Here is a 144179-nt window from a genome sequence, read left to right as displayed (position 1 = left end):
TTTCATCTCATATTTGCTTTTGCTGCAACCTCATGACATTGGTCATGGACCATTGACACTACACGAGCTACAACCCCAGGTCTTTCTCCCACTCAGAATGACCCTGCATGGTATATGCAAACCTGAAATTACTCTGGCCCAAATGCACTTGCCTACTTTGAAAAGCATCTGCCACCCTGAGGCCCATTTCATTTTGGTGCTTCTGGACCTGCTTGCAGGCAATTAATCTCACATAAAGTTCGACTGACACATCTTTCTGTCTTCAACAAATCCAGATCATTAATTAAGGTGAAGAGCAACAGTACTAACCTGGGTCTCAGTGGGACTCCGCTAATGAGCAGTGCCACAACCATTGACAACTACCCTCTCATTAACATGAATGTAATCAATTTGTTATTCAGGTCCTAATCAACACTGCTTTCTTATATAACACTTCCAATAGCAGATGAAGTAGCCATTCATCTTATTATTGGTTTAAGAAGCTTGCTAGATTGGTCCCTGGAATGAGAGTGTTGTCTAATGATGAGTAAATTGAGTTTATGTTCTCTGGAGTTTAGAAGAATGAGAGGTGATCTCATTGAAACCTACAAGATTCTGAAGGGCCTTGACAGTGTAGATATTGAGGCTGTTTCTGCTGGCTGTGGAGTCTAAACACGAGGGCATGGTTACAGGATAAGGGACTGAGCATTTAGGTCTGACGTGAAAAGAAATAATTCACTCAAAAGGTTGTGAATCTGGAATTCTCTACCCCAGAGAGTGGGATGCTCCATCGTTGAATACATTTCAGGCCTGAATAGACAGATATCTGATTCTCAGAGAATTAAGGGATATGGGGAGCTGGCAGGAAGATGGAAATGAAGCCCAAGATCAATAGTGGAGCAGGCTTGATGGGCCTTATGGTCTACTCCTGCTCCTAGCTCCTGTGTTTTTGTGTACTTGTGCTCTGTGAAAAATGGAAGAACAATTACTACCATGTGTACAAACACAAACAAAAACACAAAAAGGTGTTCAAACCTGTCCTATCCTGACATAGTGCAACCTTCAGCTTATAAACACTCCTCAACATCTCTCCCTCCCCCACTCCAGTCATGCAAACTCCTGGGAGAGCTTTAAAAACAGAGCAATTTATTGCACCTTAAATGCTTATAGACATTTCTGGTAAAGCACTTTATAAACGATAAGTTAGTTTTTCAACAACACTCCTGATTCACCCTCTCAATGAACTATTTCATGTATTTAAGCAATTGATGAATATGCATTTACCTACATAACAACAGTCACTGCACTTCAAAAGCAGTTAACAGTGTAACGTATTTCATGATGTTATGATGTAATAAAACCAAATATAAGCGAATGTACTATAGTTAGAACTTTTGAAAAATCTCATTTCGAAAAACTTACAGATATCTTGAAATTGAAAACATACTTATTTGCCAACATTTGGTTCAGGGATGCAAGTTAAATAATCTTGTCTTATTCCATGTTTTATGAATCCATTTTTTCTGTCCACTTCTCTCCCTAGCGCCTCTGTCTGCAATGTGCAATCTGGCTGAGAATAAGCCAAATGAGAAGGTGATGCAGGTGGTTCAAGGCTTATAGGTTTTAGTTCATGATCTTCTATTTAAAAGTCCTACCAGTTACTGCTAAATATACCCAGGCCTCTGAGGCACATACATTTGTAATTCTTATCTTAATTAAACCACTCTCATCTTCATCCTTTCTGCTGTTAATAGAATTTTGACCTTGGAACATTGGTTACTGAATAGCAATGGTTAAAAGAGAGTCCTGGATTCCTGTGGGATTAAGTCACAGCTCGGGGTGGGAAAAATTACTATTGTTAACAGCCTGGGACAGCTGTAGAGTGGTGTCAGTAATCTATTATGAATATAAAACTGACCAGGATGGTAGAAGTTCGAAAATCTTCTGCAAACAGCAATTGATTTGAGGTCAACTGTTAATTTTAAATCTGAGATTGATTGATTATTGTTAAGCAAACATACTAAGGACTATGGGGCAAAGACAGGTATATGGAGTTAGGGTGCAGATCAGCCATGATCTCACTGACTAGCGGGGAAGGCTCAAGAGGCTAAATGGCGTTCACCTATTCATCTATGCTTTGCAGTGTATATCAGCCAATTCTCATTTGGACCCCTCATGCTACCAGTTCTGTAAATTTAGAAAAGCTAATATTTTGAGAACCGCTTCAACTAAATGATGACTTTTGGAATATTTTATCATTTCAATCAAGATTGTCCAGTCCCTGGAGAAATCCCCAAACTCCAATCCCTTGCTGCCATTGCATAAACAATTGGGAAATAAAATCATGAAAAGCAAGTAGCTTGTGAGAGGATCAAAAGATTGTTCAAAATTATCAGAACTTTTAGCCCAGCAACTTGTGTCATTTTTCTGCACATGACTATATATTGGAATTTCTTTCTAAGTATAAATGAACCATGTCACTTATCCTAGCGGTAAAGATTTTTTTAAAATTCTTTCATGGGACATAGGTGTCACTGACAAGGACAGGCATTTGTTGCCCATCCCTAATTCCCCTTCAGCTGAGTCATTGCTTAGTCACTTCAGAAGGGATTGCCATGAGTCTGCAATCAGATGCAGGTAAGGATGGCAAATTTCCTTCCCTCCCCAGATTGACACTGGTTTTGACTAGATTCTAATTCCAGATTTTATGAACTGAATTCACATGCCAGCAGCTGCCATGGTGGGGTTTGAACCCATGGTCCAGAGAATTAGCCTGGGCTGCTGGATTACTAGTCCACTGACAGTACCACTATGCCACCATCAGTTCCTTTGGTACCAACCAGCGTTTTCCTGCCACTTAATATCCCATTCTGCTGGTAATGGGCTGTTGCTTCTCACCCATTTCAGGCAGACAGCTGCTTGGCAATATGAGGACTGGCAGTTATTGTTATTGTGATGCACAATGGGGGGTTGTATTTCCTGAGAGGAGGGGGTAGGGTGGGTGAATTTTCCATTGTCGGCCATAACTGTGTCAGAAGATCCATGGAAACGACAAAGAATAGTGTTTCTATAAAGAACAGTGTTTCTAATTTTGTGGTCTGTCAAAGCTTCTGATGGATGGCCGTGAGAAGCATTCTAGCTGCCATAGTGGGATTTGAACCCATGTCCCAGAGCATTAGCTTAGGCTGCTGGATTACTAGTCCACTGACATTACCACTACATCATCATCCCCACAAATTAAATTAAGGAAAACCACATTCCTATTCCTTGCAAATTCCTTAAGCGCCTGAAAAAAATTAATTATTTTTAAAAAGCAAAAACAATTTCACTAACTCACCAGGAAGGAATTAAAGACACACCTTTTAGACCTGCCTAAGTGTATAACATGCCAAAATTCCAACACTCCGTCACTCAGTGCATCACAAATACCAATCACTCATGGTGTAAAAAAGATTTCCCTAAAGTTCACTTCTGATTCTCTTGCAAATCAATCCAAATCTCTGCACTCTGACTATCAACCTTTCAGCCACTGGAAACAGTTTCTCTTTAATCAATTTAAAACATTCACAACTTTAGATCAAATCTCCACTTATTCTTGTCCAAAGAGAATTTTCTTTCCTTTATTCTTTCATGGGATGTGGGCATCACTGGCAAGGCCAGCATTTTTTGCCCATCCCCAATTGCCCTTGAACTGAGTAGCTTACCACACTATTTCAGAGGGCAGTTAAGAGTCAACCATGTTGCTGTGGATCATGTAGGCCAGGCCAAGTAAGGGTGGCAGATCTCCTCCCCTAAAGGGCATTAGTGAACCAGTTAGGATTTTGCAACAATGATCTCATGGTTGCACTTTTCAATTCCAGATTATTACTTAAATTTCAATTCTGCCAGCTGGTGGGATTTGAACCCTTGTCCCCAAAGCATTTGTCTGGGCTTCTGGATTACTAGTCCACTGACATGCCACCATCAACTATGCCATCATCACCCCCTTAAATTAGATTAAGGAAAACCACATTCCTATTCCTTGCAAATTCCTTAAGTGCATGAAAAATGTAATTATTTTTTAAAAGCAAAAAACAATTTCACTAGTTCACCAGGAAAGAATTCAAGCTGCACCTTTTAGACCTGCCTAAGCATATAACATGCCAAAATATACAATCCCTTTTGGTGCAAAAGCTGGTACAGAATTTTACAGTCTATCATTATGGTAAATTCTTTTTGCTAAGAAAGATAAATTACCTGTTTACCTTCACACCATTTAGGTACCACCATTCACCAATACTAAACCAACAAGATAGAAAAGACAACACGATTCAAGGCTTAAGGCATGTCCGCTGTCCCCAAACTGGCCACAAGATGGCACCTAAGGGCAACGTTATATCTGACTCATCTGCAAAAATTTCCCGTCTCTGAGGAAGTGCCTTCACTCATTTTAACCACTTGCTTGTTACAGAAGACGACCAAAACTGCTGCAGATGCTAAATGTACACCTCAGCGCCTCAGGTTTCAAGTCATGTCCCACCAGTTTATAGCACAGGGTGAAAACTGTTGTTGCAAATTGATCTGCTATTTTGAAGTAAAGTATTTTTCATGCACTTAAGGAATGTCAGCAGAACCAGGTCCAGTAGCATAGTGCTTAAGTTTCTGCACTAATAATCAGTTCAAATCCCACCCCGGGAGTTGGGAAATTGAAGTTCTTTAAATATACAAAAATCAGGGCTAAAAATCTAGCGTCAGCACGAAGCAGCCAGATTCGGCTGGCTCGTTAGTGTCCTTTAGGTTAAGAGAGGCTGTTGGCCTCAGCCGGTCCAGCCTGAATGTGACCCAGATGTGGTTGGCTTTTAACTCCACCCATTCCCAACCCCCCCAAATGGCCTAGAAAGCCACTCAGCTGTATCAAAATAAAAGCCCCATGACAGACTGCAGTGGTTCACGATGTTGGCTTCACAAAGGTAACTGGGGATGGGTAATAACCACCGGCTTTGCCAATGACACACACGTCCTGTGAATGAATATGGACTCGAACTCAAGTTCTGTCGAAGGGTCATGAGGACTCGAAACGTCAACTCTTTTCTCCGCCGATGCTGCCAGACCTGCTGAGTTTTTCCAGGTAATTCTGTTTTTGTTTTGGATTTCCAGCATCCGCAGTTTTTTTGTTTTTATAATAATATACAAGGCATGGGCCATATGCTGGTGGAAGTGGGCATGATCCACACAGGCACAATTAGAGTAGATTGGGTCATTCTAGGCAGATCAGCCTCTCTATTATATATTTTCCCAATTAATTGTCGTTGTGCTGCCCTCAAACACAGGTACAGGCATTGCAGCCTGAGTGAACTCTTGTACCATTCGTAAGACGAAACATGATTTTAACAAGTTACCGGTAATTTGCTTGTGGTTGCGGAAGTTATTGGGCTGTTTTACATTTTGGATAAAGGTTTAAAGAAAAAAAAAATCAGGAAAAAGCTTAGCTGCAACTGATACGTAATTCATATTTTTACCTAGGGCTACAATTGAATGGGAACAAAACGCCTGCGGTTGGTGAGGTATTTTGGTTTGTCTGAAATGGCACAAAGTTTCCTAATGTCTAAGTTATTGAGGTTCTCCGAAATCTAGGTGCTGTTGGCGCATTGAAATAATTAACAATTCTGGACAAAATGCACAGGGCTGAAGCATTGATAAACCAAACTGTTGGTCTGAAGTTACAAATTTTAAGGTAAAAGCAAAATACTGCGGATACTGGAAATCTGAAACAAAAACAGGAAATGCTGGAAAAGCTCAGCAGGTCTGACAGCATCTGTGCAGAGATAAAAAGCGTTAACGTTTCGAGCCAGTGAAGCCCACATCCCGTGAATGAACTTAAAAAAATAAAGGATCTGCCAATAATCTGCAATCAGGATTTTATAAATTCGTTCATGGGGTGTGGGCATTGCTGGCTAGACCATGCATTTATTGCCCATCCCTAATTGCCCTTGAGAAGGTGGTGGCGAGCTGCTTTCTTGAACCGCTGCAGTCCATGTGGTGTAGGTTCACCCACAGCGCTGTTAGGAAGGGAGTTCCAGGATTTTGACCCAGTGACAGTGAAGGACCGGCGGTATATTCCCAAGTCAGGATGGTGAGTGGCTTTGGGGGGGAACTTCCAGGTGGTGGCGTTCCCACGTATCTGCTGCCCTCAGCCTTCTAGGTGGTAGAGGTTGTGGGTTACACTCACCTCTGACGAGGAAGTGATTTGCAATGTTGTTCACTCAGGTTCAATCCAAAAATATAGTTGAAGTTTCTACAATTACCAATTTGCGATTGTCTTACCCAAAATAGAAGCACGTCTTACTTGTTGGCAAAAATACAATGCGAAGTATAGATAATTATGATCCTCCCTAAATAGAGGCTATTTTATCCAAATGTTACCACCAACATTGTTGGGGATCAAATTCTGTGGCAATGAGAATTGTGGTGCAAATGCTTGGGTACGTTCATGGAAGCCCAGCATTAGACCAACTTAGTCATAGAGGTCTACAGCACAGAAAAAGGCCCTTCAGCCCATCGAATCTGCGCCGATCAAACAAGTACCTAACTATTCTAATCCCATTTTCCAGCACTAGGCCCATAGCCTTGTATGTCATGGCATCGCAAGCGCACATCCAAATACTTTTTAAATGTTATGAAGGTTTCTGCCTCTACCACCCTTTCAGGCAGTGAGTTCCAGATTCCCACCGCCCTCTGGGTGAAAAAATTCTTCCTCACATCCCCTCTAAACCTCCTTCCCCTTACCTTAAATCTATGCCCCTGGTTATTGATCCCTCCACCAAGGGGAAAAGTTCCTTCCTGTCTACCCTATCTATGCCCCTCATAATTTTATACACTTCAATCATGTCCCCCCTCAATCTCCTCTGCTCCAGGGGAAATAACCCCAGTCTATCCATTCTCTTCTCATAACTAAAACTCTACAGCCCAGGCAACATCCTTGTGGCACATCCCTCTACGTCTCTCCCATCCCCAAGAAATCTTAGCTGAATGAGCCGCTCGTAGAATGGGCTAATGCTTTTAATACTGTGTGCACTTACATTTAAACTTATAACTTTGAAAGCTTGAGAAAAATGCTTTGTGTTTGTACTGTTCAGCAACTTGTTAGATGGGTGACCCTTCGATGAATGCTGCATTGGATTGTGGAATGTTAAAACTCCAGCATCCCTGGCTACAAGGTTGGACCATCAGTTCAGTGTCAGCCTTCAATTTGTATGACCCATCTGTGCCCTCATTTACTGGAGCAACTTTTTTTATATATACAGTGGGCTTGATGCCAATATTTGCAACCTGTGCTAGATTTATACTTAATGCAGGGAGTTAATTAACAAGATGAGCTACATATGTTTCTGTTTCGCTCTTAGAAAGTAATTCTTAAATCAAACTGTTATTGGTGATTTAAAATCAAAAATGACTTGCAGTGCAATTATTACAAATGGATGAGAATTAAATGAAAAGGGTATTTGTCTAAGAGTACCTAGTTTGCCTTTCACAATTAGACTTTCAGAACATTTGAGAAAGAAATAGTCAACAACAATTGTGTGAAGCTGTAAAAAGAGAAAGCTAAAAATTAGAGCACCGTTATATCAAAACACAAAAGGTGCAAATTTTTATTTTAACAGAAATGTCCAGTCTCCACAACTGAGAAGTGCATTGCTTTCATCTTCTGGTCACTGTGTCTTTAAGATACTTGCTTCTGATACAATTAGGTGACTTTTCCCATTATGTTGTACCAGTTAGGATCATAGAATAGTTAAAGCACAGGCAGAGGCCATTCAGCTCATCGTGTCCATGCCAACTCTCTGCCAAAGCAACTCAGCTGGGCCCACTCACTTGCCCTTTCCCTGTAGCTCCACACATTTTTCCTCTTCCAGCTCTTATCCAATTCACTTTTGAAAATCTCGATTGAATCTGCCCACACCAGTATCTGGCAGTGCAATCCAGATCCTAATCACCCACTGTGGAAAAACATATTTTCCCATGTCGCCATTGGATCTTTGCCAATCACCTAGATGAGTGCCCTCTGGTTCCCGAACCTTCAATCAACAGGGACAATTTCTCTCTATCTACTCTTGTCTCCATACAACACTTCTATCAAATACCCTCTCGACTTCCTCTTTTCCAAGGAGCACAATTCCAGCTCCTCCAATTTATCCATGGAACCAACTTCCTCGTCCCTGAAACCATCTTCATAAATCATTTCTGCACTGTCTCCAAAGGCTTCATATCTGCTTCACATGGCAATTCTTCTTTGAACATAAACCAACACCCAGAAAGAAAAAAAAAACAGTAAAAACTGGGAAATAAGAACACTAGCCCAAACCAGTCTTGTGCACCTTAAAATGGAGCACCAGTAAAAACTGGGAAATAAGAATACTGGCCCGAACTGTTTTCTTCCTCCTGGGCAGCAATGAGATTTAAATTAACAACAATATAATGCTTTTCAAACAATGAGGGAGGCATACTTATAATAAAAAATATAACATGGTGTTTTTCACAAAGGAGGCTGCCAAGGTTGACAAAAATCCAAAGAAGCCCCAGAGAACCATCGAGACTAGTCTGACTACAGAACAGAAGGCCGGGGAACAGTGAGTTATAACAGGGCAGGTAATTCTGCTGTTCACTCAAATAGCCTGATTCCAAGCAACAAGCCCCACTTTTTGGATTACACTGGTGTGATACATTCCTTCCGAATTATGTGTACCCCATAGTGGGGAAAGAGGACAAGCTGAAAAGGATAGGGTCAGCCAGTCATTGCAAGTACCAGCTTCGAAACAACACAATATTTTCAGACCAGTATGACCCTGGGACACCTGTATCTGTTGGAACAGGCGAACGGATCCTGTGAATAATGATGCTAAGCTAATTAATGCCTGTCAGGGAATTCAGCTGCAGCCGAGTCAGAATCTCAAAACTGTTACGGTACAGAAGGAGATCATTCAGCCTATCGTGTCTGCACTGGTCCCAGGATGAGCAATCCACCTAGTGCTATTGCCCCATTCTCCCCTGTAACCCTGCACTTTCTATCTTTTTCAGATAACAGTCTAATTCCCTTTTGAATGCTTCAATTGAACCAGCATCAGAGAGTAATATAACAGATAGAGGCCAATCAGCCCAGCGAGTCTATGCTGATTCTTTTAAACAACAATATAGGTAGCGCTGCAAATTTTTCTTAAAGAATTTGTCCAATTCCCTTTTTAAAACTACAGTAGAATTTGTTTCACTCCATCACTTAGTGCACCACAAATACCAATCACTCATTGTGTAAAAAAAGGATTTCTCTCAAATCACTTCTGATTCTCTTGCAAATCAACCCAAATCTTTGCACTCTGACTACCAACCTTTCAGATACTGGAAACAGTTTCTCTTTATTCTATTTAAAACATTCACAACTTTAGATCAAATCTCCACTTATTCTTCTCTGCTGTAAAGAGAATTTTATTTCTTTATTCTTTCACGGGATGTGGGTGTCACTGGCAAGGCCAGCATTTGTTGCCCATCCCTAAATGCCCTTGGACTGAGTGGCTTGCCACACTTTTTCAAAGGGCAATTAAGTGTCAACCACATTGCTGTGGATTATGTACACGAGTCATATGGACTTGAAATACGTTAACTCTGTTTCTCTCTCCACAGATGCTGCCAGACCTGCTGAGTTTTTCCAGCATTTTCTGTTTTCATTTCATATTTTCAGCATCTGCAGTATTTTGCTTTTATATTAAATTATAAGGAAGGGTTACACAAACTAAGATCGTATTCCCTGGAATTTAAGAGATTAGGGGATTATTTGAATGAATTTTTCATGATATTACGGGGAACTGATAGGGTACATAGAGAAAAAGTATTTCCATTAATCCCTCTTACACTGTCCCTCCTGGTGTATCATTTTCAAATTTGATCACTTTATGTTGAATTTCTGAGTCCAATACATTGAAATAAATTTGGAATAATTGTGGTCCCAATGGACAGAAGAGATAGATGTGGGTGAGGGAATGGAGTTCCTACAATGTGAACAGGACTCCTTTTTAATCCAATGTGAAGAGAGAAGCAAAACAAAAACAATTAGGAAGGCAAAGAGGAACTATGAAATTAAATTATCAAGGAATACAAACTAAAATGGTAAAATATTTTACAAGCACATCAATAAAAAGAAGGGAGTCTGTAATGGTAATATGGCCATTAAAGGATAGGCAGGATAATACTGGCTGGTCAGGAAAGTATAAGTCCATGGGATACAGGGGAATGTGAGAGTTGGATCCAAAATTGGCTCAGTGACAAGAAACAAAGGATAATGGTTGATGGGTATATTTGCGAGTGGAAAGTGGTTTCCAGTGGCATTCCACGGGGCTCAGTGTTGAGAACGGTCCCCTTGCTGTTTGTTGAAGATATTAATGATTTGGACTTAAATGTGGGAGGCATGATTGGGATATTTGCAGATGACACAAAAATTGGCCGTGTAGTTGATAGTGAAGAGGATAGCTGTTGACTCCAAAATGATAGCAGTGGTTTGGGTGAGTGGACGAAAAAGTGACAAATAGAATTCATTCCAGAGAAGTGTGAGGTAATCCAGTTGGGAAGCGTAAACAAAGCTAGGGAATACACAACAAATGGGAGGTTATTGAGAGGAGTAGAGGAAGCAAGAGACTTTGTATTACATGCCCACAGGTCCCTAAAGATGGTAGGACAAGTGGATAAGGTGGTAAAGAAAGCATATGGAATGCTTTCCTTTATTGGATGAGATATAGAATACAAGAGCAGGGATGTAATGTTGGAAATGTATAAAATGCTAGTTAGACCACAGCTGGAATTGTGTGTACAGCTCTGATTGCCACATTACAGGAAGGACATATTTGCCCTGGAGAGAGTACAGAGGAGATTTGCAAGAATGTTGCCAAGGCTTGAAAATTGCAGCTATGAGGAAAGATTGGATAGGCTAGAGTTGTTTTCCTAAGAACACAGGAGGCTGAGGAGTGACAAAATTGAGTGTACAATATTATGAGGGGCCTAGATAGAGTAGACAAGAAAGCCCTGTTTCCCCGAGTGGAGAGGGGGCACAGATTTAAGATGATTGGTGGAAGGATTGGGGGGGGGGGCATTGGAGAAAATTTCTTCACCCTGAGGGTGGTGCATGTCTGGAACTCGCTGCTTGGTTTGGTGGTGGAGGCAGGAACACTCAACTCATTTAAAAGGTACTTGGATCGGCACCTGAAGTGCTGTAACCCACAAGGTTACAGACCAGGTGCTGGAAGGTGGGATTAGAATGGATGGCTAGGTTTTTATTTTTCGGCTGGCATAGAAATGTTGGGTCAAATGGCCTCTTTCTGTGCCAGAACTTTCCTTTGGTTCTAACACCACAGGTAACGATAGAGATGGCAGAAATATGAAATAATGACTTCGCTTCAGTGTTTACCAGGGAGATAGAACAGGTAGATGTGACATTGGAGGATTAGATGAGCAATGAGATAAGTGCATTTAAAAATTGTAAAAAAAATGGTGGGGAAGTATTGAATAAAGTAAACAAACTCAAAAAGGATAAAGCCCCTGGTCCAGATATACATCCATATACTTTAAAAGAATCTAGAGAGGAGATAGCAGAAGCCTTACTACTCATTTGTTAATTCATTATGTTATGATCCTAGACCAAAGCCCCAAATCATGGAGTCATAGAGTTATACAGCACAGAAACAGGCCCTTTGGCCCATCATGTCTGTGCCAGCCAGGCTTTTGGTAAGACCTGGTCATGGGCCAATAATCTTTTGTTTAAGGTGGAATAAAGTTTGAGATTCAAGACACTTGCTCAGAGAATAAAACCACAAGATTCCATGTTTTCAACAAACAAAAATAAACTCTACTATACGGTCAGAAAGATAGAACAATTTACAATATCTATCTTATACTCTAATATTTCAGGTTAATATAAGGTACATGTGAATTAACAGGCAATAAGTGTGGTTGAACACACCACACTGCATCATAAATGGCAGATGTGACCAAGACAGATTCCAAAGATTTCTCAAAAACCCACCCAGACGTCAGTAAACACAGTTAACCAATCTCATTGAAACTCTGTCTCTCAAGAGTGTTTCCAGTCTTCACTTTCAAAGATCTTGCCTTGGAATTCCCTACAAAAGTCGCTCCAACCCAGTTGGCCCATCACAGGGTTTTAATCACTTCATAAAATTCGGTTCCCCTGGATCCCCAAGTATACATGCAAGTACCAACTCACAAGCATAACTTCAGTGCTTTGGCTGCACCAAGCAGAATACTACTGCGCCAAAGGGGTACCTTTGCCCCAACTACCCGCAACATGGAGTCACCAACTTTTTAAAATTCAATCAAGGGATGTGGACATCACTGGCTTGGCCAGTGTTTATTGCCCATCCCTAATTGCCCTAGAGATGGTGGGGTAAGCCACTTTCTTGAACTGCTGCAGGCCATGTGTTGTAGGAACACCTACACCAACCTGTATACTTGGCGATCCAGGGGAACAGAATCTTGGGAAGTGATTAAAACCCTGTGATAGACCATCATTGAAGCCATCCGGGTTGGAGCGACTTTTGTAGGGAATTCCAAGGCAAGATCTTTGAAAGTGGAGACTGGAAACACCCTTGAGAGACAGAGTTTCAATGAGATTGGTTATCTCAGTGTTTACTGATGTCTGGGTGGGTTTTTGAGAAATCTGTGGAATCTGTCTTGGTCTCATCTGCCATTTATGGTGCAGTGTGGTGTGTTCAACCACACATTTTGCCCGTTAATTCACATGCACCTTATATTAACCTGAAATATTAGAGTATAAGATAGATATTGTAAATGGTTCTATCTTTCTGACCGTGTATAGTAGAGTTTATTTTTGTTGCTAAGTTTGCTGCCTCCTTAGATCATCAGGTCTCCTCTAGTGTTCTCTAAACTTTGAAGTCTGCCAGCTGCAAACCCTATCTCTGATTGGAGTCCCTTTCTCTGCTCCTCTGTTTTTTCCTCAACTCAACTGGGATCTGTCTCTGTACCCTGTCTGGGATTCCTCTTTTGGGACCTCTCCCTATCCCTTCTCCTTTTAGGACCGCTCCCTGTCCGTCATCTCTTGTCTGCAATGGCGCTCCACTCCCAGTCACATCACTCGGGGTTCCGCACTGTTTTCCTTCTCTGGGCCCATCCTCAGCCCCAAGAACTTAAAATGCGGCATTAAATATGCGCAGGCCGCTCCTGGTTGGCGCATGCATGGAAACTGCCCGGTCTTGGAGTTCCCAGCCGCGGCTCTCGATTTTAAGGTAAGTCAGATTTCATAGCAATTAGAAAAAGCTGCAGTGTCAGAGGACTGGTGGATAGCTAATGCAATTCCTCCATTTAAGAAAGAGGACAGAACATGTCCAAGGAATTATAAATCAGTCAACTTAACATCGGGGGTAAGAAAAATAATGGAATTACTACTGAAGGATTGAATAGAGGAACATCTAGAAATGAGAAATATTGTACAATAATGAACAGTCAGCATGCACACATAAAGGGAAAATCTTGCTGGACCAACCTTATTGAACTTTTTGAGGAGGTAACAGAGAGAGCAGAAAATGGTAATGTAGTAGATGTAATTTATCTGGATTTGCAAAAAACCTTCAATAACCCATAAAAGACTAACGAATAGCTCAGAGAATATGGAGTCGGGGCACTTGTCCTAATGGATTGTCAGACTGCTTCAAGGTAGAAAGCAGAGAGTGGGAGTAAGGCGTAGCTATTCAGAGTGGCAGAGGTGAGAAATGGTGTTCCATAAGGATTAGTGCTGGGACAACAAAGGTTCACAATTTAACTTATAGATTTGGACTTTGGAATCAAAAACATAATTTCTAATTTCATGGGTGACACCAAATTGGATGGTGGGGGAAGAGGGGGGAGGGTTGGAGATAGACAATACTGAGGGGGGCTGCAACAAATTACAGGAGGAGATAAATTAATTTGCAGAATCGACAAATAATTGGCAAATGAAGTTTAACACAGATAAATGTGAGGTAGTACATTTTGGTAGGAAGAATAGGAGGTAACTTATGACTTGGAACATGAGGTCTAGGTAAGATAGAGGAACAAAAGGATCTCAGAGTACAATTATAACATTCACAAAGTTGAACCATAGGTTAGGAAGGCCATTAAAAAAGGAAATAACACACTAGATTTTACTTCTAAAGGGATAGACTTAAAAAGTAGGGAGATTTGCTAACACTCTATTGAGCCTTGGTGAGACTACACAAAGTATAGCATATTTTAAAAAGGATAGAGAGTGGAGAGTTAAAAGGATGATAACAGAATTGTGTGAATAGACATAGCAGGAAAGGATTGACAAGCTTGGTCTTTAAAATTATAAAAGGTTTTGATAGAGTGGACAAAGAGAATATTTCCTCACATGGGGAAGAGCATAACTAGAAGTCAGCAATATAAGACAGTCACCAAGAATTCCAATACGTAATTCAGAAGAAACCTATTTACCCAAAGAGCGGTGAGGATATGGAACCCTCTACTGCAGGGAGTGTTTGAAGCAAATAGTATAAATGCATTTAAAGGGAAACTGGACAAGGATATGAGGGAGAAAGAATAGAGAGTTACAATGGTAGATTTAAATGAAAAACGATGGGAGGAGGCTCAAATGGAACATAAACATCAGCATGGATGGTTGGACTGAATGACCTGTTTCTGTGCTCTATGTAATCTGAAGTAATCCAATCCAATACTATCTTAATATTACCCTAAACCTGAAGTAACTCATCTAATGTATCCATTGTTATTTTAGCTTTTTAACATTTTTTTATTCCTTTCTGAGATTTAACTTCAGTCCTCATAGCCTTTAGCTTAATAAGAGCATAAGACATAGGAGCAGAAATTAGGCCATTCAGCCCATCGAATCTGCTCCGCCATTCAATCATGGCTGATAAGTTTCTCAACCCCATTCTCCCGCCTTCGCCCTGTAACCTTTGATCCCCTTACCAATCAAGAACCTATCTATCTCGGTCTTAAATACACTCAATGACCTGGCCTCCACAGCCTTCTGTGGCAATGAATTCCATAGGTTCACGACTCTCTGGCTAAAGAAGTTTCTCCTCATCTCTGTTCTAAAAGGTCTTCCCCTTACTCTGAGGCTGTGCCCTCGGGTCCTAGTCTCTCCTACTAATGGAAACATCTTCCCCACATCCACTCTATCCAGGCCTTTCAGTATTCTGTAAATTTCAATCAGATCCTCCCTCATCCTTCTAAACTCCATCAAGTATAGACGCAGAGTCCTCAAACATTCCTCATATGTTAAACCTTTCATTCCTGGGATCATTCTCGTGAACCTCCTCTGGACCCTCTCCAGGACCAGCACATCCTTCCTGAGATATGGGGCCCAAAATTGCTCACAATGTTCTAAATGTGGTCTGATCAGAGCCTTATAAAGCCTCAACAGCACATCCCTGCTTTTGTATTCTAGTCCTCTTGAAATAAATGCCAATAATCCTGTGTGGAAATGTGTCAAATGTCTTCTGCCTGTCTAGATACAGAACCAGTTAGGAAAATAACTTTCTCACAGGAATTGCAGAGGTCGGCCAAGCAGGAACTTCCTCTTCTGAATCAATGGCCTGAACTTTTGCAACAACAGAGAAGGTCGCCAACTTAGCCAAAATGGCGCTGGAGCCCCGATTCTGGAATGCCCCCGAACTGGTACCCACTGTTTTCACCGGCGGCGGGGAGGGAGAAATAGGGGCAGGTCACTTGCACATCTGTGGTTCACAGATGCAGCTGGCCATGTAAAAGGGCAGCTACCTTTAAAACAAATTCATTAGTGGGACGTCCAAAATATGGCTTATGGGCTTTACACTTTTCAAGAGAAGTTCTAAGCTTATCAGAGTTCTTTGGAGAGGTTGGGTACTCTTTTGGAGAGGTAAGGTACCGTTTTAGTTAGGTCCAGGGGACCCCTTTTTGGAGAGGTCAGGTGCCTTTTGTGATTGTTAAAAGTGAACATGAAAAAGGACATAAAAAGTGGATCAAGTCATTGCAACTGTCAAGCTTTCAAGGCATTTAAGCCTCCTGTCATTTAAATTTAAAGCAAAAATAGTTGCAGCTTAACATTAATCAGTGCTTGCTATTTCACTCTGTTTGTTGACATAAAGCTGAGGGTTATCATTAAAGGATTTGGGCTGCATGACTGATTCTACAACCCATCAATATCACAGTGGGATGTCTATCAGTTCAGTTTGATTGACAACTCCAAGTGGTTATAAAGTCTTTGATGTGGGGCTACAATACAAATGTTTGTTTTTATAAGGAATTAAGTAATTGAAAGAATTTAAGTGTAGTGATGTAATGAATGGGTGTTATCAAAGGGAGCTTTTTTTTAAAATAGCAAGTTCATCAACAGACCCTCAGCATTTTATTTTGTTTCATCTCAGCATGGGTCCTGATGTCTTCCCATGGAGGGTATTGGGTAAATTGGCATGGAGGTTGTAAGTGCAAAGGGTGGTGTGTGGTGGCAGCATGGGCTGGCATTAAGTTGGCATAGAGGTTTCAAAGGGACATAGGGCAGAGGGGAAAAGGTTGGCATGGGGGCATGAGGTGGCATGGATAGGGAAAGCAGAGTGTGTGGGAGGTGAGGGGTAGATGGCTGTTTTTTTCCCCACAGTTGGAGCAAAGTGCTGGAGTACTGAGGCCAGTCTTTCAGACATCCCACATCCAACAACCTGTGGCAATGTTTCTGGGATCATCGGGCCCAACTCCCATTAACCTGCCCCCCTCACCACACCCCACCAGAACAAAAATCGGATCATCTGGGGCACTTTCTCCCAAGTTGGGTTGGCGGAGTTGGGAACTTTCCCCACTCTGTAACCTTGTCTCGGGGATGAAAATTTAAGCCATAGTTTTGCAACTGCATCTATTTTATTTGTTTCTGATACCTTGCATTCTTATCTTCAGCTCAGTACGTGACATCTCCTTTTTCCCTAGTTCTAGAGATTATTTCCTCTCCATTTCACTTTTCATTTATTTAATCAATCCATTTAAGACCATACTGCTTCTAGTTATCTAACTGTCCAGCCTGCCTTTGAAAGGAATTCTGTATTCCAGCTGTCCTCTATTTTACTGTTGATGATCTCTCTTCTCCACAATTCCCCACACAGTAAATTGAAAGTGAGAGAATTTCTTACTGCACATCCTTCATTGGCCTATTTTTTAAAATGCTGCATAACTGAATGGCTTATTAGGCTACTTCAGAGGACCCTTAGGAGCTAACTACATCAATGTGGGACTGGAGTCACAAATAGACCATGCCAAGTAAGGATGGCATGTTTCCTTCTCAAAAGGACATTAGTGAATCTAAAAATCACTTTTTACTTCCACCATATTTTTACTTAAATAACTTTTCTCAAAGAAAAACTGAATTCGCAATCTTTGGCTTATTAGTCTACTCTGGACCTCTGGATTTCTTGTCCAGTAACGAAGTCACAATACTACCAAACCACTCACTGAAATTATCACTTTTATAGTTATGTGCTCAGCAGGAGTTTTTTGGCATATCAGAATCCCACATCACATCGAATTTAAAACACTGGGGTGGTCACTATCCTCCTCCTCTTGCACCCCACCCCCACCCATACGATTCCTGTTATGTGGTCTAGATTATTGCAAAAAATCAGGTTAAGAAACATTGCTTCTTTGATGTATTGGGTCACAAAGCAGTCATGCATTACATTTACCAGGTCAGACTCCAAACCACTTGGGTTTTTTCCAGTTCACCAGTGATTGAAGCCATCCATTCAAATAGCTTTCCTATTCTCACTTAACCTCCATAGAAGGGGCTGTCTTCCCTCTTGTCTCATGCTGACTTGGATTTCTCATCTCTCCCCACATTAGAAATAACTAACCAGGTTAGTGAGTCGGGATGTTTTCTAACTGCCTCAGGTATAATTTGGTTTATCTTACAACAGTGCTGCCCAAACAATTTACCAATGCAGCCCCATTCTTAACACTTGAAAGCTAATGCAAGCCCAAATGCCAACAAAAACCAAACAGCAATAGAGCAGCATAGTAACATCCAGTATATAAAGTATGTATGTTATGGATCAACATTTACATCATATAAATATGAAAATCCCAGGCCCTCTGTGACCAGCCTGCTGCTGGTCTCGGAATCCACAGCTCCCTCCAGCGACACCACTCCAACAAGCAGCTCCTGGAAAACTCTTGATGTAGTCACATCGATGCATAGTTACCTCACAGCACACTGACCAGAGTGCCGTAGCCAAAATGTCCAACGTCCCAATTTTGTCGTGATTGAATTGGTTACTTCCTACTGACACGACGGGGGGAGGGGGAGATTAATGTGACTTTATTTATTGTGAACCCATTCACTGTTTCTGCAACCCCCCCCCCCCCCCATTTGGGATCACTGCCCACCAGTTTGTCCTGGTATCTGCCTTACAGGTATCTGATATGTTGCTGCACCATAAAGTATTATATTATACACTATAATATATATAATTATATATTATATATGTCTATTATATACTGTATCTTTTCTGAATATTGTACTCAACCGTTGGGGGTCCAAATGATATCAAACACTTAAGAACGCATGAAAGAAGCACCACCAACTAGCTTCATGTGGGTTCCTCCCTTTGCCACCTGTTCAGAAGAGCAGGTTAAAATTGAAAGCAGCAGCATCCAGGCAGGGCATTCACTGGTAGCTGCCTGGTCAAACTTTAACTGCCCACCTGCGTAGTTTCTGTGGGTTAAAAATCACTGCTCGAATCCATACACACCTGTCCTCCCCATTGCAGCTGTCCAATTTAAATCATTCACAGCTCCTGACTCAGTGTTAGTCAGAACACTCTGTCCTTCCTTGGTTTAAGTACAGTCATCTTTATCCCTTTTCATTCATGAAGATGTCCTGTTAATTATGAATAATTTTGTTCAGCTTTCTCTACCTTGCCCATAATAATAAGTTGCAATTCTTGTTGTTTGTTTAAAAAGGTGTCATGTATCAAATTTCACGATTGCCTCTTTTTTAAAAATTCATTTACAGGATGTGGGCTTCGCTGGCTGGGCCAGCATTTACTGCCCATCCCTAATTGCCCTTGAGAAGGTGGTGGTGAGCTGCCTTCGTGAACCGCTGCAATCCATGTGGTGTAGGAACATCCACAGTGCTGTTAGGCAGGGAGTTGCAGGATTTTGACTCAGCAACAGAGAAGGAACGGCGATATTTTTCCAACTCAGGATGGTTAGTGGCTTGGAAGGGAACTTCCAGGTAGTGATGTTCACATATATCTGCTGCCCATGCCCTTCTGGATGGTCGTGGGTTTGAAATGTGCTAAGGAGCCTTGGTGAGTTTCTGCAGCGCACCTTGTAGGCAATGGAGGTGGGAGTGAATGTTTGTGGAAGTGGTGCAAATCAAGCTGTTTGCTTTGTCCTGGTATCAAGCTTCTTGAGTGTTGTTGGAACTGCACTCCTCCAGGCAAGTGGAGTGTGTTTCTGTCTTTTGCCTTCTAGATGGTGGACAGGCTTTGGGGAGTCAGGAGGTGAGTTACTTGTCGCAGAATTCCTAGCCTCTGATCCGCCCTTGTAGCCACAGTATTTATTTAGCTAATCCAGTTCAGTTCCTGGTCAATGGTAACCCCCCTGGATGTTGATAGCGGGGATTCAGTATGATAATACCATTGAATGTTAAGGGAGGCGGCTCGATTCTCTCTTGTTGGAGATGGTCATTGCACTTGTGGTAAGTAACATTAATGCCACATTTGTCAGCCCAAGCCTGGATATTGTCCAGGTTTTGCTGCATTTGGACATGGGGACTGCTTCAGTATCTGAGGAGTCATGAATGGTGCTGAACATTGTGCAATCACCAGCAAACATGGTTAGGCTTAGGACACTACACTGAGGATGTTATAGTGGGTGGATGGTAAATGCCAAGCTGCTCAAATTCCAAAGGGAAACTTGAAACAACTGCCACGACTGTTTTGCAATTTGTATATTTATTTTGAGATGCATGCCTTGAATTCAGTAGTAATAAGGCCGAGTCTTAGTGGTTTTTATAAAACTAAATTAAACATTTATTAATAAAAGAAATAAGTTTAAGCACATATGTATTTCTAAAAATTACTATGCTAACTCCTAGCTCCTTGTTTAATCTAACTCCCAGTTACACCTCCATTAAGGCAACAGTAAAACAAAGATTTAAACAGACCCAGGTAAAGCACACATCCTGAACAGTCAAATTCAAAGTGAGATTTTCCTCAGCTTCGGTTCCTTGCAGACAGCAACTCAAGGCTTTTCACACTTGTTAGATCTTTAAAATGCCTTCCCTTGCACACAGTCTTCTCCCCTTTATGCATATTTTTCCCTCTGAATGCAAATCCTCATTGTTTCACTATGTCTTTGGACTTCACCTCTAATAATAAACATCTATCATAGTACCAATTTTACCAGTAATCTTTGGGGAAAATGAACACTGTTTCTTAACTTCTCCTGGCTAGGTGAAACATTTCACCCCATCTTTTGAATTCAAGCTACTCTGGTTTATTTAAAAATGCAAATGTTCCCTTTACACTTCACATTCTGAAACTTTACCCATGTTTACCGATTTAGCATTTCAAACCTAGCTTCTCTTCTTACTGCAAAGCCTTCAGGCCAGCTGTCTTTAATTCAGTAAAGTCACACACACTCACATAGACACAGGCCCCACTATCACTCTACAATAAATTCCAAATAACATTACGAAAACGATTATACCTTCTTGACAAGTAAATGCTGCGGTGTTGTCCTGGAACTGAGATGATTAGCCTCCAACAACAATCATCTTCCTTTTTATTAGGTATGACTCCAACCAGCGGAGAGTTCCCCCCCGCCCCGATTCCCATTGACACCAGTTTTGCTAGGGCTCCTTTTTTAAATTATTCATTCACAGGATGTGGGCTTCGCTGGCTGAGCCAGCATTTATTGCCCACCCCTAGTTGCCCTTGAGAAGGCAGTGGTGAGTTGCCTTCTTGAACAATTGCAATCCATGTGGTATAGGTACACCCACAGTGCTGTTAGGAAGAGAGTTCCAGGATTTTGACCCACACTCGCATCAAATGCGGCCTTGATGTCAAGGGCAGTCACTCTCACTTCACCTCTGGAGTTCAGCTCTTTTGTCAATGTTTTAATCAAAACTGTAATGAGATCAGAAGCCGAGTGACCCTGGCAGAACTCAAACTGAGGGTCAGTGATCAGGTTATTGCTAAGCAAGTGTCGCTTGATAGTACTGTTGACGACCCCTTCCATTACTTTACTGATATTGGTAAGGGGAAACTCTTTCGAGTACAAACCCGTTTCCATCTGTTTCAGATGAAGTTACATTGTTTCATAGTTTGCCATTGTGAGATTTGAACTCTTGATCTTGGGGTTACAAACCCAGTACCATAACCACTTGGCTATTTAGGCCAAGCATTACTTTACTGATGATGGAGAGAAGACTGATGGGGTGGTAATTGGTCGGGTTGGATTTGTCCTGCTTTGTGTACAGAACGTACCTGGACAATTTTCCACATAGCTTGTGATGTAGCTGTACCGGAACAACTTGGCTAGGGGCACAGCAAGTTCTGGAGCACAAGTCTTCAGTACTATTGCCGGAATGTTGTCAGGGCCCATAGCCTTTGCAGTATCCAATGCCTTCAGCTATTTCTTGATATCACTTGGAGTGAAATAAAATGGCTGAAGACTGGCATGTGATGCTGGCATCTGGGAAAGTGTTCAAAATATTTTATTTCCATTATTCAAGTACAACCACATAAAAGGGTTCAATCCTGAAAATGCAAAAGGGTTTGGAGCGAATTGCACAAACAGGTTCAAATCCAAGCAGATGGCTGGAATGTTCAATCCATCTGCTGTAATTTTCTTAAGTTTTCTTAAAAGACAAGTGTGTTTATTTTCCCCACACAAGATCATAAGAACTGTAAGGAGGATATACAGTTCACATACAAGGATGGCACACAATAGGGATTTTCTCAGAATGGCAGCATGCTGAATTTTGTCCATAATTATGATTCTTCTATGCTCCAGCTTATCATCTCTCTTCTTCCATGTCTTCAGTTTGAAAATGTTTACCATTTTATAACATTAATGGGCATTTCTAAAATGATAGCTCTGCTCATTAAAATTGAAATAATGTTTAAACTTTGCCTAGCCAGTAGCTGTAGCAAGTAAGCCCAGCTCAAGTACAGAAAACTAAACTCCAGTCAACCTCTCCCAACCTCAAAAACAGCCACATCTACACCTGCATAGTGTTTATCAGGTTTCACACCAAACTTCTTAATGATTCCAGTGAACATGCAAAAAAAGTTTCAAATCATAGGCAGCTTTGTACGGTAGGCATGCATCCATTAGTAGCTCAGGCTAAAAATTTCCAAACTCATTTCTGTCAAGACCCTGCAGCAAATAAATAGCAGGCTTGAATTTGATCAGTGATTAATTATATTAGGATTTAAAGAAAAGTAGTTGTTGTCTCATCTACTCAGTCACGTACATTTCATCCAACAATTTTTTCTCTTGGTCTTTTGTAGATTCATTAGTTACAATGAGCTTGCAGACAGAACAGTAGGCCTCAATTTTCCCTGTTTCAATTTTGCATCATATTGCACAAGTTTCAGTAAACTCAAGCAGTGTCACCCCTAATTTTAGATGACTATAATTTAACAATTGCATTATTGTCTGCTACAGAGATAGGAGGGATAAATAAAGGGCTGTATTTATTAAAAATCTAAATTTGGGGGAAGAATAAAGGCACTGCAAAGCACAAAATCCCCATTCCATTTTACTGATAGCTTATTACAAACTTGGTAAAACTCAAATAATCCACAGAGGCTGCTTGGCTTTGAATCTCACCGTGACCTTCAATGGTCCTTGATATTTTTAAATTCATTCATGTGATGTGGACATCACTAGTAAGGCCACCAGTTTTGCCCATTTCTAATTGCCCTTGAAAAGGTGGTAGTTAGCCGCCACCTTAAATCGCTCCAGTTCATGTGGTGAAGATACTCCCGTTGAACTTTTCAGTATGGAGTTCCATGCTTTTAGCCCAGCAACAATATTTTCAAGTCAGGATGGAGTATGATTAGGAGGGGAGCGTGTCTTTGGTGGTGTTTCCACACACCTGATGCCCTTTGACCATCTTAGCACTACTGGTCAAGGGGTTGGAAGATGCTGTTAAAGAAGTCTTGCCAACTTGCTGCAGTGCACCTTGCAGATGGTGCACACTGCAGCCACAGTGTGCTAGTGGCAGAGTGAGTGCACGTTTAAGATGGTGGATGGGGTGTCAATCTAAGTTCTGCTGCCCTGGGTACTGTTGAACTCTGAGTATTGTTGGAGTTGCACTCATCTAGGCAAGGTATTCCATCACAAAGCTGCTTTGTGCCTCATATATGGTGGAAAGGCTATAGGGATTTAGATGATAAGTCACTTGCTGTGGAATATCCAGTCTTTGACCTGCTCTTATAGTCATGTTATTTAAATGGTTCATTAAATTGAGTTTCTGGTCAATGGTAAGCCCCCCGGATGTGGACAAGGAATTCAGTGATGGTGATGCAGTTGATGATTAGAATCTCTCTTGATAGAAATGATCATTTCTTTGCACTCATGTGGCACAAATGTTACTTGCCACTTATCAGCTCAAGCCTGAATGCTGTTCAGGTCTTGCTGCATGCGGCTGTGGAGTTTGTTATCTGGGGAGATACAAAGGAAACTGACCGCTGTGCAATCATCAGCAAATATTCCCACTTCTGACCTTGTGGTGGAGGCAAGATTATTGATGAAGCACCACTGCCCTAAGAAACTCCTGCCACAATGTCCTGAAACTAAGATCAGTGGCCTCCAACCGTCTTCGTTCATGCTAGGTATGACTCCAGCCAGTGGAAAGCAACCCCCCACCCCGAACCCACGATTCCCATCAACTTCAGTTTTACAAGAGTTCCTTGATGCCACACCCAGTCAAATGTTGTCTTGATGTCAAGGACATTAAAGACAGAAACTACCGTGGAAAAACAAAAGGCAGTACTTTTAAAATCAAACATAGAGGTTACTGCTGCATAAAAACTGCACCCCAAAACTAGAGCAAGTCTCCAACTTCAAGTCATGTAAACGTAAAGTTCTGTTACAATGTCAGCTCTGTACCAGATGATATATGGCTACACGTAAAATTTTAAGCAGCTAAAATCTGGGTGATAACATATAGTTAACATGTTCGAATGTCAGAAGGCTATAACTAATATACAAAATGCCTAGCTACTATGTAGCTATGTTACAGGGAATTATGTCAACCAGCACATTTCAGAGACCGATGAGTTTTTAAAAAATAATATTTGTGAGAATAAAAACAAAATTCTTCATCTGTTTCTGGTGGACAGAGTTCGTTTTAAAACTCTATACAAACAGGTTTATTTATAGGATCCATTATGCAAATGCATGAATATTTTCTAGTTCTAAAGAAAAAAAAATGGGTAGGAAAACACTGGACAATGTTTTTGTTTAAAAATCAGAACAGATATCATTCTGAATAGATGTTTTGTTGACTCATACACTCAAATATGGTTATTACTCCTTAAATACATCAACTAAATTACTAAATTAGGGAGCATTGCTATTACAAGTGCCAAACTGAGGAAAATTCTGTAACACTAAATACACATCAAAACATTTTTAAAGCAAGTTTTGTTTTGTGTGTGCAGCTTTTGTGAGCATCTCCTTGAATACAAGGCTTACTTCTCAGCCTTGGTACTTAAATATAAAACATTTCTTCTAAAGTACAGTTACGGCACAGTTTGAAATTTAAACTTTATATTTGACCTAAATTTGTGTTCAACAGAATTGAACTAAAGCTGCCAACTTATCTACTGAATTACAGGCATAGTTGAACCAATATTTTCCATCTAGTGTTATATTGGATAAGAACTGTTCTAATCTCCTACTAGTACACCAGCTAATGTTAAATGCTAAAAGAATAACTTAGCTCACCTTCTGCAATCAGATATACAGCATTAAAAATCAGAATGAGACAATGCTGACATCCGGGTTATGTTGACCTTTTATTGGTGACTTTAAAGTCAAACTTAAACCACAAATCTTTAAAAATAATTAACTGCCTTGAGTGTGTACTACACGTAATTGCCAGCAACTGGACAGCAGCTAGTTACTGCTGGAGGTTACACAGTAGGAACAAGAAACTAATACAAAAATGGTTTATTGTACTAACATGGCCGAAATTTAATTAAACATTGAAAGCAACTACAATTTTCTGTCTAAAAAGTACAGAAGCTTAAACATAGTAAACCAAATTTGTGGAACGTTTTCTGGTATATCACTCAAACACATCATTTATTGCACAAGAAAGGAAGATTCAGCAACACGAGTCAAACATGTTGTTATAACCGTTTTACAACAAAGTAAAAACAGTACCTCACTAAATACTGTATGTAAAAGGCAATTAGTTTGGTTCTAAATGTATGGTATTTTAATTATTCAGAAACCAAGTTTATTTTAGAAGCTAGCAACACATTCATTCAAGACACGATTGAATATAGCATAGGAACTAGGCTATCCAATTTTCAATTACAATTACTTTTAAGTTATATTCCACATAAGTGATATATCATAGCTTGTGAAATGTAGGAACCTTCTAGATCATGTTATCACCTACCATTTCTAGATTACTTTCTGGAATAAAATCTAATCCAAAGTCATTTCCTGTCAAGGTCAGCAGCACTGTGTAAAGGTCTGATCACTGGGGCTGAAGCACAGCTTTCAACATTTTTTTTTCCAGATTCATTTTCACTTCTTCCAACGGCGATCTCCATTCGGTTGACTGTGATCTGACAATATCTAGTCTCCCCAGTAGCTAGAAATTCAAATTATTGAATATGTGAACTCGTAAAGCACTGCTCTAAAGATCTCTTATTCAACATATAATTGTTCAGGATCCCTCAAGGCAAAATCAAATTAATCTTCATTCAAATTTCCCTCACCTCAGATCTCTGAAGTGACTCTAACTGATCAGGTAATCTCCTGGTCACTTGCTAGCTGAGGACAGTCAGTAACAGCCATTTCATTTTTTTCTTTAAAAAGCGCTCTTGACAATTTCCCTTCCTTCTCCTAAAAAGAACATTCCTTCCTGGGGTGGCACGAGCCATATCCAGTACCTTATCCAAATAGTTATTTCACCAAAAGCCTCAACAAAAAGAGCCTTCCAGGTATTCACCTACATCACATCAAATGCTGATCCTGTCCTCATCTGTGCACTTTTGACAATAGGCCACTGGATAGAGATAGCAGGGATCTGGTTTGATTTACCCTTGTTCTCCCCTTCAGCTATATAGACAGAAGATTGCACCTCGTGCAATCCTTACTTGTACGACTCAACTACTTGAGATAAAGCTCATGGAACTATTAGATGGTTGATGGAGTATCATGATTTTTTTTTCCAACCAAAGGTTGATAGGTTCAATTTCTTATGGTGCATTGAGCTTGTTGACCTCAGCTGTGACTGCGGTCAGCTGATACAATAAGCCTCATCGTCCTAAAGAGAGAAAACATTAGCCAGTGTTTCTGCTCCTCATTTGTATCCAGCAACATCTGTGGCAAAATGTATGTGCAACCATCAGGAACAGGATTGGACTCCACTCTGATGCCACTTGAATAGCATGTAATCCTTACCTGAGCTCTCAGGATAGTCACTTGGGCTGTGTAGGAAAGGGACATTGGCAGCCAGAGATGCATAATCTAAGGAAGCCAGTGGGGGTGGGGGAGGAAAGAGAGAGAGAGAGAGAGAGAGAGAAAGAGAAACAAATTTTCAAAAATCAAAAAACAAACAGATTTATGGCAGCCCTATAACTGATCCATAAACTATCCATCCAACCAGGGGACTAAGATAGGTGCCCAGAGCAGTCAATTCAATCCAGAGGCAGGATGGAAACTCTTACTTCCAGCCAACCAGTCATGTGGAAGCACACCAGAGGGAAATGAAACCACAGAATGTCTAACTTCATCATGCTTGCAGTAATTCTAATCACAACAGGGAATTAACTGAAATGATCCTATAATACAGCACAGAAGTAGGCCATTTAAACCATTATGCCAATGGAAATTGTAGTTAAACTATAGAGGCAAATTTGACCAGCCATTCCAGTCAAGCAGCAATAATGAACTCAAGCAGCCAGAACAATGAAGCTGGAATAGCTATGACAAAAATGCAAGACGATTTCAGTATTAAAAGGCTGTTCAAATTGCTAAGCAAAAGGTCAAAGATTTTCCCAGACGTCACCAAAAACTGCTGAGTTTACAACCTTCATTTCTCAATGGCCATATTTACAATATATATTATCAGTTGATTTCCCTAGGTTTGGCACGGTGTGTCTGAGAATACACTGGTTTCTTCAAAAAAAAAATTGAAATAGAGTAAATTCAGGTACAACCCAAAGAACAATTTGTAGGTAATTGTTTGCCAGGCTTGAGGGAGTTACCTGGCATTATACATATGGAAAAGTTCTTGTGGGAAGCTTTGTTAGGTTTAGCAGCATTGACCGAGTGGTCTTGGAGTTTGGCAGGACAGCACAATGAGAATCTAATCTTCAGAAGAACTGACTCAAAGAGTGACAGGGAGGCGCAGGGGATAGGGAAAATCACTCGGGTCTCAGTGCTGAACCAACATTATGGTCCATCAGCGGTAGAAAGGCATGCCTGGCTTACAGTAGTGCTGGAAAAGAGGGAATCCAGCTGCAATGAGGTAAATACCAGGAATTGGTAGGATTGAGGTGATAGGTTCCAGGACGTATGGTTGATGGAAGTTGGCAAGATGAACAAAAAAGATTGCATGGTCTGCCAGAGTTGGGGAGGCTCCCAGATCAATGGGGTTGAGTTGAGCAGCATTGTGGGAGTCAGGCAGCGAATCACCATCCTTCCCATTATCAGACACATATCCCACCAATGTCCCTTCACAGTTCGGCACGGCCAGACTTAGATGCCCTTTCTATATACTGTTCAACATACTGTACCACCAACTCTTGTGTGCTCCAGTGCAATAGGCACTTTATTGAGTGCATTCTGTTTGTTATATACTAACTATACATGAACAGGAGTTGTACCACCATAGGTTATCCAAATTTAACATGACAGATGAAAACGAAAATATAAAATTTCTTAATTTACAAACTAGTAGAATTATTAATAATTCTACCACTACAATAACAAAGGGACATCATTCTTTCAAAAAGAAAATTGCTGTATACATTATGTCAGTACCAGACTTTGCGAGCACAAGTGTTTGAAAGGATGGCGATGGCCTCAATTTGGATTACGCCATGTGGTATAGTACAGGCTGTTCCCAAGTCACCCAATACAATGAGACATAATTTGTCTGGGGTAGGCAAAGAATAAAACTAAAGAGCAAGTCAACTCATGCCACTACTGTATACCTTGTACCAGCTGATTATACAGCAGCATCAGTAGCAGGTCACCTTTGTCTAGGAACAGTGCATAGAGTGAAGACTTGCCAGGGTGGGGAGATAAGAAGAAAAAAAGAGGGAGATATATAACAAAGTAACATTTTAACAAAGGCATTTAAATCCATAAATTCCACATGCTTGATGACAAGAAAGTGAGGTATATTTTCCAAAATAAGCGAGACAGAAAAAATACACAGTAGTTTAATGTGTTAAAGATTTTATTTTCGTTAAATACCATGGGACAGGATTGGTAAGAATGGAGAGCTTTCAATCAACATTTGCCTCACGGGGGATGTTTCTGTAGCTAGGGAGAAACTCTGCATTGATAAACTTGTCAGCCTTCAGCAGCAAGGAATGGGGGGGCGATGGGGGTAATTTACAAGGAGGCACCTTTTCTCCAGTACATCTCTCATCACTGGTAAACAAGTGGCATGAGCAACCTGACTATAAAATGAAAAATTTCAAGAGGTAATCCAGCAACAGGTAACAAAATTTAAAAGGATTAAAATAACATTTACAAGACACTTAACATTTCATTCAACTCTTATTAAACCACAGAGAGAACAACTCATTATTTCCAAGGACCTTTATGCAAAAACCTTGAGACACTTGCTATTGATGTTTTGACAATGTACAACTCCAATTATCCAAGAACTGAAAGTAATTTGTGTGTTCTAACCGTGAGATCATTAAAGGCAAGGCCTGTAAGATGCTGTACACAAACATGGTCACTGTGAGCCATACTACCAATGATATGGCAGATCAACAGAACATTTCAGGCCTCAATAACTTGCATGCTTCCTCTACAAGATGAATTTCCCTAGAAAGAATCCAATGAAAATGGCTGCAATTACAACAAGGAGGGAGGGAAGAGCAGTGGAGCCGTTGTCTCTGAGTGTAACACTAGATGTGGAAGACACTGGGTTGCCTGACTGAGCTGCCTTCCTCAGCCTCAGTCCATCATCCTAAAGAGAACAAAACAGGAGAGTTACAATGGAATTGCACTGCATTAGGCAGCATCTCAAATTTGCATGATTAGTCCAACAGTGAGAATTTAATTGTGCATAAATAGCCATTTGTTTGAGGCCCACAGAATTACAAATACCTGAAACAGCGCCCGAAACCTTATTTCCATTAAAAAAAAATAAACATTCTACATTTCATGCAAAGCTCAGTCTCAAAACAGGTCAACTTTAACAATCAATTGGAAACAATCTGCTTCTCTACACAAGGCAAAAAGTCCATAACTGGCCTGTTTGTGCACCAAGTAGCCAGTTCGTGAGCACACTTGACAGCAGAAGCCATATGTGCTTTCAGTTACGGAATGGCACATGGTTTCAAAAGGCAAGACAGTACAGATTAAGTTTCACCACATATACTACAGGCCACACTAATTCATAAATTAACACAGGGTGCGGATAAAGATTTTAACTGCCTATTAATATGGGTTGACGACTTATTTATGTGCTTGAATCTTTTCCAATACTTTCATTCCTTCAGTTTGTGTATGGGATGGGTGGAGGAGGCAGGAAAGAGTCTCTGCATGGCCCACATGTTGACTCAAAGACCTGAAGACTAAAAACCATTTTTACAGTTGTAAAAGTAACTAGTTTAATTCTGATGCAAAACACAATTCAAAAGTTTAGTCTCCAATTATAATTTTTCCACATAACATTTGCTTTCATGAGAAAGTCCACGAAAAACTCAAAAATAAGTAAATTCCAATTGCAAGCATTCAGAAAGACTTTTGGATAATTTTATACAGGAAATTTTGAATTTTAACCAAAGGTCCAGGGAAAGTACATTCTGAGGATCCCATTCAGTCCTGCTTTAAAAAGGAGGATAATTGTCATCTGGTTGAAATGGAACATAGTCTAGAGTTCTTATGGAACTGAGTTAGAAAACAAGTGGGGATCAGAGTTAACATTTCGGGAGCTCCACCCAAGCCAGAAAATGTTTTCCCAATAATCAGAAAAAAGACCTTCAATCTAATATTCTAGTAGGGAAAATAGTTAACAAGGTTTTAGGAGCAAAAAAAACATACATCCTACAAAATTATTGACGCTGTAAAGATTAGCCTGTAAATACAAGTTAGTTGGGATTTTTAGACACCTAAAATTTTAGGTATGTGATTTTTTTTTTTAGACACATAAAATTGATGCAATTAATTAACTGGTTTAAACCTAGGCTTGGATACAGAAAGATGATGAAAAATACTCTGTTTGGCATGGTATAGTTGAGAGTTGCTCATGTTAATGTGAAGATAACACCAGTATTTGTTCAGGTGACAATGCTAGGGGTGTTCATGACATTCCAAGGGATCTGAATCGATTAGATAGATATTAATTTCTAACAAACAGATATTCACTGACGTAAAATATGAATAAAAAATGTTCATGGATTTAAACCATGAAAGGTTTCAGGTACAACTACTGACCACTTAAATAGTGCCAGTCAAAGTGAAACTAAAAAAAAAGCTTTGTTTCAGGGTATTTGAATAATTTGAGCACTGTGATATACTGATAGAAACCAGAGGTTGCAACATACATGTATTTTTACATATGCTAGCTTTCACTTGTTTCCTGTTTTTCAGCAAATTATAAAAGTCAAACAAAAAACAAAGGTGCAATTTTAGCTGAACATGCAATTTAAGCAAATAAAGTGGTAAGTGTCTTTTCAATTTGGAATTCAAGATGTAGCCCAACTGACAAAAACATGCACACCGACTTAGTACCAAATTAACTGTGCAAATCCAATCTTTATAGAGTTCAGAAATGGGATGTTAGAAATTATAGGCATTGTTTAAAATTCTACACAGTAGAAAAATATACTAATCCAATGCAACAAAGCATTCAGAAACAACTAAAATAAAGCAATAAGTTCAAAGTCATGAGGTGTTGCATAATTTTTTTTAACTTTTGAATGCATTTAGTAAAGGTTTTGCAATAGTATTGTGGCAAAACAAAATTGTATGAGAGCCACGATAAACACTAACTTTGGTTGACAAGAGAACAATATTGCTATTAATGGTAGTGACTTAAAATTACATTGGGAAGGTAAAGGATAGCTGTTTTAAAAAAATAAGTTCACAACATAGTAGAAGATGCAGAAGTGATATTACGGCATTAGGAGAACTTGCCAGCATATATATAACAAAACTGCAAGTGTTGGGGCCAGCTATTTCACACTTTGAGCCCATTTAGAGAATAATAGTCTTTGAAAGTATATTTTTAAAAATTAATATTCCTGATTTAGCACCAAGTCTGATTGCAAATTAGAATTAATAGCTGCTAACTTTAAAGCAGAGTTTCTGTTCTAGCTCATTTATTGGTAGGTCATTCTTTGTAACAGGTTAGAGAAACTTTTTGTACACTTAGTAACCAAATTTAAATTCTAAATAGATAATAGAAATGTTCCACTTCCTGTCAACAAAAGGTCAACGTGGATGACCTTAGATGAAAAGAATACCGTTGACAGCTGGCATTTGAGATATGAGATTTGCAAAGCTTTTAAAATCTCACTTCAAACAGCAGGGATGACCCTAAATCCAGGTAAATAGCCTGTTAATCCATATTTTTTGTTAGTCTGAAACCAAGGCTAGTTTAGCTTGATCTTGAATTTGATCAAAATACAAACCACCCCAAAACAATCAAAACCAAGGAATTGGAAGGAAAGCATCTCTACTACTTAATTATTTTCCTTTGGGCATCAATTTCAACAAATATTTTTGAACCCAGATTTAAGCAAAGACCTTACATTTATACTGTGCTTTTTACATATAAAAACTTCCCACCACACTTTACAGGATAGCAAGAACCGGAAACATCAAGCTGGCGGGGGGGGTGCGGGACTTAATAGTGGGATTTAATAGTGGGATTTAAGGTGGCTCTTAATGGGAGAGAGATAGAGCAACAAAGGGAGTCTCAAGGACCTAGGTGGCTGAAAACTCTTCCATCTCCATAGGTAGACAAAAGTGAGTGGAAAGAACAACAGGAACAGAAGAGTGCAACAACAGAAAATTACAAAGTGCAGCGCGGCCACGGGGAGAATATTAATTTTGTTCATAATGACCATGGCAACCTTGTCTTAGTGGACAGGCACCTGGGAGGTGATAATGCACTCAAGAACCTGAAGAGTGGACAGGGGAGAAACGAAACATGAGATATTAGAAGACAGACAGACATACTTGCATTGTATAGTATCTTGCACGACCCTAGGAGGTCCCAAGATGTTTTGCAACCAATTAAATCCTTTAAATGTAGTCACTATGGTAATGTAGGAAATGCAGCAGCCAATTTGGACACATCATGGTCCCACAAACTACAAGAAAATAAATGACCAAATCATCTGTTTATAATGTTAGTTGACGTGCAAATGTTCAACCGGACACTGGAAGAACTCCCCTGTTTCTTCAAACAGTACCATGGGATCTTTTACACCTGCCTGAAGGAAGGCAGGGCCTCAGTTTAACATCTCAGCCAAAGGACAGCATCTAAAAAAGTTCACTATTCTCAGCACTGCACTGATGATGATATGCTAAAGTTTCTGGAATGGGATTTGAACCTACAATCTTCTGAACAGACACCAGAGTCTGAACACTGAGCCACAGACATTTAATTGCTGTGTCATGAGCTAGAAAACAGCTACGTCATGAATTGAAATTCCAAGCACACGGTTTTGTTGAGTTATGGGTGAGTAAACTGAAAGTTACTTCAAGTAAATCTGACATCATTTAAAAGATTAAGAGCACTAAAAGTTTAAATTCTAAGGAAAATTCCAATTATCCAATATTCAAGTTATCCGAAATTGGTATGTAACCATTTACAAAGGACATACAACACAGAAACAGGCCATTCAGCCCAACCACCCAAGCCGGTGCTTATGCTCCACTCAAGCCTCCTCCCATCCTTTCTCATTTAAATTTATCATAACCATCTATTCCCTTCTCCCTCATATGCTTGCCCAGTTTCCCCTTAAAGGCATTTATACTATTTGTTTCAATCACTCCCTTTGGTATAGTGTTCCACATTCTCACCACCCATTGGGTAAAGAAATTTCTGAATTCCCTATTGGATTTCTTGGTGACTGTCTTATATTGATGACCTCGAGTTATGCTATTTGGTCACCCTATAGCTTTCTTTTTTCAAAAAGAGACCTAGTGTGTCCTGTTATGTATATTTGCACATTTCTGGTATCATCCTTGTAAATCTTTCCTGCACCCTCTCCAGTGCCTCTACACGCAGTACTCCAAGTGCAGTCTTACCAAGGTTCAATAGAGGTTTAGCTTAACTTTCCTACTTTTCAATTCTACCCCTCTAGAAATAAAGCCTAGCGCTTGGTCTTAGTAACCTGTAGCACAACATTTTGTGATTAATGTATTTATACTTGGAGATCCTTTTTGTCCTTCCATCCTCTAGGCTAGCAGCTTCCAAGTAACAGGTGACCTCTGTTCTTCCTATCAATATATAAGACCGCACATTTATCTGTGTTGAACTTAATGTGCCAATTATTTGTCCCTTCTGCAGATTTATTAACATCCTGTAATTTGCTGCAGTCATCCTCAGTAATGACATTACAATCCCCTTTCCCAAATTTGCTATCATCTGCAATTTTAGAAATTGTGTTTTTGATTCTAAAGTCCAAATCATAAATGTAAATTGTGTATAGCAGTGGTCCTTGCAATGATCCTTATGAAACACCACTTCCACTTTCTGTCACTCTGAATAGCTACCCTTTATTCCTATTCGCTTTCTGACTTGAAGTCAGCCAGAAATTTATTCTACCACTTGTCCCCTGGCTCCACATTCTCTGGCCATATCGAAGACCTCTTGAAAATCCAGATAAATTACATCTACTGCATTAGCATTGTCTACTCTCTCAGTTACCTCAGGAAATTAAATAAGGTTGGTCAAGCAAAATTTTAAAAGATCTATAGGCAATTTGTCAGCAATGTATTGCAAATTAATCAGTAGGATGTATCTTATAATCTAAAATCAGAAGTGCTTAAATTTAGTATCAAGCAAATTTCAAAAGATATACTTCAAAAAACATCACGTTGTCAGATCACTATATACATATTACAGAATCAAAGCAATGTCAAACCAAGAAGTTTACTTGTAAACACTGCAAACTATTTTAATCCAGGATCATGATCCCAATCTGCATTTCACAGTATAAAAACTGATGTCAAAGTGCAGTTATGTGCAATTTTTGAATCATATTTGATTGTATATGTACCCTCCTCACTGTGAAAACAATCCAATTTTTGTCAAGTCTATAAAATCATAGTTGATCCTATCTGGTTTTTAGCTCTGCCTTGATTTAAAAATGGACAGGATCTCACACTACTGCTTAGTAGGTTTATTCTGGTCTGAGGTTCAATGCCCAATCTCTGCTGTTATGAAAATTGAGTTGCTTCTTTCACTTGAATCATTTTATGATCAAATGATTTGTTCCTTGATTTATTGACAGCATTGTATTCAGATTTGAATACAATTTTATTTCATTGAATAGATTTGCACATTTGATGTGTGTAAATGCTCATACTGAGTAACTTATGTATCCCATCTTTTCGATGGGCCAGGATTTCGTGTTTGAAGCAGGAGCAGGTCCGCACCACCATTTTATGTGAGCGGGCCAATTAAGGCCTGCCCAGCTTATTTCCCGATTCCTGTGGATAGCGGGAGCGTGCAGGCGGCGGTGGCGGGCGTGCACAGACCACCGGGTCCAATGGCGACCTGGTAGGCTGTTTAAAAGGAGGACTGGAAGCCTTTTGTAGGCTGCTCACAACGGCCAGTTCCAGGCCACAGCAGAGGGGCTCGAGTGAGCAGGCCAGGCTGGAGGGTAGACCAGTGGAGCAGGCCAGGCTACAGGGTAGGCCAGCTGGTTGGGGGGGGGGGGGGGGGGGGGGGGGGGGGGGGGGGGGGGGGGGGGGGGGGGGGGGGGGGGGGGGGGGGGGGGGGAGAGGAAGAAGAGAGAAGAGAGGGGGGAAAAGAGAGAGAGAAGGAAAGAGAAACGTGCCCCTCATTTTGACTGCTTTGCTGCCCTCCTCGAGGAGGTGGCAGCACGGCAGGAGGTGTTGGTTCCCCCAGGATGGGAGAAGGCGACCTCCCACATGACGAAACGTGTCTGGGAGGAGGTGGGGAAGGCGGTGAGTTCCTGCGGCGTGGTGTGGTGCACCTGGATCCAGTGCCACAAGCCTTCAACGGTTTGTTACACTCTGGCAGGGTAAGTACCATGTTGGCATTGGGCATTTGAGTGGGTCATGAGGAGATGAGTTTTCCCCCACAGCAAGTGTTGATCTTGGTCCCACATGACTGGTTTTGGGGCAATCTGGAGGAGCTGCACCTAGGCGTAGACTCAGAACTCCAGGACATGCCCTAGTCAGGGTGAGCAGATGGTGGAAGGGGAGCCTCAAGGTGACGTGGCAAAGAACCATCTGTTGTCTTCTATATTGCATCTGTTTGCACTCTTTGCTATGGGAGGAAATACTGTGTGGTTCCTTATGTCAGGTAGGCAGCATGTGTCCAAAGGGGCAGTGGGGGAGGAGAGAGAGAGACTGGTCAGAGAGCGAGAGACTGGGCAGAGAGAGAGAGAGAAAGACTGGGCAGAGAGAGAGAGTGAGAGACTGGGCAGAGAGAGAGAGACTGGGCTGAGAGAGAGAGAAACTGGGCTGAGAGAGAGAGAGAGAAACTGGGCTGAGAGAGAGAGCAGGCCTAGTAGTGAAGTCGGCACACTCGCCCAATATCACCGCGCGGACATGCGGGGCCCATCTTCCGCATCTCAAACGGAAAATTCTGCACGTGGTCAAATGTATAAAGTATGAATGAAATATTGTATAAAATACATAACTTGCAAAAGGAAGCTAAGTAAAAATGCTGGGTTTCATACCAAATGAATCAAAAGCTCAAATTCTTCCAAATTGCAGTGCTTGATTCAACAAAGATATGGTTTTTTCATCTTGTTGGAGGACAGAGGCACTTTGTGATGCACAGATACAATACATTTTACAAGAAAACTCAAGCAATTGAATTCAATGTGTATATCTAAAGAGATTTGGTTAATAGACACTGCAGTGAAAGGTAAACAACCCATAAAAATCATGAATATTGACTATATGTACATAATTTTGTCATTTATTAACTACCATGATACTTCATGTTACTACTTAATTGTAAATAAATGTTAGCTACTTTAATCTGTACATTTATGACCCTATGCCAATATCCACATCTACTAAGAGTTTGTTAGTGTAAAGTAAGTCTAAACCAAATCAAGTAAATTAATTATAGCAAGTACAAGTTTTTTTAAACGCCATCAAAATAAGAGGAGTTAGATTTCCTCATCTGTTAAACCATTGAAGGTAAACTGCTCTATAAAATGCAAAATTATAGCAGCTGAGTATGTTGACATCCATTCAACAGCAACAGGAATGTTACCATTGCCCCCAATTAGATGAGCTTATAGAAAGGGGCTGGGGGCTGGCAGCATGAAGAGAAGATAGTGAGAGTTCTTCTTCCTTGTCATTATCCAATAACTGCCAGAAGTGCATGTGTTGACCGAGGCTGAGAAAAACATCAGGCTCAGCTGGGATGCTCCCCACTCTAATAAACCTGCAAGCACCCAATCGAGGCTCAAAAAAATAATGTCTGCTTAATTGAAGTACTGGAGGGTGACTATTAAGTCTAAGCAGTGGCAAGAAAAAAGCACAGGAGTTTTAGAAATAGTTTAGCCTCTAAGCTAAACACAAATCTTTACTATAATGCCTTTCTACGTACATTGTGAATAGTCTTCAGGAAGTATTGTTTCTGTATTTTTACTGAAGAATGCATTCGAAGTCATTCAAATAAACTGCAATGTAACAGTTAGCTCCAAGCCTGCATCTGCAATTTTGCGGCACACTACTTTGGGATATCAATTTGCTCAACTATCTTTGTATGCATATTCTAATAATGGTCCAAGAACTTTCATAACCCGCCCAAACCAACTGATCACACAAATTCTTGGGATCGGAGAGGGAAGTGCATGCATTACAATCATGTAACCTCTAGCTAATGAAACTTGAGCAGCACTGGAGGCCTGGAAGCAACTCTTACTTTTTTTAAGGAATGTGTGATGGAAATGTAAAAAATAACAGGAAACAAAAATATGACAAGAGAAGAAACTGAATTTTTAAGAGGAATATTACTCTACAATATGCTTGATCACGTCAGTCCATTCTGTACAATACAGTCGAAGGCACTCCATGATCAACCTGAAATGGGGTTCATTAGTACGACGCAGAAGGAATCCTTTCCCTTTCTCCATTCCTTCCCTCCCCATGCCAGAGTCTGGTGGAGATTCAGCCTCCAATCACCTCATTGATCGTACCAGCTGCTTGAATGGTTCCAGTATTTGGTGTTAATCTCTCAGATTAAGAGCAACATTCTTCTGCCAACATATCTTGACATACCTCCAGGAATGAATGTGTTATACTGTACAAAGCTTTTTGTACTGGTTCATAAAAGCTTACTTTCAGCTGTCGATTCTCTTCTGTCATTTTCACCAACTCAGTTTGAAGCCTCTTGCACTCTTCCATTAGTTTCTGCACTTCAGTGTCATCCAATGAATTACTGGCAGATTTTGGTATTGCCGGTCCATCTGATTTAGGTGCATTCGTTACCGCAGCAGATTTGTTCACTTCAAGATCATTCTGCAATCATTTCCAAAAAGGAGCATTATTTATACTTCACATGTCTATGAAAACTTGCTAATACACAAATGAAATTCATTAAGTGTGAACACATATGCCGTACCCAATGTCTTAAAAAATTTCTTTTGGTCACCTACAAGAACATGTAGGCGAGTTATTTTAACAAGATTCCCAGCATGTAAATTGGTACTTTAAATTTTCTGATTACTTAACTCACACACTAACACTACTTAGAGGGAAACATCTTCCCCCACAGATAAATAAATATTATATTCACACTTCATATATGTGCCCCTTGTATTAATTTAACTCAGATATAGTCACTTAATAATCTTTGGGATATCTCTCTAACATTTAAATGGTCCATTAAAATATGCAGAACCACCACACTTGCATACTGTGAAAAAAATTATTTCGTCTTAGTGAGAAGAATTCAGTAGCATTTGAAAATGCCAGTAACTTGGTGAGTATTTGCATTATAAAAGTTTCCTTGCTACCATTTAAAATTCTAGATTACATGGCAATCAAGACAATCTACCACAGTATCTCTTATAAATAGTGTTTGACACTTTTTCTGCTAAATACACCCACCTGACTTTGTACAACTGTACATGTACAGGTTTAAATGATAAAAGAGCACTTTCACGTTAAAAGTATAGACTCAATTAATTATGCATACCTAAAGGACTGCTTATAGTTCAGGATCCAAAATACCCTATCCACCTTCTGCAAAAATGTCAAACACGTTTGCAACCAGAAGAACAGTGGACTCCTCTTATTGTCTTTGTCAATTTTCTAAACTGTCAATTCTTCAGTTTTTGTTACAGGATATTTTTGTCACACCAGTCAGATGAGTGCTCACAGCTCCCTCAAAATGGGAGAAGAAAATTAAATCCCCATTGTAATGCAGCAGCAATCATCTGAAAAAAGGCTGCTGCATTTTGATTGCAGAATGATTAAAACTCAAATGCTTTCTGCCAGAGAAACTACATATGGAGTGAAAGTCATTTTTTCCCCATCATTAGTCGCGAACGTGACAACAGGAATCCACTGTACGATTCTTGCTGCAATACTTGCATTAATCCTAAACTGAACTAGTTGCTAACTGGAACAGACCTGGACCTTTTGCACTTTGGTGTCACTGGCTGGGGCAGATACAAATCCCTGCAGGTCACTTCTATGGCTACCACTGATTGGAGTCTGACGGATGCCACCACGGATTGGAGTGTGAAACCTGAGACCATTTCCTGGTGTGGGTACAGCACGTGGAGGTGGTCGGGCACTGTCATAATAGTGCACAAAGCTATGCAGATCCATCTTTGCTGTATCTAACGGGGTGTCTAAACCACTGCCTAATGGGTCGCACTCTACAATCTCGTTCTGCTATATAGAAAAAAGAACTTCAGATAGATACATGTAATAATAACTAGCTTCTCTTATGACTCTTATAAGCAGAGCTTGCATTTCTTTCTTTGAGAGACCTTTTAGTATTTTTTGTCCTATAAAGAAAGAACACATTATTTGAGAGAATACATTTATCAGATTAATGCCGCACTCCTCTGCTGGACTTGATTCAAATATTCCAATAAGTTGACATAAGTTTTGTCCACTGTTACCAATGGCATATTTACAGAAGGGGGAAAGTTTTTAAACAAATATATACACAGACATATGCCCAATTGCTTATGATAAAAATGCATGCCCTTCTTATAAGCCAAGTCCTTGGTTAACCTTGCAAGCATTCATTATTGCATTTGTGTTAATCATAGGAAGTTACTACTTCAGTGATATCATCGGGCTTGCAACAAAGCACAATGCTGGGCATATGAAAGTTTTATACTGTGTCCATTCGACCAATTATATAAACAAAAGCTACCAAGCATCACAATTAGGATTTTGTCCTGTCCCATCTGGCAAGCACTGAAACCTCCAAGACCCCAATGGGAACATTTCGAGGTGACTAAGTCTGACTTCCCTTATGTCATATTTGTACTAATGCTAATTACACCTATAAACAACACTGATTTAGTTATCCACTAAATTAAATGTTAAGCCCATAATCTTCAATTTAGTAAGTTTATATGCTCTACAGCAATTCTGTTAAATAATTCATAGTAAGCACTTGGTATAATGTGAAACTGTGCTGCAAAAACTACATTTACAGTCAATTCAGTTAAAAAAGTGTGCTTGAGTTAATTTAGGATAGTAAGAACTGAGATTAGAAATAAAAGAAATAAGGGAATTACTGATTATTGTTACAGACCAAATAAAAGATGGACAGGGAAAGGTTTTCACAAATTAGAAATGCCTGTAAAAAGGCCAGGATGCTCATCATATCGGATTTCAATTACTTAGACAGATAAGGGAAAAAAGTTAAGTGAATGCTTCAGTAGGTGATGCATGTTTGTTTTCTTATTCATTTTCTCAAATGGAAAATATGATATTTGGCTATTCCAGGTCTAATCTTTATCATATCTTCATCAAGTCTGTTACAAAAAATGTTACTAAAGGATGCAAAATTTTGTAATATAATCATTTTCAAATCTAATATTTCGTAAGGGTATACAAAAACATCTGTAATTCAAATGAAGTATATTTTTGAAATAAATACTTTAAGGAAGTGAATGTTTTTTAAAAAAGTTGACTGGACACAATAATAATTGGTAGAACATTAGAAAGTAACTCATGAATCAATTGGCTCCATATTTGAATAAAATGTCTATGGGGAAGAATAAAGGATTAGGAGCCCTAATGGTGAAGACATTTGATTTAAAAATGGGTAGAGATATTCTGAGATCTCCCTAACAGCTTATTTTGGGGCCATTACTACTCTAATTAAAAAAAATCTTAAGTTTCTACATTTGCAAAGGATACAAAAATGGAAAATACAATAGATGAAAAATTTAACTAGATTTTTAAGAAGAATTTTAGTAAGGAATTAATTCATTTCTCAAAAACCTCATTCTAAGATTCAAAGTTTTTTTAAAATTCATTCATGGGAGGTGGGCATTGCTGGAAAGGCCGACATTTGCTGCCCATCCCTTGAAAACTGTTAAGGGTTAACCACGTTTGTGTTAATTAAAACAACTAGAACGAGATAGTCACACTTCTTGTGCTGTGCAATCAAATAACAATATCTGTATAAGCAGAAAAATTCAACCTTCCAGAACTCAGTTAAAATAAGTTTTGACTCTTCATTGTCCTCTTACCGATTTCTCATTGTCAACAGGCAATTCAAAGACACATCTGAGTTTAGAGTCCATGAGATCTTCAGGTTTTGCATCTTTCCACTAGGGAAATCAAAAAAGTCTGTGTAATCAACTTTCACTTGGATATAGAAAACAATATGCAAAATTTGTCAGCAGAAACTGTAGCAACAGTGAAGGATTCACATTTAAACCATTCAATAACCTATTCCCAAGGACACTTGGCATGCAAACTAACGACAGTTCAATAGTGCATTGCACAAGCTTTAAATTACAAAGAAAAAAATAAAGGCCACTCTTCTATGGTGAAAGTGGAGATTTGCCAAATATCTGGAGAACCTCATCCCGAAACGTGCAGCACTGAACATGGAATTCCAGGCTCGCTTTTTGATAAACTTGTAATATTTACAAATCATGAACAATACTTTTTGAATTTAGGAAACTGATGAAAGAAATGCCTAGTCCAATGCAAACGGTATGGTTTTCGTATGATGTAATTACATAACAAATTGAATAAGCTTCAAGTTTTCTTGGTAAATCAGTTAACTACACTATATGAAATATACCCCAGCATGTAATTTATTTAAAATATGAAACATATCTTAAAAAACCTTGGGTTCAACTCAGTCTGATACAGGTTTTTAGATTTTGTACAACTGTGTCACAAGTCTGCACATCAATTTATGTTCCCAAAGTAGAATTTACCACCAACATGCAGGCAATGGGCTACAAGAAATGTTGCCCCCTAGGCTGCGCGGGTATACAGCAAACTGAAAATCCCTGCACAGGCTGCACACAAGCTGACTGTTCTAAATTACTACAGAGATGAAAAAATTTAAAGGGGCCACGCAATTAATTCTGTTAAAACCTTCTGCACTCCACAAAAAAACTAGTCTCTCCAAGGCTGCTACAATACCTTTCAATGAATCATACAATTGTACAGCACAAAAGGAAGTCATTCATCTCAGTAAGTCTGTGCCAGCTTTTTCAACAAACAATCCAGTTGGTTCCATTCCCTGACGCTTGCCCCTGCCCCATAGCCCCAGAATTATTTCTCCTTCAAGTATTTATTCAATTTTGTTTGGAAACTGTGCCCACGACCCTATCAGGCAGTCCATTACAAATCACAGGCACCCAGTGAAAAGGTTTTTCCTCATGTTGCCTTATCTTAAATTTGCTCCCTCTAGTTATCAACCCTTCAGTGACTGGAAACACCTTCCCTTTGTTTATTCTATCTAACCCTTTATAAGTATTCAGTTTATCATGAACTAAATAATAGACAGAGGACATGAAAACTACAAGTAAGTAATAATTGGAATATTAAACCCTGGAAGGCTGTACTCCCTATTCTAGTGCCAATTTAGTTTCAAGTTAGTATTGTGCAAGCTTTTACTCTAAATGTTTCTTCTGACACCAAAGATACCAAAAACTCACTGGATATAATCTAGTGTAATAAGCTAATTCTCACAAGAATCAAAATATCCAATGGTGGCATTGGAAGCACTGTGCCATATATGATTACACAGCCCAAAATTTCTGAAGTTACTGCAAGGCAATAATCTTTTGTTGAGCTTTCCTTCCTTATCTTTGAAATGGCCATGGGCATGAAAAGACAATCTGAAGACTTGTGCTCCAAATCTAGCTGTACTCCTAACCAAGGTACAATGCAATTACATTGCTAGCATCTACCTAACAATGTGGAAATTTACCCAGATTATGTCCCATCCGCAAAAAAAAAACACAAATCTAATCTGGACAACTAGCACCACCTGCCAGTCTACTCTCAATTAACAAAGCTGATGTAAAGTGTCGCTGACAACACTATTAAGCTGCACTTGCACAGCAATAGCATGCTTGCCGGTGCTCAGCTGGATTCCATCAGGCACTCAACTCCAAACCTCATTACAACCTTGGTTCAAAAACATGGACAGAAGAACTGAATTCTAAATGTGGGGCGAGGAAAAATGCTCGACATGAAGCCTACATTTTGAGTGAGTGCGCCATCAAGCAGCTTGAGTTAAGTTATTGGAAATGACATAGGGCTGTGGACAGAGCTGTAAACAAACACTGAGGGGTGAGGGTTCAGGTGAAGGGAGATTTAAAAATCCAAAGAGAAAGGTTGAGGCATCGGAGCAGTGTAGCAATGTGGTTAAAGATGAGCAGAATGGGACAGGAAGGACAGAGAGTTTAACAAAAATAGTACAATAAGAAAGATAATTGCAGGAAATAGAGGTAAAAAAAGTTAAACTTAGCTCTTTATCTGAATGCATGAACTCTCGGCAATAAGATAGATGGCACAAATAGAGGTATATGGTTAAAACCTAATCACCATCATAGCGATATGGTTACAAGGTGTTCAAAGTGAGGAAATAAATATTCCAGGGTACACAATATTTTGGAAAGACAGATGAAATGGCAAAGGAGGTGGGGTAGCCCTGATAGCAAAGGATTTCATAACAACTTTGGAGAGAAAGGGTCTGGCCTCAGGAGATTATGAAGTAGAATAAGTATGGGTAGAAATTAGAAATAGCAAGAGTCAGAAATCACTGGTATGAGTAGCTTATAGGCCCCCCGCCCCCTCCAACAGTAGTTATAAAGCATTGGACAGAGCATTAAACAAGAAATCATTGGAACTTGTTAGAAAGGCAATGTAATAACTGTGTGGGACTTTAATCTTCATATAGACTGAGACAATCAAATTGGTAAGAGTGGTCTAGAAGATAAGTTTATGGAATTTTTTGTGACAGTTTTTTGGACCAATATATTTTGGAACCAACTGGGGATTTTTTTTTAAAAATTCATTCACGGGACGTGGGCTTCGCTGGCTGGGCCAACATTTATTGCCCATCCCTACTGCCATCTTAGATCTAGTATTGTGTAATGAAACAGGGTTAATTAATAATATTGTAGTAAAAGATCCATGAGGAAATAGTGATCATAATAACATTGAATTCCAAGTTAAATTTGAAGTGACAAACAAGAATCTTAAACTTAAACAAAGTCAATTGCATAGGTTTGAGTGCAGAGCTGGCTAATGTCCAACAAAAATATTAGATTAAAAGAAGAGGCTTACAATATTGCAAAAACAGTAACAAGTCTGAGAATTGGAACTGTTTTAGAAACCAGCAAAGGGCAACCAAGAAGATGATAAAAAGGGAAAAACAGAATGAGAGTAAACTAGCTAGTAACATAAAAACAGATTGTAAGAGCTCTTATGAGTATATAAGGAAGAGAGTTATTAAAGTTAACGTTGGTCTGTTAGAATCAGAGACATTAGAAATTATCTTGGGGAAACGAGGAAATGACAGAAGTCCGTCTTCACAGTGGAAGCTCACCCCACAGCTTACCCTTCCACCTAGCTTGATGTCATCAAACTTGGATACATCACTCTGTTTCTTCATCTAAGTAATTAATATAGATTGTAAATAGTTGAGATCCCAGCACTGACCCTTTATTGCAAGAGGATTTGAGTGCAGGAATAAAGAAGTCTTACTAGAGATGTACTAGATTTTGGTGAGACCACGTCTAGAGTAGTGTGTGCAATTTTGGTCTCCACATTTAACAAAAGACGCATTTGCATTGGAGGCAGTACAGCAAAGGTTCACTAAATTAGTCCCTGGGTGAAGGAACTGTCCTATGGCAAGAGGCCTTATGGTCTACGCCTGCTCCTATTTCTTGTGAATCGGGGATAACCTCCCCACTGGTTGGAGTCATACCTAGCATAAAGGAAGATGGTTGCGGTTGTTGGGAGACTAATCAGCCACAGAACCTTGTTGCAGGAGTTCTTCAGATTCCTGCTTCATCAGTGACCTTCCCTCCATCATTCGGTCGAAAGTGGGATGTTCACTGATGAGCACCAATTGTGACCCCTAAGATAATGAAGCAACTAGTATCAATAAGTAGCCAGACCTACACAATGGTCAGGTTGGGTTGATAAGTGACAAGTGACATTCACACAAGACAAGTGCCAAGAAATGACTGCCTCCAACAAGAGAGATGTTCAACAGCATCACCATCACTGAATCTCCCAGTATCAACATCCTCGGGTTGACCACTGAATTGGACCAGCTATACAAATATGTGGCTACAAGAGCAAGTCAGAAGCTGGGAATGCTGCAGCGAGTAGCTCACCTCCAGACTCACCAAAACCTGCCTAACATCAATACACAAGTCAGAAATGTGATAGAAAACTCTTTGCCTGTCTGGATGAATGCAGCTCCAATAACACTCAAGAGGTTCAATACCATCCAGGAACTAGGGGTAGTTTAAGAAAGTTATAATTTGAGAGTGTTCGGAATGAGTTTTAGCTTTAAGTTTAATTTGTATTTCTGTGTTAAGAAAGGGAGAACTTGAGTTTTAGTATCACTAAAAGATGCCTGCATTTTAATGAGGTTTGCGACTCTTGAAGGGGAGTTAAAACAAACACAAGGTAGAAAAAACAGTGCTGTTGCCTAGCAACAGGGGTCCAAGAGAGAAAGACCTCACGTGGACACAAAGAAACCAAAGCAGTTCTAATTCATTTGGTCATTTTGCTCTCAGGTGAAGGGAGCAGTTTAAGTCTCCCTCTCACTGACATACTAGCAGACTGCTGAGGAGGATAAGTCTAAGAATCTTAGATGAGTTGCTCTAAAGTTAAAGTAACAGTGAATGTCAAGTGAGTTCTGGATCTCAAAGTAGATACCAAGTCATCAGCAATCTACTGGGAGAGGGAACTGCAGGGGGCAGGTCTCAAAGGAAAAAGAAAAAGGCCCAAGAAGCCTGTTAGGTGAAGTTAAGAGTGAGGAGCAGAGAAAGGCTTCAAGCTTAAAGGGAGAAAGCTATAGGACGCAGGCTTGAAGCAAAATAGGCTTGCGAGAAGCCATAAGATCCAAGACGACAGCCGTAGGTCTGTAACATGGTTATGGGTATGTGATGCAGTAGTATTCTGTTGGCATGGCCGAGCATTTAAGGAAGAGTGCATGGAAAACAAAGCTTGAATGCACTTGGCAATCCAGGAGAGATAAAAATCAGAAGGAGGGTTCGAAACTCTGGAGGTTGACCCTTGCAGAAGGCATCTGAGAGAAAGCGTCGTTTGGGAGAAGATTGCAAAGCGAGTTCTTCGAGACTGGAGATTAGTTCCACCCGGGGATCTGGCTTGTCCAGTATTAACATCAGCTGGAATCATCATAATCTTTACTGGCACCCCATCCACCTCAACCACATAGTGACAGCAGTGTGTACCATCTACAAGGTGCACTGCAGCAACTGCAAAGACTCCTTTGACAGCACATTCCATACCTGTGACCCCTACCACCTAGAAGCACATGAGTAGCAGAAGCACGGGGACACCATCACCTGCAATTTCTCCTTCAAGCCACACACTATGCTGGCTTGAAAATATATCACTATTTCCTTACTGTGGCTGGTCAAAATCCTGGAACTCCCTCCCTTACAGCACTATTGGTGTGCCTACACTACAAGGGCTGTAGTGTTTCTAGGTGGCTTACCACTTTTCAAGGACAATTAGAGATGGGGAATAAATACTCACCTTGCCTGCGATGTTGCTTGGCCTAAATAGCCAAGTGGTTATGGTACTAGGTTTGTAACCCTAAGATCAAGAGTTTAAATCTCACAATGGCAAAACTATGAAAACAATGTAACTTCATCTGAATACAGATGGAAACGGGTTTGTACTCGAAAGAGTTACAAACAAATCAATTGCCTGCGATGTTCGCATCCCATGAATGAATCAACTAAGAGAATGTACATGCCAAGAGAATTAATACTCCTTTAAATATTTTTCTTGGGTGCAGCACCTCATCACCCCCTATGGTTCTCCAGATGCCTACGTTTTCTTAATTCATTCATGGGATGCGGGCATTGCTGGCAAGGCTAGCATTTATGCCCAACCCTAATTGCCCTCAAGATGGTGGTGGTGAGCTGCCTTCTTGAAGCACTGCAGTCCATCTGGTGTAGGTACACCCACAGTTCTGTGAGGGAGGTAGTTCCAGGGTTTTGACAGAGCGACAGTGAAGGAACGGCGATATATTTCCAAGTCAGGATGGTGAGTGGCTTGGAGGGGAACTTCCAGGCAGTGGTTTTCCCATGCATCAGCTGCACTTGTCCTTTGACATGGTAGTGGTCGTGGGTTTGGAAGGTGCTGCCTAAGGAGCCTTAGTGAGTTCCTGCAGTGCATCTTGTAGATGGTACACACTGCTGCTACTGTGTGTCAGTGGTGGAGGGAGTGAACTGCCCAATATCTAGGTAGTTTGTAGTATGCCATGGAACAAAATCATACATTTCACTTATTGGTTACATCACATATTCTCACATGATCACCCAAGACTCTGAAAGGCTACAGAATAAACACTTCACTAAATTGTGGCTTAGGCTGCAACAGCCAAATTGATGGAATAGCAAATGGAGGAGTAAACAGAAGCATGACATGCAACATTTGCAAAACATGCTGGTTAACGAACCTTCCACAGGGCCAGAACTTTACGTTCGCTGCCCGCAATCGGCTCCACACTGAAATTTTACGCTCCGCCCAGTGTAAAACATGACAGTGGCAACTGCGAGATGGAGCGGGTGGGGGAGGGGGTGGGATCTCAACGTCCACCGGGTACAGTGGCAACCCGGCGGCCGATTCAAAAGCTGCCGCAGCAGCCATGTGAAGGCTACCAGTGAAGCACTTCGTCATGGAGCTCATTACTGGTGAACACAAAAGGCGGGAGGACAGGATGGCGGGGCAATTGGCCTCACGTTTTTCTGATGAGTGTCTCGCTGCCCTCCTGGAGGAGGTCACAGTGCAGAGAGAGATCCTTGTCCCCGGAGACAGGAGGAGGCGGCCCCCCCAACTCACCAAAAATGCCTGGGAGGTGGTGGCATCCAGGGTGAGTTCCCATGATGTGGTGAGGCGCACGTGGGTGCAGTCCTGTAAGCAGTTCAATGACCTCCTGTGATCGGGAAGGGTGAGTACTGCATTGCCATGGGTCACTTAGCACAGCAGCTAGGTGCCCATCCCTCATTGGTGAGCAGGGAGGTCCAAAGCGACCTCATGGCGCACGAGCTGCTTGTCATCTCTGCGGGATCCTCTCAGGAGCGCTCCGGTTCATGGCAGCAGCTCCTCCGCCCCTCTGCCAGTGACCATGGAATCCAATGAGGCTGCGGCGACTGGGGAGATGCCAGCCATGGCACTGGCTGCTCCCTCCCAGGCAGGGCCAGTACAGGCTCCATGGGCCAGAGGATGTCCGCCAAGGTCATCAAGGCCAACAGGACAGCAGAGTCAAGGGGGTAGCACCTAAATGCAGCACCAACAAAAACTTAAAGCACCTTAACACGGGCTTATCACTGGTGATATCTTTCCCCCAGTACTTTTACGTTAAATGTTATTTTGTGTGATGGACAACACCGATCAATTTCATTTGTATTATGTATGTCAGGCGCCACATCATTAAATGTGTTTCTGCTCAAGCCTCTGGGTACTTCATTAGTTCTGCAGGTGCAGGGTAACCCATGATGTTATGAGTGACTTGTATGTCATTGAACTTTATTGAAATGGCACATGGCGCATGTTGTTCACCAAGAAAATGTTGCTGTCAGGTATCGAGTATGGAGCCTGCAGCCCTGGAATGTGGTGGTGGCTCTTATTTGGTAGGCTAACTAAGGAGCGTTGGATCAAAGCATCCTGGGTGTCCTTGCCTCCCTGGAGGTTGCCCAGGTCAGCGTCTATTCTCGCAGCATTCTCCTGACTGTGCTCGTCCTTTGACTTACTACTGGACTCACCATCTGTTGCCAGAGCAGCTGTGTCAACACCTTCTTCCTCCACTGCATTCCCCCATTTCCAGTGCCAGATCCACTATCAGTGACACATGATCTGGGGTGTAATGCAGTGTGCCCCCTGAACGGTCCAGGCATCAGAAGCACATCTTGAGAAGACCTCTGGATCTCTCTGCCATCGCCCTTGTGGAGGCATAGCTCCTATTGTACCGCTGTTCGGCCTCTGTTCTTGGACAGCAGAGAGGCGTCATGAGCCACCTTTTGAGGGAATAGCTCTCGTCAACCAGCAACCATCCATCCAGTTGTGCTGGAGCACTGAAGAGCCTCGGCACCTACAAGTGTCATGGGAACCTCTTGGGTACCTTGCACTGACTTGCAGAATCTGCATCCTATGGTCAAACACCATCTGCATGTTCATCGAGTGGATCGTTTCCTGTTGGCTAAGGCACCGTGCTCACCTGCTGGCACCTTGATGGCCACACGTGTGCAGTCGATTGCACCCTTGATGTGAAGGAAGCCAGCAATCGCTGTGAAGCCTCTGGCTCGGTGTGCCTGTCCGCCCTTATCCGCGCAAAAGTGAATGAAGGTCAATACATGTCTGAACAGAGTATCTGTCACCAGCTTGACAAAACCGTGGACAGCTGATTGGGAGGCACCACAAAGATCACCCACTGGCCCCTGGAAAGAGCCGGAGGCATAAAAGTTGAGGGCCACTGTGACCTTCAGAGCCACTGGCATGGGGGTAGCTCAGGGCCGATCATCTGACAGATGGATGCCACTGTCTCCCTTCAGAGCCGAAGCCTCCTTCGGCATTGCACCTCAGACATATTGAGGTAGCTGCATCGCCGCCTGTAAGCCCTGGTAGGATAGTAGCATCTTCTGTGTCCCCTTCTGCCTTGGACCTCTTGTTGGTCCTGCACCCCATATGCCTGCGCCTGTCCTCCCACAGGTCACACCTCTGGAGGCCGAATAGGACCCCTGGCCTCCTCCCCCTTTTGGCCCTCTCTTCCTATTCAGAGGAGCTGCCTCCAGCAGAGACCACAATCCTCATTCCCAGGGTCTGATACCTGGAAGGACCCAAGTGGTACGACTCATCCGGCGTCCTGAACTGAAGCCTCTTATTTCTGTCAAAGCAGCTCTGAAGCGAAATGAAGATGTCCTGTTCACACAAGCAAGCAGCAGCAACTTATAAACTAAAGTACAAACAACTCGCATTAGCAAGCCCATTCACCCCCTTTTATCACGCCCGTGGATGAGGTTTTTAAAAATATGGCCTACCTGTCTGCCCGTTGTGCCCATGCGACGCCCTGAAAATCACACGGGCTATGTAAATGCCGAGATAATTGGTGCCTCGAGGGCCTTAACTGGCCCGTTAATTAATGGCAAGAGCGCTTCCATGTTCATTGCTTGCCCACCTAGCGAAATATCGTAAGGGTGCACGGTGAGATCTTCACGTGTCATATTACACTCGGGCATTTCGGGAGGCCAGGAGTGCTTTCCCCACACCCATATGAATTCCTTGCACTGAAACGTACCATCCTACTCCTCCCCATAGAGAGAGTCCTCCATTCCCTCCCAGTACTCTCGTGCCCATATTCATGGGTCCTCAGCAGTAGCCTGACCCCTGAATTGACTCCCGCCACAAGTAGTGAGATCATTTTCACCAGCGTCAGGCAGAAGATATTGTTCGAATGCACTGTGAGCCTAATTAAAATATCCAGGCTTTTAGATTCCAGGGGTGTCAGTGGCTTTCCATCTCTTGCATGCTTAATTCCCATCTGGAGTGAAAAGTGGCCCATTTGTCCCTGGATAGACTGTCAAAACTGACCAATATTATCTCAGAATACAGAAGCCACATACACAGTGAAACTTGCCATGAATTCCACTGTGATAATCTACAACCTAGTAGATGCTGAAATTAGAATTACGATACTGTCATCTACTTGGATTAAGATAGAAAAGATGATGAATGGGACATTTCTGTACATTGGGGGCAACACAGTTTGCTACTAATATGTTCCTTGAAAAGCTAGTCGTAAGTATTAAAAGGTCCAGTGATTTTGGCTTTATGGTCCCTGAAAATGGACACCATCCTGTGAGGAAGAAATCATTCAGCAGAGTAGCATACATAGCAAACTTTTCAGCCATAATCTGTTTGATGCATTGGTAATGATATCGAAAGATACAAAGGGATTAAATACTGAAGACCAGGAGGATAAGCAAAATTGTTCATTAGAAGATCAGACTGTAAGTATCATCAGAAAGAATATAAAAATTCTTTTGGCTATGGAGGAGATGACAATACTTGAGACTAAACAGATCAGCTTGGTAACATTACTCAGAGACTAAGCAATCTTAAGTGCTTTCTTTAAATCAGTTTTCATATGAAGATTGAACGAATTTCTCAACTTGTCTTTTTAGTTCAGACATTTATTATATTCACATTATAATGCCTTTTTTTTCCCCCATAAGTAGGAAACTCAGAGCACCTAAACCAAATCTAAGGATACTTCCAAGAAAATTACTAAGTAAACAACAAAGTTATGGTTGGTATTTTGGTATTTTCCAAGGGTAGGAAAATTGCAATTGTCATCCTTAACCTAAAAAGGAATGAACCTAAAATTTCAAACTGATGAGTCTAAATCTTCTAGTGTGGAAAAACATGGACGCTTTTTTTTTTAAAAGGAATGCCACTGAACATTCCGGAAAGAATGCAGGTCTCATTCAACATGGATTGACTGGATTCGAACTACCAAAATTAATTAATAATTATCCAGTAATTTAGTTCGATTTTCAGAAGCTTCTATTAAATTGTACTTTGGAGTCTTTTAAAAGCCAAGTTAAAAAGTGGTCTGCCAATAGAAAACAATTGCTCTGAACAATGACCAATGAAACTATAAATGGATCTGTCTTCATTCCCATTCTTAGAGAAGGCAAATTCTAACATTGTTAGAAATGATGATCGATTTTTTAAAAATTAATTCATGGATGTGGGCATCGCTGGCTAGGCCAGCATTTGTTGCCCATCCCGAATTGTCCTCGAGAAGGTGGTGATGAGCTGCCTTCCTGAACCACTGCAGTCCATGTGGTGCAGGTACATCCACAGTGCTGTTAGGGAGTTCCAGGATTTTGACCCAACGACAATGAAGGAACAGCAATATATTTCCAAGTCAGGATAGCGTGTGGCTTGGAGGAGAACTTCCAGATGGTGGTGTTCCCATCTATCGGCTGCCCTTGTCCATGTAGATGGTAGCTGTCGTGGGTTTGGAAGGTGCTGTCTAAGGAGCCTTGGTGAGTTTCTGCAGTACATCTTGAAGAACAGTTTTTAGCATTCAAGGTGATCTTGACAAATTAAGTTAGATGTGCCAAGAAATGACATGAATTTTAATGAGAGCATAAATATATTGTATATTGAAACATACATCAGCTGGGAGGCTGGAAATGAGCAAGGCCATGAGTTTTTGTTAAATGCTCCATCTACTGAGCTAGCTGGAAGCTTCAGAATCTTTCCTAATGAAGATTATGGGCTTAAATTTGGGAATTGGGAAGGATTTGTAAAAATAAATCACTAAATATAATTAGCCAAACTTTCTGAAGTACTCAAAACAGAAGCTGAGCAAGCTACTTTAAATAAGTTTTACAAATCAGCAGTGCTGGCCATTGTAGCAAATGCAGTAAGTAATTTTGCTCTCAAGTCCTTTTGATAAAATGTAATACTTACTACTGCTTCCATGTCTGCAACGCCAGGAGGAGCATAGACTGTCTGTACCATAAATTTGTGTTTGCTTTTCTCATTGGGGTCATAGTCAAACGGCTGTAACATTACTGGAGAGGGAAAATAGAAGTGTTAGTTTTGAGAAGGCCAAGGGTTGGTCCTTAAAGTTAACATTTGAAAACCTTAAGTGCATGAAGTAACTATGCCCCCACCTTCCAAGTTAGCTTGAAGTACTATTTGGGCAAATAGTTATGATAGCTGAAGTAGCTGCCAGGTTCTGGTATTGTCATTAAGTCACCAGTCTGGATACCTGTAAGTGGTGTATTGATGCCCTTCATCCAAAAATATACCAACATTAGTGCTGAGTCCACAAAGAGCTGGTAGTAGGAATCAGATGAGGTTTTGTGAACAACTACAACCCAGTACTTTTAAGTTTCAATTCTAATTTTCTGCCAGGCTTAAACAAGTAAAAGGTTGAAACCAGCATTCAAGCTGGTTACACAGTGCCATCCAGTGGCAAGCAACAATCTGAAGATCAAAAATACACATGAAACATTTTCTTTGCTGGTTCGAAATAAGTAAAGTGTCTCAGACTTTACAATATCCATGGAATAGAAGACCACTGGAAGATGTCTGACTGACACACACACACACACACACACACTCATATATAATGGCAAAAGGCATGTTCAACTTTCCATATGCAGAAGGACCCTCACAACAAATGGTGAATCCGTCAGTTTTCCTTAGAGTTGTGACTGATGCCATGCACTTCAGCATTTTGTGTTCTTATTTCAGATTTTAAGTTTCTCATCATCAGCCTTAGATTAACTGCTAATTTCTCAATAACACATTTTAATACAACGGTTTGGAAATTTATACCAATGCACATTGAACTTAATTACAATTCTACATTCAGAAAGGACAAATTTTGTCTTCTCCATATGGAAAACCTGATTTTCACAAAAATTAGAACCAAACTGACACAAAACTAGTAAACTCAAAGGTTGGACACAAAACACAAGTGTAGGTTAGTAAATAGTAATGAGAGGACAAAGTTTCAAACTAAGTGAAGATTTAAGAGAGGTGATGCGGAAAGAGGACTCGTAGGAAGAAAAGAGGAGGATTCGGGAAGCTCATGTGGAAGTGAGCTTGTGAAGATCTGTAGGTCATTAAAAAATACACATGGGCAAAAGTTAAATCATCAACAGTTACAAATATATTGAACGTGTTACTTTTGTATGATCTAAAGCCCTCAATCATTCAACAATTGTATTCTCTATTGCTACTACCAACGTTTCTTTTACTAAATCGGTTTGATAGTTTTTAGCTTAAACCACAATAGTCTGTGAGAATGTTTATTCGCCTGCTTTCCAAAGAACAGAAGATCATAAGAGTACTTGGATCATATTCAGAAAGTTAACAAGTGATAAATGTTGCTTTTTGATACCAATACAACACCATATTGTGAGATACTGTGCATGTTAAATTACACTAGTTCATAGAGATTCACTTACAGCAGTGGTCTTTGGCACAGAGCAGGAGACAAATATCTAAGTAAAGCTTAACATACCAGTCTGTCTTATTAATTAAGGGCTATAATTATAATAGAAGGGTTTATTGATGGTACTAAGTTACAGTCTGTCTGGACTGAGCTATAAAATGAAGGATGTTTTTAGGAGATCAGAAGTACTATATAGACCAATAAATGAGGGATCAACATTCAAGGATGATATCTGTAAGCAATTTAAGGATTGCTTTTCATATATCAAATGTATAATAAGGGTATCAGCTGTGATTGAGATGACAAAGGTTTATAGCCAACAAAGGAAGAATGAAAAGCAATATTTGTTTCAGGGTAAACAAGCAGGACAAAAAAGCAACATGAAGATACAAGAACAGTTGGGAAATAATGTCCATAAACTAATTAGGTTCACAAGAAAAAATTGTTAAGATAAAGGTTCCAGACTTTAAGTACATGAGTACACAAAGAGGGGATATAGCCACTTAAGATAAAGGGGCACCATTTTACAGTTGATTAGAAAGGAATGGTAGAAATGCTCAATAAGTGTTTTGGTTCAGGTTTTTAAAGAAAATACGAAAGTAAAATTGAGGCTGCATGAATAGCAAAGGAGGTAGAAGTGAAATATTCAAAATGGTGCTACATTAAAAAAATTAAAGCAACCACAAGTGCAAGTACCCAGCCCCAGATGGCTCTCATCCCAGAATATTAGAGGGTCAGGAGGCCATAATAGATGTACTAACCAAAATTTTCCAAAAAGTGCATAGGCAGTAAATGTTGCCCCAAGTGCAAAAGAAAAAGCCAGGAAATTACAGGTCAGATACTCTCTTACCTTAGCTGTGACAAAATTTCCAGAACCTACATTGCAGAGAGAAATTAGAGAGCACTTAAATAAGGCTTAGTCAGGAACTGGGTCGATGTGTTTGAACATGACTAGTCAAGCTTGACAAATTGAACTTTTGTAAAGAAGCTGTTTATGAAGAGACACAAAGTCCTCCTTACTAACATCTGGGGCTTGTGCCAAAATTGGGGCAGCCGTCTCACACAGACTAGTCAAGCTCACAGAACCATACCTTCCCTAACAGCACTGTAGGTGTACCTACATCAAAGGGAGTGCAGCAGTTCAAGGCAGCAGCTCACCACCACTTTCTCAAGGCAATTAGGAATGGGCAATAAATGCTGGCCAAGCCTGCAATGCTCACATCCCGTAAAATAAAAAAAAGTGGTTATGAATTTGAGTCTGTCACATGTAAGCACTCCAGCTTAATGGTGTAAATCACTCCCTTCAGCAACCAGAAATCTTCTAAAGATGAAAATTCCTGCTACCCTATATATGAACTATAGGAATGTTATGGCACAGAAAGGGGCCATTCAGTTCATTGTGTCTGCACTGGCCGAGGGAGAAAATATAAAAAGCTATCTGGAAAAACTCAGCAGGTCTGGCAGCATCGGCGGAGAAGAAAAGAGTTGACGTTTCGAGTCCTCGTGACCCTTCGACAGAACTTGAGTTCGAGTCCCAGAAAGAGCTGAAATATAAGCTGGTTTAAGGTGTGTGTGGGGGGGGTGGAGAGATAGAGAGAGAGAGAGGCGGAGGGGGGGGTGTGGTTGTAGGGACAAACAAGCAGTGATAGAAGCAGATCATCAAAAGATGTCAACGACAATAGTACAATAGAACACATAGGTGTTAAAGTTAAAGTTGGTGATATTATCTAAACGAATATGCTAATTAAGAATGGACGGTAAGGCACTCAAGGTATAGCTCTAGTAGGGTTTTTTTTAAAAAAATGGAAATAGGTGGGAAAAGGAAAATCTTTATAATTTATTGGAAAAAAAAGGAAGGGGGAAACAGAAAGGGGGTGGGGATGGGGGAGGGAGCTCACGACCTAAAGTTGTTGAATTCATTATTCAGTCCGGAAGGCTGTAAAGTCCCTAGTCGGAAGATGAGGTGTTGTTCCTCCAGTTTGCGTTGGGCTTCACTGAAACAATGCAGCAAGCCAAGGACAGACATGTGGGCAAGAGAGTAGGGTGGAGTGTTAAAATGGCAAGCGACAGGGAGGTTTGGGTCATTCTTGCGGACAGACCGCAGGTGTTCTGCAAAGCGGTCGCCCAGTTTACGTTTGGCCTCTCCAATGTAGAGGAGACCACATTGGGAGCAACGAATGCAGTAGACTAAGTTGGGGGAAATGCAAGTGAAATGCTGCTTCACTTGAAAGGAGTGTTTGGGTCCTTGGACGGTGAGGAGAGAGGAAGTGAAGGGGCAGGTGTTGCATCTTTTGCGTGGGCATGGGGTGGTGCCATAGGAGGGGGTTGAGGAGTAGGGGGTGATGGAGGAGTGGACCAGGGTGTCCCGGAGGGAGCGATCCCTACGGAATGCCGATAAGGGGGGTGAAGGGAAAATGTGTTTGGTGGTGGCATCATGCTGGAGTTGGCGGAAATGGCGGAGGATGATCCTCTGAATGCGGAGGCTGGTGGGGTGACAAGTGAGGACAAGGGGGACCCTATCATGTTTCTGGGAGGGAGGAGAAGGCGTGAGGGCGGATGCGCGGGAGATGGGCCGGACACGGTTGAGGGCCCTGTCAACGACCGTGGGTGGAAAACCTCGGTTAAGGAAGAAGGAGGACATGTCAGAGGAACTGTTTTTGAATGTAGCATCATCGGAACAGATACGACGGTGGCGAAGGAACTGAGAGAATGGGATGGAGTCCTTACAGGAAGCGGGGTGTGAGGAGCTGTAGTCGAGGTAGCTGTGGGAGTCGGTGGGTTTGTAATGGATATTGGTGGACAGTCTATCACCAGAGATTGAGACAGAGAGGTCAAGGAAGGGAAGGGAAATGTCAGAGATGGACCATGTGAAAATGATGGAGGGGTGGAGATTGGAAGCAAAATTAATAAACTTTTCCAAGTCCCGAAGAGAGCATGAAGCGGCACCGAAGTAATCATCGATGTACCGGAGAAAGAGTTGCGGAAGGGGGCCGGAGTAGGACTGCAACAAGGAATGTTCCACATACCCCATAAAGAGACAGGCATAGCTGGGGCCCATGCGGGTACCCATAGCCACACCTTTTATTTGGAGGAAGTGAGAGGAGTTGAAGGAGAAATTGTTCAGCGTGAGAACAAGTTCAGCCAGACGGAGGAGAGTAGTGGTGGATGGGGATTGTTCGGGCCTCTGTTCGAGGAAGAAGCTAAGGGCCCTCAGACCATCCTGGTGGGGGATGGAGGTGTAGAGGGATTGGACATCCATGGTGAAGAGGAAGCAGTTGGGGCCAGGGAACTGGAAATTGCTGATGTGACGTAAGGTGTCAGAGGAATCACGGATGTAGGTGGGAAGGGACTGGACAAGGGGAGAGAGAAGGGAGTCAAGATAACGAGAAATGAGTTCTGTGGGGCAGGAGCAAGCTGAGACGATCGGTCTACCGGGGCAGTTCTGTTTGTGGATTTTGGGTAGGAGATAGAAGCGGGCCGTCCGAGGTTGGGCGACTATCAGGTTGGAAGCTGTGGGAGGGAGATCTCCAGAGGAGATGAGGTCAGTGACAGTCCTGGAAACAATGGCTTGATGTTCAGTGGTGGGGTCATGGTCCAGGGAGAGGTAGGAGGAAGTGTCTGCGAGTTGACGCTCAGCCTCCGCGAGGTAGAGGTCAGTGCGCCAGACAACAACAGCACCACCCTTGTCAGCGGGTTTGATGACAATGTCAGGGTTGGACCTGAGAGATTGGAGTGCAGTAAGTTCAGAGAGAGACAGGTTAGAATGGGTGAGAGGAGCAGAGAAATTGAGACGACTAATGTCGCGCCGACAGTTCTCAATGAAAAGATCGAGAGAAGGTAAGAATCCAGAGGGAGGGGTCCAGGTGGAGGGAGAATATTGGAGATGGGTAAAAGGATCCATTGAACTGGGAAAGGACTCCTGCCCAAAGAAGTGAGCCCGGAGACGAAGACGGCGGAAGAAGAGTTCAGTATCATGCCGAGCCCGAAATTCATTGAGGTCAGGGCGTAAGGGTATGAAACTAAGTCCTTTGCTGAGCACTGAACGTTCAGCATCGGAGAGGGGAAGGTCAGGGGGTATAGTGAATACACGGCTGAGGTTGGGATTGGAAGAAAGGGTGGGGACGGAGGGACAGGCAGGGGTGGAGGGTCCTAGATGGGTGTTGGTGTCGATGAGTTGTTGGAGCTTGCATTCCTTAGCACTTGAGAGAAAGAGAAAAAGTTTCTTGTTGAGGCGTCGGATGAGCCGAAGGATAAAATGAAACTGGGGGCACGCGCAGCTTTGAAAAAGGGTACGGCGGTGCTGCTGGAGGGAGAGGTCGAGTGTGTTCATATGGCGGCGCATGGCACTGAGTGTGGATTTCAGAATGTGACGGGAACAGCAGTCCGAGAAACGTTTTATGTCCCGGAGATACCTGTAATCCTGGGTGGGTTCGAAACATGAGGGGTGGAATTTCAGTTGAAATCCACGTGGGGTAAGTCGGAGACGGAGACAGTCACTGAGAAAGGAGATATGGCTGTGAAAGCGGGTTTTAGTAAACACCTTGTCAAACACTAGGAGGGAAATGGAAAGCAAGGAAGGTGAGCAAGACAACAGAGAGATACGGAAATCTTGTCGCAGAGAGGAACAGAACTTCTTCAAGGAGGTAGGCATTTCTTGAAGAGCAGTGGCAGTCAATTAAACACAGAGATAAAAACAAAAAAAACTATCTGCCCATTCTAATCCCACCTTCAGACACCTGATCCGTAGACTTGCAGGATACAACACTTCAGCTGCAGATCCAGGAGCTTTGTAAATGAGTTCAGGGCCCTGTCTCCACCACCAAACCAAGCTGCAAATTCCAGACACCCATCACCCTCTGGGTGAAGAACATTTTCCTCATGTCTCCTCTAATCCTTCTAGCAATCACCTTAAGTATGTGCCACCTGGTAATTGGCCTCTCTGCTAAGGGAAACGGATCTTTCCTGTCCACTCTACCTAGGCCCCTCATAATCTTGTACACCTCAATTAAGGTGTACTGAATGTGGTAGCAGGATGCATGAGTTTAATAATAAAACTTATTTGCGATATAGACCGAATCTCCATGCCTTGAGCACAGGCATTCCTTTAACAAAAACACAAACACTCAGCAGGACAAGCAGTATGAATGGAGAGGCAGATAATTTCAGGTTTTAGGCATGATAAACACCATTTTCACAGGATCACAATCACACAGTGCAGAAGAGGCCCTTCAGTCCATTGAGTCTGCACCAGCACGTGAGAGACACCTGGCCTACGTACCTAATTTAAAAAGGAAAAGAACAAAGAGGTGGGTCAGAGAATACTGCACCCCTGCTCCTCTCAGCCCAGGCATATAATCCTCTTCTTGCTTTATTGCTACTTTAGTTGCTGCTCATCAACAATATACTGAGTCAAAATCCTGGAACTCCCTTCCGAGCAGCAGTGTGTGTATCTACACCACATGGACTGCAGGGGCTCAAGAAGGCAGCTCACCACCACCTTCTCAAGGGAAACTTGGGATGGGCAATAAATGCTGGCCCAGCCAGCGACACCCATATCTGTAATGAATTAAAAAAAAAACTCCCCCAGTTGTAGATCAAAAACTTTATAACTGACCTGCTGTGCGTTTACAGCATTTCCTGTTTATCTTTCAGATTTACAACACCTGCAGTAACTGCTTTTTGTATTCCTTTAAGCTTTCTGAAGGTGGACTGAATTAACGCTGGCCATGATCTGGTTTATTTCATAAGCTACTTTATTTGACAACTGGTAAAACATATGAAGTATGATGAAAATGACAGCATAATCAGTCCAACTTCTGAATGCGTATCTTACACATTTAAGTAACATACTTATTCACACCAACCCCCTCCACCTCTCTGTCTCTCTATCTCTCCGCCCCCCACACACACACCTTAAACCAGCTTATATTTCAGCTCTTTCCTGGACTCGAACTCAAGTTCTGTCGAAGGGTCATGAGGACTCGAAACGTCAACTCTTTTCTTCTCCGCTGATGCTGCCAGACCTGCTGAGTTTTTCCAGGTAATTCTGTTTTTGTTTTGGATTTCCAGCATCCGCAGTTATTTTGTTTTTATACTTATTCCATGCCAACTTGGTGAATTTTACACTTTAAATAAAAACGCCAACTCCTTCTCCAGGGCAAGACATTCCAACCTGCTTCTGCCTGAGCCCTGATTGCAGCCTTTTAGCTGCCTTGCTTGGCTGATTTTGAATGTCTATATAGATTCTTAAAAATCCCCATAAGACTCAGATCACAGAAATATCGTGAACATGAAAATGCAAAACGTCTACTAAATAACCAGGCATGAATGACAAACAGGTTTAATTGATCTGTGCGGAACAGCTGCTTATCCAGCATTTAAACCTTGAGATTCTTTACACCCTAATCAAATAATCAGGTTCTTAAATCATCTAGAACTATTGCCAGAAATTGGTCTCCAATGAATGGTAAAGACCTTCATAGTAACACATTCACTTTCCCAGGCCAAGCTGCCACATGACCTCATGCTACACAGGCATTTCTCTACAAATATGCCAGCAGCTTAAGATCTCTTGTTCTTCTGCCTCACCTGGATTCTGTGTCTTGGTCTCATCAGCTTCAAATTCATGCAGTTCGCTCCTCTTCTAATCTACACAGTTCTTATTCTTTCCTTAACTCAGGTTCACTTTCTCAACTAGAACTTCAACTACTAAAATATTCACTCCAGCTGAAACCTACTCCCCTTTTTTCTTCCGCCATCAAATTTGGCAACTCAATAACTGCTTCTTTTGATTTGGGTTACATTTTTAGTTCCTGTTCCACTCACTTTTAAATATTTTGTATTACCTTCATCACTGACGTAACTCAGATACTTGTCACTGATTGTTGCAAATTCACTTAAGCAGCTACTCTAATCAGGTTCAGTGTCAGTCAACACTAAGAAATTTGTCAATTCAGATGCTAAATGTCTCCCAAATGATCATAAATTAACAGATCAATGCTTGGCATCTTGCAGAACAAGTATTCCACAATTAAATCAGCTCTCCTGCATATAGATGACCAACTCAGCATGGGGCTGGTGAGGAAACTATTCCCTTTCAAGCAAATTACTGCCCAAAATACCAAAAAACACATTTAAGTTCCAATTACAGTCTTTCACATGGGGAAAAAAAACCCATTAGGTTCCTGAACTATGACCATATAAAAGACTGATGGAAATGAAGGCAAGTGATCTTGATGGGAATGTAGCTGGTCGGATACAAAGCGGAGTACCAATAAATGGATGTCTTTGGGTTGGAGATAATCACAAGTGAGCATAACCACCTTAATTCATTCATCCAGAAGTGTTCTCCAGCATCAAAACGATGTGGCACTGAACTAGTTGTCCCCTTCACCGCTTGCGCGGCATTCTTTTCACGCGTTCCAGCTAACCCTTGACCCCATCCGACCCAGTGTAGAAACACACTCTGGGAAGCTTCTTAGTCAAACAAACTTTACTTCGACAAGAGGTCTGTGGATACTTGTATCTAGCCAGCCCCTCAAACAACCATTTTCTAGGAAACTCCTCCCCTGGAATTTATTCCCCCACGCTAGCTACACATTGGTTAAACAAATCATGTGGCCCCCTATTCAGTCAAATTGATCTTAAAGTGTCAGCCATCTCACCCATCTGAGCCCAAACTACCCTACCCAAAATCCAGCACAGCCTCGGGCCCGAAGTTACCAGTTTTGAGACACTGTACCTGGCACTTTACATGTTAAATTTAGTCAGTCATTGTTCTGTTGACCTATACCTTCAATCTGACTTAATCCTTTAATTTCTGAGCTGCCTCATTTATTCCACTGACCCTAACTCATGAACAGGTCTAAGGCCGTCACTTTCGGCCCTGAAATGCACCCGGGCTACCTTAGGTTACCCTGAAAGGGCAAAGTATCTCAAAAATTTGAGCAACAGGTGAAGTTACTGTTTCATGCTGCTACGATACAGTAGCAACACAAGTGGTATTTGCCACGAACAGGATGCTGCCATCAAGCCAAAAAGACATTCTGTCTATCACACAAATGAGTAATGTGATATACAAATTTCAGTGCCAGTGCAATGCTCGGTATGTAGATTGCACATCCCAAAGACTGGCGGATCATATCAAACAGCATGTCCCAGCTGCTGCTCGCAATGAGCAGAATAAAGGCCGTACCCAACCAGCCAGTGCTTGCAAAACTCCAAACAGTGTCCAACACGAGTTGTGATTCCACGATTGGATGACGTTTGCTAAATAATTCTCAGTGCCTTGAGAATTACACTGACAACCAATTTAAGATTGTCAGTTGGACTCACAGTGTGGCACATGTGTGTGTGCTGGAAGTTACATATATTAGTACTGAAGGCCCTGTTCTTGGCAAACAGATAGAACATGTACACACATTGTGCCTGTTTCAGCTGAACAAAGTAAGTGACAGCCATTCGCTGACTCATTCCTCAGGACAATGCCTTGACCAATTAGGGTCAAAGTGCTTGGTTTAAATTTCAAACAATGCTTTGCAGTTAACTGTTAGTGACCATCAACTGGTGCATTCTCCATGGCAACACCTCTACCAGAGTCCACTTGCCAACCAATCAGCACTTTATTCTCAGATTATAAATTGCTGTTTTCACCTTGTATTGGTATTCTTGAAGCATCCAAAAAGCTTCAACATGTTTCTTTTTTCAGCAATGGCCTTAATTTAGTATTGCCTCCACTTTAATCACTGATTATAATACAAAATAGAAACAGCAATGATTCGAACACCATGCTGATTCTTTCCACTCAGCACCACTGTCACCCTTCATCCCACCACATCCCTCAACTCCTCCAACCAGGACAGAATATTCCCTCCTGTCGAGAAATTTATTGAATATTTTAGAAATCTTATGAAGAAAGCTTCCATAACAGCTTGCTGTCTGGAAAACACAAGACAGGACAGTTATCTCTGTCAAGGATATGTTTCAAACACAGACATTCCTGATGAGGTTGGATCTCATGACCTATGCATAAACCAACTGTCTAAGTGAAAAGGTTAAAAAAAGGCTTGAGAGGACAAGAAATGACATCCAAGAGGGAAGAGTTTTGTTCGTAGTGATCTATGCTGGCTCTATGCAGATCTATGCAGTCCTCACCAAGCAGAAAAAGACCAGGAAGGGGCATCCTAACAACTCAGCCAGTGCAACTTGACAAAGAACAAAGAGAGAAGAGGCCCAGGCAAATAAACAAACAAGAGAATGCCACCTTCAGCTGTAGAAATCAACTACATCCACTCGTCTTATTCTCCAGGATCGGTAACCGCTTTCACCTGTCACGCATTGCATGCTTTTTCTATCCATTTAGCTTATGCACCACATTTAAACCGTTGCTTCATAATAAACTACTTAATAAATTACTTTATCATACAAATTCAACCCCCTTTTTTGGGTAATCTGAGATTCCTAAGCCCAAACCTTATACTCCTGATAAATAATTGTGTTATTTTACATTAAATAAAAGACTAATGGACCTATAGTTGACTGCATGTTTATCACCTCTTCTGAATACAAGTACCACAGTCACTCAGTTTCTAATCTACTGATAACTGCCAGTTTCAATCAATTTCCTCATGACATCCAGGTCTCAAATCTCTTCACTGATCTCTCTCAGCGATCATTCTACCTTTTTTAGGATTTCCAATTTATTTATATCAAAGTGATAACTTTTACTAGGGTGAGTTTGTTTGGGAAAGAGGTATTGCTCCCATATAGCCCTCATGAATATTGCAAGGAAATCATTTATAACATTATTTTGTGCTAATTCTGAGTTTTAAGCCTGTTACTCATATAATGGTTTTCATCTCTTCTCTGACTGTCCAGTTGCACTTGTAGTATTGCAGTTACATTTATCTACTCACGATTTGATTTTTCTTCAGTACCTTTTTGTTGCCGCTCACAATACTTTCAAAGTGCTTCTTCATTCTCATGAGGATATCTTCCCTTTTCTTTTCAGGGTTAGTAGAGGTTAATTTCCGCTTATTAATTTTCATTTCTATGTTTAACCATTTTCGGTCACGTTTGTTTGGTCTGAGCCTGTTGAATATTTTCAACACCTATTTGTCCGGCATTATACCTTTAAAGGCATTCCACCTCCTGTTTCCTGGAGTCTTGTTAAGCAGCCTCCAATCATTTATTTTAGTTGTTTTATCAATTTAATTGGGATAAGCCTTTTTAAAACGTTATATATCTGGCTTCCAGTGTTGGGGTATTTCCAACTTCTGGAACTGTAACTCCTGTCCCGAGGGGTCCTACAACTTTCATTCTTTTAATACTTTGTCTTTCTTATTAATGGGTGGCTGGAAAGACAATGTCCATCTCAAGCCTAAGGACATTAAATTATTGAATGAATACAGTGAAGCTTTAATAGAATGACAGCAACTATCAGGTGCTATAGTTATTTACAGACATTCAAAATATTGTTTGCTGTCCCTGCAATCTGTGCTAAACAGAAGGTTCGGGACTCTGGGTTCGAACAGAAGCTTCCTGATTTGCAAATCAGTAACTAGAGGCAGAGATTCATGATACCATAAGGGTCAAGAAGAAAGAAGTTGACAGTTTTATTTTAAACACAAGAAGGATTGTTGTGAGAATACAGTCTGCCTTGCCATAAATTTGATGCACCAACTATTTAAAAAGGAAATCAGATATTAGAAAAGTATAAATGGAGGGAGAAAGCAGGAAAATTAGATGAAAGTGGATAATTCCAGTTGACTAACTAGGGGAGAGTAGGAGTTTTGGGGCAAGACGGGGGGCACACCAAAGGAGAGAATAGGAATGGCAGCAAAAAAGACAACAAGTACATTTATATAAAAACAAAAAAACTGCGGATGCTGGAAATCCAAAACAAAAACAGAATTACCTGGAAAAACTCAGCAGGTCTGGCAGCATCGGCGGAGAAGAAAAGAGTTGACGTTTCGAGTCCTCATGACCCTTCGACAGAAGGGTCATGAGGACTCGAAACGTCAACTCTTTTCTTCTCCGCCGATGCTGCCAGACCTGCTGAGTTTTTCCAGGTAATTCTGTTTTTGTTAAGTACATTTATATAGTGCCTTTGCCTTTCATGACATCAAGACATACAAAACTACTTCAGTCAACTAAGTTGTTTTGAACTCTCACTGTTGCAATGAAATCAAGAAATACTATTGTAGCTGCTGCTTTGGGGAAATGGTACTAAGTTTAATTGTAAATAAGTGCTTCCCTAAAAAATAAATATCATATTCCAGGGCACAATTATGTGGGTGTTTCTTTATTATGAGCATCCTAGCCAAGTCTCGCTGACATCTGCACATTAAAGCAGCACTCCATGCACAGAGTGCATGACTGTCACACATATCTTGGTGTAACTTTGCAAATACGAATGCAAGATTAGCTTTTACTCACCCAACTGGAATGCTGGGTTTTGGATTTCCTGAGTGTAAGCATATAACTTAATGGCTAGTCCCAAGAGAATTTATGTATCTGTCATCTCTACGAGATTGTCTGCGTATGCCCAGTTGCAGAAATTTCACTCGTCTGTAGTAATCACATGACTGTTAAATATTTATCATATGGCTGCATCTACCAAGGAAACACAAGCCACCCAAGTAACTCCCCCAATTTACTACAACAAAAACAGAAATACCTGGAAAAAACTCAGTAGGTCTGGCAGCATCGGCGGGGAAGAGCAAAGTTGACGTTTCGAGTCCCCGAAGGGTCATGAGGACTCGAAACGTCAACTTTGCTCCTCTCCGTCAATGCTGCCAGACCTGTTGAATTTTTCCAGGTATTTCTGTTTCTGTTTTGGATTTCCAGCAGTTTTTTGTTTTTACCCCCAATTTACTATTTCACACTCAGCTGGGCCTATTCCACCTGCAGCATTAGGTTCTACTCTCCCTGGCCTCCTGCTGCGAGTCTCATGCTCCTCAACCTTCCAAACCTTCAATAGTCCAACAAACGGAGTGCAAGAAAATATGAAAAGAAAACAGATACAAAGGTAACTGAAGTTTTTGGAGACTAGAGAGGAATGAAACAGGCAGAAAAAATTAAGCCGAAAGTTACAAGTGTTTTATTCTGCAGCAGTAATGCCACTGAAAGTCAAGCAATTTACAATAAGCTAGCTGAAAAGGAACAGGCCTGAGGGAAAACAGTGTCGGGAGATCCACAGGCAAAAACAGTGGCTGGAAGACAGTGGGAGTCAGGGAGAGAGAGTCTGAAGGAAAACAATGTCAGGGCCCAGCAGTTGACAGGAATACAGAGAACTCGAGCTTGGAGGAAAACAGTGCCAAAAGCCACAGGTAAAAGTGGGGATTAACTGAGAGACTGAGAGCAGCATGAGGAACAAATCAGTCAAAAAAAAAATCAAGGAGTGACAACACAGGGTAGATGATTGGTAGCAGAGCACAACATGCTGAGGGGCGAATAGCTGAAGGAATTTGGGGGCAGAGTAGCAGAGCAGGGTTAATCCTGAGCCTCAGGTGCAAGGTGAAAAGAAAACAAATTATCAGTGAGAAGATTTAAGCAAGCTATTAATAAGAACACATGAAACATTAATTAAAATTAAAAGTTAAAATCTACATAGTACCTTGTTTAAAAAGGAATAAAGATTTTTCTTTTAGTCCACGGATTGGCAGCTAAGACCTGTTGCTTCCATTTCCTGCACCATGTGGGAACGTCAGGATACGTCACGTGGCTTGGTGGGCCACACGTGTAGGAAGTGTCTCCAGCTTCTTCAACTCGAGCTCTGTATTCCTGAACTCAAGGGGCTGCTGGAGTCACTGCAGCACTGCCCCCCAACAACTAATGAATCAGTATTTCTCCATGTTGAACCATTTGGAAGAAGCACTGAGGTGGCAAAGCTCTGGGTGGGGGACTTCAATGTCCATCGCCAAGAGTGGCTCAGTAGCACAAGAACATACGAATTAGGAGCAGGAGTAGGCCATTCGAGCCCTTGAGCCTGCTCTGCCATTCAATAAGATCATGGCTAATCTGAATGTAACCTCAACGCCACATTCCTGCCTACCCCTGAAAAACTTTCACCCCTTGTTAATCAAGAATTTATCTAGCTCTGCCTTATAGATATTCAAAACCTCTGCTTCAGTTGCCCTTTCAGGAAGAAAATTCCAAAGACACACAAAAAAAGATTCCCCCTATCTCTGCCTTAAATGAGTGACCCCTAGGTCTAGTTTTTCCAACAAGAAGAAACATCCTCTCCACATCCACTACAGACCGAGCTAGTTGAGTCCAAAAGGATATAGCTGCTAGACCGGGTCTGCAGCAGGTGGCGAGGGAACCAACAAGAGGAAAAACATACTTGACCTCATGTTCACCAACCTGGCTGCCACAGATGCATCTGTCCATGACAGTATTGGTAGGAGTGACCACTACACATCCTTGTGGAGACGAAGTCCATCTTCACATTGAGAATACCCGCCATCATGTTGTGTGGCACTACCACCGTGCTAAATGGGAGATTTCAAACAGATCAAGTAACTCAAGGCTGGGCATCCATGAGGTGCTGTGGACCATCAGCAGCAGCAGAATTGTACTCTAACACAATCTGTAGCCAAATGGCCAGGCTCTACCATTACCACCAAGCCAGCACCGGTTCAATGAAGAGTGCAGGAAGGCATGCCAGGAGCAGCGCCAGGCATACCTAAAAGTGAGGTGGCAACCTGGTGAAGCTACAATACAGGACTACTTGCATGCCAAGCAGCAAGTGATGGACAGAGCTAAACAATTCCACAACCGATGGATCGGGTTTAAGCTCTACAATTCTGCCACATCCAGCCATGAATGGCGGTGGACAATCAAACAACTCACTGAAGGAAGCAGCTGCTCTACAAAAATCCCCATCCTCAAACGACAGGGGAGCCCAACACGTCGGTGCAATAGATAAGTCGGAAGCATGTGCTACAGTCTTCAACCAGAAATGCCGAGTGGATGATCCATCTCTGCCTCTTCCTGATGGCCCCAGCATCACAGATGCCAGTCTTCAGCCAAATCGATTCACTCCATGTGATATCAAGAAATGGCTGAGGGCACTGGATACTGCAAAGGCTGTGGGCTCTGACAATATTCCGGCAATAGTACTGAAGACGTGTGTTCCAGAACTTGCCGCACCCCTAGCCAAGCTGTTCCAGTACAGCTATAACACTGGCATCTACCCAGCAATGTGGAAAATTGTCCAGGTATGTCCTACACACAAAATGCAGGAGAAATCCAACCCGGCCAATTACCGCCCCATCAGTCTACTCTCTATTATCAGTAAAGTGATGGAAGGTTTCTATCAAGCGACACTTACTTATCAATAACCTGCTCACTGATGCTCAGTTTGGGTTGCACCAGGACCACTCAGCTCCTGACCTCATTATAGCCTTGGTTCAAACATGGACAAAAGAGCTGAACTCCCGAGATGAGATGAGAGTGATTGCCCTTGACATCAAGGATGCAGTTGATAGAGCATGGCATCATGGAGCCCTAGCAAAACTGGAGTCAGCAGGAATCAGGGGGAAAACGCTCTGCTGGTTGGAGTCATACATAGCACAAAGGAAGATGTTTGTGGTCGTTGGAGGTCAGTCATCTCAGCTCCAGGACATCACTGCAGGGATTCCTCAGGGTAGTATTCTAGGCCCAACCACCTTCATCTGCTTCAATGACCTTTCTTCCATTGTCAGAAGTGGGGATGCTCCTAATGATTGCATAATGTTCAGCACCATTTGCAACTCTTCAGATACTGAAGTAGTCCATGCCCAAATGCAGCAAGACCTGGACAACATCCAGGCTTGGGCTGACAAGTGGCAAGTAACATTCACGCCATACAAGTGCCAGGCAATGGCAATCTCCAACAAGAGAGAATCTAACCATTGCCCCTTGACATTAAATGGCATTACCATTGCTGAATCCCCACTATCAACATCTTGGGGGTTACCATTGACCAGAAACTGAACTGGACTAGCCATATAAATTCTGTGGCTATAAGAGCAGGTCAGAGGCTAGGAATTGTGTGTCCTGACTCCCTAAAGCCTGTCCACCATCTATAAGGCACAAGTCAGAAGTGCGATGGAATACTCCACACCTGCCTGGATGAGTGCAGCTCCCACAACACTCAAGAAGCTTGATATCATCCAGGACAAAGCAGTTCACTTGACTGTTCGTGGAAGGGTGCCAATCACTCCACCACCACCTAAATTCAGTAGCAGCAGTGTGTACCACCTACAAGACGCACTGCAGAAACTCACCAAGGCTACTTTGGCAGCACCTTCCAAACTCATGACCACTACCATCTAGAAGGACAAGGGCAGCAGATAGATGGGAACGCCATCACCTGGAAGTTCCCCTCCAAGCCAATCACCATCCTGACTTGGAAACATATTGCCGTTCCTTCACTGTCGCTGGGTCAAAATCTATCTGCTACCCTTGTCCTTCTAGATGGTGATTCGTAGATGAATGACCATCCAAAAGAGTAGAAAGCAGCAGGAAGTACAGAGTTTTCAGGGTATGTGCCACTCTCAGACAGGTACTCAGCATTGGAGACTGCTGGGAGTGATGATTCCTGAAGGAGTGCAGTCCAGAAAATGGCATCAATAACCAAGGGGCTGTACAGGTGGGAACAACAAAGTGTAGAAATGAAATTATCAGCGATTCCATAGTCAAGAGGACAAATAGGCATTTCCGTTACCGCCACTGAGAGTCCCACATGGTGTATTGTCTCACTGGGGCCAGAGTGAAGGACATCAAGGAGACGGTCCAGAATATCGTGCAGGGGGATGGAAGCAGGCCAGAGACTGCGGTACACATCGGCACCAATAACAAAGGGAAAGCATTAAGATCCTATAGTTAAATTTTCAGGAGCTAGAAAAGTTAAACAGTAGGACCCCGAAGGGAGTAATCACTCCATCATTCCCAGTGTTGCATGTGAGCAAGGTGAGAAACAGGAAGACAAGGAGGATCAGTGCATAGCTTGAGGCATTGTTCAGGAAGGGGGCTTCAGATTCTTGGGGAATTGGAACCAGTTCTGGGACAGAGGCACCTATTCAAAAGGGATGTGCTGCACCTCCTCAACAGGACCAGGATTAATGTCCTCCATGGAGGGATTAATTAGTATAGTTGGGGAGGGTTTAAATCAACATGGCAGGGGATGGGCATAAAGTAGTATCAAAGAGGAGTAAGGTGTACAAAGTGAGAGTGTTGGATGGTACTAGGGAAGGAAACAGATGGGAAACAGCTAGAGAACTGCAAGGAATAAAAAGACAGGTTCAGATGCATGTACATAAACGCACAAATTATGATGAATAAGGTTGGCAAACAACAAGGGGAAATGGCTGTGTAGGAGTATGATGAACCAGCAATGACAGAAACAACTTAAAAATGGTGCAGATTGGATGCTTAATATTCAAGAATATAGTGTTCAGAAAAGATAGGGAAAGATAAAAGGGAGGTGCAGTGGGCAACACTGGCGAGGGAAGACACTGCAATGATGGAAAGAGAGAATTGTCCTTGATTGGGTGGGGCGTGACTGGAAAGGACAGGTTATCCATCTGGTTGGGGTTGAGGAGCAAGGAAGGAATGATCACCCGATTGGAGGTTTCCTATAGGCCTCCAATTAGTGAGAGAGAATATAGAGGAGCAAACCTGAAAGGAAATCACAGGGGTGCAAGAACTATAAAGTGGTAACACTGAGGTACTTTAGTTATGTAAATATCATCTGCGATAATATTACAATGAAGAGCAAGGGATTTCTGAAACTTGTTAAGAGGATCACCATTGACCAATATATATCTTGGCCCAACTCGAAAGGAGGCACTGCTAAATCTGGTGCTGAGGAATAAGAGGAAGCCATGTGGACTCAGTGTCTGTGAAGGGACATTCGGGTAAGATTGATTATCATAAGGTTTAGATTAGTAATAGAGAAGAGCAAGGTACAATCTAATATGGAACTTCTAAATTGAAAGACGGCTAACTTCAATGGAATGAGAGGGAATCTAGCCAGAGCAAAATGGAACCAGAGACTGACAGGAAAACCTATAACAGAACAATGAGTGATCTTTAAGGAGATGTTCAAGTACAGGTGAGGTACATCCCAACAAGGGTGAAAAGTAAGGGAATGAAAATGATGAAACAAAATAAAGAGGGTGCAAAATGCATATCAGGTGAATTTGACAAGCAAGAGCCAGGCCAAATATCAAAATATCATGAGGAAAATATAACTGGCAAAGGCAGAAATTGAGAATTGGATGGCAATTAACATAAAAGTGGACCCAAAAATCTTCTACCAGCATGTAAATAGTAAGCGGGTAGCAAGAGGCGGATCATGGTCAATTCGGGATAAAGGTGGTGATATGTGCTTAGAGGTGCAGAGCAAGGCTAGAATACATAATAAGTACTTTGCATCAGTGTTTATAAAGGAAGAGGATGCTGACAAAATATCAGTAGAGGTGGGGTGTTAAGGTAATGGATGGGGTGAAAATTGATAGGCAGGATGTACTGGAGATTGAGGGGAAATTTGATAGAGATGTATAAGATTGTGGCGGGTTCAGATAAGGTAGACAAGGAAAAACAATTCTCATCTGGAATGGGGTGGTGGGAGATGGTAGCATTGTAGGCAATGTCTAGTAATCCAAAGACCCAGGCTAATACTCTGGGGACACATGTTAAAATCCTACCATAACAGCTGGAAGAACCTGAATTCAATTAATAAAAAAAATCTGGAATATAAAAGCCAGCTTCAGTAATGCTGACCATGAAACTATCATCAATTGTTGTAAAATCCTATCTGGTTCATTAATGTCTTTCAGAGAAGGAAATCTGTCATCCTTATCCAGTCTGGCCTTTATGTGACTCCAGACTCATAGCAATGTGGCTGAGTCTTAACAGCCCTCTGAAATCAATTTAAGGACAAAAGCCACTCAGTTCAAGGACAATAAGGGATGGACAACAAATGCTGACCTTGCCAGCAACACTCAGATTTCATGAAAAAATACATTTTTTAAAAAGCTGATGGTACAAGCACTGGGCAACACCAGATTTAAGGTAAAAACAAAAAAACAAAAAAACTGTGGATGCTGGAAATCCAAAACAAAAACAGAATTACCTGGAAAAACTCAGCAGGTCTGGCAGCATCGGCGGAGAAGAAAAGAGTTGACGTTTCGAGTCCTCATGACCCTTCGACAGAACTTGCGTTCGAGTCCAAGAAAGAGTTGAAATAAGTTGAAATTTCAACTCTTTCTTGGACTCGAACGCAAGTTCTGTCGAAGGGTCATGAGGACTCGAAACGTCAACTCTTTTCTTCTCCGCCGATGCTGCCAGACCTGCTGAGTTTTTCCAGGTAATTCTGTTTTTGTTACCAGATTTAAGGTGTTTGGCAAAGAGATGCAGGGGGAATGCGAGGAAGAACTTTTTCTTTTACACAGCAAGTGATAATAATCTGGAAGACTGCAAGGGTGGCGGCAGTGGAGATATTCAATGATTTCAAAAGGAAACTGGATGGGCACTTGAGAAAAATAAACTTGCAGGGCAACAGGAATAGAGTGGGGCCAGAGGGCTGACTGACTGTTCCACAGAGGGCCAGCGTGGACCCAATGAGCTGAATGGCCTCGTTATGTGTCATTATGACTATGACTAAGTTGGATTGATTGTTTTGCTTGAATTGTCCATCCTACCATCCTGAAAATCTCTAACTCTTAAGTTTTCTTTAAGGTGGCAATCCGGGACTTCATGCCAGGTGATGTGGAAACAACTTGCAATTCTAGCAAGATGTGATGGGCATAACCAAATATAATATTTCAAAAGAATTTTTTGTTGTCACCCAATTGACTTTAATATAGATAAAGTAACTGCTAATTTCAACTCTCGACCAGTGAGAAATTATAAGGAATACCCACATTTATTAAGGATAAGAAAACTTAAGGATAAGGAAAATGGAGAGAAAGATTACTTTTGCTGACATTCCTTTTCAACAGTATATTAATCATAAGTAGCCACTCACTAAGTAATTGTTCCATAACACAAGGAAAAATTGAACAATAATTGATTAAACCAACATTAATTCCAGGAAATAACACGAATATAGGAACAGAGGAACAAGAATAGGCATTTCAGCCCCTCAGGCCTACTCCACCATTCAATTAGGCTACAGCTGATCAAGGTCCTAACTCCTTCCAGTTGTCCTGGTTCCGTAACTCAGACATGCCAAACAAAAATCTAGCAATCTGAATTTTGAATTGTTTGATGAAAGGTCACAAACATAAAAGTTAACTGTTTCTTTCTGACAGAGGCTGTCAGACCTGCTGAGTATCTCTAGCATTTTCTGTTTTTCTATTAGCTATTTGGCAAGCCTGTCATTTCCAGGTTTCCAATTTTATTAAACTCATATATATTTACAGCGCTCAGTTTTTATGCAGGTCTCAATACAAATTACAGTGGAAGCAACATGATTACTACTCCAAAAAACTAATTAAAATTTTTTTTAACAGACTTCAGTAACTTGGAGAAGTTTTTTCCCCATTCATACAATGTGGGCATTCGTTGCTAGTAAGGCCAGCATTTATTACTCATCCCTAATTGCTTTAAGATGGTGGTGAGCCACCTTCTTGAACTGCTGGAATTTGTGTTCTATAAGCTCACCCACAATGCTGTTGAGAGAGTTCCAAGAAATTGACCTAGTGACAATGAAGGCACAACAATGTATTTCCAAGTCAGGGTGGTTTGCAACTTTGAGGGAAACTTGCAGATGGTGTTGTTTCCATGTGCCGACTGCTCCTGTTCTTATAGGCTGCAGATTTGGAAGCTTTCCCAAAATGCTGCAGTGCATCTTATAGATGGTCCATATAGGGAGTGAATGTTGAAGGTGGTGGATGGGGTGCCAAGCAAGTGGGCTGCTTTGTCTTGGATGGTGCCAAACTTGAGTGCTGTTGGAGCTGCACTCATCCAGGCAAGTGGGAGCATTCAATTACACGCCTGACTTGTGCCTTGCCATGGCTGAATTACAGAATCAAGGCAACTGGAAGGAGTTAAGATCTTGATCAACCATAGTCTAACTGAATGGTGGAGTAGGCCAGAGGGGCTGAAATTCCTATTCTTGTTGATACGAACTGGGCCGTAAGGAGAATTCTTAACTGCAGATCATCCAGTCTCTAACCTGCACTTGTAACCACGGCATTTATCTGGCTGGACCAGTTAAGTTACTGGTCAATGAGTTACTTGTCTTGCAACATAACGACTATGCTGTTGTTCCATGGCCTTAGTTAGTTACATTTGCCCATAATAATCTCCAGACCACTTAACACCATCATTAATTCAAACAAAAAAGGTGGTCTAGCATTCAAATGACACCATAAAGACCAGAATGATTGGGTTTGATCTCCCATGCACTGAGATAACTAACTTCAGTCTCAGTATATCTGGACTCGAGTGGAGAGAAATAATTCAGCTTAGGTTTTTGCTTCTGGTTGCTATTCAGTGCCTTCTGATGGAAAAACACATGATAAACACATGATCTGGATTACCTGTAGTGCTCCTCATGATAAAATACCGGGTCAATATTCAATATTCACAAAGAGCTGAAATCCTGAAGTGAGATGAGAGTGACTGCCCTTGACATCAAGGCAGCATTTGACTGAGTGTGGCATCAAGAAGCCTTGGCAAAACTGGAGTCAATGGGAATCTGGGGGAAAACCCTCTGGTTGGAGTCATACCTAGCACAATGGAAGGTGGTTGTGTTTGTTGGAGGTCAATCATCTCAGTTCCAGGACACCACTGCAGGAGTTCCTCAGGGTAGTAATTCTAGGCCTAACCATGTTCAGCTGCTTCATCAATGGCCTTCCTTCCATCATAAGGTCAGAAGTGGGGATGTTCAATGATGATTGCACAATGTTCAGCATCATTCACGACTCCTCAGGTACTGAAGCAGTCCATGTCCAAAGGCAGCAAGACCTGAACAATATCCAGGATTGGGATGACAAGTGGCAGTTAACATGCATGCCACTCAAGTGTCAGACAATTACCAACTCCAACAAGAGAGAATCTAACCATCGCCCCGTGACATTCAATGGCAATGCCATCGCTGAATCCCCCCACGATCAGCATCTTGGGGTTACCATTGACCAGAAATTGAGCTGGACTAACCATAATACTGTGGTTACAAGAGCAGCTCAGAGGCTAGTATTCCTGCAGCGAGTAATTCACCTCCTGACTCCCCAAAGCCTGTCCACCATCTACAAGGCACAAGTCAGGAGTGTGATGGAATGCTCTCCACTTGCCTGGATGAGTGCAGCTCCAACAACACTCAAGAAGCTTGACACCATCCAGGACAAAGCAACCCATTTGATTGGCAACCCATCTACAAACATTCACTCCCTCCATCACTGACGCACAGCGGCAACAGTGTGTACCATCTACAAGATGCACTGCAGGAACTCACCAAGCCACCTTAGACAGCACCTTCCAAACCCACAATCTCCACCATCGAGAAGGACAAGGGCAGCAGACACAGGGGAACACCATCACCTGAAGATCCCCTCCAAGCCACTTACCATCCTGACTTGGATATATATCGCTATTCCTTCATGTCACTGGGTCAAAATCTTGGAATTCCCTAACTGCACTATGAGTGTACTTACAACACATATCAAAGTATCACAGTATCTTTACAGTGCAGAAGGAAGCCAATTAGCCCATTGAGTCTGCAATGACTCGCTGAACGAGCATTCCACCTAGTCCTACTCCCCTGCCTTAACCCAGAACCTTGTACATTCTCTCTTCAGATAGCAATCCCAATTCCTTTTTGAATACCTCGATCGAATCTGCCTCCACCACCCTTTCAGGTAGTTTGTTCCAGACTCCAAAACCCTCTGGGTGAAAAAATGTTTCCTCACATCACATTTACTCCTTTTGCCAATTATTTTGAATCTGTGCTTTCCCGTTTTTGATGTTCTCTTGAGTAAGAACAGTTTCTCACTAGTTACCCTATCCATACCCCTGAGGATCTTGAATAGCTCTATTAAATCTCCCCTCAGCCTTCTTTTCTCCAAGGAATAGAGTCCTAGCTTCTCCAATTTATCCTCATAAGTGCAGCTCTTTACCACTGAAGTTGTTCTTGCGAATTCCTCTGTACTCTCTCAAAAGCCTTCACATCCTTCCTCAAGTATGGTGCCCATATCTGGACACAGTACTCCAGATGAAGCCTAACTCGTGTCTTATACAAGTTCAACATGACCGCCTTACTCTTGTACTCAATGCCTCTATTAATAAAGCCTAAGATACCATATGCTTTGTTAACTGCTCTCTCAACATGCCCTACCATCTTCAATGACTATGTACATACACACCAAAGTCCCTCTATTCCTGCACCTCCTTTAGAGGCTCTCCCTTTATTTTATACCATCTCTCAATATTTTTTCAGCCAAAATGAATCGTCTCACACTTCTCTCCATTGAACTTCATCTGCCACTTGTCTGTCCACTCCACCAACATAACTATGTCCTTTTGAAGATCAAGACTATCCCTATCACAATTGACATTTCCAATCTTCGTATCATCTGCAAATGTTGAAATCATGCCCTGCACACCACAGTCTAGGTGTTTAATATATCAGGACGAGCAAGGGTCCCAATACTGACCCCGGGAGAACTCCACTACAAGCCTTCCTCCAGTCTGAAAATCAACCATTTATTACTACAGTTTCCTGTCACTCAGCCAATTTCTCATACAAGTGCCTACTTTCCCTTTTATTCCATGACCTAGAATTTTGCTCACAAGTCTGTTGTGTGGCACTCTATCAAATGCCTTCATGATCTCCCCATAATGAATCCATGCTGGTTTTCCTTAATTATGCTGCACTTGTCTAAGTGCCTACTGATTTTATCTCATTCTAAAGCTTCCAGAAGTTTTCCTACCACTGAGGTTAAACTGACTGATCTGTAGTTGCCAGCTTTATCCTTGCATCCCTTTTTGAACAAGGGTATAACATTTGCAATTCTCCAGTCCTCTGGCAACTCCCCTGTGTCTAAGGAAGTCTGGAAGATTATCACTAGTGTCTGCAATTTCCATTCTCACTTCCCTCAGCACCCTTGGATGCATCTCATCCGGTCCTGGTATCTTAGCTATTTTAAGTGAAGATAGCCTTTCCAACACCACCTTCCTCTTGATTGTAAGTTCATCTAGCGTACAAGTTATCTCCTCTCTCATCCCAGCCTAGGTAACACCATCTTCCTTTGTAAAGACAGTTGCAAAGTACTTGTTCAACACCTCTGCTACTTCTCCTGCCTGCACATGCAAGTCCCCTTTTTTATCCCTAATCAAACCTCCTCCTTCTTTAACTACCCTTTTATTATTTACATGCTTATGGAAGGCCTTGGAATTCCCTTTTATGTTCATTGCCAGCCTCTTTTCATGCTCTCTCCTTGTTTTCCTTAATAGCTTCTTCACTTCCCCTCTGGTCCTTCTATATTCAGCCTGATTTTCCATTGTATTTTCTACCTGTCATCTGTCTTAACGCGCACTTCTTCCTTTTCATCTTCATCTCTATCTCTCTTGTCATCCAAGGCTCTCTGGATTTATTTGTCCTGCCTTTCCCCTTCAAGGGGATATGCCTTGACGTTGCCCGCAATATTTTTTCTTTGAAGATGGCCCATTGTTCAGCCACCATCTTTTCTGCCAACATTTGATTCCAACTCACTTGACTCAGGTGCATTCGCATCGCACTGAAGCTGGCTTTCCCCCAATTAATTATCCCTGCACTGGATTGCTCCCTGTCCTTTTCTATGATTAACCTAAACATTCTGATACAATGGTCACTGTCCCCTAGAGGCTCTCCCACTGATATGTGATCCACTTAGGCCAACTTATTCCCCAGCGGCATGTCCGAAAGTGCAAGAGCACTCACTGGATTGGAAACATACTGCTGCAGAAAATTATCTTGAACACATTCCAGGAACTCTCGCTCCTCTTGTCCCTTTGTACTATTCCTATCTCAGTCTATATTTGGATAATTGAAGTCCCCCATTAAGAGTACTCTATAATTCTTGCACCTCTCTGTAATTTCTTAGCAAATTTGTTTCTCCACAGCCCTTCCACTAGTTGGTGATTTATATATGGCACCAATGTTATTGCACTTTTTTCATTCCTTACCTCTAGCCAGAGAGATTCCGTCCTTGACCCCTCTGGAACATCCTCTCTCTCCAGTACTGTAATGCCATCTTTAATCAATATTGCCACTCTCTTCCCCTCCCCAACACTTTTCTTCCTTAACAAAAACAAAATTACCTGGAAAAACTCAGCAGGTCTGGCAGGATCGGCGGAGAAGAAAACAGTTGACGTTTCGAGTCCTCATGACCCTTCCACAGAACTCAACACAGAACATAGAACTTATCTTCCTTTCCTGTCTCTCCTAAACACTTTGCACCCAGGAATATTTAACACCCAGACCTGCCCTTCTTTGAGCTAGGTCTCTGTTATAGCAATATCACATTTCCATTTGTCAACCTCTGCCTGCAGTTCACCAGTCTTATTAACCACGCTTCATCCATTCACTTACATGCACATTAGCCCTGATTTAGGCTTTATTTTTTATTTTCCCCTTTCTTCTGACCCCATCTAATGACTTACTATTGCCTACTCTAATTCCATCGAACTCTCCAAGTATTCCATCTACCTTGACACTACTCTCTGATACATCCTCACTATCAGTTGATCTGTCACTACTTCCCACTGCCAGTTTTTCTCCTCTGCACTTTGAATATCCCCTCAGGTTCTCAACCCCCTGCCAATCTAGTTTAAAGTGTCCCCAACAGCAGTAGCCAACCTCCCCACAAGAACATTAGTCCAAGCCTTTTTAAGGTGTAACCTGTCCTTCTTGTTTCAGGTCCCACGTGCCCCAGAACCAATCCCAATGCCTCAGAAATCTAAAGCCCTCCCTCCTATTCCATTTCTCCAGCCACATATTGAATTGCTCAATCTTCCTATTCTTATGCACACTGGTACACGGCACTGGGAGTAATCCTGAGATTACTGCTCTTGAGGTCCTGCTTTTTAATTCCCATAATTCTTTAAAATCTGTTTTCAGGACCTTGTACCTTTTCCTACCTATGTCACTGATTTCATGGTGGATCAGGCCTCTTGGCTGCTCGCCCTCCTCCAAAAGAACGTCCTGCAGCCACTCTGTGACATCCTTGATGGCGCCAGGGAAGCAACATACTATCCTGGAGTCACGTCTACTGCCACAGAAATGCCTGTCTACTCTCTTAACTATGGAATCGCCTACCACTGGAGCACTTCCACTCTTCTACTTCCCCTTCTGTGCAACTAAGCCACCCGTGGTACAATGAACTTGGCTCTTGCTATAGTCCTCTGAGGAACCATCTCGCTCACCAGTAGCCAAAATAGAATAGCGGTTAGAAAGTGAGATAGCCTCAGGGGATTCCTGCACCAACTGCCTGTTCCTCTCAGGTATTCTGCCAGTCACCCATTCCCTTTCTGCCTCTGTACTACTTAGCTGTGGTGTGACCAACTCTCTAAACGTGCTATCCATGTAATCCTCAGCCTTGCGGATGCATGGACTGCAGCAGTTCAAGAAGGTAGCTCGCCACCACCTTTTCAAGGGCAATTAGGGATGGGCAGTAAATGCTGGCCTAGCCAGCGAGCACCCACATCCCATGAATGAATTAAAAAACACTACCTAGACCCACACACGATAACGAAGTGACTGGGATATTAATTCAGAAGGTGACCAGTCCCTGGACAATATGTCTTAGGAAAAGTTTCAGTACAGGAAGAAAGCTGTGAAGTAAAACAAACAGTTCTTTCAAGAGAATGTTGGATTAGTGTCAGTTGTGGCTCAGCTGGTTACATTGTCACCTGCGTAAGAACCTTGTGTGTTCAAGTCCCATTTCAGGATTGCAGTATTGGGCAAGTGTTGCAAAGTCATAGATGCTTTCTTTCAGATGACACCACCCCCCTCAACCCAGCCGCAAACCCAAGACAACAAACGAACATGGAGCAGGAGTAGGCCACTCGGCCCCTGGAACCTGCTCCACCATTCAATAAGATTATGGCTGATCTGATTGTAACCTCAACTCCACATTCCCACCTACCCCCGATAGCCTTTCATCCCCTTGCTTATCAAGAATCTATCTACCTCTGCCTTAAGAATACTTAAAGACACTGTGTCTCTGTCTTAAATGGGTGACTTGCAATTTTTGATTAATGGCCTTTCATTCTATTCTCCCACAACAGGAAAGCATCCTTTCCACATCCATCCTGTCAAGACCCCTCAGGATCTTATATGCTTCAATCAAGTCGCTTCTTACACTTCTAAACTCTAGCCGATACAAGCCTAGTCTGTCCAATCTTTCTTCAAAAGACAACCTGCACATTCCAGATATAGTCTGGTAAACCTCCACTGAACTGCTTCAAATGCGTTTACTTTCCTTAAATAGGGAGACCAATGCTGTAACACAGTCTCACCAATGCCCAGTGCAACTGAAGCATAACCTCCCTACTTCTGTATTCAATTCTCCTCACAACAAACGATAACATTCTGTTGGCTTTCCTAATTATTTGCTGCACCTGCATAACCTTTTGTGATTTATGCACTACAACACCCAAATCCCTCTACATCTCAGAGCTCTGCAATCTCTCACCATTTAGGAAATATGTTTCCTTTTTATTCTAACCGCCAAAAGGGACAATTTCACATTTTGCCACGTTATACTCAATTTGTCAGATCTTTGCCCAATGACTTATCATATCTACGTCCCTTTGCAGCCTCTTTATGTCTTCTTCATAACTTACTTTCCTACCTATCTTTGTGTCATCAGCAAATTTAGAAACCATACCTCGGTCCCTTCAACCAAGGCATTTATATAAATTGTAAAAAGTTAAGGCCCTGGCACCGATTTATGTGGCAGACCACTTGGTACATCTTGAACCAGTCTGCCTTCTCAGATGGATGTAAAAGATTCCTTGGCACTGTATCACAGAAGAGCAAGGGAAATATTCTCAGTGTCCTGGCCAGTGTTAATCCCTCAATCAACAGAAAATCTGGTCGTTACCACATTGCTGTTTGAGGAGGTTTGCTGTGTGCAAATTAGCTGCTACATTTCCTACATTGTACCAATGACTACATATCAAAAGTACTTCTGTGGTTGTAAAACGCTTTGGGACTTCCAGTGGCCATGAAAGAAACTTTATAAATGCAAATCTATTTCCTTTCTTTAAGTTTGATTCGGAAATTGAATATTTCAAAGGAAATTCTGTGATGCAACTTAATGATATGGATTTTGTGGTCGCAACACTTATCCAGATTTCTTGTGGGCTGATGCACGGCAACTTGCAGTTATCAGAAATCTGGAACAGCACAGCATCCTCTACAGAAGATCTGGGATCTGTGTGATAAAAACAAAAAACTACGGATGCTGGAAATTCAAAACAAAAACAGAATTACCTGGAAAAACTCAGCAGGTCTGGCAGCATCGGCTGAGAAGAAAAGAGTTGACGTTTCAAGTCCTCATGACCCTTCAACAGAACTGGGTGAATCCAAGGAGAGGGGTGAAATATAAGCTAGTTTAAGGTGGGGGAGGGGGGGGGGGAGAGAAGTGGAGGAGTGTGGTGTGGTTGTAGGGACAAGCAAGCAGTGATAGGAGCAGATAATCAAAAGATGTCACAGACAAAAGAACACAGAGATGCTGAAGTTGGTGATATTATCTAAATGAATGTGCTAATTAAGAATGCATGGTAAGGCACTCAAGGTACAGCTCTAGTGGGGGTGGGGGGGGCATAAAAGATTTAAAAATAATGGAAATAGATGGGAAAAGAAAAATCTATATAAATTATTGGAAAAAACAAAAGGAAGGGGGAAGAAACAAAAAGCGGGTGGGGATGGAGGAGGGAGTTCAAGATCTAAAGTTGTTGAATTCAATATTCAGTCCGAAAGGCTGTGAAGTGTCTAGTCGGAAGATGAGGTGCTGTTCCTCCAGTTTGCGTTGGGCTTCACTGGAACAATGCAGCAAACCAAGGACAGACAAGTGGGCAAGAGAGCAGGGTGGAGTGTTTAAATGGCAAGCGACAAGGAGGTTTGGGTCATTCTTGCAGACAGACCGCAGGTGTTCTGCAAAGCGGTCGCCCAGTTTATGTTTGGTCTCTCCAATGTAGAGAAGACCGCATTGGGAGCAACGAATGCAGTAGACTAAGTTGGGGAAAATGCAAGTGAAATGCTGCTTCACTTAAAAGGAGTGTTTGGGCCCTTGGACGGTGAGGGGAGAGGAAATGAAGGGGCAGGTGTTGCATCTTTTGCGTGGGCATGGGGAGGTGCCATAGGTGGGGGTTGAGGAGTAGGGGGTGATGGAGGAATGGACCAGGGTGTCCCGGAGGGAACGATCCCTACGGAATGCCGCCGGGGGGCTGAAGGGAAGATGTGTTTGGTGGTGGCATCATGCTGGAGTTGGCGGAAATGGCGGAGGATGATCCTTCGAATGCGGACCCCACCAGCCTCCGCACGCCCACGCAAAAGACGCAACATCTGCCCCTTCACTTCCTCTCTCCTCATCGTCCAAGGGCCCAAACACTCCTTTCAAGTGAAGCAGCATTTCACTTGCATTTCCCCCAACTTAGTCTACTGCATTCGTTGCTCCCAATGCGGTCTCCTCTACATTGGAGAAACCAAACGTAAACTGGGCGACCACTTTGCAGAACACCTGCGGTCTGTCTGCAAGAATGACCCAAACCTCCCTGTCGCTTGCCATTTTAACACTCCACCCTGCTCCCTTGCCCACTTGTCTGTCCTTGGTTTGTTGCATTGTTCCAGTGAAGCCCAACGCAAACTGGAGGAACAGCACCTCATCTTCCGAATAGGCACTTCACAGCCTTCCGGACTGAATATTGAATTCAACAACTTTAGATCTTGAACTCCCTCCTCCATCCCCACCCCCTTTCTGTTTCTTCCCCCTTCCTTTTGTTTTTTCCAATAATTTATATAGATTTTTCTTTTCCCACCTATTTCCATTATTTTTAAATCTTTTATGCCCTCCCCACCCCCACTAGAGCTGTACCTTGAGTGCCCTACCATCCATTCTTAATTAGCACATTCTTTTAGATAATATCACCAACTTCAGCACCTCTATGTTCTTTTGTCTGTGACATCTTTTGATTATCTGCTCCTATCACTGCTTGCTTGTCCCTACAACCACACCACCCCCTCCACTTCTCTCCCCTACCCCCCCCGACCTTAAACTAGCTTATAGTTCACCCCTCTCCTTGGATTCATTCAGTTCTGTTGAAGGGTCATGAGGACGCAAAACGTCAACTCTTTTCTTTTCCGCCGATGCTGCCAGACCTGCTGAGTTTTTCCAGGTAATTCTGTTTTTGTCTGGGATCTGTGCGATCAGATCAAGCCAATCTGCGTACCCTTACCACGCTGAAGAATCTCACTGAACCATGCAAAGCCTAAACCAAGAAGTGTAAATTACAATATTTAATGCAAACTGAAATCAAACACAGAAAGCAAAATAAAGAGGAAACAAAGATGGAACTGACAGAGAAAGACAGACAGAAACGAGTCAAAGTAAAAACATTTTAAAATCTCCAACACTGATTAAAGTCTGAAAGAATGAGATACTACACTTAGAATAGAAATTACATAGTAATAATTAAAACTCATCACACCATTAAAAATTCACTTACACTTGAACGATAGGCCAAAACATTTCTGACATGGATTGAGGGTATCTAGCGGGTAAACACCACAAATTAATGCCCTTCCATACATTTTAATGCTGCGTCTTTGGGAAGATACTGTTATTGTACAGCTTCTGGAGGAGCAGGACAATTTGAACAGCAATTTCCAGTCTTTCATTTGAAGTACACATTTGAAATTGTTGTCCGATTTAGTCTCTAAGAATCGTGAACATTGATGTTTTTACCACAAAATCATAGCCACTAAATCTCCGTTATTTTTGGGTCCATGCACCAATCAGAATCCAACATAACCATTATGACATTCACAAATGCAACAGAAGTTTGCATGTTTAATGCACGTGATTTGACAGATGGGCTCTCAAATATGAGAGATTAAGGCTTGGTTTTAATTATGATGCACAAGTAAGGGATTGAAACAAGTGTATATCACATTTGGATTGTTCTGCTGGTGAATTCATGGCACCCTGGACTACTTACTCAACTAGTTGTTCAAAATAAACCAAAGATTGAATTGAGCAACCAAGGAATTGAACAACCAAGTTATTGAGCTAAAAGAACCAATTACCTTCAAAGGGTGCCAGGGAGATGGATGATATGGATAAATGTGCTTAATCCTCTAAATCCTATAAAAATACTGAACTAAATCCCTGAGTTTAAAACACAAACATTGTCAGTTGCACCCAAAAAGAATTTAAGAATGTTCTCAGCCTCAACTCTGTGAAGCAACTCAAAAACTGCATGAAAATTTAGTTGCTTTATTTGTTAGTTAAAAATTGTATAGTCAATGTCAACCAAAAGACTGCAACTATTTGCAGTCAAGTTAAAAATATCCAAGCCGACCCTAGCAAAAACGTCAGATGATCCCCAGCTACTCTGATTGAAAACCTGTCTGCAAATTTATTAAAAGCCTGATATTTGCTATCTATTTTAGTATAGTACCCACTACTATTTACAGTTTAACTGAATAGTCATAGGAACATAATCATACATTTATTTATGAACACTGCCACACTCAGCAGTGCAGATATGAATCTCAAATTACAAGCAGATATTTAGATGCACGCAGTTTTAATGAACAAATGTAGTCAATGTATTCCATACTCTAAATCAAGAACACCACAATTTTCAACTAATTCTAACAACTGAAAACAATTCCTTACACGTTGGTTAAAAATGAACAAGTGCTCTTAGATTTGTTGAAGGTCATCTGACTTTGCCATCTTTCTTACCAGAAACAGTAACTGTTGTTCCAGGATCAATAATCCCACTATTAGGCCGTACACAATACCGGCGTGGTGCTGTAGTCTTCACTTTGAAGCAGACCTTCTTATCTGCAGGGTTTTTCAATTTGAGGTTTGTAGTTACAACATCTGTAAATGGACCTACAAATATACATTTAAAAAAATTAATTAAAGAGAAAGAACTTCTATTCCCCCTTTCACAGACAAATAATTCAAGTTCTGTATTACCATGGGATATATGTTCCACAGAAATTCACATCTTCAATCTTTTTAAGCTATCAAAAAGACTGGGAAGCATGCAGTTTTAAACGCTGTTTTGGAATGTGCAGACTTAGAATCATAAGTTACAGTACAGAAAGGAGCCATTCGGCCTGTAGAGTCTGCGCTGGCTCTCCAAAGGAGCTATTTATCTAATGCCACTCCCTAGCCTTCTTTCCATAGCCCTGCACATTCTTCTTTTTCAAATAATAATCCAGTTCCCTCTTAAATGCTTTGATTAAACCTGCCTCCATCACACTCCCAGGCAGTGTATTCTAGGTCCCACACACTCACTGAGAGAGAAATTTTTTCCTCATGTCTCCATTGCTTCTTTTGCCAATTAACATAAATCTTAAAGCTCGGGAATATAGAAACATGTTGCCGAAGCTTTTCATCTTGCACTCATCAGGACAGATGAAAGAATACCAAATTTCAAAATCACAATAATTTATTCTCCATGAACAAAAGGATGCTGATTGGTTGGGCAAGTCTACTTTGATTGTTTTTTCCATGGCAATGCCTCGGCCAATAAGGAACCATAGGTTCCCTAAGGTCCTGGCAATTTGTTTGAACATATTCCTTTTGTTTCAGTAGTCTTTCTTGTAAGCTGAATGGCCTCTTTCTGTGTTGTAATTTTCCTATGGTTCTATGTACCTTTTCTCTAATGTTGTGATTGTTTTGAGTTTCTCCCTCCTTTTCACCCCCTGCTTTTCTACTGTCTTTCTGTGTCTTCTTCTGTGAAGGTAGATACAAAATACTTCTTCAAAATCTCTGCTATTTCCTTGCTTCCCATTATTAATTCCCCAATCTCACCTTTAAGGGACCAACACTCGCTTTGGCTACTCTCTTCCTTTTTTTTGCGTGTAGAAGCTTTTACTTTCCATTTTTACATTTCTTGCTAGTTTTCTCTCTTACTCTGATTTCTCTCCCTCAGTTAACCTTTGCTGGTTTCTAAAATTTCCCCAATCTTCTGACCTACCACTAATCTGTGCAGAATTGTACATTTTTTCTTTCAATTTGATACCATCCTTAGCCACGATGGTGCATTCTTCTTGTAGAATATCTCTCAATGGAATATAACTTAGTCAAGAATTATAAAGCCTCTCCTTAAATATCGGCACTGCTTCTCTACCATCTTACCTCATAGCCTATTTTTTTCCATTCCACTCTAGCCAACTCTTCTTCATTCTCTTGTAATTGCCTTTAAGCTTAAGACACTAACTTCAGACCCAGATTTCTCATCCTCAAACTGATTATGAAATTTTACCATGTTATCACTCTTACCTAGAGGATCCTTTACTATGAGATTAATTCATTCTGTCTCATTACAAATTACTAGGTCTAAAACAGTCTATTCACTGGTTGGTTCCAGAATGTATTGCTTTAAGAAACTGACCCAAATAAATTCCATGAACTCATCCTCCAGACTACCTTTGCTACAATTTGATTTGTCCAATCTATAATCAAGATTAAAATCTCCCACAATTATTGGTACGTTTCTTATAAGCCCCCATTATTGCTAGAGTTAAACTCCACCCTACAGCGTAGCTATTGTCTATAAACTACTCCCACCAGTGATTTCCTTTGTTATTCCTTAGCTCCACCCAAACTGATCCTCCAAATTAAGATCATTTCTCACTACTGCACTGATCTCATCCTTTATTAACAGAGCTACCCCATCTCCCTTTCTTTTCTACTTGTCATTTCAAAATGTCAAATACTCTTGAATATTCAGATCCCAGCAGTGATCACTTTGCAACTATGTCTTTGAAATGGCTATCATATCATACTCATTTCTATTTGTGCTATCAATTCATCCATCTTGTTACATCTTGTAATGCTGCAGGAGCTACAATTGTATAGATGAGAATGAAAGCACATGAATGCAGTCATGAACGTAGCTGAAGGATAGGCATTGGAGAATGATGCTGTGGCTGATCAAGGACGACAAGGGGGGGATCATTTGCCATAGTCACAGTCTCGCAGGATCTCATTTTGCTAAGAGCAATCTCAGTACAGTGGTAATGGGGGAAACCTGATTAGAGGGATTGAAACGTGGAGTTCCAGTGAAGATGGGCACGGATTGATGTGGTGGGGAAAAGGAGATTGTAGATGGTGCAAAAGTTTGCAAGGAAAGCAGATTTGAGGAGATTGGTGATGGCAGATTTGAAGGGGAACCATTAACAGCTTCAATTAACATGAAGGCAACGAACAGTCATCAAATGAAAGCAAAATACTGCGGACACTGGAAATTTGAAACAAAAACAGAAAATGCTGGAAAAACCAAGCAGGTCTGGCAACATCTGTGGAGAGAGAAACAAAGTTAAAGTTTCGAGTTCAATATGGCTTCTTAGGAAATACTGACTGGGTGACCGCTTTGCAGAACACCTTCACTCAGCCTACAAGCATGACCCTGACCTTCCTGTTGTTTGCCATTTCAATTCATCAACTTGCTTTTCATGCTCACATTTCTGTCCTTGGCCTGTTACAATGTTCCAGTGAAGCTCAACACAAGCTGGAGAAACAGCGTCTCATCTTTCGATTCAGAACTTTACAGCCTTCTGGACTGAGCATCGAGTTCAACAACTTCAGACCACGAACTCTCTCTTCCATTTTGAACTTTTTCGCCCTAAGTGCCAGTCTGCATCTTGCTTTCATGTTTTTGTTTTGAGACAATGCTGACCCTTTTTCTGCTATGAACAGATTCTGCTATTTCACTTTCAGAAGGTAATGACCTTTACTCTGCTATCCTGATAAGGGAAGATTGGAGAAACTGGAGAAAGATGTGAGTTAAGGAGGAAATCTTATAGGAAGTTTGGTTTAATGGGATAGGGCAATTGAAGGGAAGCGGCAGAGGCAGCTGAATGGATAGTCTCAAGATTAGGGATGAATAAATTGATGAGCACTTGTTGTTGGAGACAAGGATGAAGGAGACAGGGAAGAAGAGTTTAAGGTGACATCTTGTAGCAAAGAAAAGCTGCTGGAGGTTATATTTGCATTTCACAATGATCCTGGAATGGTGAACAGTTTTGGCAGCGGAAAGCAGAACCCAATAGCTCTTTGTGTTCCTGTCAATTCAGGAAATGAATAGTTTAACCAGCTGTCCACCATCCATATACATTCAAGTATTAGACTCAAGGAAGCAGTGGTGACAGTGTACCAGGGAAACAATCAGGGTGAGAGAGAGCAATGGTTTTAATGGGTATCAAAAGGTGGAGGTGCAGTTGAGCAGATCAGTAGCTGCAGAAATGTCAGCAAATGAAAGACCAAAGGCTAGACAGTTGGGATTTAGAAACCGCAGCTAAACCCCCCACCCCCACCCCCACCCCACCGGCCACAGGAGCAGACACAGATTGAAGTAAGGTTAGGAGAGGGAAAACAGGGAAGTGGATGAAGAGCATTACAATTGATCAGAGATGGTCTCATCAGTGAATGACGGGCACAAATGATTGCAATCTTAACGAGTGGCCATAAATATGGTTCAGGGATTTAATATGGAGGGAGGGTTTAAGGGAAGATAGGAGGACAGTCAACCTAGGAGAAAGAGTACGAGTTGAGATGGAGATTGAAATCACCGATGATGAGAAATGGCTCTGCGCAGTGGCTACAGGGGGAAAACAGTGAAGATCTCAGTGCAAATTTTATTATGGTGGGCAGTAGAGAATGAGGATTTTAACTAAGATGAGAAGCTCAAAGAAGAACGTGTCATCAGAGGAGGATGTCAGAACAAGGTTGATTTGGTGATAAGTCACAAACCCATGACAGCGGTTTAGACCCCTCAGCCTGGTTTCTGCCAAGGCCATACGTCAATACAATCATCCACTTCAGGCTTATGAATGGCAAGGGCCTCATTCATAAGGTCACAGGCATTCATAAGGGAGATGCAGACAGGGATAGTGATAACTGATCCATTGGCAGCATTTGCAGGGTCAGAGCTGGGAGTGGGACAAGTGAAAGACTCCACTCACCGCTCCAACTTAACTCCTTTATTTCCAAATATGTTCACTTTTTTAATTCTAATAAGTTTTTGAATTTTTAGAATTCATCCTTATTAGCTTGGAGGGAATATTATCTATTCATATTCACACTGAAACCAGTAGATTCTGAAAATAAACAGCTGTGTGCAACTTAATTTCACAAGTTAATGAATATAATTTCATCATTACAACAGATTGCAAATAGGGACAAAATGGTTGCAATTATCATTTCATGCTTTTTCTACTTCAAAATTTAAAGTCAGTAGCCCTAACATAACTTTACAAAATTCAGGTGCCCCTATTAAACATTTCTTTCAACATTAACAATGGCTAATACGACACATGCTAACAGTTTCTGAAGTTCAACACTGAGCCATACAATTACAGTTAATAAGTACCCACAGTCTGCTGTTTTATAAAAATAAAAAAATTGTCCATTGTCACGTGCAATTCTATATTAAATACAATCGACTGCAGGTGATCTGGAGCCAGAATCATATTCTGAGAAGCTTTATTTAGACACTTATGCTTTCAAAGTCAAAAACAAAATTTATGTTGGAGGAAATTGCAAAATAACTTCCAAAAGTTTGTTGGTTCTCATAATTTTAAGCAGCACTGAACAAGTTTCCAATTCTATTACATATTGGGCCAACCAATCAAGATGGTTGATAGCAAAGCTTGTAGTAAACAGGTAAGTTGTCCTCAATGAAACAAATTAGTATTTTGAAATCCTACACTGTTATTAATGCTGACCCACTAACGTGAATACAAATAGCATGTGACCTTGCTCATACTTATCTGGAGGAAGTGGTGCGTCTTTCAGCTGTCTGTTGTAATAGCTTGAAAGAAGTCATAACCCACGCCTTAAACAATAACCAAAACTCCTGGAATACGACCTGAAGCATTAACTCTGTTTCTCTCTCCATGCTGCCAGACCTGTTGAATTTTTCCAGCATTTTCTGTTCTTGGAACACTTACTAAAAAAAGGTCAACACCACCCCTGGGGTTGTAACATTTGAAGACGCAATCATTTAAAAGTAAAGTGCTAAAACTGACTACGTTTTATTAGTGTCCTTAATTTATGTACAACAAAACACTGCCACTTGAACTTCAAGCTACCTCCAAAGGATAAGTTTTATTTTCACATTTCCATTATAATCTTATGCCACAGGCATGCAAATAGGAATTCAAAACACAACTCTAGACAAGTTTGAAGTATCTTTAACAGGCTAACAAAAAATGTTAACTACATTGAAGTCATAGCCACTGCTATGAAGAATCAAACTGCAATTGAAAATATTATATATTTTGAATAAGAGATCCATCCTAGTGTGGAAATATATAGGTTAGTCACATATGTCTCTCATCTGAATAGACCAGAGACATGCCACATGTTTAAAGTGGAGTTTTTTTAAACTGTGACAAGTACAGTGAATCTGTTTTACAATTTTCCCAAATACAATATCTTACTCAATCAAAACACTGAAAATATTTGACAAAAACTAAGTTTTGTAAATAAATGACATGAATTGAGAAAAGATGTTATAAAACTTCATAACTTAATTTATTAAACACGCAAGACTGACAGCATATTCAACACTGTCAATCTTGTGCAGGAATTATAAGTACTAACTACTTTGTCAAGATGTCAGCCATTATTCAGATGAGCTGTTAAACCAAGACCTTGTTATTCCATTGTGGTTTTAAGTGAACATTTAACACTGCATTATTTCAAAGAGAAACTCAAACTCCTGGCCAACATTCTCCCCTTAACTAAGTCACACTGACTCTTCTATTATTGGTGCAGAGTGTTGTACACATCATCAATTATTGGATTTACAAAAGCAGCTATGTAAAGCTTGCTCCATAATCTTCAATCTCTACTCTTAACATTTCTACAAAAAACATCCAACTTATAATTCAGGAATTCTACACAACAATAATGTATTTAATTCCCTGCTTCCAAACTTGAAGTTTTGTTCATTGCAAGACAGTCAAGAGAATTCAGAGCAATTAAACAATTTATGCAGCAATAATTACTACATACAGGGGAAGGTGATGGCATAGTGGTAATGTCACTGGGTTAGCAATCCAGAGGCCCAGGCTAATGCTCTGGGAACATGGGCTCAAATCCCACCACGGTAGCTAGTGCAATTTAAATTCAATTAACAAATAGTGGCCATGACATTGATTGTCGTAAAAACCTATCTGGTTCACTTATGTCCTTTAGAGAAGAGAATCTGCTATCCCACCCAATTTGGCCTACAAGTGACTCCAGACCCACAGTAATGTGGTTGACTCTTAACTGCCATCTGAAATGGTCGATTAAGCCACTTAGTTCAAGGGTAATTAGGGATTGGCAACAAATGCTGACCTTGCCAGCAACACCCACATCTCATGAAAGAATAAAAAAAAGAATTGCCTCTGAAGCAAAGACCAGCATCTTGAATTTTAAGCTATCGAGGAAGGTAATTTAATGATGAAATTGGCGGTTTCATTTAAGATTATGAAAGATATTTAAAAATTCAACAACATCTTTCCTCTTTGTCTCTGTACCAATTGAAAAAGCAAATGGGGACGAGGATAACCTATAGTCATGCCAAGTCACAGTTCTGAAACATTTCAACATCCTACAGGGGAATACTGTTTGACTTTATCTATAGGGTAAGTACAGTCCACAAGTTTATCAGCTTGAGCAAATGTGCCCCAGCAGTTCAAGAATTGTGAGAAAAAATGCTCCAATCCAAGTAGAGCCCTCTGTTAGTTAGGAAAACCGATTATGAAAACACGGAAGTTCAAATTTCTCAAACTTACCTGTCCCTATCTTCAATGATGGAGGGGAGTCTAGCACATCAGTACAAAAGACAAGGCTGATGCATTTGCTACAATCTTCAGCCAGAAGTGCCCGAGTGGATGATCCATCTCAGCCTCCTCCGGAGGTCCCCAGCATCTCAGTCTTCAGCCAAGTTGATTCGCTCCATGTGCTATCAAGAAATAGCTGAAGGCACTGGATACTGCAAGGACTATGGGCCCTGACAATATTCCGGCAATAGCACTTAAGGCTTGTGCTCCAGAACTTGCTGCACCCCTAGCCAAGTTGTTCCAGTATAGCTACAACATTGGCATCTACCCAGCTATGTAGAAAATTACCCAGATATGTCCTGAACACAAAGAGTTGTACAAATCCAACCCAGCCAATTACCTCTCCATCATCAGTAAAGCAATGGAAGGGGTCATCAACAGAGCTATCAAGCAGCACTTGCTTAGCAATAACCTGCTCACTGACACCCAGTTTGGGTTCAGCCAGGGCCACCCAGCTCCTGACCTCATTACAGTCTTGGTTCAAACATGGACAAAAGAGCTAAACTCCTGAGGTGAGGTGACGGCAAATGCCCTTGACATCAAGGCCACATTTGACCAAGTGTGGCATCAAGGAACTCTAGCAAAACTGGAGTCAATGGGAATCAGGGGGAAAAGTCTACTGGTTGGAGTCATACCCAGCACAAAGAAAGATGGTTGTGTTTGTTGGCAGTCAGTCATCTCAGCTCCAGGACATCACTGCAGGGATTCCTCAGGGTAGTGTCCTAGGTCCAACCATCTTCAGCTGCTTCATCAATAACCTTCCTTCCATCATAAGGTTAGAAGTGGGGATGCTCGCTGATGATTACATGATGTTCAGCACCATTCGCGACTCCTTAGATACTGAAGCGATTATTATCCAAATGCAGCAAAACCTGAGCAATATCCAGGCTTGGATTAGCAAGTGGCAAGTAACATTCGTACCACACAAGTGTCAGGCAATGACCATCTCTAACAAGAGAAAATCCAACCATCGCCCTATGATGTTCAATGGCATTACCATCACTGAATCACCCATTTTCAGCATCTTGGGGTTGCCATTGACCAGAAACTGAACTGGACTAGCCATATAAATACTGTGGTTGCAAGAGTAGGTCAGAGACTAGGAATTTTGCGATGAGTAACCCACCGCCTGACTCTCCAAAGCCTGTCCACCATCTACAAGGCACAAATCAGGAATGTGATGGAATACTCCCTACTTGCCTGGAGGAATGCAGCTCCCACAACACTCAAGCAGCTTGACATTGTCCAGGACAAAGCAGCCTGCTTGTTTGGCACCACATCCACAAACATTCACTCCTTCCACCACCGATACACAGCAGCAGCAGTGTCTACCATCTGTAAGATGCACTGCAGGAATTCACCATGGCTCCTTCAACAGCACCTTCCAAAACCACAACCACTACCATCTAGAAGGGCAAGGGCAGCATGGGAATACCACCACCTAGAAGTACCCCTCCAAGTCACTCACCATCCTGACTCAGAAAAATATCACTGTTCCTTCACTGTTGCTGGGTCAAAATCCTGGAACTACCTTAACAGCACTGTGGGTGTACCTACCCCATATGAGCTGCAGCAGTTCAAGAAGGCAGCTCACCACCACCTTCTCAAGGGTAACCAGGGATAGGCAATAAATGCTGGCCCAGCCAGCAAAGCCTAAACCCCGTAAATGAATAAAAAATACTGCTGTAGCTGACTTTGGCCAAAGTATCCAAAGTCAGTCTTGAAGCACCACAAACATCAACACAAAAACGAGCCCTATTCAGAAACTTTAAAACAAATCATATGATTCGCAAATCCAAAAATAAATGACTTAAGCTAAATAAAACGCTGGGGGGAAAATAATTTAATTTTCAATATTTCCCCACCACTTAAACATTTGTAAATTTTGTGCCCCTGAATTACTTCTCCCCTCCACTGTTGCCATGCCTTCATGTCTAAATTCTGGAATTCTTCAAATTTCTCACAAATGCAGAATTTATCCACAGACACTGAAACTCCCCAGTTCTTTTACATACTGGTTGGAATTTAAATATTCACTCTGCATATTTAAACTTGCCCCTCTGAAACTAACACCACAATGCCTCATTCCACACCTAATTTCACCAGCTCTCCGCTTACTTCACTTCCAAAGTCCTTATGCAGATTATTGCTCTTATGCCAATTATTGTGTTTATGCAGATTATTGTCTTTCTGCAGAGTATTGCTCTACATGTCCTCCCAAACTCCACCCTACATAAACTCCAACAAGAATAAAACTTCTTCACATGCATATGCAAGCACCGTAAAATCTAATCTTTATCATCCTCAAGTTAATTAGCATTTACCAGCTCTCAGTCCCTCAATATAACAAATTCAAAATCCTTATCTTAGTCTGTGAATTAGTTAGTTGCTTCATCCATTCCTAACTCCAATCTCCTACTGCCTTACAGCCTAGTCGACAGATTGTGGCTTCGGATACATCCCAATCTGCCTTAAATTACACTGTGGTACTCTTAACTCCTTCCACCTTGGTGGTTCTGCCTAGGGATTTCAAATGCCTCCTCAAAACCCATCTCTTTGAGGATTTTTTGGATCAACTTTTAGATCTCTTTTGTGAAACTCCATGGGAGCTTTTACTGTAATGACAAGGTGCTATATAACTGTGATAGGTGAAGACTTATAGCAACATGAGAAGTGCAGAAAGTCGTGAACAAGCTCCAACCAGTCACTGAAGTTTCATTAAAATTCCTACCGCTACCAGGAACCAATGTCAAACAGTGCATGATAAAGGCCCATAAGAGAGCAACAATACCTACTGCCCCCAGAGGGCCACAAAAATCAACAGTCGCCCTTATTTCTCTCACTCCCAACCACCTTTTCCAACCCCCACCATCCTTTATTTTGTAATCAATTGGGCCACAGATTCAAGATTTTACTCAACGTCTGGTCAGAATATCACAACAAAAAAGATAACACCCAATAGCTATCAGGTGGCAGATCATCAACTGCAGCAACAGCTGTCATTCAACATCAAAGTGAGTGACACACTAGACTGAGAAGCATCCCCAAGAGGCCAACATCCTGTAGATGTATCTACACCACATGGACTGCAGCAATTTAAGAAGGCAGCTCACCAACACCTTCTCAAGGGCAATTGAGGATGGGCAATAAGCGCTGGCCTAGCCTGCATACCATGAATGAATTTTTAAAAATCCACCAAAGCAGAGACTCACTGTCCTCTTGCCAAAAGTTCTCCCCCAAACACTCCAGCCTTCCTAGTTATTTTGGTAGAGTAGTGAGGTATTTGGAGTTTCACATCCTGGCTTAAGCCTCCTGCTGTCTTCCCACTGAAGCAGTTCCAAGCTGTTAATCTTATCTCAGTGGCTATTCCTTATCCGCTGTCTGGAAACACTAATTTAGATGTAGAATGCACAAAGGACACATCCTGTACAGACACCCTCAAATGAAAACTCCTCCTTCTCCGATTCGTAGCAGCAGGGCCATCAGCACAGCCATAAATGTCGCCGTGGTGACATGACATGCCTTAGCAGCCAAAGAAATATAGTCACTGTTGTAATATAGAAAACTGTCAGCTAATTTGTGCTTGGCAAATGACCACAAATCGCCATGTGATAATGACCAGATAATCTATTTCTTATCATGTTGATTGAAGGATAAGTATTGGCTAGGACGCAAGGAATAATTCACCTCTCTTCGAAATCGTGCCATGGGATCTTTTCCATCCCCTCAGCAGACAGATGAGGCCTCGTTTCATCCGAAAGACTGAGAGGGAAATGTTCCCTCAGTATTGCACTACACTGTCAGCCTTGATGTGTGCGCTCAAGCCCTGGAGTGGGACTTGAACCCGGAAGAGAGAAAAGTGTGCTACCAACTGAGTCGTGGCTGACAGACTAGTGATTCATAAATATTTACTGTAACGTTACTTTTGCGTAAAGCCAAGAATTCCATTTGTTTTTATAAAAGCCTTAACAAGGGGACATGTTATTCTGTCGTGAGACTCTTTTCCATTGATGCATTTCAGGTGCATGCTCTGGAAGCCTTTGGAAGAGCCAGAGCCATCATGGTGGGCAGGATACCATATTGAGCCCTTAGGCACCCGTTGTGCACCTTAAAACAGGTGCAGAGTGATACAATTATTCTATTATATTTGGCACATTTGTTGGAGCCATCAGGCAACTACACTGGTACATTAGTATTACAGGAAGAAATCATTCTTTTCATTCTCTATGTGTAAGCATTGCTGGCAATGTTGCATTTATTGTCCATTCTCTACAAATAAGTGACTTGTTTGGAAATGAGAGATGTTTAACAATAACCACATTGGTAAGGAATCTGTATCATACATGGAATTTTTTTTTTTATTTATTCATTCATTCATTCATGGGATGTGGGCTTTGCTGGCTAGGCCAGCATTTATTGCCCATCCCTAGTTGCCCTTAAGAAGGTGGTGGTGAGCTGCCTTCTTAAACCGCTGCAGTCCATGTGATGTAGGAAGGGGATTCCAGGATTTTGACCCAGCAACAATGAAGGAATGGCAATATATTTCCAAGTCAGGATGGCGAGTGACTTGGAGGGGAACTTCCAGCTGGTAGTTTCCCATCTTTCTGCTGCCCCTGTCCTTCTAAATGGTAGTGGTTGTGGGTTTGGAAGGTGCTGTGTAAGGAGCCTTAGTGAGTTCCTGCAGTACGTCTTGTAGAAGGTACACACTGCTGCTATTGTGCATCAGTGGTGGAGTGAATGTCTAAGGATGCGGTGCCAATCAAATGGGCTTTGTCCTGGATGGTGTCAAGCTTCTTGAGTGTTGTGGGAGCTGCACTCATCCAGGCAAGTGGGGAGTATTCCATCACACTCCTGACTTGTGCCTTGTAGGCGGTGGACAGGCTTTGGGGAGTCAGGTGGTGAGATACTCGTCACATGATCCCTAGCCTCTGACCTATTCTTGTAGCCACAGTATTTATATGGCTAATGCAGTTCAGTTTCTGGTTAATGGTAACCCCCAGGACATTGACAGTGGGGGATTCAGTGATGGTAATGCCACTAAATGTCAAGGGGCGATGGTTAGATTCTCTCTTGGTCAGTGCCTGACACTTGTGTGGCTCGAATGTTACTTGCCTCTCGTCAGCCCAAGCCTGGAAATTGTCCAGGTCTTGCTGCATTTGGACACAGGCTGCTTCAGTGCCTGAGGAGTCACGAATGGTGCTGAATATGGTGCAATCACCAGCAAACATACCCACTTCTGACCTTATGATGGAAAGAAGGTCATTGCTGAAGCAGCTGAAGACAGTTAGGCCAAGGACACCACCCTGAAGCACAGTTATGTCTTGCAGCTGAGATGACTGGCTTCCAACAACCGCAACTATCTTCCTTTGTGTTAGGTATGACTCCAACCAGTAGAATTTTTCCCCTCATTCCCACTGACTCCAGTTTAGCTAGGTCGCCTTAACGCCACACTCTTGTCAAATGCGGCCTTGATGTCAAGAGTAGGCTGATGGGGTGGTAATTTGCTGGGTTGGTTTTGTCATGCTTTTTGTGTACAGGACATACCTGGGCAATGTTCCATACAGCCGGGTAGATGCAAATGTTGTAGCTTGGCTAAGGGCGCAGCAAATTCTGGAGCACAAGTCTTCATTACTATCGCTAGAATATTATCAGGGCCCATATCCTTTGCAGTATCCAGTGCCTTCAGCCATTTCTTGACATCACATGGAGTGAATCGAATTGGCTGAAGACTGGCATCTGTGATGCTGGGGACCTCCGGAGGCCGAGATGGATCATCATCTCGGCACCTCGGGCTGAAAATTGCTGCAAATGCTTCAGCCTTATCTTTTTCACTGCTGCGCTGAGCTCCTCCATCATTGAGAGTGGGGATATTAGATTGACAAAGTTCGACAGGTTTTCTTCATTAAAGCAATGATCACATAGCACCTGGCCTAATTTACTCCCATTGGTTTATCAGATTATAAATTCTCAAACCACTGTAGTTGGATTTGAATTCAGGGTCTCTGGATTATTAGACTAATAGAATAACTACTATGCTACTACATCCGTTATCCGGTATGTCAAACTATATAAAGGCAGAAATATTCCGCCCATGATTTTTCTGGCAAAGTAAAGAGTTATAAGCATTTGCCCTCCAGCACATTTAAGACAATTTTCTAGACAGCTATTGAAAATATTAGGCAATTTACATGAAAAAGTATCCTCCTACAATTACTCCCAACAGATTTCAGATATAACATTGAGCTGAGTGTTTGCGTAATAAAATGTTTTGTGAATATAGTTTGTCAAGCAAGATGATAGATAACTACAATCAAATCAATAAACTTCTTAATTCAATTAGCAATTTTAAAACACGCATTGGGAGGACTTGTGGCTCAGCGGGTAACACGCCCACCTCTGAGTCAGAAGCTCCAGGTTCAAGTCCCAATCCAGGACTTGTTGGCCACAGGAGGAGTGTTGATGACTCAGCCAAGCAAATTGATAATAAATCTGCTAATCCTTCCAATACGTCCAAGACAGGCTGTAAGGGGAGAAATTCCTGGTTAGCCATTGCTGCCAGTACATCAGTTTACAGCTGAAATCGCTCATGAAAAGGCATGAGAAGGGCTCCTTGCTACATTGCATGAACACAGCTGAGGAAGAAAGCAAACATTTCATCTAATATGGCTGCAAAAATTGGGTACTTATTTGTTCAAAAACCTAACTCAGGTCAAGGTGAGAAGATAAAGGAACTCGAATATTTTAACATGCTTATGTTGAAAAAATGAATACCCCTTAAAAAAAAATGGGATTTTTTTTCCTCACGAATCATAACAACATATTTCCACTCAGTAATCGCGATAATAGGGATAGACAACAGTTTCTATTCCAACTAAATTCACTAGTTGTAACAAAACACAATATATCTGAAAACTGCATTATGTAATGTGAATATCGATTAGTTTAAATCAAGGCCAAAACTTAACCTTAACTAAATATAGATCCACAAACATGGTTGTTATTTTCTCCCATTCAAAGCGAGCATGCGGGTTTTTTTTTTAAAACCAGCAACTGTTAGAAATATTGCCAATCATTTTCTCCTTATAGAGGATTGCAAACTCCTATATCTAGTATAAATACTAATTTAACAAAAGTCTAAGCATGAGCTTTTAAGTGTTGGTCTGCAGCATTTATCAGAGTTAAATTCATACTGCTTATTTTTGGTAGGATGGGAAGAGAGAAAGAGGATAAATAAAATTCCCCAAGAGGAAAGTTTTTAAACATGAAGCAGGCTACCTTTGATATTCCTGACACAATCGTCTCGAATAACATGGACGAACAATAGAAATATGGAACCCAACAGGACTGCTTATTTGTTATTACGTTAACAAATGAAAACTTATGTTTTGGGCAGAGATAGGGGAGAGAAAAAAGAAAGAACCAGAAGAGTTCACAGTGAGCTCAGTCATACACAACTTTGTAAGATCTATGATTACTGCACTGCACCTTACAATACTTAGCCACATCATTATTGTCTCCATCATAGGTTGTCAACATCTAAGAACCAGTAAAAATAAAATTACCAACTCTTAACGTTCTTCACTTCACAGAGTCAGCATGGTTTTGTGCAAGGGAAATCATGTTTGACTAATTTGTTGGAGCTCTTTGAAAAAGTAGCAAGCAACATGGATAAGGGGGAACCTATGTTGTACTCAGATTCCCAGAAGGCATTTGATAAGATGCCACATGAAAGGTTACTACACAAAATAAGGACTCATGTTGTAGGGGGATAACATATTAGCATGGACAGAGGATTGGTTAGCTAACAGGAAACAGAGTAGATAGAAATGGGTCATTTTCAGGTTAACAAGAGTGCCACAGCAATCAGTGCTGGGGCCTCAACTATTTATAATTTGTATCAATGGCTTGGATGAAGGAACCAAACGTATGGTAGCTAAATTCGCTGATGAATCAAAAATAGGTAGGAAAGTAAGTTGTGAAGAGGGAATAAGGAGCCTGCAAAGGGGCAGATAGGTTAAGCAACTAGACAAAAATTTGACAGATAGAGTATAATGTGTGAAAATGTGAACTTGTCCACTTTGCCAGGAAGAATAGACAAGCAGCATATTATTTAAATGGAGAGAGATTGCAGAACTCTGAGGCACCAGGATCTGGGTGTCCTGGTACACGAATCACAAAAAGTTAGTATGTATGGACAGCAAATGATTAGGAAGACAAATGGAATATTGTCATTTGTTGCAAGGGGAATGAAATATAAAAGCAGGGATGATTTACTACAGTTGTACAGAGTGTTGGTGAGTCCAGATCAAGAGTACTGTGTACAGTTTTGGTCTCCTTATTTAAGGAAGATATAAGTGCATTTTAAGCAGTTCAGAGAACGTTCATTCGACTGATTCCTGATAGGATAACCCCTCCATACCAGGTAAGGTTGGACAGGCTGGGCCTGTATCCATTGGAACGAGGAAGACTGAAAGGTGAACTTATTGAAACACATTAAGATCCTAAAAGGACCTGACAGGGTGAATGCTGAAAGGACTTTTCCCCTTGTACAAGAGATTAGAACTAGGGGACACAGTTTAAAAATAAGTGATCTCCCATTTAAGAAGATGAGAATAACTTTTTTCTCTCAGAGGGTCATTGAATCTTTGGAACTCTTTGCCGGACAGTGGTGTAGGCGGAGTCATTGAATATTTTGAGAGGTAGATGGATTCTTGACTAACAAGGGAGTCAAAGGTTATCAGGGATAGACGGAATGTGGTGTTGAGGCCACAATCAGATCAGCCATGATCTTATTGAACTGCATAGAATAGGCGCAAGTCACACGAACATGCTACTCCTGCTCCTAATTCATAAATTCACTTTTCGAAAATAAAATTAAAAATACCTGGAAAAACTCAGCAGGTCTGGCAGCATCTGCGGAGAGGAACACAGATAACATTTCAAATCCGTATGACTGAGTCACTCGGAATCGAAACGTTAACTGTGCTCCTCTCCGCGGATGCTGCCAGACCTGCTGAGTTTTTCCAGATATTTTTATTTTTGTTTTGGATTTCCAGCATCCACAGTTTTTTGCTTTTCACTTTTCTAAATTTATTTGGTTGTGAAAAATGTTTTGGCAATTCTAATGTAGGCATTTGATGTGTATTACATTTCTTTCAAGGGAGTTTAACATGGTACAATTATTATGGAGAGTAGTTAGCAGTAAAGTGTATTAGCATACGTGCTGCACAAGTTTCCTAATGTTGCCAACCTCCTAGGTGAGAAAAAAACGTTGCATCAAATTGGACCAAGTAATAAAGCCATGTTAAGCATATAAAAAATTGGTTCCCAACTAAATGTGGCTGTGTCCTTTTGTCCACTCACTAGATTCACTGATATTCTAGGTCTTGCTATTTATTAAGTATCTTTCTAGTACTATATTTTAGAATTATTGTCTGTGAGCATTAGATTCTAAACAATCAACATAATTTAAACCTTCTACAAGGCCAGTCAATTGTGCAGTACTTCTCCATTCAAAAGTGCTGCATAAATGCAAGCCTTCATTGCTGTTAAAGAGCTGCAGGCTCTTTATATTAAATGCAACATTTATTGAATGAGTATATTTGTAACTTATTTCCAAAACAAAGATTTGAAAGCCTTTTTATTTTTTGTGTTTATGGCTAGTTACCATAGTGAATCTACTTTTTGAAAACAAAAGTTAATCCAAGATCATATTCCTGGTTTAAGGTATTGCTTCAGGCAACTTTGGCAGTAACTGAGAGGAGCTGTACTGCTTGCTTCACCCAAAGGTTCCTCAACTGTTACCTTGTTTTTTTTGTCATTTGCCTTCACTTAACATTTTAATAATTGACCTTTTAATTTTTTGCTGCTTGCATTATTTCTGAGTGCATTTAATTCCTTTTCCGTGTATGGATATTTTTGACCAACAATGAATAGCAACCTGGAAGAGTATCTTTCTTGGCAAAGTATTAGCTTGGAGACAATGTGGTTCAACTTGTTGTTATTTACTGATGAACACAAACACGCAAGCTGGTTTAACAGTTCATCCAATAGCATTTAACTGATTTACAATTTTAAGCATTTTATAGTCTAAACAGGCCTATCAAAGTCACTGTAAACCTGACCACTTACACAATAAAAGTTAACTTGATACACAAGTTCCCATTTCTCCAATTCATTCATCGACAGAAGGTCACTCAACAGATTGTTATAAATATCAACTTTCAGTTTATTGCATCACTTTGGTTCTCTCAAATTGTTTTTTTTTAAAAGTCTGAAAACTAAAATTTGTAAAACACTGTTTATACATGAAAATTTTTCCAGCCACGGGTTTTATTTTGATATAAGCTATCAGTATTGTCACCAGGGTTTCACTAACTAGATAGGCGTATGCAATATTTAGATGTCTACCTGATCTGTACAATTATAGATTTTGCCCTTCCAGAAATGACTGCTTTTAAATGACATAACATTGAGTGTGAGCATGAAAGTGAGGGTAAGCATAAGAAAAAAGCTCATGAGAGGAGTATTTTAAACAGGAGACACAAGTGGCATTTGAAACAGTGTTCTTCCTGTGATGGTGATGAATGGCAAAGTTCTGAATGTGGCAATTTCTTACTGGCAATGATCTTAAATCCTGAAGTCAGCCTACTCAGCACCAACAGGGCTTGGGTTCAACAATAACTGAGATGAACTGCTCTAGAAAATTACTGGCACCAGTAAGATCAAAACAAGTTACTTCACAACAACAGTAATGAGGGTATGGTGGCATAGTGATTGTGTTATTGGACTAGTGATCCAGATACCTGCACTAACAATCTACCATGGCAGCTCGTGAACTGAATTCAATTAATGAAATGAACCTACAATGAAAAGTTAGAGAGTTATGGTGACCACAATGCTATCAAATTGTCGAAAAATCCCATCTGGTCCACTAATGTCCTTTAGGGAAGGAAATCTGTCACCTTTATTTGGTTTGGCCTAAACACCACTCAAGATCCACTACAACATGTTTGACTCATACTGTCCTCTGAATCAACCAGCATGCTTTTAAGTCAGCTCACTATGACCTTCTCAGGGACAAACGGGGATAGGCAACAAATGCTGTTCTTTCCAGCAAGGCTCACATGCCATGAATGAAAGAAACATTGTGTGCAAGGCAGATAAACACCAAGTAATTACAGAATAATAATGGAAATCACAAAACAGAGGCAGCAGTGAACAGTGTCAAATTTGCCATCTGGGTCAAATGAGGGAGCAACTTGATGGCAGGAGGGGTGTACTACATATCCAGATACTGTGCAGAGACAACTAATAACATTGGTTGCCATCCAGGGCTGCATGCAACCCCATGTCAAGACACACAGTAAACACTTGAAACAGTCAAGATGAGACTGCTTACAATTACATAAAACAGGTGGCACAGAAACAAACCATTCAGCCCGACCAGCCCATACCGATGTTTAGGTTCTACGCGAACCTTTTCCCATCCTTCCTCACCTAACTATCTGCATGACCATCGATTCCCTTCTCCCTCCTATGCTTACCTTGCCTCCTCTTAAATGGATCTATACTATTCACCTCAATTACTCTGTGGTAGCGAGTTGCACATTCTCACCACTCTGGCCAAAAAAGTTTTTTTCTGAATTCCCTGTTGGATTTCTTGGTGACTATATTATACTAATGGTCTCTTGTTATGCACCTTCCCAAAAAGGGGGAAATATCCTGTATCCACTCTCCCAAAACCTTTCATAATTTTAAAGGCCTCCATTCAGTCCTCCCTCAGACCTCTTTCCTCAGGGAAAAGAGATCTAAGTCTGTCAATCCTTTCCTGATATGTATACCCACGCCTTTCTGACATCAGCCTTGTAAATCTTCTCTGCAGTGCCTCTATTTCATTTATATAACATGGCAACCAGAACTGCACACTGTGATCCCCACCAAGGTCAGGTACAGGTTTAGCATAACTTCCCTACACTTCATTTCTATCCCTCTAGAAATAAAGCTAATACTTAGCTTTTCTTTCATAAAAATGGCCTTATTAACTTGCTTTGCTACTTTCAAAGATTTGATATTTGTTGAGTCTTCTTCATTCTTCTGGTCCATTTCGATTATTTTACTGTGTAGCCTTCTTATTTTTCTTAGCAAAATCTAACATCTCACAATTGCTTTATATGCCCATCCTGCAAACCTATTAATTTCTTCTGGTAACTTGTTGCAGTCATCCTCAGTATTAATCATTCCCCCAAAGGTGGTGCCATCCGCAAATTTGGAATTGTGTTTTTAATTCCAAAATCTAAATCGTTAATACAAACAGGGAACAACAGTGGTCCCAGTTTTGACCCTTTTGGGTCCCTACTTTCTATCTTCTGCCACTTTGAACAGCTACCCTTTACCCATAGTCTCAGCTGTCTTGAACCTTCGATCTATCTATTCTGCTGTATGTCCAAGCTGACACTTTATTATTATACTTTTGGTTTCTAAGTGTTTCTTCATTTTCTCATTTAGCAGGGATTCCATTATTTTTCCTACCATTGATTAAGATGACTAGTCTATAGTTCCCTGGATATGTTCTGCCCCCATCTTAAATATGGGTGTGACGTTAGCTATCTGCCAGTCTTCTGGAACATTTTTTTTCTAACTGATTAACAACATCTGTAATCATGCCTCTGCTATCTATTCCTTAGTTAATTTTAAAATGCCTGGATGTAGTGAGCTTGCACACGAGCAGGGGAGAGATCTCATCCTGAGTGAGACACAGCCAGTGAGTATTGGCAATTTGGTGCACAGTAGGAATTGAACTGATAAGTTTTTCTCTTTAAATTTTTGTAAGTTCAGTAGTCTAGTTAAAAGGTTGGTATGGTAGCTGACTCAGTTGACTTTGTGACAGATAACTATCAATCACCTGAAGCGTGATTAGGGCCTGAATAGGTGTTGATTACTAATTGAAGCTTAACTAGTGTGTCATCTCAGCTCACCTCAGCTCTATTGAAGAAAGGGACTATTAGAATCACACAATCAGTGAGCTTGCACACAAGCAGGGGAGAGACCTCATCCTAAGTGATACACAGCCAGAGTGAATGTGGGTGTTGGCATCCTGAGTGAGACACAGCCAGAGTGAGTGTGGGTGTTGGCATCCTGAGTGAGACACAGCCAGAGTGAGTGTGGGTGTTGGCATCCTGAGTGAGACACAGCCAGAGTGAGTGTGGGTGTTGGCATCCTGAGTGAGACACAGCCAGAGTGAGTGTGGGTGTTGGCATCCTGAGTGAGACACAGCCAGAGTGAGTGTGGGTGTTGGCATCCTGAGTGAGACACAGCCAGAGTGAGTGTGTGTATTGGCAATTTGGTGCACAGTGGGAATTCGGTGCAGAGGGGAAGAGGTGATCTTTGCATTTTTTCCTTGCAATCCAACTTCTTAAATCTTCAGAGAGTGGTCTTGCCCTGCTGCAGTAGAGGCTACAAGGGAGAGAAATGACTGGTACGTAGTGGGTAAGGTTGGGTAAGTATTTACTACTTTAATTGCTTATAGTTTAAGGTCTTTTTGTGGTTTATAGTTTGTATATTCTGTAGTAACGAGGATCAGGAAGGAAGGGCCCTAGGTTAATTGATTTAAAAGGTTTAATTTAAAGGGATAAGTCATGGCAGGAGAGCTCAAAGCCGTAGTGTGCGCCATGTGGGAAGCCGGGAACATTTCCAGTGCCCGGGACCAGCATGTTTATAGGACATGTGTCCAGCTGCAGCTCCTGGAAGCTTGGATTTCAGGGCTGGAACAGCAGCAGGGGACACTGTAGAGCATCCGCGAGTCTGAGAGCAGCGAGGATAGCACGTTTAGAGAGGTGGTCACACCGCAGATGAAGGGGCTTGAAGAAGGAAGGGAATGGGTGACCACCAGGCAGTCCAAGAGAAACAGGCAGATAGTTCAGGAGTCCCCTGGGGTCCCGCTTGCAAATCAGTATTCCATTTTGGAGGCTGATGAAGGTGTTGGTTCCTCCAGGAAGTGCAGACAGACCACAAGCAGCCTGTCTGTACAGGAGGGGCGGAAGAGTAATAATAATAGGGGATTCTATAGTCAGGGGAATAGATGGGCGCTACTGTGACTGTCAACTTGACTCCAGGATGGCGTGTTGCCTCCCTGGTGCTAGAATCCGGGATGTTACTTAACGGCTGCAGGGCATCCTGAAGGGGGAGGTATATAAGGCAGAGGTCATGGTATATGTTGTTACCAATGGCATAGGTAGAAAGAGGGATGAGGTCTTGCATCAAGAATTCAGGGAGTTAGGCAGTAGACCGAAAAGCAGGACCTCTTGGGTTGCAATCTCTGGATTACTCCCAATGCCACGTGCTAGCGAGCACAGAAATAGGGGAATAGCACAGGTGAATAAGTGGCTTAAGAGTTGGTGCAGGAGGGAGGGTTTTAGATTCCTGGATCACACTGGGACTGTTTCTGGGGAAGATGGGACCTGTACAAGCGGGACGGTTTATATCTGAACCAGAGCAGGACGAACATCCTTGCGGGTGGGTTTGCTAGTGCTGTTGGGAGGAGTTTAAACTAATTCAGCAGGGGGAGGGGACAGAGAATGTAGCAGAATAGGGAGACATTATAATACAGTAAAACAATCAAGTCAGAAGGAGTACAGCTGCATTAAGTTTCAAGGGAGTAAGGCAAGGCTGGATGGCCTCTACTTTAATGCCAGGATCATTACAGGTAAAACGGATGAGTTAAGGGTGACATGTGGAATTGTAATATAGTAGCCATCACAGAGACATGGTTGAGGAAGGGGCAGGATTGGCAGCTCAACATTCCGGGATATAGAATCTTCAGGCGAGACAGGGAAGGGGGTAAAAGAGGAGGAGGCATTGCATTATTAGTTAAGGAGTCAGTTACTGCAGTAGGGAGAGATGATATCTTGGAGGGGGCATCGAATGAAGCTTTGTGGGTAGAGCTTAGGAATAAAAAAGGGGCAACCACATTGTTAGATGTTTATTATAGACCCCCAGATAGTCAGTGGGAAATTGAGGAGGAAATATGTGCACAATTCGCGGAGGTATGTAAAAACAATAAGGTAATTATATGAGGTGATTTCAACTTTCCCAACATTAATTGGGATAGACGTAGTGTTAAGGGCTTGGATGGAGTAGATTTCTTGAAATGTGTACAGGAGAACTTTTTAGGTCAATATTTAGCGGGTCCAACAAAAGACAGCGCAGTGCTGGACCTAATTCTGGGGAATGAAGTCGGACATGTGGTTGAGGTAGTGGTGGGGGAGCATTTTAATGATTGCAACCACAACATGGTACAATTTAAAACAAAAACAGAATTACCTGGAAAAACTCAGCAGGTCTGGCAGCATCGGCGGAGAAGAAAAGAGTTGACGTTTCGAGTCCTCATGACCCTTCGACAGAACTTGAGTTCGAGTCCAAGAAAGAATTGAAATATAAGCTGGTTTAAGGTGTGTGAGGGGGGGGGGGCGGAGAGAGAGAGAGAAGTGGAGGGGGGGTGTGGTTGTAGGGACAAACAAGCAGTGATAGAAGCAGATCATCAAAAGATGTCTGCTTCTATCACTGCTTGTTTGTCCCTACAACCACACCCCCCCTCCACTTCTCTCTCTCTCCACCACCCAACCCCCCACCCACCCCCCCCCTCCCCACACACACACACACACACACACACACACACCTTAAACCAGCTTATATTTCAATTCTTTCTTGGACTCGAACTCAAGTTCTGTCGAAGGGTCATGAGGACTCGAAACGTCAACTCTTTTCTTCTCCGCCGATGCTGCCAGACCTGCTGAGTTTTTCCAGGTAATTCTGTTTTTGTTTTGGATTTCCAGCATCCACAGTTTTTTTGTTTTTATCTATGGTACAATTTAAGCTTGTTATGGAAAAAAAATAGACAAGTTGCAAAAAAATGTTATGAATTGGAGGAGAGCAGATTTTAGTAAAATAAGGCAGGGTCTGGCCAACATAGACTGGGAACAGCTACTTGTGGGGAAATCTACAGAAAAGCAGTGGTGGGGTGGGGTGGGATGGGGTGGGGGGATGGGGTGGGGGGTGGGGGGGGGGGATGGGGGGGGCATTCAAAAAGGAAATGGGGAGGGTACAGGCTCAACATGTTCCCTCTAGGGTGATAGGAAGGTGTAACAAGCCCAGAGAGCCATGGATGACCAGAGATATTCAGGATACAATGAAAAGGAAAAGAGAGGCTTTTAGGAGGTACAAGGGGAGCAAATCAGCAGAGGCATTAGTGGAGTACAAAAAGTGCAGGGTGGAGCTTAAGAAAGCTATTAGGAGAGCAAAGGGGAGATATGAGAAAGCTCTGGTAGGTAAAAGTAGGGAAAATCCCAAGGTATTCTATAAGTATATCAATGGGAAGATGATAACCAGGGAAAGAGTAGGGTCCATTAGGGACCAAGGGAGCAATCTATGGGTGGAGCCAGAGGACATCGCTAGAGTGCTAAACGAATACTTCACATCCGCCTTCACCCAAGAGATTGAGGATGAAGGTATGGAACTCAGGGAGAGAGACTGCAAGGTTCTTGAGCAAATTGATATAGGGAGTGACAAGGTATTGACAGGCTTAAAAGCGGACAAATCTCCAGGTCCGGATGATTTGTGTCCCAGACTGCTGAGGAAGAAGAGGAGATTGCAGGGGCTCTGACCCAAATTTTTAATTCCTCTCTGGCCACCGGGGAGGTGCCAGAGGACTAGAGAACATCTAACGTGGTTCCACTATTTAAGAAGGGTTGTGGAGATAAGCCAGGGATCCACAGACCAATGAGTCTCACGTCAGTGAGAAAGTTCTGAAGGAGAGAATCTATCTCCACTTGGAAAGGCAAGGTTTGATAAAGGATAGTCAGCAAGGCTTTGTCAGAGTGAGCTCATGCCTAACAAATTTGATTGAATTTTTTGAGGTGGTGACCAGGTGTGTAGATGAGGGTAGTGCAGTTGATGTAGTTGAAATGAATTTCAGCAAAGCCTTTGACAAGGTCCCACATGGGAGACTTATAAAGAAGGCAAACGCACACGGGATACAGGGTAATTTGATAAGGTGGATTCAAAATTGGCTTAGTTGTAGGAGACAGAGGGTGATGACAGAAGGATGCTTTAGTGACTGGAAGCCCATGTCCAGTGGCGTACCACAGGGATCTGTGCTGGGTCCCCTACTATTCATCATTTATATAGACGACATAGGTAACTATGTGTGGGGTAGGTTTAGTAAGCTTGCGGATGACACAAAGATTGGCCGGGTGGTTAACAACGAGGTTATGTGACTTGGGCTACAGGAAGATATAGACAGGATGGTCAAATGGGCAGATAAGTGACAGATGGAATTTAACCCTGAAAAGTGTGAGGTGATACACTTTGGAAGGAGTAATTTGACAAGGAAGTATTCAATGAAAGGCATGACACTAGGAAGTTCTGAGGAAAAAAGGGACCTTGGCGTGTGTGTCCATAGATCTCTGAAGGTGGAGAGGCATGTTAGTGCGTTGGTGAAAAAGGCATATGGGACACTTGCCTTTATCAATCGAGGCATAGATTACAAAAGTAGGGAGGTCATGTTGGAGTTGTATAGAACCTTGGTGAGGCCACAGCTGGAGTACTGTGTGCAGTTCTGGTTGCCACATTATAGGAAGGATGTGATTGCACTCGAGGAGGTGCAGAGGAGATTCACCAGGATGTTGCCTGGGATGGAACATTTAAGTTATGAAGAGAGGTTGGATAGACTTGGGTTGTTTTCGTTGGAGCAGGGAAGACTGAGGGGCGACTTGATCGAGGTATACAAGATTATGAGGGGATGGACAGGGTGGATAGGGAGCAGCTGTTCCCCTTAGTTGAAAGGTCAGTCACAAGGGGACATGAGTTCAAGGTGAGGAACAGGAGGTTTAGGGGAGATGTGAGGAAAAACCTTTTTACCCAGAGGGTGGTGACGGTCTGGAATGCGCTGCCTGGGAGGGTGGTGGTGGCAGGTTGCCTCACATCCTTTAATAAGTACCTGGATGAGCACTTGGCACGTCATAACATTCAAGGCTATGGGCCAAGTGCTGGTAAATGGGATTAGGTAGGTAGGTCAGGTGTTTCTCACATGTCAGTGCAGACTCGATGGGCTGAAGGGCCTCTTCTGCACGGTGAGATTCTGCGATTCTGTGATATGTAATCCATCCGGACAAGGCGTTTTATCCTCTGGTTAGTTCATTTCATACTCTTCCTTTTATATTTTAAGTGCAGTTTTATCATTTTTAATCTAATCTCCTGATGTTATTTATGTCTACATGATCTGCCTCCCTGGTAAATACTGAAGCAAAGTAATTATTTAATCTTCCTGCCATTTCACTACTGCTGCCTACAACTTTATCTTCTCCAACCTTTAGTGGCCCAATTCCCATCCCAACTTTCTTTTTTAATTTATGTGCCTGTAAAATATTTTATTATTTTGTTTTATGCAACGATAAAATAATTTAATAATTTCTCAACCTAAATTTTTTTGACTTCACTTAGAACATAAGAAATAGGCACAGGAGTAGACCACACAGCCTGCCGAGCCTGCTCTGCCATTCAATGCAATCATGGCTGAACTTGGGCTTCAACTCCATCTTCCCCATCCCTCGATTCCCTGAGACACTAAAAATCTGTCAGCCTTAAGTATGTCCAATGATGGAGTATCCACAACATTGTGGGGTCGAAAATTCTGAAGATTCACAACCTTTTCAGTGAAGAAATTTCTCATCTCAGTCCTAAACCATTAACTCCTTATTCCGAGACTACTCGTGTTCTTGATTCCCCAGCACAGGAATCAATCTGAGTGTCTATCTTGTTAATCCCCTTTAGAATCTTGTGTTTCAATGAAATCACCTTTCCTTCTTCTAAATGCCAGATAATATAGATCCAATTTACTCAGCCTCATGATCTTACTTGATCTGCTCTCCCCCGCTGCCCTATGTCTATATCTCCTTCCTTGCCCTCAATCTCTCCCTTGTGATCCTATTCATCTATGGTGTCCCATCAGTGTTGAGTTTGTTCTTGCTTTCTCGTGGACTCTATTGAACATCATTTTAAAGGTTTCAGTGCTGTTCTTTATCTTGGCATGCCAATATTATGAACATACAAATTAGGAGTAGGCCACTCAGCCCCTCTAGCTTGCTCTGCTATTCAATAAGATCATGGCTGATCTGATTATAATCTCAACCCCACATTCCTGCCTACCCCCGACAACCTTTCACCCCCTTCTTAATCAAGAATCTACCTAGCTCTGCCTTAAAAATATTCAAAGAATCTCTTCCTCAAAAGGCGATGGAAGCAGAGTTCCTGAGACTCACAACCCTCAGAAAAAAATTCTCATCTGTCGAGTGACCCCCTTATATTTAAAAAATGACCCCTAGTCCTAGATCTTCCCACAAGAGGAAACATTGTCTCCATGACCACCCTGTCAAGACCCCCTCAGGATCTTAAAAGTTTCGATTAAATCGCCTCTTACTCTTCTAAATTACAGTGGATACAAACCTAACCTGTTCAGCCTTCCCTCATAAGACAACCTGCCCATTCCTGGTATTCCTCTGAACTGCTTCTGACGCACTTACATCTTTCCTTAAATAAGAAGACCAGTACTGTACACAATACTCCAGATGTGGTCTCACCAGTACCCTGCACTCCCTACTTTTGGTTTTGTTTTCCATTTCATTTGCCCAAGTTCTATTCTCAGCCTATCAAAATTGGCTTTCATCCAAACTATTATCCTGAGTGTCCTCATACTCTTCCTTTTCAAAATTACCTTAAAGCGTATTGTATTATGGTCATGACGTTCCCCCTTTATTCTCTTACTTGCTTCAATTTTTCCCCCCATTAGCAAATTCAATTGTGAGTCTTTTGTTGTCAGGCTACTTACATACTTAGTCACAAATGAGCCCTGTACTCATTGTAAGAACTCCATCCCCTTATCTCCTTCACCTATCACTTCTGGCTAATTAATTTTGGGCTAGCTGAAATCGGTCATGATTATTATTTAATGTTTTTTTAAATTATTTACCCAATTTGTTTGCATATTTCTTCCCCACCTTTCAACTGTCATTCTGGATCTTTAATGAGTACAGTTACTCCACCTTCCCATTTCCTCTATCTCCACTAAATCTATCATATCCTGCAATGCTTAATTCCCAGGTCTAATTTTTCTGTAGTTATGTTATAGGAATCCCTATATTATCTGATTCTTCAAAATATTATCTCCAGTTCTCCTGTTTTAATAGATACATACTATAAAATGCAATACAGATAGTTCAACTAATTTTTAATAGTTGCTCTCACTTGGTTTTTAACCATATTTATACACTCCTATAACTATGTATCTCCTGGCCAGTTATGTCCTGCTTTAGTTTAGACTGCCCTATGCTCTCTTTTCCTGTTTCATTTATATTTAAGGCTTTTTTCATTTCTTGCAGACTCCTCCCAACAGCACCTCCTCTCTCCACCCACACCCTCCATATCACCCCAAATCTTACTGGTAGACTGCAAAAGCACAGAAAAATATTACAGCAGACTGCCTATTTAAAGTGATTATAGTTAGAACATGGGGAGTCCGTGGACAGGTAGCAGAATAGATGGCAAACAAGATACAAAACGCACAAAACTCATGGCATCAGGTCAAATACGCATGAGGGAGCCTCTTGATTACCAGCTGTTGCCCTCCTTCAAATGATGAATTTGTACCCCTCCATGCTGAACACCACTTGGAAGAAACACTAAAATTAACAAGGGCACAGGGTTTACTTTGGTTGGGGGAACTTCAATGTCCATCACCAAGAATAACTCTATTGACCATTGATGACTTGAGCTACCAGATTGGGCCTGCAGCAGGTAGTGAGAGGGCAAAAAAGGAAAAAACGTATCCACCTACCGGTCACAGATAATACGTTCATGATGGTATTGGAACGAACAATCATGTCTCAGCCCTTGGAGACAAAATCCTACCTTCACACTGAGAGTGCCCTCCATCATGTTATATGGCATGACCACCATGTGAAATAAGATAGATCAGAACAGAACTTGCAGCTCAAAACATTTTGAGCCATCAGCAGGTGCACAATCTGCAATGTTGTGGCCTGGCATATCCCTCACTTGACCATTACCATTTCCCAAACTTGGTTCAATGCGAAGCATAAAAGAGTATGCCAGGAGCAGCTTAAAACTGAGATAAAACTTAAAACTTCTGTCGAAGGGTCATGAGGACTCGAAACGTCAACTCTTTTCTTCTCCACCGATGCTGCCAGACCTGCTGAGTTTTTCCAGGTAACTCTGTTTTTGTTTTGGATTTCCAGCATCCGCAGTTTTTTTGTTTTTATCTCTGTGTTTAATTGACTGCCACTGCTCTTCAAGAAATGCCTACCTCCTTGAAGAAGTTCTGTTCTTCTCTGCGAAAAGATTTCTGTACCTCTCTTTTGCCTTGCTCACCTTCATTGCTTTCCATTTCCCTCCTGGTGTTTGACAAGGTGTTTACTAAAACCCGCTTTCACAGCCATATCTCCTTTCTCAGTGACTGTCTCCGTCTCCGACTTACCCCACGTGGATTTCAACTGAAATTCCACCCCTCATGTTTCGAACCCACCCAGGATTACAGGTATCTCCGGGACATAAAACGTTTCTCGGACTGCTGTTCCCGTCACATTCTGAAATCCACACTCAGTGCCATGCGCCGCCATATGAACACACTTGACCTCTCCCTCCAGCAGCACCGCCGTACCCTTTTTCAAAGCTGCGCATGCCCCCAGTTTCATTTTATTCTTCGTCTCATCCGACACCTCAACAAGAAACTTTTTCTCTTTCTCTCAAGTGCTAAGGAACGCAAGCTCCAACAACTTATCGACACCAACACCCATCTAGGACCCTCCACCCCTGCCTGTCCCTCCATCCCAACCCCATCTTCCAATTCCAGCCCCAGCCGTGTATTCACTATACCCCCTGACCTTCCCCTCTCCGATGCTGAACGTTCAGCGCTCAACAAAGGACTTAGTTTCATACCCTTACGCCCTGACCTCAATGAATTTCGGGCTCGGCATGATGCTGAACTCTTCTTCCGCCGTCTTCGTCTCCGGGCTCACTTCTTTGGGCAGGAGTCCTCTCCCCATTCAACGGATCCTTTCACCCACCTCCAATATTCTCCCTCCACCTGGACCCCTCCCTCTGGATTCTTACCTTCTCTTGATCTTTTCATTGAGAACTGTCGGCGCGACATTAGTCGTCTCAATTTCTCTGCTCCTCTCACCCATTCTAACCTGTCTCTCTCTGAACTTACTGCACTCCATTCTCTCAGGTCCAACCCTGACATTGTCATCAAACCCGCTGACAAGGGTGGTGCTGTTGTTGTCTGGCGCACTGACCTCTACCTCGCGGAGGCTGAGCGTCAACTCGCAGACACTTCCTCCTACCTCTCGAGTTCTGTCGAAGGGTCATGAGGACTCGAAACGTCAACTCTTTTCTTCTCCGCCGATGCTGCCAGACCTGCTGAGTTTTTCCAGGTAATTCTGTTTTTGTTTTAAAACTGAGATGTCAACCTCATGAAGCTACAACACAGGACTGTTTCTGTTTGTTGAACAGCTGAAGCAGCAGAGTTAAGTCAGAGCTAAGTGATCCTACAACCAATGGCTCAGATCAAAGCTCTGCAGTCCTGTTACATCCAGTCATGAATTGTGAAAAATTAAAACACTAAATGGGAGGAGGCTGTGCATCAACACCCTCATCTTCAATGATGGCGAAGACCACATGAGTGCAAAAGACCTAAGTGTTTGCAACTATGTTTAGCCAATAGTGAAATCTTTGAGCTTCCCGAGGTCCCTATCAGCATTAGATAAGGCAAAGGTTATAGGCTTCAACAACATTTTGGCTGTAGTGAAGACAAGCTCCAGAACAAACTGTGCCCCTATTCAAGTTATTACAGTACAACTACAACAGTGGCATCTACCCAACAAAGTGGAAAATTGCTCAGGTCTGTCCTTCTACAAAAAGCAGGAAAGATCCAATCCAGCCAATTAATACCCTATCTGTCTAATCTCAATCAGCAGCAAAAAGTAGTGGAAGTGTCATCAACAGTCATTGTCAATAACCTGCTCACTAATGCTCAGTTTGGGTTCCATCAGGATCACTCAGGCTCCAGACTTCATTGCAGCCTTAGTCAAAGCATAGGCAAAACAGCTGAATACCAGGTAAGATGAGAGTGACTAGCTTAACATCAAGGCAGCATTGGACTGAATGTGGCATCAAGAAACCCAAGCAAAATTGAAGTCAACAGGAATTAAGGAGATAACTCTTTACTGGCTCAAGTCACAAAGGAAAATAGTTGTGGTTGTTGGAGGCCAATCACCTCAGCCCAGGACATCAGTGGAGTTCCTCAGGCAAGTGTCCAAGGTCCAACCATCTTCAGCTACTTCATCACTGGCCTTCCCTCCATCATAAGGTCAGAAGTGGGATGCTCGATGATGATTGCAATGTTCTGTTCCATTTGCAGTTCCTCAGCTAACAGTCAGGCCTGGGCTGATGGTTCATAAGTTACATTCACACCACACAAAATCCAGACAACGGTCAGCTCCAATAGGAGCTCAGCTGCATTACAAATGCTAGATTGGGGTGGTGGGTAGTCACTGCTGACCTGAAACTTAACTGGACCAGCCACATTGTGACAACATAAGCAGAGCAGGTCCGAGGCTGGGTGTTATGTGGTAAGTGACTCACTTCCTGACTCCCTGAAGCCTTTCGCAATCTACAAAGAACAAATCAGGAGTACAATGTAATACCTTCAACTTTCCTGGGTGACTGTGGCTCCAACACACTCAAGAAACTCCACACCATCCAGGACAAAGCAGCCTGCTTGATGGAGCACCCCATTCATCACCTTGCTCCACCACTGGCGCATCACTGTTGCAGTCTGCACTGCACTGCAAGCAACTTTCAAGGTTTCAACAGCACCTTCCAAACATGTGGTCTACTGTCTAATAGAACAAGGGGCAGCAGGTGCATGGAAACATATTGCCCGCTAGTTTCTCTCAAAGCCACTCATCATCCTGACTTGGAAATGTATCACCATTCCTTCAGTGTCACTGGGTCAAAATACTAGAACTCACTCCGTCACATAAGAACTGCAGCAGTTCAAGAAGGCAGCTTTACCCAGAGTGACAATAATGTGGAATGCACTATCGTAAGGCAAATACCATAGATGCATTTAAGGGAAAGCTAGACAAGCCTACAAGGAAGAAAAGAAAAATGCACTGGTAGGGTTACTGGAAAACAGGTGGGAAGAGGTTTGAGAGAAGTATTAACACTGACAGAGAATTCAAGCCAAATGGCCTGTTTGAGTGCTAATAGAGGCCCTTTGTAACATAAATCGTGAAAAACTGACTGTTACAGGTGATACAACTTGGGATCATGAATTAATAACACTCACTGAAACAAAGCCAAGTATACAGTTTTCTGAAACAAAGCCAAGCATACAATTTTAAATGCGATTTTACACATGGCATATTGAGTCGATACTTGACATTTCCAATACAATTTATCAATTGGGTCCATCACTGAAACTTTGTGATTATGTCACAAATCACTCATCCATTCATGGGATTCACATGGAGTGGTGTGGCTAATATGCATCAACAAAAAAAGAACAGGAGTAAAAATGTCCTGATGGCATAAATAGGAGAAGGCAACCAATGCTCTGCAAAACAATAACACCTTGGGGGCTTACTGTCTATAAATATTTACACTTCACAATGACAGACCATGATGTTAGCTGAACTCAATATCTTTGTAATTTTCAGTCAGCACGCATTCTATGTTAAATTAAACAGATGCTCCTGAAGCTAAATCATTGATTTTACTTCTGCCTCTATGCACCCAAAGAAAGCAGTTATCAAGATAATCGATATTTAACTTTTGAAGGTCCTTAAAAATCTATTGCCATAGACAAATTCCGACCATGCCACAAAACATCATGCAAATACTATGATGCTTGGTGTTTTCCAAGCAGCTACAATATGTGTCATGAATATTACTGGGGTCCAAAGTAGTTATGGTTGCTAGTACATATGTCAACCTTACAGGAGTATATGTGCCATTAGAAAAGCAAAACAGCACCAATAATGCATTTTATCAAGCAAACTGAATTCTGGGGCATTGGCACCTATAAATAGTGTGGCCAACAAAGCAAATTTTCCACTTAAGTATCACTGGAGGTTGATCTTAGCCCTGTTCATGAGTCACCCCATTATTGTATTGTTGCGTTCAGTCATTAAAGCAACATTTGTATCCTTAACTTTTGTCAGTGGAATTAATCGTACTGCAATTACCACAATGCCAGCACTGGCACAGAAAATCACCTCAAAAGTTTTTGTCTCCCACTGTTCTGGAGGAAGTTGAACTGATACAGCAACATAAGCAGCTGCTGATTGAGCCAGCTGCCATTTTTCTGGCCACGTGCCACGTCGCCATAGCAACTATTTACATTTCTATAGAAGTTGTGGCATCTCTGACAAAGCAAATAGGTCACCTGTTGAAATAGCTGGCCTTGGCACCAAAAAGTTCAAGATAAGTGCAGGATAAAGGTTTTCAGTATCAAAAAGATCCAGCAACCAGAAAGAAAAATCACAATGAACTTTGAAACAACCACGGTGTAGGTTTTTTTGTGTGCTGTTGCAGGAGGATTTCAGAACATTGGAACACGGAGTAGGCCATTCGGCCCGTCAAGCCTGCTCATTCAATTAGATCATGGCTGATCACGTGCCTCAATGCCACTTTCCTGCACTATCCTTGATGTAATTAGTAACCAGAAATCTACTGATTTCTGTCTTGAACATGCTCAATGATTGAGCTTCCACAGACCTCTGGAGTAGAGAATTTCAAAGATTCGTCACCCTCAGTAAAGAAATTCCTTCTCATCTCAGTCCTAAATGGCCTGCCCCTTAGTTTGAGACTATGCCCTCTGGTTCTGGGCACTCGAGCCAAGGGAAACATCCTACCTACATCTACCCTGTCATACCCTGTAAGAACTTTATAAGTTTCAATGAGATTACCGCATTCTAGTCTAGTGAACCTCTGTTGGATTTCCTCTATGGCAAGTATATCCAAAACTATACTCAATCCAGGCACAGTCTCACCAAGATTCCATATAATTGCAGCAAGACATCTTTACTCCTGCACTCAAATCCCCTTGTGATGAAAGCCAACAAATAAATTTATCTTCCCAATTGCTTTCTGCACCTGCATGCTAACTTTTAGTGAATCATGAACAAAGACACCCAGGTCCCTTTGGGCACCAACACTTCCCAACCTCTCATCATTTAAGAAATACTCTGCCTGTTTTTTCTACCAAAGTTAATAATTTCACACTTACTCACATTATATTCCATCTTCCATGTTCTTGCTTATTCACTTGGCCTGTCCAAATCCCCTTGAAGACTCCTTGCATCCTCTTCACAACTTAAATTCCCACCTAGTTTTGTGCCATCAGTAAATAAAGGTATGTTACATTTGGTCCCCATATCTAAATCATTTATATTGATTGTGAACAGTCGTGGCTCCAGCACTGATCCTTGCAGTACCTCACTAGTAACAATCTGCCATCCTGAGAATGACTCATTTATTCCTATTCTTTGCTTTGTTTGTTAACCAATTCTCAATCCATACCAGTATGTCACCCCAATCTCATGTGCTCTAATTACATTTATTAACCTCCTGTGTAGGACCTTATCAAAAGCCTTCTGAAAATTCAAATACATCACATCCACAGGTTCTCCTTTATCAATGCCACAGATAACATCCTCAAAAAACTCCAACAGGTTTGTCAAACATGATTTCCCTTTCGTAAATCCATGTTGACTCTGCCCAATCATACCATTATTTAACAAGCTTCTAGTTATCACATTCTTTATAATAGATGCCAATATTTTCCTTACTGACAACAAACAGGTCTGAAGTTTTACTGAAAAAAAGATGTCTAAGCTTTTCATCTTGCATTCATGAGGAAACTCACAAGAATACCAATATAAAAGGAAAAACAATAATTTATACTGTATGTGTAATGGGTGTTGATTGGATGGCAAGTGGCATTGCCATGGAGAAAGCACTACTGATAATGACCAACAGTTAACTTCCAAGCATTGTTTGACATTTAAATTAGGCAGTTTGACCCTGCTTTGTCAAAGCACTGCCCTGAGGAATGAGTCAGCGAATGGCTGTCATTTATTCTATTTAGCTGAAACAGGCGTAATGTACATGTTCTTTCTATCTGCAAAGAACAGGGCCCCGTGTATTAATATATGTATCTTCCAGAAATGCAAATTTGCCACTTTGCAAGCCCGACTATCTTAAATTGGTTGCCAGCGTAATTCTTAGAACTCGGAAGATTATTTAGCATATGTTGTCCATTCGCAGAATCACATCTCATTTTGGACAGTGTTTTGTGTTTTGCAAGAACAGGCTGGTTGAGTGCGGTCTGTACTCTGCCCGTTGCGAACAGTGGCAGGGACATGCTGTTTGATAAGATCCCCAGCCTTTGGGTCATATAGCCTACGTACCTAGCATCACACTGGCACTGAAATTCATACACCACATTACTCATTTGTGTGATAGGCAGAACGTTTTTTTGGCTTGACGGCAGCATCCTGCTAGTGGCAAATACCACTTGGGTTGCTACTGCATTGTAGCAGTGTGAAACAGCTAGCTTCACCTGTTGCTCAAATTTTTGAGATACCTTGCCCTTCCAGGCTAATCTGAGGAAAGCTGGGTGCTTTTCAGGGCTGAAAGTGACAGCCTTAGGCCCGTTCACGAGTTTGCATGATAAATGGCGCAAAATGATCTTATCAGGGTAGCCAGCATCAAACTTGCATTGTGAACAAATGGCTCAGGCTCTATGTACAAGGTTGCTGATAAGACCAATTTTATAGCGTGTGGAACTGTAAGAATCCCAATGTGTATACTGACCAATGAAGATAGGCTTGCAGTAGACCATGGTAGAGAACCCCATGGTAGATTTCTCAACTAGTACGTTAATTTGACTGCTCCACTTCATAGGTGAATTTGAGTGCAGGATGGAGCACATTAAGACATGTAAGGAAATCGTTACATGCAGCTGCAGATTTAAATATAGCAAACATATCATCCACAGGAATATGCGACGGGTAGGAGGTTAGATGTCATTCTACCTTATGTAGCTCATAAGACTGTCAGTCAGGCTTGCAATGTGGCACAGTTGCATGTACTGGAAGATACATTTATTAATACACAGGGCCCGGTTCTTTGCAGGCAGAAAGAACATGTACATACGTTGCGCCTGTTTCAGCTGAACAAAATAAGTGACTGCCATTCACTGACTCATTCCTCAGGACAATGCCTTGGCCAATTCGGGTCAAGCTGCCTGGTTTAAATTTCAAACAATGCTTGGCAGTTAACTGTCAGTGACCTTCACTGGTACATTCGCCATGGCAATGCGACTTGCACACAATCAGCATTTGTTTCAAATTGTTGTTTTTTCCCTTATTTTGGTATTCTTGCGAGTATCCTGATGCGTGCAAGATGAAATGCTTAGGCATGTCTCTTTCTTTCAGCAATACTCAAGTTCTGTACTACCAAATGACTATAGGTTTGAAGTTGTCCATTTTGTCCCTCCCTCTCTTCTTAAATAGTGGAGTTACATTTGCTACTTTTCAGTTTGCAGGAGCCTTTCCAGATGTCAGTAACACTGTAAAACAACCAATCTCACTGAAACTTGTCTCTCTCATGAAGGTTTCCAAGCTTCATCTTCAAAGATCTGACAGTGGAATTCTGTCCAAGGGTCACTCCAACTACAATGGCTTCAACAATGGCCTACCTCACAGGGTTTCAATCTCACCTTCTGAGATTCCTTCCCCCTAGATTTCTGAGTAAACCGAAACATCAACTTACAAGCAAAATTTCAGCTCTTCGGCCCTGCAAAGCAGAACACTACTGCTCCAAGTGGGTACCTTTTGTCCCAATGGCCCGCAGGACTGAGTCGCCTATCTTCAGCTGCCTTCTTGGATCTTCAGGGCTTCTCGAGCCCTCGTTGACTACCAGACTTGGATGGCATCAACAGCCCACCTCGCAGAGTTTCAATCTCATCTACTAAGATTCTGTTCCCCTGGATTCCTGAGTATATACCAAGCACCAAATTATAGGCACAACTTCAGATCTTCAGCCGCAATGGATGGAATGCTGCTGTTTTGAATGAAGCGGCCTTCAATTGCCAGGGCTTCATCTGAGCCTTCTTTACTTACCTGCTCTCCACAGCCCTTTCTCTAACTTGGAGCCTGTTTCTCCACTTCTGTTTCTTTCTTCTCTTGACCTAACTGGGACTTGTTTCTGTCCAGTCTTTGTCCCTCACCTGGGACCTCTCCCTGTCCCCTCCCTTGGTCCCCTGTCTTTTTTTTAATTCATTCACAGGACGTAGGCTTCACTGGCTGGGCCAGTATTTATTGCCCATCCCTAGTTGCCTTTAAGATGGTGGAGAGCTGCTCTGGGACACTTGCTGGCTATGGCGCTTTGCACCCAGTCACCTGACTCAGGATTTTGTGCCTTTCTACTTTTCTTTCTTTGTGCCGTGTCACATGGGGCCTGTCCTGGGCGCAAAGAACGTAAAGATGCAGAACTACATGTGTGCAGCCTGCTCCCTGCCTGTGCATGCACAAGAAGTCCGAAGACTGTCGGGACTTGGAGTTCCTGACTTCCGAGTTCAATGCTAAGTAAGTCTGGGTTTTGTAACACCTTTCCACTTGGAAGAACGCAAGCTTCACTACAGTGATGGTTTCTTTACAATGGCTCTACAATTTCTTTACCAGAAGTACTTAACAGCTTAAACTTCTAGCAAATAGCTTATTACATACTATGCAGATAACCTTATCATTTTGTTGCACAAATACACATATATTATAAAGTTACAAAGATTTAATCAAAAGAAAACCCATAGATGTAACAAATAGGAACAGAATTTAAACACCATAGAATTATCATAACCACCAATACATTTGCTATCTCTAGTCACCTCATTCAATACTCTGGGATGTAGCTCATCAGGTCAGGGGATTTATCAACCTCCAATCCAATTTTTCAAGTACTACCTCTTTATTAATGCTAATTTCTTTCAGTCCCTCATTTTCGCAAGCTCCTTGGTTCCATAGTATTTCTGGGAGATCTTCTGTTTCTTCCCCCATGAAGACAGACACAACGTAAATGTTTAGTTTCTCTGCCATTTCCCTATTCTGCATTATAAATTCTCCTGTCTCCGCCTGTAATGGGCCCACATTTGTTCTTGCTAATCTTTTCTTTTTCAAATATCTAAATAAGCTTTTACAGTCTGCCTATATGTTTCTCACTAGCTCACATTCATATTCTCTTTTCCCTATCTTTATCAGTTTGTTGGTCTTCCTTTGCTGGATTCTAAATTGCTCCTAATCCTCAAGATTAACACTTTTTCTGGCAATCTTATAAACCATTTCCTTTGATCTAATGCAATCTTTAACTACTTTTGTTAGCCACATGCTCAATCTTTCCTGTTGGTTGTGTCTTAGAGGAATGTACATTTGTTATAGACCATGTAATAATACATTAAATACTAGCCATTACCTGTCTATCATAGCCAACTTGTCCCTTATATCTTCATAGATTCCACTGTTCAGATTTAAGACCCAAGTCTCTGATTGATCTATATCACTTTCAAACTTAATATAAAATTTTATCAGATTATGGTCACTATTTCCTAAAAAGCCTTTGGGAAGCCTTTATAGCACGGTTATTAATTAGCCCTTTCTCATTACAAAACACTAAATCTAAAGTAGCCCGATCCCTAATTGGATCTTCAATGTATCTCGAACACACACCAGAAATTCATCCTCCACAGCATGTGTTAATTAGGTTTACCCAGTGTATATGTAAATTGAAGTCACCCATTATTCTGTATTTCCCATGTTACATGCAGCTCTAATTTCCTGATTTATACTGTGCCCAACGTTACTACTACAGTTTAGTAGCCTATAAACAACTCCAGACAATGTTTGCTGCCCCTCCCTGTGTCTGAGCTCCACCCAAACAAGCACCAGCAGTATTCAGGCAGCAAATTTCACACCATGGAGAAATAATTCTTGCATAACCACTTCTGTTTAATCTAAACTTAATTAACAGATTTGAGACTTTTGGATTCAAGAATTACAAGTAGATCAATACTATCTTTAGAATCAGTTCAATTGCCATACCAAATGCCTATTCACTTAAATCAAACATAAAATGTGCTCCATGGCATTGCACTGCTTATGAACTTTGGATGATGATTAACGGTCTTACTGTTTCCAATATTTAAGACGCCACCAACAGCTGGGTAGTTGCATGTAAAACCCCAGTGTGAGACCAGGTATAGTGATTACGATCCATCGCAACTTCAGCAAAGGAAATTCTAGTTTATATAAGTTAACTTGCAAAATCTTGTTCAGACTTTATGTTTCATTTGAACCCTATGCATAAGCTGTGGAGGACCATTTGTTTACTAACTTTTTGTTTATATTTTACAGTCTATATTTTATGAGTTGACATGAATTGCACTTCAATTTATTTTTCAATTGAATTCCCTATGTGAACAAAATAATTAGTTTTAAAATGACAGAAGCATTCACTTCATTCAACTTCCACCTCAATTTCTCTTGTTTTAAGTTTACTACTCTCCTTTTCTCCATAAATATTTCACTTCATATAAACACTTCCATCCACTTGCACAGTTACCCCCTCCATATTCTTTCTTTATCACTCGTAAGGCAATCTCTGATCTTTTCCTTGCATTGCTCTCTACCCACATTTCCCTCCCACCTCCCAAGTCCACATAATGCAGTGTCTGACCCTGGGAAAACACTCTCACGAATCACTTACCACTCCACTCAAATTCCCAACCATCCAGCCTTTCGCCTCCAACTTATTTTGACAGCTCGGAAACAATGTATTTATCAAATCACACTCTCTACACCAACTTTGATGCTTTTGATTCCACTATTACTCTTTCTCATTCAACTCATTCCCCAATAGACCCCTCAACTCTGCTCCAACAGACGCAGATTTGAACAACAATGGTTTAACCATTCATCAACAAATGTGGCTAGACCACTTAAAAGCATCATTGGGCAATGCTCTACATCATTAAAAACTGCCCACTAAAAACCATCCCAGGCTCTAAACTCGAATTCCCTCCCTAAATCTTTCCACATCTTAAAGGAGGAAAGGGAGGTTAAGACTCCCCTTAAAAGCTATCTCTTTGACCAAGCTTGTGGTTTCCTGGCCTAACGTCACTGTGCGCAAGTACCCAGCCTAACATTGTTCAATAACACTACCGTAAAGCACCATTACATTAAAGGTGCTATATAAACACAAATTGTAGTTATGTAACTTGTGTGAGGTGTTGTGTGAGGCTTGAGAGCTAAATGGCCTTGTCCTGTTCCTATGTTATAATAAGGAAGTTTCTACACTTGGGTAACCTTTTTCTAATTAGTATAAAGATAGTACTGGACCTTGAGAAATGTTGTCTACTCTTAAAGTGGCAATACTTTTTGAACGCTTTTCTTTTAGAGACACAACAGGATCATAAGACCTCAAGACCATAAGACGTAGGAGCAAAAGTAGACCATTCAGCCCACCAAGTCTGCTCTGCCATTCAATGAGATCATGGCTGATCTGATAATCCTCAAGCCCATTTTCCTGCCTTTTCCCCATAATCCTTGATTCCCTTATTGATTAAAAATCTATTTAGGCCATGAATATACTTAACGACCCAACCTCTACAGCCATCTACAATAAAGAATTCCACAGATTCACTGCCGCCAGAAGAAATTCCTCCCCATCTGTGTTTTAAGTGGGTGCCCCCTTAATCTGAGGTTATGCCCTCTAGTCCTAGACTCTCCCTCAAGGGGAAACAACCTCTCAGCATCTACCCTATCAAGCCCCCGTAAGAATCTTATATGTTTCAATAAGGTCACCTCTCATTCTTCTAAACTCCAATAAGTACAGGCCCAACTTACACAACCTCTCCTCATAAGAAAATCCCTCAATTCCCAGGATCCACCTAGTGAAGCTTCTCCGTACTGCCTCCAATGCCAGTATATCTTTCCTTAGACAAGGGGACCAAAACTGTGCACAATATTCTAGATGTAGTCTACCTAGTGCCTTGTATAGTTTCAGCAAGATTTCCCAATTTTTATACTCCATCCCCTTCAAAATAAAGGCCAACATTCCACTTGCCTTCCCTATTACCTGCTGAACTTGTATGCTAGCTTTTGTGATTCAGGCATGAGGACCCCCAAATCCCTCTCTGCTGCAGCTTTCTGCAATCTTTCTCCATTTAAATAATATTGAGCTCCTCTATTCTTCCTGCCAAAGTGCATAACACCTCACATTTTCCCACATTATATTCCACCTGCCAAGTTTTTGCCACTCACTTAACATGTCTATACCCCCTGTAGACTCTATGTGTCATCCTCACCACTTGCTTTCCCACATATTTTCATGTCATCCTTTATAATAGACTCCAACATTTTCCCAGTGTTAAGCTAACTGGCCTACAGTTGCCTGTTTTTTGTCTCCCTCCCTTTTTGAATAAGGGTTGTTACATTGACAGTTTTCCAATCCTCTGGGACTTTTCCAGAATCTAAGGATTCTTGGAAGGTGCATCCTACCAGTGCATCCACTCTCTCTTTTTTGCTACTTCCTTTAATATCCTAGGATGCAACCCATCAGGTCCAGGGTATTTAACAGCCTTTAGCCCCATTAGTTTCCCTCGTACTTTTCTCTAGTGATAGTTATTGTATTTATTTCCTCTCCCCTTTTGCCCCTTGATTATTTACTATTTCTGGAATGCTATTAGTTTCTTCTACTGTGAAAACTGATGCAAAGTATTTATTTAACCCCTCTGCCATTTCCTGGTTCCCCATTATTATTTCCCCAGCCGCATTAACTAAGGGGCCTACATTCACTTTGGCCTCTCGCTTCCTCTTTATATATTTAAAGAAGCTCTTACTCTCCGTTTTTATATTACTTGCTAGTTTACCCTCAAAGTTCATTTTCTCTCTCATTTTTTTTTTTGGTCATCTTTTATTGGTTTTTAAAACTTTCCCAATCCTCTGGCTTACCACTAATCTTTGCCACATTGTATGGTTTTTCGTTCAATTTGATACTATCCTTAACTTTCTTGGTTGTTATCCCCTTCCAAGGATCCTTCTTCCTCACTGGGATATATCTTTGTTGCGAGCCATGAACTATTTTCTTAAACATCTGTCGTTTTTCATCAGCCATCTTTTCTGCCAAACTCCTTTCCCAGTCCACTCCAGCCAACTCTGCCCTCGTTCCTTTGTAATTACCCTTATTTAAGTTTAGCACAGTTGTAACCGACCCAATTTTCTCACTCTCAAACTGAATGCTAAACTCTACCATGTTATGGTCACTGTTTCCTAGGGGATCTTATACTCTGAGGTCAGGATCAAAGCAGCCAATTGATCTTATACTTGTTCAATTAGTTCCTTTGAGGAAATGCTCTAAAAAGCAAATTCTAAAGCTATTTGAATGTTAACTGCAGTTGATCAGGAAATTTTTAAAAATCTAATACAGCAATCCCAACACTGCCTAAAGGAAAACAAAATTGACAACTCCTTTAAAATGCACTATTCCTCCCTTTTGGCCTTGCTTGTACGTAGTGGCTGCTGTGTTTCCGACATTACAAATTACTACACTTCAAAAGTGCAACAGTGGCTGTAAAGAGCATTGGGTCACCCTGAGACTCTGAACGGCATTATAAGCATCCAAGTCCTTCGGGGGTGGGGCTGGGGGGGGGAGAGAGAGAGAGAGAGAGTGAGAGAGGGAAGAGGAGGGGGGGAGAGAGAGGGAGGAGGAGGGGGGGAGAGAGAGGGAAGAGGAGGGGGGGGAGAGAGAGGGAAGGAGGAGGGGGGGGAGAGAAAGGGAGGAGGAGGGGGGGGAGAGAAAGGGAAGAGGAGGGGGGGAGAGAGAAGGGAAGAGGAGGGGGGGAGAGAGAGGGAGAGGAGGGGGGGAGAGAAAGGGAAGAGGAGGGGGGGAGAGAGAGGGAGGAGGAGGGGGGGAGAGAGAGGGAGGAGGAGGGGGGGAGAGAGAGGGAGGAGGAGGGGGGGGAGAGAGAGGGAGGAGGAGGGGGGGAGAGAGAGGGAGGAGGAGGGGGGGAGAGAGAGGGAGGAGGAGGGGGGGAGAGAGAGGGAGGAGGAGGGGGGGAGAGAGAGGGAGGAGGAGGGGGGGGAGAGAGAGGGAGGAGGAGGGGGGGAGAGAGAGGGAGGAGGAGGGGGGGGAGAGAGAGGGAGGAGGAGGGGGGGAGAGAAGGGAGAGGAGGGGGGGAGAGAGAGGGAGAGGAGGGGGGGGAGAGAGAGGGAAGAGGAGGGGGGGGAGAGAGAGGGAGGAGGAGGGGGGGGAGAGAGAAGGGAGGAGGAGGGGGGGAGAGAGAGGGAAGAGGAGGGGGGGAGAGAAGAGGGAGGAGGAGGGGGGGAGAGAAGGGAAGGAGGAGGGGGGGAGAGAAAGGGAAGAGGAGGGGGGAGAGAAAGGGAAGAGGAGGGGGGGAGAGAAAGGGAAGAGGAGGGGGGGAGAGAAAGGGAAGAGGAGGGGGGGAGAGAAAGGGAAGAGGAGGGGGGGAGAGAAAGGGAAGAGGAGGGGGGGAGAGAAAGGGAAGAGGAGGGGGGGAGAGAAAGGGAAGAGGAGGGGGGGAGAGAAAGGGAAGAGGAGGGGGGGGAGAGAAAGGAAGAGGAGGGGGGGAGAGAAAGGGAAGAGGAGGGGGGGAGAGAAAGGGAAGAGGAGGGGGGGAGAGAAAGGGAAGAGGAGGGGGGGAGAGAAAGGGAAGAGGAGGGGGGGAGAGAAAGGGAAGAGGAGGGGGGGAGAGAAAGGGAAGAGGAGGGGGGGAGAGAAAGGGAAGAGGAGGGGGGGAGAGAAAGGGAAGAGGAGGGGGGAGAGAAAGGGAAGAGGAGGGGGGGAGAGAAAGGGAAGAGGAGGGGGGGAGAGAAGGGAAGAGGAGGGGGGGAGAGAAAGGGAAGAGGAGGGGGGGAGAGAAAGGGAAGAGGAGGGGGGGAGAGAAAGGGAAGAGGAGGGGGGGAGAGAAAGGGAAGAGGAGGGGGGGAGAGAAAGGGAAGAGGAGGGGGGGAGAGAAAGGGAAGAGGAGGGGGGGAGAGAAAGGGAAGAGGAGGGGGGGAGAGAAAGGGAAGAGGAGGGGGGGAGAGAAAGGGAAGAGGAGGGGGGGAGAGAAAGGGAAGAGGAGGGGGGGAGAGAAAGGGAAGAGGAGGGGGGGAGAGAAAGGGAAGAGGAGGGGGGGAGAGAAAGGGAAGAGGAGGGGGGGAGAGAAAGGGAAGAGGAGGGGGGGAGAGAAAGGGAAGAGGAGGGGGGGAGAGAAAGGGAAGAGGAGGGGGGGAGAGAAAGGGAAGAGGAGGGGGGGAGAGAAAGGGAAGAGGAGGGGGGGGAGAGAAAGGGAAGAGGAGGGGGGGAGAGAAAGGGAAGAGGAGGGGGGGAGAGAAAGGGAAGAGGAGGGGGGGAGAGAAAGGGAAGAGGAGGGGGGGAGAGAAAGGGAAGAGGAGGGGGGAGAGAGAAAGGGAAGAGGAGGGGGGGAGAGAAAGGGAAGAGGAGGGGGGAGAGAAAGGGAAGAGGAGGGGGGGAGAGAAAGGGAAGAGGAGGGGGGGAGAGAAAGGGAAGAGGAGGGGGGGAGAGAAAGGGAAGAGGAGGGGGGGAGAGAAAGGGAAGAGGAGGGGGGGAGAGAAGGGAAGAGGAGGGGGGAGAGAAAGGGAAGAGGAGGGGGGAGAGAAAGGGAAGAGGAGGGGGGGAGAGAAAGGGAAGAGGAGGGGGGGAGAGAAAGGGAAGAGGAGGGGGGAGAGAAAGGGAAGAGGAGGGGGGGAGAGAAAGGGAAGAGGAGGGGGGGAGAGAAAGGGAAGAGGAGGGGGGAGAGAAAGGGAAGAGGAGGGGGGGAGAGAAGGGAAGAGGAGGGGGGGAGAGAAGGGAAGAGGAGGGGGGGAGAGAAAGGGAAGAGGAGGGGGGGAGAGAAAGGGAAGAGGAGGGGGGGAGAGAGAGGGAGGAGGAGGGGGGAGAGAGAGGGAGGAGGAGGGGGGAGAGAGAGGGAGGAGGAGGGGGGAGAGAGAGGGAGGAGGAGGGGGGAGAGAGAGGGAGGAGGAGGGGGGAGAGAGAGGGAGGAGGAGGGGGGAGAGAGAGGGAGGAGGAGGGGGAGAGAGAGGGAGGAGGAAGGGGAGAGAGAGGGAGGAGGAAGGGGAGAGAGAGGGAGGAGGAGGGGGAGAGAGAGGGAGGAGGAGGGGGGAGAGAGAGGGAGGAGGAGGGGGGGAGAGAGAGGGAGGAGGAGGGGGGAGAGAGAGGGAGGAGGAGGGGGGAGAGAGAGGAGGAGGAGGGGGGAGAGAGAGGGAGGAGGAGGGGGGAGAGAGAGGGAGGAGGAGGGGGAGAGAGAGGGAGGAGGAGGGGGGAGAGAGAGGGAGGAGGAGGGGGGAGAGAGAGGGAGGAGGAGGGGGGAGAGAGAGGGAGGAGGAGGGGGAGAGAGAGGGAGGAGGAGGGGGGAGAGAGAGGGAGGAGGAGGGGGGAGAGAGAGGGAGGAGGAGGGGGGAGAGAGAGGGAGGAGGAGGGGGGAGAGAGAGGGAGGAGGAGGGGGGAGAGAGAGGGAGGAGGAGGGGGGAGAGAGAGGGAGGAGGAGGGGGGAGAGAGAGGGAGGAGGAGGGGGGAGAGAGAGGGAGGAGGAGGGGGGAGAGAGAGGGAGGAGGAGGGGGGAGAGAGAGGGAGGAGGAGGGGGGAGAGAGAGGGAGGAGGAGGGGGGAGAGAGAGGGAGGAGGAGGGGGAGAGAGAGGGAGGAGGAGGGGGGAGAGAGAGGGAGGAGGAGGGGGGAGAGAGAGGGAGGAGGAGGGGGGAGAGAGAGGGAGGAGGAGGGGGGGAGAGAGAGGGAGGAGGAGGGGGGAGAGAGAGGGAGGAGGAGGGGGGAGAGAGAGGGAGGAGGAGGGGGGAGAGAGAGGGAGGAGGAGGGGGGAGAGAGAGGGAGGAGGAGGGGGGAGAGAGAGGGAGGAGGAGGGGGGAGAGAGAGGGAGGAGGAGGGGGGAGAGAGAGGGAGGAGGAGGGGGGAGAGAGAGGGAGGAGGAGGGGGGAGAGAGAGGGAGGAGGAGGGGGGAGAGAGAGGGAGGAGGAGGGGGGGAGAGAGAGGGAGGAGGAGGGGGGGAGAGAGAGGAGGAGGAGGAGGGGGGAGAGAGAGGGAGGAGGAGGGGGGAGAGAGAGGGAGGAGGAGGGGGGAGAGAGAGGGAGGAGGAGGGGGGAGAGAGAGGGAGGAGGAGGGGGGAGAGAGAGGGAGGAGGAGGGGGGAGAGAGAGGGAGGAGGAGGGGGGAGAGAGAGGGAGGAGGAGGGGGGAGAGAGAGGGAGGAGGAGGGGGGAGAGAGAGGGAGGAGGAGGGGGAGAGAGAGGGAGGAGGAGGGGGGAGAGAGAGGGAGGAGGAGGGGGGAGAGAGAGGGAGGAGGAGGGGGGAGAGAGAGGGAGGAGGAGGGGGGAGAGAGAGGGAGGAGGAGGGGGGAGAGAGAGGGAGGAGGAGGGGGGAGAGAGAGGGAGGAGGAGGGGGGAGAGAGAGGGAGGAGGAGGGGGGAGAGAGAGGGAGGAGGAGGGGGGAGAGAGAGGGAGGAGGAGGGGGGAGAGAGAGGGAGGAGGAGGGGGGAGAGAGAGGGAGGAGGAGGGGGGAGAGAGAGGGAGGAGGAGGGGGGAGAGAGAGGGAGGAGGAGGGGGGAGAGAGAGGGAGGAGGAGGGGGGAGAGAGAGGGAGGAGGAGGGGGGAGAGAGAGGGAGGAGGAGGGGGGAGAGAGAGGGAGGAGGAGGGGGGAGAGAGAGGGAGGAGGAGGGGGGAGAGAGAGGGAGGAGGAGGGGGGAGAGAGAGGGAGGAGGAGGGGGGAGAGAGAGGGAGGAGGAGGGGGGAGAGAGAGGGAGGAGGAGGGGGGAGAGAGAGGGAGGAGGAGGGGGGAGAGAGAGGGAGGAGGAGGGGGGAGAGAGAGGGAGGAGGAGGGGGGAGAGGAGGAGGGAGGAGGAGGGGGGAGGGAGGAGGAGGGGGGAGGGAGGAGGAGGGGGGAGGGAGGAGGAGGGGGGAGGGAGGAGGAGGGGGGAGGGAGGAGGAGGGGGGAGGGAGGAGGAGGGGGGAGGGAGGAGGAGGGGGGAGGGAGGAGGAGGGGGGAGGGAGGAGGAGGGGGGAGGGAGGAGGAGGGGGGAGGGAGGAGGAGGGGGGAGAGAGAGGAGGAGGAGGGGGGAGGAGAGAGGGAGGGAGGAGGAGGGGGGAGAGAGAGGGAGGAGGAGGGGGGAGAGAGAGGGAGGAGGAGGGGGGAGAGAGAGGGAGGAGGAGGGGGGAGAGAGAGGGAGGAGGAGGGGGGAGAGAGAGGGAGGAGGAGGGGGGAGAGAGAGGGAGGAGGAGGGGGGAGAGAGAGGGAGGAGGAGGGGGGAGAGAGAGGGAGGAGGAGGGGGGAGAGAGAGGGAGGAGGAGGGGGGAGAGAGAGGAGGAGGAGGGGGAGAGAGAGGGAGGAGGAGGGGGGAGAGAGAGGGAGGAGGAGGGGGGAGAGAGAGGGAGGAGGAGGGGGGAGAGAGAGGGAGGAGGAGGGGGGAGAGAGAGGGAGGAGGAGGGGGGAGAGAGAGGGAGGAGGAGGGGGGAGAGAGAGGGAGGAGGAGGGGGGAGAGAGAGGGAGGAGGAGGGGGGAGAGAGAGGGAGGAGGAGGGGGGAGAGAGAGGGAGGAGGAGGGGGGAGAGAGAGGGAGGAGGAGGGGGGAGAGAGAGGGAGGAGGAGGGGGGAGAGAGAGGGAGGAGGAGGGGGGAGAGAGAGGGAGGAGGAGGGGGGAGAGAGAGGGAGGAGGAGGGGGGAGAGAGAGGGAGGAGGAGGGGGGAGAGAGAGGGAGGAGGAGGGGGGAGAGAGAGGGAGGAGGAGGGGGGAGAGAGAGGGAGGAGGGGGGAGGGAGAGGAGGAGGGGGAGGGTGAGGAGGAGGGGGGAGGGAGAGGAGGAGGGGGGAGGGAGAGGAGGAGGGGGGAGGGAGAGGAGGAGGGGGGAGGGAGAGGAGGAGGGGGGAGGGAGAGGAGGAGGGGGGGAGGAAAACGGTCAGGCTAATGCTAAGCAGAAACCAGCAAAGCTATCTCATTTTTCTCCAAGATCTACTCAGCTATCAGTGTTCTACAACATAAGAATTAGGAGCAAGAGAAGACCATATGGCCTGTCAAGCCTGCTCTGCTATTCAATATGATCATAGCTGACCTTGGGCTTCAAGTCTAGTTTCCCGTCCGCTCCCCATATCCCTCTATTCCCTGAGCAACCAAAAAATTATCTGTCTCATCTTAAACATATTCAATGATATCACATCCACAATCCTCTGAGGTAGAGAATTCACAACCCATTGAGTGAAGAAATTTCTCCTCTGTCTTAAATGATCAGCCCCTTATCCTGAAACTGTGTCCTTTTGTCCTAGATTCCCCAGCCAGGGAAAATAGCCTCCCTCTATCTACCCTGTCAAGTCCCTTCATAATCTTATATAAAAGCAAAATACTGCGGATACTGGAAATCTGAAACAAAAACAGAAAATGCTGGAAAAACTCAGCAGGTCTAACAGCATCTGTGGAGAGAAAAACAGAGTTAATGTTTCAAATCCATATGACTCTTCTTCATTGTCATACGGACTCAAAACTTTAACTCTGTTTCTCTCTCCACAGATGCTGTTTTGCCAGCATTTTCTGTTTTTGTTTCCCTCCATAATCTTTAGGTTTCAATGAAATCACCTCTCTTCTGAACTCCAGAGAATATAAACCCAATTTACTCAAACTCTCATCTAGTTTAACCCACTCATCCCAGGGATCAATCTAGTGAACCTTCACTGTACTGCCTCCAATGCAATTATATACTTCTTAAATATGGATACCCAAATTGCACACAGTATACCAGGTATGGTCTCACCAAAGCTCCACATAATTTCATATATATTTAAGGAGAATTGGTGCACTTTGCATTTTGCCACTGTGTGAAGCACAAATAAACAAATGATATACTACCTTCCATGGCATTGCTGAGTCAGAGGATGTGCTGTTCTAGAGCGAAGGTGTGCTACGTAAAGCACATTGTATCAGGCCAATCATTATAGTGCCTGATCCAAGTCAGGTTTCATTTCTGTTTCGTGGCATTTTGCAACTGAACTTAATGTTCCTCTGAAAGCTATAATCACTAGCCAATATTACATGTTGTTTTACTGACACTCTCAACTTCTTTTTAACAAAAAAAAAGGTTGCAGAGGAAGATGGAAATCAGCATGCAACTGACAGAAAAACATCACCTCTGACCTTGAACTTTTGAAACATGCTAAACCCCCGTACAGAAAAATTAATGAAGCTTTTCAAGCACAAAGACAATTTTATAAGCAAATTTAACTATATTATCTGAAATATGCAATCTTTTAATTTAAGGTTTTTAACCTGAATTCAGCAGCCAAAGGGAAAAATAGGCAATTTGACTGGTGCGGAGATGTATGACACAGTCATGTCTGGAATATACAGCTATACATATATAAGGGATTGAAAAAGTGTCTGCCCTCTGTATTTATGATCTATCTTTTGTGTGTAAGCCACTTTTGAAAAAGGCTGCTTTGAATTAGGTGACCAAATAGCGAGTTTCAGATTATTTGACAACTTTGGTGAAATTTAAACCAAGGATTAAATCTGTCCATAATTTATTTTCTGTCCCATGTCCAAGTGTATAAATAGTAGAAAAAAAACCTTAGCTACAAATGCAGTGACCAAATTTTAACTTGTTAAATAAAGTTTAATTTCAGAAAAGAGCTTGCCCAACCAGTCCTTGCCAACGTTTATGCTCCACTCAAGCCTCCTTCCATCTTTCCTCATCTGAATCTTTCATCGTAATCCTCGGCGGTGGTGGTTGGGGGGATTGTGTCATAGCGGTGATGTTACTGGACTAGTAATCCGGAGGCCCAGACTAATACTCTGGGGACATGGGTTCAAATCTGGTAGCATTTGAATTCAATTAATAATAAATCTGGAATATAAAGCTAGTCTCAGTAATGGTGACCATGATAACTATCATCGATTGTTGTAAAAACGCAGCTGGTTTACTAATGTCATTTAGGGAAGGAAATCTGCTGTCCTTACCTGGTCTGGCCTACATGTAACTCCAGACCCACAGCAATGCTGTTGACACTTAACGTCCTCAGTTCAAGAGGAATTCAGGATGGATGACACCCACATCCCATGAAGGAATAAAGATAAAAAATATTTCCCTTGTTCCTCATACTCATGTCTAACTTCCCCTTAAATGCTTTTATACTATTTGCTTCAACCACTTCCTATGGCAGAGAGATCGTACAGCCCATGATTAATTTAAATCCATATTCATCTGATCTGTTAGATCAATTCTTGATTGTTTTAAGTCATATTTTGTAATAAAATATATAAAGCTAATTCCATAACCAGGTTTCTGTCCCTGCCAGAGTACTGAAATGGCTCTTATCAAAATCACAAATGATGTCCTATGTGACTGTGGCAAAGGTAAACTATTGCACCTCACCTTTCTGAACCTGTTTGCAGCCTTTGACACAATTTACCACATCATCCCTCTCCAAGGCCTCACCAGTTTGTTCAACTGGTTGAGCTTGCTCTCAGCTGAATCCATTCTTATCTAATTGTTTATTATTGCTTATTGCTTGCAATGGCTTTTGTTCCTCCTCCCACATCATTACCTCCCATATACCCCAAAGATCTAACCTTACCTGGCCCTCTGCTGTTTCTCAACTACATACTGACCCTCAGCAACATCATCCAAAAGCACAAAGTATGCTGACAATACCCAGCTCTATCTTACCACAACCTCTCTCTACTCCTCCCATGTTGCTAAATCAGACCGTTTATCCAAATACATTACTGGATTAGCAGAAATTTCCTTCAATTAAATATTGGGAAGGCTGAAGCAGTCTATCCACATCACATGGACTGTAGCCATTCAAGGCAGAGGTTCACCACTACCTTCTCAAAGATAATTAGGGAGAAGCACCAAATGCTGGCCTTGCCAGTGATGCTCACATCCATAAATGAATAATAAAGGACCCAAAGCCTTTGCTGGAGCCAGTTAGTTCAGCCGTTGCTTGATATCACATGGAACAAATAGAATTGAATGAATCTGTAATGCTGGGCAAGGCCAAGACTTCCGGCTGAGGTTGGTTGAAAAGCCTGCACTGACATGCTGTCAGCCACCATTATCGAGGATTGAGATATTTGTGGAGTATCCCGTGTCATATTTGGCAAGGTGAAATTGCCACACAAGATGAAGGATGTACTCAGTGTGAAGATGGGACTTCATCTCCATGTAAAGTGTGCATTACTCCAACCAATGCTATCATGGACAGAGACATCTGCAACAGATGGACTGGTAAGAATGAGGTCTTGTCCCTCTTGTTGGTGTTCTCACAATCTGCCACAGGCCCAGTCTGGCATATATGTCCTTCAGGGCTCAACCAGCTGAGTCAGTAGTGGTGCTACCAAGCTACCCTTGGTGACTAACATTGAATTTCCCTACCCAGGAACATTCTGTGCCCTTATTAGCCTCAGTACTTCTTCCAAGTGGTGTTCAACATGGAAGAGTACAGACTTATCATTTGAGGGAGGATAGTAGGTGGTATTCAGCAGGAGGTTTCCTTGTCCATGCTTGACTTGATGCCATGGGACTTCATTGGGCGTGGAGTGAATACTGAGGATTTTCAGGGCAACCCCCTGCCAACAGTACACCAGTGCTGCCACCTTTGTTTTGTCTGTTCTGTTGATGGGACAATAGTGATAATGTTATGGAGAAGTCTGTGACATAGGCTGTAAAGTATGATCCTGAGAGTTTGAGTAGGCTGTTGCTTGTTTAGTCTGTGGGACAGCTCTCCCAATTTTGACACACATCCCCAGATGTTAGTAAGGAGGGCTTTGCAGAGTCGACTGGGCCTTTGTTGTTTCTAGGACCTGGATCAATGCTGGGTGGTTCATACAGTTTTATTTTTATTCAACTTTTCTATTACGGTTTGATACAACTGAGTTGCTTGCTAGGGACTATTTCATAGGGCAGTTAAGAGTCAACCAAATTACAATAGGTCTGGAGTCACACGTAGGCCAAAGCAGGTAAGCACAGCAGATTTCCTACCCAGAAGGCATTAATCACTCAGGAGGGTTTTTACTACAATCCAGTTGTTTCACCATTACTGATACTATCTTTTTATCCCAGAGTTATTAATTAATTCCCCCAGCTGCCGCAGCAGGACTTAAAAACACGTCTCTGGATCATTCTTCTGGCATCTGAATTATTCATCCAGTAGCAATGCCATTGTGCTACCATCCCTTTAGAGAGACTAAAGATATGATCAAAGATAGGTGAGGAGAGATAAAACAAGGCAGGGGAGTTTAGGAAGGAAGTTCCAGACTCCAAACACCCCCACTGATGGTGGCAGGAAGGAGAGGTGTGTGAAAGTTTCCTGTTCCTCATCACGTCGCAGAGGCTACGGTCAAATCAAAGTTGAAATTGCACATTTTTGGGAGGGAGGGGAGGAGTGGTACAAAATTGGAAATTTCACTCAAACGGTCTAAGAAAATATAATTGAAATTTAAATTCCATCATTTCAAACTGCAATCTCATCTTTTTTAAAATAAATCAGAAATACAGTCCCAAACTTTGGCAAGCTGAAGGCAGGACAATTTCACCATAACATAACATAAGCTTCAGAAAACCAATGCAACAATCTCACCAATTGGGAGGATAAAACATTTCTAAATTATTTTAGGTTCTAAATAGCAATTAGAAAGTCAAAAATAAATCTGTCAAGTCCCTTCTGCAGCCTTTATCTAGCATCTTTATTGTTAAGACGGATTTTTCTCCTTGCCATTATTCATGATATGAGGCACTAATAAATTTTTTTACTACCAAACACTACCTTAATTTTCAACAATAGCATGTTTGTCAGCAAGTTAGCAGCATAATCTTAAAAGCTCACACTTAAATGTCATCTGGAATCAGCATAAATTACTTATTGGATCAGTTCTTTGGAACGAAGCCTAGCAAAAAAAAGTACAAGATCATGTCATGCTAGCGATCTTAAGAAACATAATCCACTTGGTGTCAAAGGGCAGAGATTGCAGCTCAGTCATGTTTCCAACAGCCTCGTTGGCACTTTGGGTGGAGCAAGTCAGTACTATGATGGAGAGTCAAAGAGACTAGCAGGGCAATATCTTATTAAGGTAGCCAAAGAGATCATGGCATAGCAAGTTACTCCTCCTCAACCAGCCGTGGGCCAATTTTGGCATCACGACTTGAAAATAAATTTTGAGTGAAACTATTTTTACCCTGACCTCTCAAAAACTCCTGAATCTATAATACATACTGTATCTAGCTTTAATGACCTTAATATTTTTTAATTCATGTGACCATCAACTGCACTCATTGTGCACCTCCTGTAAAAATTCCCTAGTGGAAGACTAGGGGGAAACCTCACCAAGTACCAACGCTTTTAAACCTCATTTTTTATTCGTCTCAACAAATCCAACACCTATTTAGAACGTCAAAGAAAAGGGAAAACGAATAGAAATACTTAAACCAGTATCTAAAATGTCCAGAATTTCTGCCCCAATAATGCTGAGTAATATCTATTAAGCAAAGCAATGCCATTATATTGGGGAGTTGGTGTACTAAGCAATTAATTTAATACGTTAACTCTTTTTAAAATATATTTTATATATATATATAAAATAGAAAGAGATTATAGATATATATAGTTGCTAAAGCTTATTAATTCAAGTGCTCCTCGCACGCTGTAATCTCAATGAGAGGGATTTTAGTATGGTCTGTTTTCCTCCGCAATTTTAAAGACTTGTTTCGAAATTAAGGTGAACATTTGTGCACACTGAAGACTTATTGCTTGACACAGATCTGAAGGATGCAGCTTGGATGAGAACATGTTCAGCCTCAGAATTCCGTGTGTTCTGGGGAGTCGGGACAGCGTTTAACACCTTTCCCAGCCCGAAGAGCCGGTTCCCGAGCTCAAGCTCCTCCTGGGCCGAAGGAAATATTTTCTTTTAAATCATTAAAAAAAAAGAGCCGGTACCTGGGGGCCCACTCGGCGCAAACTAGCACCAGCGCTCGCTCCCCAGAATAGATCTGGGAGCAAAGCTAACATCCCCAAGGAGGAGAATGAGCCGACCCTCGGCGGCGGCGGCGGCGCCCTCTCGCCCAGTCACAAAGCCCTGCCGCCGCCGCCCGCCACGACAATCCGAGGCTCCAGAGGCGGCCTAGTGCAAGCTACCAAAATGGCGGCTGCGCCTGTGGTTGGTTCCCGGGGGCTGAGGAGAGCCGGCGGCTTCCCCAACAACCGGTCCGGTCCCGGCTGCAGATCACCCCCCCACCTCCCCAAAAAAAAATAAACAGACAGGGCGGCGGCACCAGGGAGGAGTGAAGAGAACGGAAGCAGCATGTGAATATGTGAGATCAGCACCGCCTCGGGCAGTCAATAATATATACATATGCTAGATTATATTAATTAATAAATTAGATGTAGGAATAGGTGCGAACGTCAGTCAGTCAGTCACCTTTGAATTTGAGCTCGACGGGCGGATCGAGGATCAGTACTTGCTCCAGTCTGGCCATTGTCGAGGGGGGAGGGTGACACTCAGAGACTGCTGCCTGATGGCGCTTATCCGATCCTCTGGGGTTTTTTTTCCCTCTTCCTCCACTCGGGCTCTGCAGGACGGCAACGTGCGCGTAGCCGACGCAGGGGCGGGTGGGAGGGGGCAGGGGGCGTGTGAAACCAGAGAGCGGGGGCGCGCGCGCGGGGGCCCACTCGCCCTTTCTCGCGGCGAGCATGCGCGGCGCACCTTCATGTCGCTGGGGAGCCTTGGGGGGGGGGGTGGGGGGGTGAGGCTGTGTTTATTTGTGCCGCAACGCTGAGAAGGAGCACTTCCTGCGCATGCGTAGTTGCAGTCTCTGGCAGTGTCAGAGGGTCCGTTTCAAACACAATTTTGGTTTGACAGACCCAAACAAAAAGCTGAAGTTGAGTGTTGCTGATAAAAGACATATCGTCAGGACAATTTGCAAGAATGCCAAATGTAAAGGGAACAACAATTTATACTGCATGAGAAGAATGTTTCCTCTGTAAAACATGCTTCTGTTGATTTAGTAAATGCTGAAGATATATAATCATGAAATTACAATAAATGAGATTCCCAAAATCCAATGAACCAGAGGAGAATTAATTGTAATATTTATTTTAAGGATACTAAGCTTGTGTATCTTTTAAAATTGTGAACAGTACCAGGAAATGAAAAAAAAAGACTTACTCAGCTCACAATCTCTTTCGCTACAGTGCTATATCTCTTCATAAAGAAAGGCTTGCATTTATATAGCACTTTTCACAAGGTCCCAAAGCGCTTTAACCACTGAAGTATGACTTAAGTTCTTTTTGAAATAAAAACAAAAAATGCTGAAAATACTCAGCAGGTCAGACAGCATTAGAAATGCAGACATATGCACACTTATGTTGAGTGTGAGAATTGCAGCCTCTCTTCCACTATTTGAAGAGGTGCTCCCCTAATTCAGCTGCATTTATGCCCCACGCCCCTGACATTTAATGTAGGGTAGAGCGCAAGCCTGTTGCTCAGGCTGGCCAAGGTAGCCAGTACCAGAATGTGGTCAATGGGAATGTTCACTCCAGCTGCTAGCCTCTCTTTCAAGGTTATATCTGTGTCTGGGGGTCCTTGTAAAGGGCAAGCATGTATTATCCACTGGTACACTTGATGCCTTCCACAATACCTGGGCACTAAAAAGGAACAAAATTATAAGTTGATAAGTTTTCTCCATTAGCTTTATTTTAATCTGGAACTAAATTGTTTTTCCCCATTTATAAGGTTTTTGGAGCACTTGTGGTTTAAACTATTCCAACAGGTGATTCAATTATCGTTAGAGCCAACAGAGTAGAGAAAATGGAATTGGTACGATATGGAGTAGTTGAAATGAATAACATAAATACATTTAAGGGGTAGCAAGGAAAGTGTCTGAGGGAGGAAGGAACAGAAGGATATGATGATTCAGTGAGATGAAGATGTTAAACTGCTATCCATGACAACTATATCTTTTCACTATAGATGTATCAGGGGTCAATATCAGATGCACGTTGTGGGTATAATTCAGGTTTAGAAGGGATAATTGGAGAAGGGAAGAAAGAGAGAATGAGGGGGAGGCAAGAGGACAATGAGGAAGAAGAGATGAGGGGAGGAGAGGTGGGGAACCAGAGGTTGAGTGGGAAGAACATTGGGTCATTTTATCATTTTCCCCATCCATCTTACCTTACTTTCTCAATCCCTTCCCCCTACTCTCAACATGTTTCTACAATCAATGTCAACAGAGGAATATATAATGGAAATTCATGAAAATAATTAAATATAATCTTCCAGGGAAACTGAATGCCTGCATGTTATGATTCAATTATTCCCTATTCTTAATGTCATTCCACCTAAGGGCTACACTTGATCTTGATTCACAGGCAAAATACAACAGATGCTGGAAATCAGAAATATTAACAGGGAATGCTGGAAATACAGAGCATGTCAGAAAGAAACAATCCCTTGCCACAGATGCTATCTGACCTGCTAATTATTTCCAACATTTTCTGTTTATACTTGGTCACAATTATCTTTCTGCAATGCTATGGTACATTGGAAATAATAGGGCCAATTAGGGACCGTAGAGGTAATCTGTGTGTGGACCCAGAAGACATGCGTACAGTCCTCAATGAATACCTTGCGTCGCTCTTCACAATGGAAAAGATGACCCAGGTATAGACATCAGGGTGGAGCACTATGAAAAATTAGAGGAAATTAACATAGAGAGAGAGAGAGAGAGGAGGTACTAGTGGGTTTAGCTGCCTTAAAAGTGGATAAATGTGCAAGCCCGGATGAGATGTATCCCAGGCTGTTGAGGGAGGCAAGGGAAGAGATATCAGGGGCCCTGGCAGTAATTTTCAAATCCTCTCTCTGGCCACAGGTGAAGTGCTGGAGGACTGCTAATGTTGTCCCGTTATTAAAGAAAGGAGAAAGGGATAGACCAGGAAATTACAGGCTAGTCCATCTAATCCCAGTGGTGGGGAAGTTACTAGAAAGAATTCTGAGGGACAGAATATATCTGCACTTGGAGAGACATGGATTAATCAGGGATAGTCAGCATGGATTTGTTAAGGGAAGGTCGTGTTTGACAAATTTGAACAAATTTTTTGAGGCATTAACCAGGAGTGCTGGTGAGGGTAATGTATTTGATGTGGTCTACATTGATTTTAGCAAGGCTTTTGATAAGGTCCCTCATGGCAGACTAGTCAAGAAAGTAAGAGCCCATGGGATCCAAGGCAAAGTGGCACATTGGATCCAAAATTGGCTGAGAGGCAGGAAGCAGAAGGTGATGGTAGAGGGATGTTTCTGTGACTGGAAGTCTGTTTCCAGTGGGGTTCCACAGGGCTCGGTGCTGGGGCCCTTGCTGTTTCTGGTGATAAATGATTTGGACTTAAATGTAGGCAGTATGATCAAGAAGTTTACAATGACATGAAAATTGGTGGGGTGGTAAATAGTGAGGAGGATAGCTGTAAACTGTAGGAGGATATCAATGGGCTGGTCAGGTGGGCAGAGTAGTGGCAAATGGAATTCAACCCAGAAAAGTGTGAGGTAATGCACTTGGGAGGGCTAACAAGGCAAGGGATTACACTATGAATGGTAGGACCCTGGAATGTACTGAAGATCAGAGGGACCTTGGTGCGCATATCCACAGATCCCTGAAGGTAGCAGGGCAGATGGATAAGATGGTTAAGAAGGCACATGGAATACTTGCCTTTATCAGCCGAGACATAGAATACAATAGGAGGTTATGCTGGAACTGTATAAGATGCTGGTTAGGCCACAACTGGAGTATTGTGTGCAATTCTGATCACCACATTACAGGAAGGATGTGATTGCACTGGAGAGGGTGTAGAGGAGACTTACCAGAGTGCTGCTTGGGCTGGAGGGTCTGAGCTATGAGGAAAGAATGAATCAGCTGGGGTTGTTTACCTTGGAGAGCGAATGTTGAGAAGGGACCTGATAGAGGGGAGCAGACAGTGGCGTATAAGACATGAGGGGCATAGATAGGGTGGATAGGAAGGCACTTTTTCTATTAGTAGAAGGTTCAATAACTAGGGGGGCATAGATTTAAGGTAAGAGGTAGGAGGCTAATAGGGGAGTTGAGGAGAAATTTTTTTCACCCAGAGGGTGAACTCACTGCCCGAAAGGGTGGTTGAGTCAGAAACTCTCATAACATTTAAGAAATATTTAGATATTCATTTGCATCGCCATGCCCTCCAGGGCTATGGGCCAAGCGCTGGAAAATGGGATTAGTGTAGTCAGATCTTTGTTGACCAGCATGGACATGATGGGTCAAATGGCCTCCTTCTGTGCTGTAAATGCCTATGAGTCTGAGCCTATTGAAATAGTATAACAACAATTTTATTTAAATTGAAATGTAGTAACACTTCTCAAGGTACTTCACACAAATGTAACCAGACAAAATATTGACATCACAGGTAAGAAAGAAGACATTTGGACAGGTGACCAAAAGCTTGGCATGAGTTGGTTTTAAGGAGTGTCATAGAAGAGAAGAGATGGGTGGAGAAGCAAAGGGGTTTAGAGAGGTCATGCCAGAGCTTTAGGCTAGATTGTGTAGTATAAAGGTCTAGCACAAAAAGAGTTAACTTGGGACTGAGTACAGTACCATCCGCACAGTCATGTAAGAGAACACATGATCCACACATAGGGGTCAATGTTGTGTTGGACAGAGCTGTGTGTAGAAGCAAGCATGGGGACATTTACTGTACCTATAAATAGTTTCTAAGAGTTAATGGCCCGTAACTTCTGGTGGAGTTGCAATTGACTTGGACTGTCACTCTACTCCTAGTTTCCTACCTTTAAAATGAAGCCACTCCCATCACACCCGACCTTCCGACTCAGGCTATGCGAGCTCATTCCAGTGCAGAGGGTTCCTGTGGCTACTGTTGAGTCCAGAGAGAGTCGGAGGTAAGGAAGCTATGTCCCCTTTTCTACAGCACTAGCTGCCGTAAACCAGATAAATTTAAAGGTTCAGCCACTTTGACAAGCCAGGGTAAAGGTAAGTGGGTAGGATTTGGAGGGTGGGGTGGCGGGTCAGGCCTAGGGTGAGGGTGTTGTCAGGTTGGGTGGAAGTTGGCCGGCGGGGGGGATGTCAGTCAAGCCTGGAGGAGGGGGTCTGGTCAGGTCAGGTCAGGTCTGGCCTGAGTTTGGAGGGGTAGGGAGGGTCGGGTTGGGCCCAGGGAGCGGACAGTGGCGGTTCCTGTCAGGTCGAGGGTAGTTGGGGTGGGAGTTTGTCAGGGAGTAGGGGGAGTCCTGTGGGGGTAGCTGAGGGCAAGGGTGGTTGGTGGGAGTGGGTCAGTACACTAGTTCCCCAGAAGCTAGAAGTGGTTTTAATACTTCTGATGTTTTCTGGGTAATTATTGATGTAAGACAGTCAGAGCCATCTGAAGTTTGCAATTCAAATCACAATATCAGATGGTTCCCAGTGCAGGACAATTGCTGAAAGGAAGTTTGAACTTCCTGGGCAAATGCCATGCAATCCCTGCATGGGGAAATTCTGGGGGTGGGGAGGGGTCCTCCAGCATATCTTTGGGGTACCCCGAGTTGCGATGCCCCTGGGCTTGGAAGTTACAGTTG

The 144179-nt window shown here is 42.7% G+C and overlaps 1 protein-coding gene across 1 annotated transcript; it reads right to left on the bottom strand.

Moving 5' to 3' along the window:
• Positions 1-28663: 28663 nt before the first annotated feature.
• On the bottom strand, positions 28664-139198 carry vapal (VAMP (vesicle-associated membrane protein)-associated protein A, like). The gene is made up of 6 exons (XM_041190008.1): positions 139014-139198; positions 85288-85440; positions 52840-52943; positions 41364-41444; positions 37975-38154; positions 28664-29428 (listed from the first exon to the last, which is right to left on the bottom strand). Exons 1-6 carry the CDS (start codon positions 139069-139071, stop codon positions 29267-29269), a joined length of 738 nt encoding a protein of 245 aa, XP_041045942.1. The 5' UTR covers positions 139072-139198; the 3' UTR covers positions 28664-29266.
• Between the last annotated feature and the right edge of the window lie 4981 nt (positions 139199-144179).

The sequence above is a fragment of the Carcharodon carcharias genome, chromosome 6 (assembly GCF_017639515.1).
Source record: "Carcharodon carcharias isolate sCarCar2 chromosome 6, sCarCar2.pri, whole genome shotgun sequence".
Taxonomy (NCBI): domain Eukaryota; kingdom Metazoa; phylum Chordata; class Chondrichthyes; order Lamniformes; family Lamnidae; genus Carcharodon; species Carcharodon carcharias.
Note: the sequence above shows the minus strand (reverse complement) of the source record. Positions and strands in the feature narration are given on the sequence as shown.

Excerpts from the sequence above, each read along its gene's own strand:
- vapal (XM_041190008.1), bottom strand. The coding sequence starts at position 139,071 with ATGGCCAGACTGGAGCAAGTACTGATCCTCGATCCGCCCGTCGAGCTC. Across the intron at positions 52,944-85,287 it reads AACAACAGTTACTGTTTCTG|TAATGTTACAGCCGTTTGAC; the intron begins GTAAGAAAGATG and ends TTCCCTCTCCAG. Across the intron at positions 38,155-41,363 it reads CTGTTGACAATGAGAAATCG|AATGATCTTGAAGTGAACAA; the intron begins GTAAGAGGACAA and ends AAATGATTGCAG.